Here is a 144179-nt window from a genome sequence, read left to right on the forward strand (position 1 = left end):
TAGAGACGGGATTTCACCGTGTTAGCCGGGATAGTCTTGATCTCCTGACCTCGTGATCCACCTGCCTCAGCCTCCCAAAGTGCTGGGATTACAGGCATGAGCCACCACGCCTGGCCTAGACTTTATTTTTTTGAGCAGTTTTAGGTTCACAAGAAAATTGAGAGGAAAGTCCCAAGATACCCCACCTGCCCCCTATCTTTTCATTTTTATTCTTTATTATTACACATTTTTTGTTTCCTCCAAAGCACTTATCACAATTCATAATTTTACATTTTACATATCTTACATTTGTATGTTTACATTTGTATTGTCTGTTATCTCCACTATCCTAAAAGATTCCCATACGAGAAACATGCCTGTTACATTCACCAATAAACACACAATGTTAACCCTTAGTAGTCCTTCAATAAATAATGTGTCAAATGAACAAATGAATGAGTAAACGAACAAAATGAGCCTAAACCATGAGTGCTTAATAAATGTTTATTTAATGAACAAATTAGCTAATGAACAAATGAATAAATGACCTATTCCAATAAATATATGCTGCTAGACTGCTACTTATATTTTATTCCACTTAGGGTCTGCCACATTGGCTCTCCAACAGTCGGTACTATAATCCATGCTAAGTAATAATTACAAGTTAGGAGTAATATATTGGTAGTGTTGGCAGAAATCCCCAAGTGATTCAATCCCCAAGTGATTCATTCTACCAGATATGTTAAAATTAGAGAGTTTAGTCATTGAACACTGAAGGTGATAAGTACAGTCATTTCTCCAGGTTGTTCTGGGTCCATGGATGAAGACAGGCATGTACGCAAATGGCACTAAACCATGAGGCAGTGAGGTAGCACAGGGTCACGGTGGACACTGTGGAGGGACTTCTAAACTCAGTGTTTGTGATCACTGAGGCTGTGATCAGGGAAGGCTGATTCCTGAGCAGATTCTTAAGGGATGAGTTATTCTGTGAGGTAATCCGGCCAATGGCCTTAATGAATGAAGTGGAAACAAGAATATTCAGAAGAGACTGTCTGGTGGTGGTTGTATCAGGCAAGCAGAAGTAAAAGTGTAGACCCCTGGAGGAACAGAAATACAGAATCAACAGCTTCATGGATGAATATCCATTCAAAAGGAAACTCCAGCCTCTTGGTTTCTTCACCTTTTCTGTTTCTCCTTGCTTTAGTTTAAGAATACTTTCAAGCAAAATGGTAAGAAACATAAGAAATATCACTTTCAAATGAAAAGGCTTCTCAGTTCCATGTTAGGTGGGTTTTAGGCAATTCAAGAAAAGATTAGGAAAATGGCATGCTGGCCTGTTTCCCATGGCTGTATTCCACAGAATGAAAGCAAGCCCAGTATTTCTGAGTAATTAGGTCAGCCTCACTCCCAGAGGATTAATTCAACTCCCAACAGATTATGGCAGCCACCTTTCATTTCCACAGACAGACTCCATCAGCACAGTGATTTCAATTAGAGAAGTGAAGCTCAATTGACTTATCCTAGACACAAGGAGACACAGCAGACAGATAACAAGCTGGATTACATAAGCATTAATCTTACGGTCATGGCATCAGAAAGATTTTTAAATGGATTACCTCTCTCCCATAGGAATAACAGAGAAGATTTTTTTCTCTCCTATTGCAATAAATCTAATCTTCTCACAGGTGATGGGTTGATACATAAATTGAGAATGAAGTCAAGACCTACTCACTTTCTGAGAGGTATTAAGTTCCCGGCTGGACTTTGGAGCTGTACCTGCTAAAGACCACACCTCCAAGTGCTGGGCCTCACCAAATTGCTAGATAAAAAGAAAACCTCAGATAAATTGTCTGGATGTCCATCTAGAAAACACCAGGGAGACAGATAGGTTGAAAACTTGGTTATATAGACAAGGTGGAGACAGCCTCATGCTAACAGTTAATAGCCAAGGGCCTTAAGAATGAAGTGAAAACAAGGATATTCAGAAGAGACTGTCTGCTTTCAGACTAGGTACTTCCGTGTCTCATCTTCTCATTCCCCTTTTCCTTTCTTGTCTCTGTTTAGTGGTGTCATTTACCCTTCCTACCATGCTGTGCTTGGGTTGAATGACTTGCATTATCCATCTTTCCATGAATGATACAGAAATCCATAAGATCCTTCATTAAGCACATTCTTAAGATCCCACAATCCAAATCTCAGGTACAGGTTAGATCTCAATGTCTGCCCAGGCCTATAATACCACCATTCAAGTTTCAACCTCCTAGTTCCCAGGTGAAGAAGAAATAGGGAAAGAATGTCAGAGACCATGGAAAAACTAAACATCCAGTGAATTTTAAAAAGCTCTAATTCCATCGACGTGATATGCCAGTGGGGGCGGGGAGGGGGAAGTGCTGAGTAGAGAAAGGTGGTGTCCCTAGCAAGGGCTCCATCCTCGGGCCTGTGCCAATGGACCTAGGTGAAGACAGTCACTCCTGTTTTCATGCCCAAATGTTGCATGTTCCAAGACCACCCTGGCCCGCCACACACCCCCATTCTGTGACTATAAAAACCTCAAGACCATAGCAGGCACAGACACAAAAGTAGCTGGACATCGAAAGGAACACACCAGCAGGCAGGCCATTGACATTGAAACGATGCGGACACCAAGGGAAATTCAGCCTAGGGTGGTCAGAGGAGAGCCCAGCCACTGAGTGGTGTGACTCAAGGGGAAGACCATCTTTCCACTCCATTCCCCTCTTGGCTCCCCATCCATCTGCTGAGGGTTACTTCCACCATTCAGTAAAACCTTGCACTCATTCTCCAAGCCCACGTGTGATCCAATTTTTCTGGTACGCTAAGGCAAGAACCCCGGGATACAGAAAGCTCTCTGTCCTTTGAGCTGATTAACGTCTAATTGAACTGATTAACACAAGCTGCCTATGGATGGCTAAACTGAAAGAGCACACTGTTAACACATGCCCACTGGGGCTTTGGGAGCTGTAAACACTCAACCCTAGACACTGGCGTGGTGTTGGAGCAACGACCTGCCCGTCTGCATGCTCACTTAGGGGTATGAGCCACACCCTCATCACATGCCTTGCGAGGGGGATAAGGGAACTTCTCCCATTTCAAGAAGACTCAGACAACAGAGTGAAAAGGCAACCTACAGAATAGGAAAAAAACATTTGCAAATTCTGTATATGATAGGAAGTTACTGTCCAGAATATATAAAGACCTTCTAAAAACAACAACAAAAACAAACCCAGTTAAAAAATGAGCAAAGGATTTGAATAAATCTTTCTCCAAATAAGATATATAAATAGTCAACAAGCACATGAAAAGATGTTCAACATCACTAATTACTGGGGAAATGCAAATCAAAACAACAATAAGATACCACCTTACATGCATTAGAATGAACACTATTAAAAGAAAGAGAAAGTAAGAAAGAAAGGAGGAAGAAGGAGAAGAAGAAAGGGAAGGAGGGAGAGAGAAAGAAAGAAAGAAGAAAGCAAATGTCAGCAAGGATGGAGAGAAATTGCAACCCTTGCATACTGTTCGTGGACGTATAAAATAGTGCAATCACTTCGCTATGGAGAACAGCATGGAAGTTCCTCTAAATGTTGAAAACAGAATTACCACATAGTCCAGCAATTCCACTTCTGGGTATAAACCCTAAATAATTGAAAGCAGGGTCTTAAAGAAATATTTACCCACTTATGTTCACAACGGCATTATTTACAATATCCAGAAAAGGAAGTAAATCAAGTGTTCATTAACATACTAATGAATAAACAAATGTGGCTTTATACATATAATGGATTATTTAACCTTAAAAAAGAAAGGAAATCCTGACATAAGTTACAATATTATACTAAGTAATAAAATGTAGCCACAAAACATATATATAATATGATTTCACTTATCTGAGGTACCAAGAGTACATTCACAGAGACAGAAAATAGAAAGGTGGTTGCCAGGCACTGGGGCAGGAGGGAAGGGGGAGTTGTAGAATGGGTATAGAGCTTCGGTTTGCAAGAAGAAAAGACTTTTGGAGATTGGCTGTACAACAATGTGAACATGTTTAACAATACTGAGATGTACCTTTAAAATGTTAACTTGGTAAATTTTACCTTATATGTATCTTACCATAATTAATTTTTAAAAAGGTTTCAACCCATGCATTTCTAGAGGGGATCCTATCACCACTAAGTGGACAAAAACTGATCTTGAGGGAGAGATTTTTAAAAAATTGTATCTTCTGTAGGAAGCACAGATAAACATAAAGTTAGATAAATAAAAAGCATATCTGCAGTGTTCAAACTGCGGGGGTGCAGTGATTATGGGGTAAAAAGTGTCTAAAAAAGCTCTTTATGGGATCAGTCATGAAAAGTTGTTGAGAACCCCTGCTCTAAATTATATCTGGGATTTGGTTTTCAATTTTCAAACACCCGCAAGAGATCTTTTCTGCCCATCTCGGACAAAACTTGCACTTGACCAAAATCAGAATTCTCTTCTGCCACCACCGTTTGTTGAGCACCAAGCCTGTTTAAAATTGCATGCCAAGGCCAGGTGCTGTGGCTCACAACTATAAACCCAGCAATTTGGGAGGCCAAGGTGGGCGGATCATTTGAAGTCAGGAGTTCGAGACCAGCCTGGCCAACATGGTGAAACCCCGCCTCTGCTAAAAATGCAGAAATTAGCCTGGCGTGGTGGCACGCACCGGTGATCCCAGCTACTCGGGAGGCTGAGGCAGGAGAATCGCTTGAACCCAGGAGACGGAGGTTGCAGTGAGCCGAGATTACACCATTACCCTCCAGCCTGGGTGACAGAGTGAGACTTTGTCTCGAAAAAAAAAAAAAAAAATTGCATCCCAAACACTGGATTGTGCTGAGGGAAAACACACCTTAAATAATAAGAAAGTGGTCGTATCAATTCCCTACTAAATCAAACCTTCAATGGCTCCCTAACACAATATAAAACCATAAAATCGAACCACCATGACCCAGCAGGCAAGTCCATAAATCTTCTACTCTCATCTAATTAAACTGACTTCTCCTCAGTTGTAGTTAATCTCCCATCCACCCAGAAGCTACTGTGAACTTTGCGCCCTGTTACCTGTGATTACAAATCCCTACTTTCCCGTGTCTGACTCTTTAACAGGTGACTACCATTGAAAGCTCTTATAAGTCAACTCAATATTTCTAACTCCTCAGGAAAGCAAACTTGTCATTCCTTCCTCTGTTGTCCCAAGCCACTGTATAAATACATTTATTAGATGTGGTGCATCTTTTTTAAATCACTCTGTTAATTATGTGCTTTCCTTTAAAGAATTATTTCATTATCCTGTAACTTTCATTGTTTCAGCATAACATTTTTGAGATTCATCCATGTTTTTGTGTATATTAGTTGTTCAGTATTTTTTATTTTTGAGTAATATTTCATTTTTTTTTGTGGTTAAATAGCTTATTTACTTTTGTTACCCATTTATCCACTTCTAAACAATTGGGTTGTTTCCAGTTTTTGGCTATTCTTAATAAAGCTGCACAAATCTCGTAATGAAAAAAAATTATGTGCTTTCCTGTCCTATAAATCCAGGACTCCTTTAGGGCATAGGATATGTGCCTATCACAAGCACAGCATATGACACACAGATTGCTAAATGGATACATTAATAAATGAGTAAAATTAATCAAGTAGGGAGTTACTTTTTAATTAAGAGGAATTTGGGAGACTTTTTGGGGGAGGTAGTATTTGGATTTGGGTGTAAAATTGTCTCTATTTCCAAAATACCCTATTAAAATGACTTTCAAACCCCTTCTGGCTTATCAAATACTTTAATGCTTAGAGTAAGAATCGAAATTACAGACATCCTCAGCAAAACAGGGAAGAAAATCACCTCTTCTTTATACTCAGAAGCAACTGTCATTAATATGTTAGACATGTTTTCTTTCAGACTTGTGTTACGCATTTTTCTCTACATAATTGAGATAATATAATTTTATAACCTACCTTCCTCACTTAATGTTATAAGTATTTTTATTATCATTAATAAACATTTCAAATATAATTGTTAATAATTACATTCTATGTCTTCACATGAGCATATATCATAATTTACACATTCATTTTCATAGTACTGGATTTTTAGGTGGTTTCCAGTTTCCTGCTCTCATAAATAATGCACATATTTGTTCATAAATATTTATTCTCATTTGTGATTATTTCCTTTGGATGCATTCCTAGAAATAGAAATAGTGGGTCAAATGGTATTAGAATGTAAAGGCTTTTGAGAAATAATGCGCAAGTACTTTATAGAAAGCTTGTAGCAATTTATACTGTCACCAGCAATGTGAAAGGTTAGCTTTACCATATGAGCCAGCGATCACACTCCTAGGTATTTACCCAACTGGTTCAAAAACTGATGTCCACAGAAAAACATACATGTAAATGTTATGACAGTCTTATTTATAATATCCAAGAACTAAAAGCAGCAAAGAGGTCTTTCAATAGATGAATGGTTAAACAAACTGCGGTACATTTATATAATGAAACATTATTCAGGGGTAAAAGTAAATAAGCTATTTAACCACAAAAAAAGATGTGGACAAATCTTAAATACAAATTGCTAAGTTACAAACAAAAGGCAATCTAAAAAGGCTATATTCTGCATGGTTTGAATGTATGGATTTCTGGAAAAGGTAAAACTATAGAAACAATAAAAAGGCCAGTTGTTGCCAGAGGAGGCCTGAAAAGGTAAAGCATGGAGGATTTTGTAGGGTAGTAAAACTATTTTTTATGATACAGTAGTGGTGGATATATGACACCATGTATTTGGCAAAATCCATAGAACCTTATGGCACAAAGAATAAACGTTTATGTATGCAAATTTTAAAAATTATTTACAGGTTCAAGACACTCCAGTGGAACGCAGCTGTGACAAAAGATTCTGTTTCATACATTACAAATGTAACCATTTATCAGTAAAAGTGGACAGGTATCATAGCTGGCCAATCAACAGTACTTACCTTAAAATATAGTAGGTAAGAAAAAGGGAGCAGGCCAGGGTGGTTCCTGGATTTCTGGCTTTTCATACATTTCAAATGTATGAAACACATCAGTTTTAAGTATTGGGTGGAGGAAAATGCTGACCCAAATAACTTCAGAAATAAGTAGACGCTGTAGAAAGGCAAAATAAATTGTACTTAAGTACTGTGCTCTAGCTGATAAAGTTGTTTCCTACAGGGATGCAGGTTAACAATTCTGTTGTTATGAAACATGTGCAGATGCTCCTACACTTACAATGGAGTTACTCCTGGATAACCCCAGTGTAAGTTGAAAATACCATAAGTTGAAGATACATTTAATACACCTACTGTTAGCCCAAGAGAAGATCAAAATTCAAAATTTGAAGTACAGTTTCTACTGAATTCATATTGCTTTTTCACCATGATAAAGTTGAAAAATCATAAGTTGAAACATGGTAAGTCAGGGACTGTCTGTATACTGAAATTGAGCAATTAAGTAAATAGATCTCAAAGGGTAAGTCAGGTTTCTTGCTGTTGGACCAGGAGTTTACATATAGGCAAGGGGAGGAGGCTAGAATGAGCCACAATGATGAAAAATAAAGAATTTCATTAAGATTGAAACATAAAAGAAAAAAGAAGCTGTATTGATAAGATGATGTATACAGTTTAACACCATATTGATATATTTTAATACACAGAATATCAAATGCTATTTATAAATACATGCATGTGCAATAAATGTTTTTAAAAATATAAAATAGAAGAATGTACAACAACTGCATGGCTTCTTGTCTCTGGTGAAGGAAGGAAGAGGGTAAAGGAAACGGATAAATACTAAAAGGAATTTCAACTGTTTACATTTTATTTTATTTTTATCATTTTTCTTTGAGACGGAGTCTCGCTTTATCACCCAGGCTGGAGTGTGGTGGCGCAATCTCTGTCTCTGATGAAGAAAGGAAGAGGGTAAAGGAAACAGATAAATACTAACTGAAATTTCAACTATGTTTATGTTTTGTTTTATTTATTTATTTATTTATTTTGAAATAGAGTCTCACTCTGCTGCCCAGGCTGGAGTGTGGTGGCATCATCTCAGCTCACTGCAAGCTCTGCCTCCCAAGTTCAGGCCATTCTGCCGCCTCAGCCTCTTGAGTAGCTGGGACTACAGTAGGTGCATGCCACCATGCCCGGCTAATTTTTTGTATTTTTAGTAGAGATGGGGTTTCACCGTGTTAGCCAGAATGGTCTCGATCTCCTGACCTCCTGATCCACCCGCCTCGGCCTCCCAAAGTGCTGGGATTACAGGTGTGAGCTGCCGTACCCAGCCAACGTGTTATTTTTAGCGAAGTTTGAAACATGTATAAAAGATAATAAGTTTTGTTAATAATAGGGCAGGGAATATAGCGATGTTTTTATGTTACACTATAATTTTATGTATTTTTGAAATTTTTATAATTAAAAAAGTAATTTTAGTAATCAAAGTGATTAAGGTACCTACACGAGGGTAATTCAGCATTTATCAGTAAAGGACAGGTATCATAGCTGTCCGATCAACAGTACTTACTTTACTTAACACAGTAGGTAAGAAAGAGGGATCAGTGCAGTGTAGGTACTGAATTTCTGTCTTAGGCAGCTGTGTAGAAACAGGTACCATTCATTGAGATAGGACTGGATGAGGTAGAATGAGGTTGGGGCGAGAGAGGATCTCCTATAATACTGGGCATAATTCAAGGCTCACTACAAACACTCAGTAAATATTCTCTTTACTGATTTATAAAGAAATCCTTGGGGAGTAAGCACAAAGATATTATGTTCCCAAAACCTCATTCTCCTTCTTTTAGGTATTTGGGGTATAATGGGTCCTGTATACTCATCACAGGCCAAATGAACTAGGTAAGTGAAAATAGGAGAAGCATTTCCACATCATCTAATTACAGATATTATTAGAAAAAAGATTCCAAGTGAATCCTGTTCTGAACTTTAACAACACTCTGGAGGAAAGAGCTCTTATATTTCAAATGGCAGAATATGGCTCCCCTTTTTAAAAAAAAATCAATAGATTCTCTGGAGAAAACAGTCAATGACTTCCTTTTTAGAATTTCATCACTAGCTTTCCCTCTATACAGACAGTCTATAAAATCATAGCCAAAATGATCTTGTTGAAAAGAAAGCAACAACAACATAAACCAACAGCCTGTCTTGTACATGAAATGCCTGAGATATCTGCTGTTTATTGTTCCAAGTCCTTTCAAACCTAGCTCAGCTCCCACAGAGTCCTGGTGACCATTTGACCACTTTGTGGCCTCACCTTGTTTCTCCTTGACTAGATGCCAAACAGAAATAATCACAACATTTATCACAATAGCTTGTGGTTATTTGTTTTCATGCCTCTTTTCATAAATCATTAGGCTACCTGGGAACAAGAAATATTAAGAGGTTAGTCAGGCAGCCTCTTGGACAATGTAATCTATAAGGTATAGTAAAACAAACCTGGAGCAAACTGAAAATGTGGCACTCATTGGATTGTATTTATTCACACTAACCTTACACAGCTAGAAAATGGAAACTGGCCCTGCTGCTTTGGAAGGAGATGGCATACCCGAGTGAAAGGTGAAAACATTCCTCACCAGCCTTACTCTCTGTTAGACTTCTTTGCTGCAAGCCTGTATAAATTATAGCATGCAGCCTTGGCCTCACTGTTAATACGGGGTGACCAGCCAACTGAGCGCTATTTGGCATCAGCAAAATCAACTACATCCCCAGACCAAATAGTGCATGACTTAGTTCTATTGACTATAATGTGTGTCTTTATTAGCATATCTAACATTTAAACTCTTCTATATGACCACAATAAGGTAGGCTAATTCAGAAAATTACAATTTTAAAAAAATTTCAAATAAGTAAAATATTTTATAGAACATGTAATGAGTCCTGTATATTACACATAAAAGTTTTATCTATAGAAAGTTTCTACCCACCCTGCTAAATAAATATTTTTTAAAATAAAGAATATTTTTTGAAGGAAATTCAACTTCTCAAATCTGGCCATATCAGTCATCATGTGTGTAATCCCAACCCTTTTCCCTAATGCTGAGCACAGGGTCTGACTGTGGTATCCAATAGGTTTTTGATGCATGAATTAATTAATTAAACAATCCATATTCAGCATCTGTTTACTGTTCAGTGTTAGAAAATCCACTAGCTCCTGTGATAGCTCATTTTATTGTAGCATAACTGTGATAGGGAAAAATGTTTAATTAAATATCTAATGATCTTCTTGGATATCCCAATCATTGGACATATTCTTCAGTCACAGTGAGCTAACTTCAGGAATAGATATCTCTATAGATAAAGGACAGAACTCAATCATGAGTCCTAACTCACAGAGAAAAACAAAGACCCTTCCATTTGAATTGTAAGCACTGAATTGTGAAGACTTAGCTGACCTTTCTCATTGCCTTGACTTTCACATACACATTTTTGGTGTCAAGAGAAAGGAAAAGCAGCAGATGTTTTCCAGACCTTCTATTAGATAGAGATGAAGACTTTCTTAAAAAATTGTGGAAGCAGAATGCTAAATCCAAACTTCTCTCACTCCAAATAAAGTGAGGAAGACAAAGGACACTAACATTGATGGAAAACCTATTATCTGCCAACTGTTTTACCCACATCATCTCACTGGATCCTAATGCCTACTCTCTGAGCCATATGCTATTTACCGTTTTTTTTTAAGGTGAGGCATTAAGACTCAGAAAAATTAGCTTATTTGTTTAAAGCCACACAAAGAGAGAGTTAGGCACCCAGACTCTGTCTACACGTATACCCAGTACATTGTCTACCCTATGATAATTGTCTGAGTTCAAAGTAATTCACATCACTGCGTATCCTTCAACCTGACAGTCAACTTGCCCACTCATTCCTACACCCTGAGAAGAGGGACTTTTAACATTATTTCCATAATGATATTTTAAAGTGAGAAGAATTAAAGAAAAAAAACTATCAACAGATTTCATGGAGATTATCAAACTCTAAATCTGTGCCAGGTTATAAATGGCAGTAATGGTTTTCAATCTCGACATGTCTTTAGAATACACAGTTTCAACAATCTCTTATTTAAAGGGACTTACTGTAGTGGTGATTATCAGGAAAAGGGAGCACCAAGGGCTTGGAGTAGACTTAGTTTTTTTAAAAATCTTTGATAGTTTAGATATGCCTCCCTAAAGAGCATACCTTTTTAGAACCTTTGAGAATGATTGGAAGGAAGCTAAAAGTTGGTCTTTTATTTTGTTTTCTCTAGAAAGAAAGATCAACCAGGCAAAATCATGTCAGAGATGTCAAATGAATGATTTATTTTTAAACTTATTGTGTTTCCCATATCCACAAGGCTTACTGCAAGTCACTGGTGAGAAGCATCCACACCTCCTGGTAGCTTGTTAGAAATGCAGAGTCCCAGGCTCCACCCCAGTCCTATTGGTTCAGAATTTGCATTGTAGCAAGATCTGCAGGTGATTCTTATGCATCTCAGCTTTGAGGAGCACTGATTTACACCACTTCTAAACACTCTCCCATTTTCTCCCCATTAGTCTAAGTACCCCTCAGATGGGTTCCCTTAACACTCATAAGTCCTTTATCATAGCAGTTATGGCATTGTCTTGAAATTGATTGTCTGAAGTTCTATCTTTTATGCCTGACTGTAAGCTCTTCAAGACAAGGTCAGTGGCTTCCATGTTCCCCACTATATTGTTGGAACCTAACAGTTGCCTGAAACAGAGTTTTCAGCAAATATGTAGGAATCCCACAAGATTGTGATCTTTATAAGATCAAGAATTACAAGTTAATAATAACTTAATTGCATATTTTAAAATAACTAAAATAGTGCAATTAGATAAATGCTTGAGGGGATGGACACCCCATTCTCCATGATGTGCTTATTTTTTTAGTTTGTTTGTTTGTTTTTGTTTTTTTGAGATGGAGTCTCGCTCTGCCGCCCAGGCTGGAGTGCAGTGGTGCAATCTCAGCTCACTGCAAACTCTGCCTCCTGGGTTCATGCCATTCTCCTGCCTCAACCTCCCAAGTAGCTGGGACTACAGGCACCTGCCACCACGCCTGGCTAATTTTTTGTATTTTTAGTAGAGGTGGGGTTTCACTGTGTTAGCCAGGATGGTCTTGATTTCCTGACCTCGTGATGCACCCGCCTCAGCCTCCCAAAGTGCTGGGATTACAGGTGTGAGCCACTGCGCGCGGCCCATGATGTGCTTATTTCATATTGCATGCCTGTATCAAAATATCTCATGTATCCCATAAATAAAACCTACCATGTACTCACAAACATTAAAAATGAAAATAATTTTTAAAAGAATCACATATGAGTATTTGTGCCTTTAAAATGTAGAAAGGCCCTGGCATAAAATTAATGCTCAATTTGTGTTGAATTCCTCAATTTCTGCCTGATTCATACCAGAAAATGGAAAGGACCAAAAACATAGTTATTCTGCCAAATGCCATTTTTGTCAAGACTCCTTGATATCTGCCGGTCCTAATTCTTGCACTAATTCCCTTCTGTTTTCAAATCACATTGTTTATTAATAATAGGAAGTAAAAACTTGAATAGTTATTTTCAGTTTGTAAAATAACCTTATATTCACAATACCATCAATTCTTGGATCACTAAGAAATTATCTCCTTGATAGCTAAACTATCAAGTTCAACTAAGTCTTTTATAGCTAATGAGTCAGATTCAAAGAGGTAATGTGATTTTCCCAGTGTCACAGTGCTGATAGGTGGCAAGGTCAAGAAGTGATATCAGATCTTCTGACCCCATGTTCTTTCCCTCTATACCACCCTGAGCATTGTAATCAGAGGGCATCTGAGATTTCAGGAAAGTTACTCAGACATCTACTGGCACTCAGTTTTAGTATTTCATTCAACTAAGTATAGTAATTATTTTTCAGTCAAATTTGTCATTCTGGTTTTGTAGTGCCTTCTGTGTTGATGCATGCATTTATTTATTCATCAATTTATTCCACAACTTTTTCTTGATGTTTTTTTGCACAGTGTCAGCCCATTAGCGGTCATACACTATTTATCTAGTTGACCTGATTAGCTTTCTTTGATAAATATTGACAATTCAGGTAGGTCTCTGAGATCTACTGGTAAAATAACCATATTTCCAGATGAAAATTATAAAGTCATTGAGCATTAGAATTGCAGATGCCTTTAGAGATTGTCTCCTCCAACCTCCATTTCTGCCAGATAAAAAGGCTGAGAGCCAAAGAGGGAGAGTAACATGCCTGAGTTCACATTAGAAAATGTTTATGTAGCTTTTCCTGTGAGAACCTGAATTATCTGTTGTATATGTTTGCATTGATCACAAGGCAGGTAGTTGCCAGATCCCCATTTAGCTTGGGCATAGAACCAAATAATTTAAAAATACCCTCAAAGCCCTATGTAGTAGTTAGATGCCTTCTAAAGCCTGCAGCTGACAATGTACTCATATTGCTGATCCTAAGAGAAATTTGTAATGACTGGGAGGGATGGATTGCCACCTGTACATATTCCGAACACATACTCATCAAGGTCTGAACAAGAACATATGTGAATAATTAACAAGATAGTGATTTGTAGTATCGTGGTAATAGATAACCTGGTTCCTAAAGAGAGGTTAACCGAAGTTGCTTTTCCTTTTACAAGGCAACCACAAAGTAGATTCCAATGTTTGTTATCTCTTTTGTGGCATAGTTTTGGAAGCTGAATCCTCAAGAAAAAATTTTTCTTCCAAAGTAAACATTGATTTTTACTAGACACTGTATTTAACATGGTACATTCCAAGCTTTTAAAGAAAGAGACACAGGTATAATTATGTAGTTTATTCACTAATCTCTGTTACTAATCTTGTTCCTTTCCTTCTTTTCCCACAGTATATCTAAGAAAAGGTAACCCCAGATCTTTCTGTAGTTTGATTCAGTATTAAAACATCAGGGTTATTTACAGTTTAGCTCTGTGATTTCATTTGACATCTCTTATTTTATTCTTCCATCTGTAGGCTGTGATCTGTGTCTTTACCAAAAGGCAGCAAACAAGGAGAAGAATCAAAAGGAAGATAGGGACTCAGTGTCCTCCCTTGAGTTCTTTTCCCTAAAAACAAAAATTCTCTCAACCTCTTCTACCTGACACAGAAAACATCTGAGAAACATAATTGCATTGTTTCATGTGAAACTTATAAAGATATGGTCCAATTGCATCTCTTGCTCTCTTTTTCTCCCTCCCCAAAGAAAACAAAATCACTTTTTCTCCTTAAATGAAAGCTGTCACTTTGAAAAACCTTTTGAAAGTGTCTACTTCTAAAACTAAACACATGTTCTATGCTATGACCCTGCAATTCCATTCCTCAGTGTAGGTAAATGAGTGTATTTGCCTACCAACATTTGTAATGTTCTAAGTTCTTTAGAGAAACAAACCAATAGAATATTTTATCTGTAAGTGTATAAATGTATGTATATATGTATGTAATATGCATGTATGTATGTACATGATTTACTATAAGGCATTGGCTCACACAGTATGGAGGCTGAGAAGTGACAAAATCAGCAGTTGGCAAGCTGGAGACCCAGGAGAGTAGACGCTGTAGCTTCAGTCCAAGTCCAAAGCCCTAAGAATCAGGAAAGCCAGTGGTGTAAATTCCAGTTGCAGTCACAGACTTGGAAGTATGATGGTGACAAGGAGGTCAGGGGAAGATGTATGAGATGGACCTCTCTGAATTGCAAGAAAATGAAGATATTTGTATCCCATATGAATGCTCACCAAATAGTGACCTAGGCAGAGAAAGATGTTAATAATCAAAGGAACAGGATGACTTGTTCTGTGGATACTAGTAAGCTTCCTTCCCCAGCCACCTTGTCATTGCCTAATGAGCTCATGACAAACTGGCCTTGGTGGCAGGAGTGGAGGATAAGCATGGGCTCAGCAACATGGACTTCTACTCAGTAAGGTCAATCTCGCTATGGCCACTGCTGAGTGCTCAATCTTCCAGCAACAGAGACCAACACAGCATCCCTAACATGGCACATTTCCTTGCGGTAGATTAATTTCACCGGAGTGCTTCCATCATAAAAGGGGCAATATTTTATTCTTACTGGAATAGACATTTACTATGAATAGAGATTTGCTTTCCTTACACGTAATGCTTCCGCCAAAACTACCATCCATGGAATGCCTTACCCACCTTCATTATTGCACACAGCATTACTTCTGATCAAGGAACGCACTTCGTGGGCAAAGATGTTTGGCAATAGGACCATGCTAATAGGATTCACTAGTCTTACCTTGTTCCCCACCAAGGTTTTTTGGCAGCAGGCCAAAAAACATGTTTCTCAAAAGGACAGTAATCATCTGTGAAGAATGGCAGGGAGCTGTTCTGTAATCCCAAGGAGTTGTGCTGCAATGTAACTATAGCGGTATGTCAAAGACTGCAAACAGCATCCCTATATAGCACTGACACTTTAAGAATCATAATATCTTCTAGCTCATATGGCCCAGGTGTCAGAGCAGTTTGCACAGCAGCCTGGACCTGTTGCAGAACCTTCTTTCATTTTGAACCCCACTCAAAGTATAAGAATTTCAAAACATTTGACTTATAGTAACTAAAAACTAGAACAGTCCAAATGTCTATCTACAGTAGAATGGATAAATGAGTTGCAGCAAATTCATAAAATGGAATACCATGCAACAATAAAACAGAACATTTACGACAAAAAATATTACCATTGGGTATCACAGGCAAAGCAATGAATGAGTGAAAGAAGATACCTACAAGAGAGGACACACTATTTTTATATAATTCAATAACACAAAAGTCAAGAACTAAATTGTGGTGATAGTAGTCAGAATATTGCTTACCTGATTTTAGGGAGGTTGGAGCAGGTATGGACTTAGCAAGTGAAATGAGGGACCCCTCTTGGGTATTGAAAATATTCCAAAATCCCTTTATGATAAAAACCCTCGATGCCTAGTTCATTCAACATACCTCAAACTAATAAGAGCTATGTATGACAAACCCACAGCCAACATCATACTGAATGGGGAAAAGTTGACAACATTCTCCCTAATAGCTGGAACAAGGCAAGGATGCCCACTCTCACCACTCCTATTTGACATAGTACCAGAAGTTCTAGCCAGAGCAATCAGTCAAGAGAAGGAAACAGAAGTCGTCCAAATTGGAAAAGAAGTAAAATTGTCTTACTCACTGATGACATGATTATATACCTAGAAAACTCTAGAGATTCCTCCAAAGGATTCCTAGGCCTGAAAAATGACTTCAGAAGTTTCAGGATACAAAGTGAATGCACAAAAATCAGTAGCACTTCTATACACCAACAATGCTCAAGCTGAGAACCAAATCAGGAACTCAATCTCATTTACAATAGCCACAAAAACAGCCATCAAATACCTAGGAATACATTTAATCAAGGAGGTTAAAGATCTCTACAAGGAGAATTACAAAACATTGATAAAAGAAATCATAGATGAACCAAATGTAAAAAACATTCCATACTCATGGATAGAAATAATAAATATCATTAAAATAACTCTACTTCCCAAACTAATCAATAGATTCAACACAATTCCTATCAAATTACCAATGTCATTTTTCACAGAATTAGGAAAAAAAAGACACTAAAATTTATATGGGACTCAACCACAAAAAGCCTAAATAGCCAAAGCAGTCCTGAGAATAAAGAACGAAGTCGGAGGCATCACATTACCTGTCTTCAAACCATGCTACAAGGTTATAGTAACCAAAACAGCATGGTACTAGTATAAAAACAGACAGAAAGAGATCAAAGGTACAGAAAAGAGAAACCAGAAATAAAGCCACAAATGTGCAATTATTTGATCTTTAACAAAGAAAACAAAAATAAACAATAGAGAAAAAGAGAATTTAATCAATAAATGGTGCTGGAAAAACTAACAAACCATATGCAGAAGAATAAAACTGGACCCCTATCTCTCACATTATTAAATAAAATCCTCAAGATTGATTAATGACATAAATGTAAGGTGTAAACTTATAAAATTCCAAGAAGAAAAGCTAGGAAAAACATTTCTGGACATTGGCCTAGGCAAATAATTTACGACCAGGTCGTCAAAAGCAATCACAACAAAAACAAAAATAGATAAATGGGACTTAATTGAACTAAAAACCTTCCACACCACAAAAGGAATAATCAACAGGTTCAACAGACAGCCTACAGAACGGGAGGAAATACTTGCAAATTATGCATCTGACAGAGGACTAATATCCAGAATCTATTAGAAATAAATAAATCAACAAGCAATAAATCAAATAACCCTGTTAAAAAGTGAGCAAAGGATGTGAACAAACACTTCTAAAAAGAAAACATTCAAGTGCCAACAAATATGAAAAAATGTACAACATCACCAATCATCAGAGAAATCCAAATTAAAACCACAATGTGATACCATCTCACACACATCAGAATGGCTATTATTAAAAAGTCAAAAAATAACAGATGTTGGCAAGGATATGGAGAAAATGGAATTCTTATAGACTCTTTGTGGGAATGTATGTAGAAAACAGTATGGAGATTTCTCAAAGAACTAAAACTACAACTACAATAATTTGACCCAGCAATCCCAGTACTGGGTATATACCCAAAAGAAAATAAATTATTTTATCAGAAAGATATCTTCATGGTGAGTTTATTGCAGCACTATTCACAATAGCAAAATTATGGAATCAACCTAAATGTCCCTCAATGGTTGACTGGATTTTAAAAACTGTGGTATATATATACCATGGAATACTATGCGGCCATAAAATGAGTGAAATCATGTCCTTCATAGCAATGCAGATGGAGCTGGAGGCCATTAATTTGAGTGAAACAACTCAGAAACAGAAAATCGAATACCTCATGTTCTTACTAAGTAGAAGCCAAACGTAAGTACACATGGACATAATAATGGAAATAAGAGAGCCTGAGGACTCCAAAAGGGGAGAGAGTGGGAAGGAGATGAGGGTCGAAAAACTATGTATTGGGTACTATGTTTAGTATTTGCTTACAGGTTAACTGGAAACCCAATCCTCAATATGAAGGAATATACCCATGTAACAACATACACATATACCCCCTGAATCTAAAATTTAAAAAGAAAGAATATTCCATACATAAAATCTATTAATTTTTATGCTTAAGACTTGTGTATGTATCTACACCTCAATAAACATTTTGTTTAAATGATAATTGACTCCTTCTTCCCCACAGTGGGGAATTGCTGGAATTATGAATATTTCTAGTCTTGTGCTCTTTCTCTGAGCAGCCATACCCTACGGGTTATCCACATTTTTTTTTTCATAAGGGAATTCCTCTTAGGAAAGCATGTATTTCAGCCACAACAAAATATTTCAAAATAAAAATTTAAACACACACACACAAAAACATTTTAATAAAGAATCATTTTCATTACATATGCAAATTCAGGGCAGATGTGTTCAGGGAAATAACTTAAATCCACCCACCACTAGACAAAAAGTAAAACTGAATAAGCATTTCCAAAATATTGTAATGATTTCCCCCTGCCTCCTAGTCAAGACCGGCAACAAAATTGCAGAAACACTATGGGAAAGGTCTCTCTGAATACATGTGACTAGAATTCTCAGACGGTACTAGGTGATGGGAAATTTGATTCAACTTCAAATCCTCAGCTTTGAAGTCAAGGAGCGACCTTTAAGGGAAAAAGTGAAGCCCACTTTGGAATGACCCATTATATCCTTACTTATTTACATGTATTATCTCACTGAACACCTTTAAGATCAGTAACATTATAAAATTTTACTTAGAGACCTTAAGCAAGTTCTCCCCCAACACTATAGAACTGTTTGATTGAGAACCCTGATTGGAGCCCTCATTGTCTAACCTCTAGCTTCTGTGACACGGCACTTCCAATCGACTGTTGGCTTTCTTAGTGTTGCTTCTAGACTAAAATATTTGAGAAGGGGTCTATAGATTGCTTAGATGAGTCATGGTAGGTTTTCCTCTGTGAAGGACATGGTATCTTCTTGTTTTATTCTCTTGATGAAAAATTTATTATCTACTCTGTCACAAATCAAATAGAACTAACTAATGCTTTATATAATTCACATGACTGTTGTATAATTTATCATACAGTACCCATTTGTTCCTCTTTTTGAGAACTTTGGTGATGACAGAATGGGCATGATGCCCAACTTCAATGCCATGTACTACTCTTAGGTACCTATTCACAGTTCACTGTGGTAACTACTATGGTAGTTCAACTCTAATTTCAACAGACAGCTTGTTCCTAATTCTTCACTGGCTTTTCGCCTGACCTTGAAACCTAGTAGAACTAGGTTCTTGAAATCAGTTTGCAGCCACCAATACCCCTTTTCCCTCCCATGACTCCACTCATCAGCCATCATGGCCATGTTTTCTTATGCAGAGCCTCCCAAGGTGATCTACAGGTATTAGAATTTGGGGAAAATATGTTGTATTGAAAGCCTATGAGAGCAATGTCTGAATTAATTAAAAAATTGGCAACCTTGCCAGGCTTTTCTTGGTTCTCCATCAGTCTTTCTCAAGTAATTTGTGGAACACTAGTTGCCCTAACATACCTGAGGCTGTCTAATCAGGTTCTGTTGTTTCATAAGCTGTTTGCAATTTGGGATGCTTCTTCAGGGAACCAGTCAGTGCAGAGCATCACAGTTCCCAAGGTTACAAAAGGCTAGCCATGATGGGCACTCAAGAGGTGTTTGTTTCCTTTATCTTTCCAAATGAAGAATCATGAAACTCTTTAGAAATCTAATTACATTAACTACAGCCCTAATTTATATAGTAGAATAGCTATGGATAACCTGGACAAATTTTATATCAATAAAACTTATTTTCTAATAAATAATGTAAGTAGTAATTGAGGGCTCAGGTTATTCAAGAGGAAAGGGAAGGGATTTGCCTCATAATAGAAACTTCTGCTTTCTCAGAAATAATGAGGACAAGCTTTGACCTTTCCTCCTCCTCGGATATGGTTTGGCTGTGTCCCCACCCAAATACCATCTTGAATTGTAGTTCCCATAATCCCCACTTGTCATAGGAGGGACTTGGTGGGAGGTAATTGAATCATGGGCGTGGTTTCCTCCATGCCATTGTTGTAATAGTGAGGGAGTTCTCATGAGATCTGATGATTTTATAAGGGACTTTCACCCTTTGCTCGGCATTCTCTCTCCTGCCACCATGTGAAGAAGAGCATGTTTGTTTCCCTTTCTGCCATGACTGTAAGTGTCCTGAGGCTTCTAGCCCTGCAGACCTGCAAGTCAATTAAACTTCTTTCCTTTATAAATTACTCAGCCTTGGGTATTTATTCATAGCAGCATGAGAACAGACTAATACAACCTCTCACTCATGCCTCTGTTGAGGAAAGATTTGTCTGATTAATGGATGAGGGGAACAAGTTAGTCAACCTCTGTGACTCATTACCTGGACCATGGATCATGCTTTTTTCTGTGTTCCTGCTGCACTGTGACAAGGTCAGCGGTGTAGAGATTTTCTGCCCTGTGGTGGGGGACAAAGTTTGTTTAGAAGAAAGCACTGAGAGCCCATTTGGTCTTGAGCCTAAGTCATATGTCCCAATGTACGTTTGTCAGCAATAAGGCTTATTTTTTAAAAAATACTTTTTGTGTACATGTATATGGCACATATATTTCAGGCATCCAACACGTTCAGATAATTCTAAAGAATACCATAAAGAAAAATACCCCTGCCACTAGGCTTAAGAGCTAACACTAGCAATACAATTGATACTCTTTGTATATACTTTTTTGTTCCCATACTTCTCTCACACATTTCCTATCCCAGAGAGAACCACCACTAAACTTTGTGTTTATCATTTTACTGAAAGTTTTCATATTAATATGAAAGTGTTCCTTAACAATATCAAGGTTTTTCATATTTATAAACTTTAAATGTGAAGAGTATCATATTAACATTCTTATAAAAAGTTTATTGTACTCAATATTATGTTGTCAAGATTTATTCATATTGATAGATGTATTGCTAGTTCATTCACCTTACTGTAGTACTCCCACAGACTAATATGCTGCATATATATGATGATAAATATTTAAATGGTTTCTCATTTTTCACCATTACAGATAATACTGCCATGAATATTTTGTGACGTATTTCCATGTCCACATATATAACAGCTTCTCTAAGGTGTGTATCTCAGAAGAGAAATACTGTATCATAGGTAAGAGTATTTTTATTGTTAGTATATATTGCTGAAGCTGATATTTGGATCCCTACTTCTTCATAGTTTTCTCAGTTGTTGCCAATCCCACAGAAAGGAAGAGATAGCTTTCTTTCTTCCTTTTCTATCTCATAAATGCTTAATCATCCTCTAAGACTCATCCAACCTCCTCTCTTCTGTGAAAACTCCTCTTAACCCTACAGAGGTAAAGTGACCACTCCCTCCTGTGAGCTTTCACAGATGGCTCTTCTGCTTAGGACTTGTAAATCATTGAATCCTACAGAAATTACTTTGCCTATGTATCTATGTACAAATTTCACAGAGCCATATGTTCAGAAGAGAAAACAAAGAGAAGACTCCAAAAGACCACACTATAGTGACATTATGTCCTTTAATCAGTTCTTAATCACCCACCTATTAGAAAGGTTACCCAATAGTAGCATCCTTGGCATTGCCTTTGATCTGTGTTAGCCTCTCTCATCTAGGACACTTGAGCTCTTTATAGAAGATGAGGTGAAAAACTTTACTGACTACATCTACACCTACAAACACACAGGTCATTCATAGTCCCTACCCACGTTCCCGTTGCTGTCTACTTGACCATAAGAGGCACACATGTGAAACTATGATAATGGGAAAAATCCATGTGTAGAATTACAAATTTCTGGGACTTTTACAGCTATTAATAACAGGGGCTCATGGGTCATAGCAACAAAATTTCAATTTGATAAATAAGAAACTATCTTTTGAAGTAATGCTTCACCTCATGTTACAAAGCCAAATAGCAAAGTCAGAGTTCATGATAACTCATTTTCTTTAATTCAGCATATATTTATAGAACACTCAACTATACCACAGTTCTATGAATGTGTTAAGAGAAACCCGAGGAGTTCAACTTAATTAAAACTATTTTCTTATAGATCTCTGTGAGTATTGCCATATTAGGTACATCATAGAGTGTGCCAAAGACGTTGCAACTGCTAGAGTTTTCAAAAAAAACTTACGCTTCATTTGGTAACATTAAAATGGAAAAATTGTGACATTTGAGTGTATAACAGGATGTAAACTTGTAAGGTTTTATTAAGAAGCAAGATGAAATAGATAAAAAGTTCTAAGGTGGGGTGCTATGTCACCTGCAGAAGTTTCAAAGTAAGTATGAGAGTCATATGAATCTAAAACCCACAAAGATGTTAAAAGGTTGATGAAAGAATGGATGTTAGAAAGAATGTTTTTCTGGAAAATATTTATTTTTAAAAAACTGTGCTCTGATGCCATTTCTCTCTCCACTACTCTCCCCTTATTTTACTGTAAGCTTAAAGAGAGTTTCTCTGGCTGAAGAGAGCGTTCTGTGCATTCTGGAGAGAATTTGGGGAAATGCTGTGGCCTGATGAGTAACATATGCCTGGAGAATATTCACGTATGGCACAAGGTGAAATGGTCTGCCATCACAGGGTGGGAATAGGGGTCTGGAAAATCACTGCACCTCCCTCAGTGTGCATTGCAGTCTTCTCATATTGAATCTCATTGGAAAGATCAGTCATTTACATACAGATCTGACAAATGGGGCTTCTGCCATAGGGCAAAGACACCCGTTGAGCATATATTGAGTAGACTGCCAGAAATATGAGTTTACTGTGGATCAGGATTACACTGACCAAAAATCAAGACACTTCCCATGCCCGTGACATCCTGCTAAAAGAAATTCAGTTGGGGAGGCTCTAAAGATCCCACAGAAATATTCATCAGAGAAAGAGTTAGCTGAACTCATTGGCCAGGCTCAAATAAGAAGCATTTCACAACTGGCCAAATCAGAATTCTCACATCTATCCAAATTCTCTTCCCGCATTCAGCCCAGGACAGGCTGTCAATTCAAGCTTAAGAAAATAGGTGAACATGCAGTAAAGAAGGGAAGGAAGGTGAGCGGAAAAAGGGGGCTAATCATACCCCATCCTCCCAAACATAGACTGACCTACTCAGGTTGCCCAATTGAATAAATGGATTAGGGGAAGATGTCTAATCTTTGAATGAAGACTAAAATATTAATTTCTAGATTATCATGTTGAATTTGACATTCACTGGACATTTCTGACTCATCTGATTTTGATATACAGAGTGACTGGATAATTTTCTATCATCTATTATTTATTATCTAAGAATGTCCAAAAATTGACGAAATCTGCCAACATTTTCAACCAGTGGCTTGGATAACTGAGTAACTAAATAACAAAGTTAAAGTTGAATATCAAAATGAAGCTGTGTTTTGATGCCACTTTATTATTCATGGTTGTTCAACACACCAGTTACAAATTTTACCAGTGACAGGTACTTTAGATAAGCTCATTTAATGTTTAAGATGGTACTGAAAGTTGGATATTAATATAATCCCCTTTAAGAAATGATTCAGAGAAGTTGAGTAATTAATTTAATTAAATGCACTACTCCATGAGTAACTAGAACTCTTCTTCTCACAAAAAAATTAGAGCATCTGTATAGCTCTAAAAGCCATTTGCCTTCTGCTGGGTCCTGGTGTCAAATAATGATACAGCAGAATGAAATAAATTAAGTATTGCAACATTTTATAGGTGCAACCTGAACAGTATGTCTCATCGGAATATCAAATCCAAAAGACAAAACATGTCCTCTCCAAACAAAATTCTTGGAAAGATATGTACATCTTAACTAAAATCACCTGAAAAGGCACCAGAAAGAAATTGCATTTGTAATGGCAAAATGTCTTAAAATATTCTTCTCCAGTTTTTTTCTAACTTATTAGACAATCAGCTACCTTCAATCTCTCAACTTTGCTCTCAATATATCCAAAACTCTCTTCCCAAACTCAGGGAGTCTATTGACTTTTCTCTCTAAATTCCTTCACTAGCCTATCAGGTCTGTGATTTCCACCAAGGATAAGTTCTTCACTCTGCATAATGACAATAAAGGAAACATGCTGCCCTTACCCACATTATCACAATCAAAATGCTGAGAAGGGTAAAAGGTGACAGGAAAGAGAGAAAGGCCATTAATATTATATGTAAGTACATTCTATCATTGCCACATAAGAGTTCATAGAATGGGAACTTCTATTTGCACTTCAGTAATTGAACGACTTCAAGCAAGAATGGCAATTATATATCAAGCCTTAAAGTAGAGGATGAGCTTGGACGTGTATTATATTAGCATATCAACATTTTGCCTACTCTCCTATTCCAAATGCTAAAAAGTTGAAAAGATGGTGAAGCCAAATCTAAGTATCCTCAATTGGAAGACATTTTCTCCTACTTTTCAAAGGTAGTTCCCGAGGAGAGCAGCCATCCCCAAGTGTAAGCTCTATGAGACCTATAATCAGCTTCTCTCTAATTGAGCATTTTCTTTCCCTAGATTTTGGAAGAAGCATGAAAATGATTTACTGATTTAGGAACTGGGTGGAGTAGACCACAAAAAGACAAATCAAAAACATCTGGAATGAACTAGTTGAGAGAGAAAAAGAGAGAGCAAGAAAAAAAGTAAGGCTTTCAAATGAAACAAAGTACAGATGATTTGGCCAAATTTAAGCCAAGCCAAACACTCACATTGAACATTGCACTTGGGTCTGTTTCAAGAGCGGGAGCCGGCAAGAGGGAGCCTCAGCCAACACTACATCAGAGGCACATTGTGGATGGAGGAAATGAGTTTAGTCAAGCCAGCTGTGACTTCAAAGAGGCTGCTCTCCCAGAGAACAGTGAGAAAGGGTTCCCCCTTCAGTGAAGACTGCAAAGTTCAGCCAGCACCAACCCAAAGGGAATGGACTCCAGGAAGGGGCAAATTACATTCAATGTACAAGAAAGAATATTTTCCTTCATGAAATGGCTGTGACAGTCTGAAGACGAAGGAAAATGACAAAAAAGAGAGGTGAGAAGCAAATATTCTGCTGCCCCTTTGAGGACTGTAGTCCTGTGTGCATAATTATAAAATGGGGTATTTGTATACATATTTGTACTTGCATAAGGTTGCTTTTAATCTAAGACACCTCCTTGCGTGAATCATGTTTCCAAACATGTGGGAGGAGAGAACATAGGATTCCTTCCCTGCTGACTGCCATAGTTTCTTTCCCTCTTTGTGCTTCTAGAAAACTACACATTTCTTTCAAATTACTTACATCACACAAATTTACTGAGGAACAATAGGGTAGACCCTGCATATTCAAAGACAAACAAGATCGTTTCTGTTCCAGTTCAAAAGAAGAAGCTAGACACATAAACAGGAGATTATGGTATTGAGTGATAAGTCTTGGATCAGGAATCCCAAAGTGTGATCACATGACCAGCAGCAGCAGCATCACCTGGGAACTTGTTAGAAATGCATATTTGCAGACCTGAACCCAAATCTACTGAATAAGAAAGTTGAGGTTGATTTAACAAACCCTCCAAGTGATTCAATGCTTGCTAAAGCTGGAGAACCACCTCGATAGTGGAGGGACTTTGTTGCAGAGAGCTAACACATCTGAGCTAACCTTGAGATCCTCTGCCATCTATAAATCACTTCTCAATCTCTTCCAGATTAGATTCTAAATAGGTGGCTCTCTGGCATTTCAAAGGATGATACACACGTGTATGTCTTCTCTCTTTAAGTATGTTTTAAGATCTTTAATGACAGAGGCACATTCTTCTTTTATGTTTTCTTTCCTTTCTCCTCTTACTTTTAGGGCCAGTACATGGAAAATACAGAAATTGGAACTTACTTTAAGTAACTAATTCAGAAATCAGGCTGGCAGAAGTGTTATACATTCACTGGAAGAAATTGGTGAATATATGGAGAACATAAATGTTATGTATCCTGGAACTTAAAATAAAAATAAAAATTAATAATAAAAAATATTATCTCTCCCAAGCACTCATTTGATGCTTGAATCCTCTCTATGACATCCTTACCAAGGATTTGTTCTTCTTATGCTTGGGTACTTTGACTGATGAGAATCTCACTATCTCAGGATGCAGTTTGCTTCCTTTTAGATAGCTCTGTTAGAGCTGCCTTCTTCCAGGGCTGAACACTTCCATAATTTAAATTCCATTTATTAGTTTTAGTCCTGCCCCTTGGGAACTCATAGCAAAGATACTTACATATTAATGTGACATTTTTCAGGTACTTGAGGTTAGTAATTATGTAGCATGTGACATAGATTAAACTCATAGACTCAGGAAACAAACTACTTGCTTTCAAATTCTTATTCTGCCACTTACTTATATGTGACCTCCAGAGAGTTATTTACTATCTCTGTAACTTTATTTCTTTATCTATATAAAAAGATATAATAATAGCAGTACATCAAAGGGCTTTTATAAGGAGCCCATGAATTAATATATGTAAATGCGCCTGGAACATGGTAAGTGCTCTAAAAGTTTTAGCTATTATTAATCATCATCATTATTATACAGATCTTGTCAGATATCGGACCTAGGCCATCTTTCTAATTCTTTACTCATTCACTAGGTGAGCTTATTCACTCCCATGGCTTCAATCACCATCTATATGATTATGAAAAATCTATTTTCCTCCTGAGCCAAGAGCTAAATGTAAGTGACCAGTTACGGCTACATGAAGTGTTCTGGCCACTATAATTTGGGCATAAATGGTGCATGCCACTTCTAGTTCTGGCCCCCTAAAATACCATGAGAAATCTTGCACTCCTTTCTCCTAGTTCAACTGAAGGCAGAGAAACCAGTGCAGGACTCCAAGGAAATTCCAAAGAGTGACTGAGCCATGGGTTGGAAGAAGTCTAGATCTATGCGTCAACATATGGAGAGGAGCTGCCAAGGAGAGCCACCAGAGAGGGACAGGTGAGCAAGAAATAAACATTTCTTTTGTTAAACCGTTGAGATTTTATAGCCCATCATGACTAATCCAATGAGACCCTAATGTATACCTTTTGCTTAGTCTTCGCTTCTGAAATCTAGAACTTTATATTTCATTTGCTAATCAGCATTTCTACATGAACCTCAGATAAGTAATAAGTAAATAAGTAATAAGTAAACTCAGGGCTTCTAAGATTAGACTGTGTTGAAATCCTGGTCCTTCCAGGTACAGCTATATGACTGTGGAAGGGGTGGGGGTTAAATAAACTATTCATAACTGTATCTACTTAAAAGTCACAAGAAGATGAAATGAGCATACACATATATATGTATAAAACAGTTACTGGCACATAATAAATGCTCAGTAAATGTCAGGTAATACAGTTATTATGATCATCCCACTCTAAATTTGCTCTTTCTCTGGGTTTTTCATGTTGATAAATGGTACCACCATCCAAGAGTTGTTAAAATTAGAAATTTGCAAATTTATCTTGGATCACATTTTTAATCCTCCCACACGGATAAAATCAATCAATAACTGATCGATTACACTCCCTCAGTATTTTTCAAATTCATTTGCTTAACTTTCTCCTCTTCTGTTCTACAGTTTTCATCCTAGTTAAAGCCACCAGCCTATGTAACTTTATTGTATTTGCATCCTTACTAGTCTTTTCAAATCCATCCTTGCACCCTTCAATTTCATACTTTATATGGAAATATAAGCATTCTTTTTAAAATTCAAATCAGTTCTGGCTGCTCAAAATTTTAAATGCATCAACACCTTCTATTGCTCTTTGGTACCACCACATTCCTGACCCATTACTTCAACATACCCTCAAACCCACCACATGACTTTATTTCTACAGTTCAGCCACACTGGACTTTTGTTGATGTCATAAAAGTGCCACAGATTGTCCCATCTTTGATGTTTTCATGTGTTGGTTACTTTTGCTTAGAATAAACTTTCTCCCCACCCCAGTTTACCTAATTAATTCCTGACCACCCTTTACACTTCTGCTTAAATGCTATACTCTCCGGAAAGCCCTCTTAGCAATCTCTGTCCACACTTCTTGAAGATATGCCTACATAGGACCCACCTTATTTCTTCATTAAACTCTGCACTTGCCATTATTTGTATAATTGTGTCTTCCTAGCTAACCAGTAGGCTTTGCGAGGGCAGAGACCTCATATGTATGGCTTGCTGCCTGGTATATTGACGGTGTATTGGCTTATATGAAGGAGGAGTTTATTAAATACAGTAAATTTTTTTAAAGTGTGAATATGAGTCTGTTAAATGACTGTGTGTGTTTGTACCCCATGTAAATTTTTATTTGGTTGGGTCTAGAAAAATGTCCTATAGCCAATTCATGTACCTAATTAAATTCACTTACAAATTTAGGAAACTCAGTACCTGCCCTATTTGAGTTTAAAACTAGTTGATTTGATAGATATATAAAATAAAAACTCTCTTACAGCATCATCCATGCTGTCATAATAGAATTATCTCAAAACCTCTATTGATGCACTATTTGGGGTGGTCCAGAAAGTAGTATGTTTCTGGAAACAGAATTATGAATGCTCTGATATCCTAAACATCAAAAATCCCTCCTTTCCATAATTTATAGCATATTGTGATGCCAGTTTAGATCAAGAAATGCAGGAGAGGTGATTAAAAGCAAACTGGAGGCCAGGCACAGTGACTCAGGCCTGTAATCCCAGCACTTTGGGAGGCTGAGGCGGGCAGATCACGAGGTCAGGAGATCCAGACCGTCCTGGCTAACATGGTGAAACCCGGTCTCTACTAAAAATACAAAAAAAAAAAAAAAAAAATTAGCCGGGCGTGATGGCGAACGCCTGTAGTCCCAGTTACTTGAGAGGCTGAGGCAGGAGAATGGCGTGAACCCGGGAGGCGGAGTTTGCAGTGAACCAAGATTATGCCACTGCACTCCAGCTGGGGCGACAGAGTGAGACTCCATCAAAAAAAAAAAAAAAAAAGCAAATTGGAGTTCAGAATTAAACTAAGGTTTGTGTTTATATGTTGGTCCAAAATTCGGCAAAGTGCATGATTGGGGAAGGAAGAGCAGGTGAATGTTCTATGGAAAGTGCAATCTAGCAAATGTATTTTCTATGGAAGGAAACACTGCAGAGCAAACCGAGTACATGGTAAGTGAGCCTCGGTGAGCGTCTAGCTCCACACCTGCTCACTCTGCTCTTTGTTCAAAGCGTAAAATTTCTCTCAGTAACATTTATTTTCTCATCTGTGAAATTAAAATGATGAGCCCTAAGCAATTAGATTGCTTTTGACAATAATTGCTGTCCCAAAACCCACTGGGAAGTTGAGGACTTTTCCTGGGGTAGCATACCAATAATTGATAAAAGCTAGGCTTATGACTCAGTCTGAATTGTATTCCATTAATTATTAAGGGATTGTCTTCTCCCCTAAAAAAGACAATAAAAATAAGTGGATATTGCCAAGGAAACAAGTTAAGCTAAGGCTGAGTTCTACTTAGTTCCCATAGCATCTTTGAGTTTGAGATGATGTGTGTCAAATTTAAACTAACAGAAGATGTTCTCTGCTTAAAGAGTTTGTGATCACATTTTCCAGAAAAGCTGAAAAAATAAAGCCAAAATAGTGGCCCAAATTTGACAACACTGGTACTTTCTTCCGCCTTCAGTCAAAGAGAAAGAAACTAAAAAAGAAAAACAAAAAACAAAAAACCCTGATGCAAGCCTCTGGCTAGAGAAATAGCTTTGCATCAGTACCTGAAGCGTGTGGGTTTTCTCTGACTTCTTTGGAGTCATGACCAATAGTTCTGTCGCTTTTGCTGGTTCTAATAAAACTCGGTGATGGGTTTTGGATTACGCTCATTCCAGAAGAACTCCTCGTCAGTCGTCGAGGGGCCTTTGTTGTCCACAGCCGCTTGCAATGAATTTGGGGGCAAAGGTCTCTGGTTACACCCACAGTGAAATCAGATTCAGCTACACGAGGAACACATTATAGGGTGGAATCCAGCATTTGTCCCCATAGGACGAAGGCAATCGCCTTGCAGTTATTCCCGGCGTCTCCTTTTGATGATTCTATAACCCACTGCCTCTTACATTGGAGAGAGCAAGGATTTCCTAGCAACTCTGACCTGAGTAGAAAATAAAATCGCTGCAGCAAAGGAGTCTTGGGAATGTTTTCTCCAAAAGAAGAGGTCGAACGCATTTAAATGTAAAGACTTATAAAACCCTCCAAGTATTTTTTTCACTTTAATAGTCCCAGCCAGCGCCTTGTTATTATTCACCCCATGTTTGAATAATGGAGAGCTTAGATCACTGTACTCGTCAAGGGAAGGAAATGCTGTATATTTTAAAAAGCACTTTGAATAGAGCTCTCTCTCTCTTCGAGACCATACCTCACTGAGTTCTCTTAATTGCTAAATGCACAGCTCTGGCTTGAAATTCAAGAATTTGAAGAATTGAACACACACTGCACCCGTGAAATCAGACCATGTCACATTCCCGGGTCTCCATTACCCAAGCAAACCATTCTAGTCCTAGACTATTGCCAATAGTGTCAAAATTTTATATCTATATACATGCATTCCAGATTATTGCAAGTAGTGTCAATTATATACATACATACATAGATGCATGCATACATACATATGAATTAGGAGAGAGAAGGTTCTGGTCCTCAGGCTCTGCTACCCACCAATAGAGTGAATTTGGAAAAGCTCTGAGCCTCAGTTTTCTTATCTGCTAAATGGGGAGAATGAATTTCTCCTACTCACTGGTCAGGCTTATTTTAAAGCCCTGATGAAATACTGTGGGTCCTGGGGATTAATAATACTAGAAAGGATAGGTTCAGTAACTTTTGGGAAAGGGAATTTCCTAAGTTGTGTGTATTATCTATCCTGAAATCAAAATCATTCAGGGTATTGGTTCACTGTTAAATCTGTGCCATCTCTGATACCCTCTGTGGAAACTTGTCAGATTGCCCAGTGGAGGGCTGAGAGCCCACTCCTCCCACTTCCTGTGTAGAATCATTCTGAAGTTTAGTCAAGTGGGACAATCAGCCTGTTGTTTTAAAGAAGCCCACATTTCTTGAAAATCTAATGTTTTAGGTTGATTCCCCCCAGTGAGTGGTAACATTCATTCACTCCAATGCTTTATGAAAAACAAATTAGAGTTCAACATTACTTGTTCCACTTGGCTTATATAGTTGTATACGCAATAATTCTGAGCATAAAATGTAAATTATTTGAAACAATCCAAATATCTAATCACTGGAGAAGCACATTCATTGAGTGGATCATCATACAGCCATTAAATAGTTATGAAACTTCTTGCACATGAGGAAGTACTCACGTTATAATCTTAAATAATAAAGCAAAATCGAAAATTGTATAACCTCTATTATATCAACTCTATGTGAGCATGTTTTACTGGTCACAATGAACTCCAGAGTGTATAAACAGAAGGAAATTTCTTTTTTCAGCTGTTCCTTTAAACCTGTGCAATGGAACTCTTGAGGCAGGCCTTTAACTTTTCCAGGTCGTCTCAGATTTTATATATGTATATGTATCTTATATACATATACACACAATATAGTGTATTTTATATTATCTCTAGTCATCTTCAGGCATAAAAAGCCTCATTTTAATAATTAAAATATACCATTCAATAATTTGATAATGATTTACAAATAATTAAAGTAGTATATACACCGTCCACTGATGCAATTTAAAATTTTCTTTCTGTACCAACTCAGGGTCCTGCTTCATGCTTAGTGCATTATTCAGGGTTTTCTACAGGGACAGAACTAATAGGATAGATGAATACATAAAGGAGAGTTTTTTAAGTAGATTGACTCAGAGGATCACAATTTGGGGGTCCACAATAGGCTGTCTGCAAGCTGAGGAGCAAGGAGGTCAGTCCAAGTCCCAAAGCTGAAGAACTTGAAGTTCGATGTTTGAGGGCAGGAAGCATCCAGCATGGCAGAAAGATGTAGGCTGGGAGGCTAAGCCAGTCTAGTGTTTTCATGTTCTTCTGTCTGCTTTTATTCAGCTGAGCTGGCAGCTGATTAGATTGTCCCCACCCAGAATGAGGGTGGATCAATCTTTCCCAGTCCACTGACTCAAATGTTAATCTCCTTTCGCAACACCCTCACAGACACACCCAGGAACAATACTTTGCATCCTTCAATCCAAATAAGTTGACACTCAATATCAACCATCACACTTAGGAAGCTGCAATGAGGGAGAGATACATAGTCAGCTGCTTCTCTCTCCCCTGGCCTTTCTATTCTACTCTTTCTCTCCATGAAGCTGCCCTTGGGCTCCCCCAGAGTTGAGGCAACTGAAGGCAGAGAGGTAAGAGGGACGCTGGCAGGCTCAGACATAATCTGGTCTTTGTGGCCTCTGGGGAAGCAGATTCCCAGTAAGGATGATCTCTCCTTGAGGAGCTTCCTATGAGTCCGCAAGAAGTTTCACATGAGCCTCCATCCACAGCTCTAATTACCCTGCCCTGTCTCTCACCCTACCTTTCCCCTTCAAGTCTCAGCCCCTGAGCTTCCAATGACCACCTCTCCACTGAGTCACTTAGCTCCTTCAAGCAGTCCTCATGGGTGATTGATATAATTTGGATGAGTGTCCCCTCCAAATCTCATGTTGAAATGTGATCCCCAATAGTACAGGTGGGGCCTGGTGGGAGGTGTTTGGGTCAGGGGAGCAGATCCCTCCTGAAAGGCTTGGCGCCATCTCCTTCATGATGAGTGATTCCTCACTCTACTAGTTCACACGATAGCTTGCTTTTTAAAGAGCCTGGCACCTCCTCCCTTCTCTCTCTTGTTCACTCTGTCACTATGTGACTCCCCTGCTCCCCTCCCCCATGAATAAAAGGTTCCTGATGTCCTGACCAGAAGCCGATGTTCATGCCATGCTTCTTTTGCAGCCTGTGGAAACATGAGCCAAATAAACCTCTTTTCTTTATAAATTACACAGCCTCACATACTTCGTTATGGCAATGCAAAGTGGACTAACACAGGTGAAGACACTTTAAAAACAGCCAGACTTACTCCTCATACCCAGAACTCCCCTGCACCTCCAAGAACAGCTCCACTCTCTGCCTCTGAGACGCTGAAAGCTTCAGCCCCATTAGGGTCCTCAGGTGGGCATGTACCAGACCCCTGTTCCCTGTGTCTGCATTCTTAATGCTTCTCTGGAAGCTTCTCTCAAGCAACTTGGAATGAAGGACAAACACATGCCTCCCTATCCCAGCATGGGGATGAAGGGTGATGGCACACCACCCCTACCACTCTGTGCAATTGAACTCTCATTCTGCCTTCTTTAACTCAATACTTTTGTATCCTCAAGTAAGATGCCTTCCCTCTACTCTCTTTTTTGGTCTTTTTGTGCATTTATCTGGATTCAGATATACCAACAAGAACATTGTGAAAAAAATACATAGCTAGTGTTAAAAATAACCTATGAGGTTAGGGTTGTGAGTCATTATTACTTAATTTTCTATAGCTTTTTCTTTCTTCCCCAAATATTATACAATGAGCACTTGTTACTTTCATAAAATATTTTTTACTTGTTTAAATAGATTTAAATTATTATTTTCAAATGTGTCCTAAAATTCAGCTTCATGATTCAACTAAATGCCTGAATTGTAATTCAACTTTTTGTTGTGGCTGTTTAGAAAAATAAGTGATCAGTCTTCCCCATCATTTCTTAGTTTTCTTGACAGTGTCTCAGGAGTGAAATGCTATGGCTTCTATATAACATCACATTCAAATCAGATCTGAAGTATTTTAAAGAGCTACTAAATGAATCACCAAATGTATCACTTTGAGCATCCTAAGGAAAAGTAGAACGTGTCTATCTGAAGTGATGTTACCAAACAATGCCCACTTGTTTCTGCCTCTCTTCTTATCCCCAGGTGAGACAGTGTACCGTGGGAGATTCACCAAAGACTGCTAGCCAGGTGAACCAAATGGGAATTTTTGCAGAGCAGAACTGCCTGAACACTGTTCTTTCCCTTTGCAGCCTAAGCAGGAAAGAAAACACATTGCAAAGGAACAATAGGCACTTGTGTGCTCACACACTCTGTGAAGGTGTTGTCTAAACTGAGGAGAGCAGCCTTGGCTCCCACATCCAGTGAGCCCAAGGCCCGTGAAGTCCAAGTCCAAAAAAATAGGTTTCTTCCCATGCAAACTCATTAGGGCTGATGCCATCACTGCTGCATTAGAAAGGAAACCTTATGTTCAACTCAGGGCTGCCAACTTTCCAGCTGCCATCCTATCAGCAATGGCAAGGAGTGCTCTGAATTTGGACCAGAGAAAACACAGTGAGAGCCAGGCTAGTCAATGAATCTGATCATGATAATGCTAATAATAGCAAACCTTCATTGAGCACTTATCACGAGCCAGTGCTGCTGAGTACAGTCTGTGTGTGTTACCCCATTTAATCCTCACTACTATAATGAAGCCAGAGCTGTTGTGATGACCATTTTGCATGTAAGAATTGAGGCTCGGAAAGGTTAATTTGCCTACAATCACTCAGCTTGAAAGTGGTAGGTAACTAACTACCAGTCCACAGAATGAAAACACAGGGGAACAATGCAGCTGAGGTGCCAGGAGTGTCTCTGTCTGAATGGCTGAAGCACCTTTAAAGGCTGACCTGGAATTCAATGGAAGAGGAGCTTGCCTCTGAGCTCCATCTCTCTGTACTGCTAAATATGGTGCACATTTGAGTGGCTTGACCTGTGGGCAGGGGATCTCTTCAGAAGAGATTTTGGGTTTACTCAAAATGACATTATTCTCAGATGCTTGATGCATTGTTGGAAATGTGATTATTAATTATGCAAGTAAACTATTTGAATATCACAAAACAAAAAAAGAGAGAAAAGATGCTAGAGCTGGGATTGCATTCAGGTCTGCCTAATGCTTCAGCCCAAGACCCCACCTCCCACCTTCTCTATCCCCCAAAGCCCAATTTCTCAGCAGGGATTCTGGTCCTCTAGAACGTAGCTCAGAAGCCCCTGCCTGGGTGACCTCCCCCCATCACCCCCATGCCTTTTTTATCTGGCCTTACCAGTTCAGGCCCCAACCCTGATAATATCTTATATTTCTATGATTCTTTGCCTTTGTTCATCACTTGTGCCTTAAAGGCACTTTCCCTTCTTCTCCACCAAACAAGCTCCATATTCCATCAATTCTCCATGCAAATGTCACCTCTTCTATGATTTCTCTCTCAGCTTCCTCCTCCCAACTGTTGGCCTCCTTAACTCTGCTTTCTTAGTGCTAAGTTCATATTTTAGTGCAGAGATTGGCAAACTATAGCTTGTGGGCCAAATCTAGCCTGCTGTCTGGTTTTGCATGGCCCAAAAACTAAACATTGCTTTCACATTTTTTAATGTTTGGAGAAAAAAATCAAAAGAGGAAGAATGTTTTGTACTATGTGAAAATTACATAAAGTTCAAATTTCAGTGGACATGAATACAATTTCATTGGTATATAGTCACACTCATTTGTCAATGTATTGCCTAAGGTCACTTTTGCACAATGGCAGAGTTGAGTAGTTGCAACAAAGACATAGGGCTCAAAGCCTAAAATATTTACTATTTAGCTCTTTATAAAAAACAATGCTAACCCCTGCATTGAAGTACCATCACAGGGTGTTTCAGAGGAGTGGGCACTCATGTTTTGGTGATTTTTATATCTCCTGCACGCAGCAAAGGGCCTTATTCTTCATAAATAATATAATGAGCATATGAATAAAATAAAGTGCTATGAGGGAAAGATGGTGCACCAAGAACAAAGAGTCTTGGACACCAGTGCCATGTCTATCACTTATTGGATCTATCAGAAATACTCAAAGTAGGATAATTTGATATATGCTTTTCAAAAAAGAATGGTTCAGTAGCTCAGAGCTGTTAACTGCGAACTTGCTACCATCTGTAGACTGAAAGGAATCATTCAGGATTCCTAAAAAAGAAAATAATGTATTGTCAGCTGGTTTGAGGGTACCTGTGGGCTTCTGCAGAGATACACAGCCAACTGTTAGGAACCCTCAGGGAAGGAGACAAGAAAATAAATACCCTGACCTTATCTTCTTCCTTCTTTCTTATCTTCTGCTGAGTCACCCTATTGGTGAAACCTGGTAAGCACTGGAGCCCTGTCAATGGCATGCATAGAGAGGTTGGCTCCTGGAAAAGAGGGCCAATGGAGCAAATAAGCAATCTGGAGGGGAAAGGGAAGAAATCCTACACAAAAACTTAGTGACAAGTCACATGTATTCTTCAGCCTTCAATTTCTTCACCTATAAAGTAGGCAAGTTGGGTTAGAAGATCTTTACAATAACAATAACTAAAATAACAGTAATAATAGTAGGAGTTATTTGTTGAGACCTTGTTACATCCCCATCCACTCGTTTTGTCAAATAGCCTTCAGAATAAACATTATTCACATGAGAAAACTGAGGCACAGATAGATATTGCAGGATACTCATTCACATAACCAATAAATTGTCCAATTTGAAACCATACTTTCCTCCCACGTTTTTGCTTACCATTCCTCAAATCTGGTTGCAATGGCTGGCATAATACCTGCTCAATGTTGCTGCCGTCTTGCAAACTAAACTCAGTCCCAACTACTCATGTTTAGCTTACCTGGTCAGCCCTCTTAGATTTGCTAAATGTACATAGCCCTCCCTAATCTCACACCTAGTTTCCTATGGTCATCAATTTCAGTCAGTGTCTACCCAGTAGATGAATTGAGACATCTTGGAAGATCAGAATGCCAAGGAATATATGGTCCTTCATACCAAATCTCTTTCTTGTTACTATTGTGATATAAGACATGGGCAGGAGTCCCTGTAACAGAGACCTCTGATGACAGATGTACCTGTGTTTTCCAGGAAACATGTTGGAGACTGGGCCCTGAAACATGTTATAGGTCTGAACCCTGACATGTTTATTTATTTATTCTGAGCAATTTCCCCAACCCTAGAAGCCTTGTACATCATAACATGGATGTGCTTTCTTAATTATTCATGCCATTAATAATTGACACCATTAATAACACTGCAACACCATTAATAATTGAGCGCATAAAATGGAATTCTCTGGAATTAATTTATTATCATTAATTTTCTCTGCCAGCTTGCTCATTAGAATTGTAGTCAGGGTCTGTGCATCAAATTATTTAACTTCTTCAGGCTTAAAAGACCAAGGAATCATGGAATTCACTTCAACCACTTCCTTTTCTTGCTATTAACAGACCCCCTTTCAACCTTTTCACTTTCTAGGAAAGGGGGAAAAGGTTTTTGTGAACAACTCCACAGCATTCAGCATATGCTCACTGCTAGCTTATAAAATGCGGTTTCAAGAATACAAGCAAGGAGGCAAGCCGCCCATGGAGACACACAGCCTTGCAACCAAGGTGCTCTCAGGGTTAACAGTACTCCCAAGCCAGGTCCAGAATTCACCTTCTTTCTTGCCATAGACCCAATGAGTTGTGATGCTCACCATTCCTATTTAAAACGTTGCCATCTATCTGCTCCTCCAGCATCCCTTTTCCTTAAACTGGACAAGGTAGAATATTCCTTCCTCCCTCAATCTCTCCTTGATGCTATCTTTGAAGACAGGCCCACTGACCCTTTTAAGAATTTCAGAGCCAATTACAATAGAGAAACTGAAAGGAGTGAACAACAATTACCTATGTAGATAATACACACAGGCTCAATATGATGTTAGAGATCCCTAATCCTCATGCAAGGCACTGAAATTTATTGAGACTAATCTCTTTTTCTAGAAATGGGTATAATAACTACGGCAAAGGTAAAAGTGGTAGTCCTGGAAATGCACTGCCCCAGCACCACATTCTAGGGAGGGACCTGATTCCCAGGTAAAAGACAGCTTCCAGCTGTCAGCTTCTTCAAGATCTGAGCAGGTGCACAGAATAACTTGTGTTAGGTTACACACTTCCCAGGTAGGATGACCAACTCATTTGGTTTGCCTGGGACTTCCCTGGCATCAAGTCCTGCATCCCAGGATGGGTCTCTGTGCTGGAGCTTGACCCTATGGGTACATCTGTAAAAGCAAAGACATTTGTCCTCAACATCTGACAAGGACAATCTTTGTGAAGTTCTGGGTTTATTGTCTGGAACAACAGACAGCAGTGAGTCTGTTCTCCCCACCCCCACTCGCTGCCCACACCAGCTGAGCTGAGTACAGCTGCCCACAAAACCCACTGGGATACTCTGACAAGAAAATTAATGTGTTATATTCCTCCTATGAACTCCCAAAACACACCATAACTTCCTAATGGTGCTCTCTACATTTTGTCTTTTATTATAGCTATTGCTGAACTTGTCTTCCTCTCTCTCGGGGACTGTGAGCCTCAGACCTCATGCCAGTTACTGACACATTTGTGTTTGAAGAAATGAGCAAATGATTGGCACACTGCAACCTACACTTCTCTCTCATATGCCCATTAAAGTTTAAGAGAATTCCCAACATCGAGACATTAAACATATGTGAAAACCTGTGACATTCAAACCTAGGTTCTCTGACCTCCACCTGAAATCCTAAAACCTATTTTGCTTAACTCTTAGGTTTGTGCATAAATGAATCTGATAAATAATAGATGCAAAATCACTTTAGAAATTATTTATGTAAAAGGTTAAACCTAGAAATACTTCTATATCTGTGTTTAAACATAGTCCAATCCAGTCTTTAAAATAAGTCAACCTTTGTCAATTTGGAATTGCTTTTCCAAATTGTAATTAGGCTTTCTGATAAAAAGAAATAAAGAAACTGATATTATCTAGTACCAGATACTTATTGCTAATCTTCTCTTAATGTATTGCATGGTTCAGTTTGCATTTGAGGAGCTTTGAAAATCTTATCTGTGCATACTGTATTTTCCCTTATGCTTCTGCAGGTATCTATAAATAGATATGATCATGCGCACTAGAATGCAAATTGTGGCTATTTTTCCATCTCTCTGACCTCATTTAACCTTCCTCCTGGATTTAGTCCTCCTGACTAACCTGAGGAACAAAATTCACAGTATCACCTGGATGCTTTGATGAAGGATACTTAACCCCAGTGATAGAAATCATCTTATCTCCATTGAAACTTATCAACAATTAGTTCACTCACTAACCAGGGCTCCATCTGTACCAGATGATATTAAATGCTATAAGAAAAGTAAACCTCTGGGATACAGAGGCCCTAGAATTTGAAATTGTTTATTTTCCTGTCATTAAGGTTTGAAATTGTTTACTATCCCAAATTAAGTATAAAACAAAGCTTCAACAAAAAATGTTACAGTAAATATCATCATCTGACATACTAAATATTGATTCATTTATGTGTTTATTATATATTATCTCCAACATAAATAATTTCAATGAGGTTAAGTATTTATGTAAAGAGTAACTATCACAGTAATTTTTTACTTGCTGAATGAGTAAATGATGAGTTGTGAATTTTCAAACTCAAAACATCTCAAATGGAAAAAACCTCCAAAGCAATCTAGTTCAACTTGCACTCTGCATCTCTATGAGCAGTCATCATCCTGAATGTGAAGCTTTCCAGGAAAAGGGGCTCATTATCTCCCAGAAAAGCAACTCAGTCATTTTGCTTCAATTGTGCCTCAAATAAGTTTACTCACAGGTCACTGTTTTCCTAACATCATACTGACTTTTGCATTCATTGCAATGCTATGAGCCTTACAGCTACCTTTGAGGTATAAGTCAAACAAAGTTTTTCACAGACAACATTTATTGAATTTCTATTGTGTTCTAGGTGCTTTGCTCACAATAAGGAAGTAATGTTTTGTGTACCCATTTTCTAGATGAGCCAAATGAACTTTAGAGAGGCTCTTACTAAGGCACTCAGCTAAAAAGTGGCAAAGAATTTAGTTCTGAGGTCAGGACTTCCTAACATTTTTATGTTCATTGTTCAAAATAATAATAATTGCAGAACATGTAGATAGCTTACAAAAGACTCACAGATCTCTCTCACTCGAAATTTATCGGCACTTAATGAGTAAGGAAGGCATAATTCATACTGAAGCTAGAGCTTGAGAGACATGTTTAAGACAATAAATAGTGGAGCTGAGTTAAAACAAGTTAACTGGAAATAAATTTCATGTTGTTTACACTAATACCACACCACTAAAAAAAAAAAAAAGTTTCACTTTCTGTAAGTTAACTCCTTCCAAAAATATTGACATTTATTATAATCACCGAATTAATAAATACATCCTTATTGTATTTCTATCAATCATAAGCCATATTGGAACTGAAAAGGTAAAGATGAAGAAGGTATCGGCTCTACATGCTATGAGTTCACAATCTTGTTGGAGACAAAAAGACATTCACAAAAAGGTTCAGGAATATTACAGAAGAGGGTAAGTGTTAGGAGTCATGCTAGTTCTAAGACATCAGCACAGCGAAGATATTTCATCCAGCTAGTCTCTGTAGTTACTTGTGAACACATTTTTCTTCTGTATTCGATTGTAAATATCTTAAGGGCAAGAATGATGTCTTGGACATTTTGATATCCTTTGCACAAAGTAGGTGACAATGATGGTGATGTTGTATAGCACAAGCTATGATTTTACACAATGGCATAGCCATTCATCTGTTCAAATAAATCAATATCCTACATGGATTTATTCTTTTGTCAGAGAAGATGATATACACCTGGCAACGAGAGTAAGTACAGTTGTCGAAGGCAAGAGAAGATTTTAACAATATAGAAATACCAACACCTCATTTGTATCAAAACAAGAACTGGTAGAACCAGGATTCAGTGTTGCTAAAATTGAATGAAAATGTTTCATGTCCTAGGGATAATTTTTTTAAACTAAAAAAAAAAAAGCTTTTTAGTGGAGGTGGCTTTTGATATGGGCCTTGCATGATAAATAGGTGATCAGCAGCCACAGAGTAGAACACAAGAAGAGGACTTGATATTGTTTTGTATGGCTTTTCTAGTTTCTGACACAAGATATTTGAAGGCAGAATCAACAGGACAATTATGTAAACAGAGAATTCATTTACCCTTGTGCAAAAAAATCTAGTGTGATCGCTTAATAATATATATTTACTCTGCATGAGTCTCTGGCCCACATTAAAAGAAAATTGCACTTAAAGCTATCTATCCCTGCTATAGCTATCTCCTTGGCTATAGAAATGTATGCAGAAAAAAATGACTGTAACTGCATATATAATGTTAAAAGAGTCAGAATTTGAAGCAGATAATCTAGTAGTACTTACTAAGGCTTAGTATTTTAAATTTAAAGAATAGAATCACATTCTTACCATCCATGTGTAACTCAGCTATCTCTGCATTCTTGTTTGTAAAGAGAATATGTCTTACACCCACCAATACCAAAAAGTTCTATATGCTTGCTTTGAGGCAAACTGTACTACTAGAACTGTAACTGATTAAATCAATTTCAGAACATGAAATTTTCATTTACTAAAGCCTATGAAACAACAATTCTAAAACAGTCTTTCACCTAAAATCAAATCATCCACTTAGGTGCAGACACCAGCTGTAATACCACCTGCTATAAAATACCAAGAGAGCTGAACTCTTCGAACTTTGTGGGTATTCAACGCCAATCTTTATGTATGTTCCTTAGGGTTTTCCTGGTTCATGTATCTTGTGTTGGCTGTTTAGGGGTGATAAGTAGTCATAGCTCTTTCTCCTCTGAGTTGAGTTCAAATTGAGACAAGAATATTAGATTGAACCTGGGAGGCAGAGGTTCAATCTCAACAACTCAACAAGCAAGAAACAACCCCATTAAAAAGTAGGCAAAGGACATAAATAGACATTTCCAAAAGAAATATACAAGCAGCCAACAAACATAGGAAAAAATGATCAACATCACTAATTATTAGTCAAATGAAATTAAAACCAGAATGAGGTATTACTTGCAATGAGCAGAATGACTATTATTAAAAAGTCAAAAACAACAACAACAACAGATGTTAGCATGGATGAAAAGAAAATGCTTATATACTGTTGGTGGGAATATAAATTAGTACAACCTCTATGTAAAACAGTATGAAAATTTTTCAAAGAACTAAAAATAGAACTACCATCTGACCCAGGAATTCCACTACTGGTTATATATCCAAAGGAAAAGAAATTACTTTAGCAAAAGACACCTGCATTTGTGTATTTATTATAGTACTATTCACAATAGCAAAGTCATGGAATCAACCTAAATGTCCATCAAGGGTCTATTGGTAACAAATTCTGTCAGTGTTTGTCTGTATAAGAAAATCTTTGTTTCTCTTTCATTTTTAAAAAATAATTTCACAGGCTACAAAATACCAGGTTGGTGAGTTTTTTTCTCTGAACCCTTTAAATATTTTCTTTCACTCTTTTCTTACTTGCAGGATTTCTGAGGACAAGTCAAATATAATTCTTATCTTTGTTCCTCTATAGGTAAAGTACTTTCTCCACTGGATTCCTTCAGAATTTTTTCTTTATCTTTAATTTTCTGTAGTTTGAGTGTGATATGGCTAGGTATAGTTTTCTGCATTTATCCTGCTTGGTATTCCCTGAAATTCATGAATCTGTGGTTTGGTGTTTCTTGTGCCAGGCTCTAATTAGCCTAGTTGTGCTAACTCATGACTCAGTGGCCAGTAAAATGCTTATGAATTCACAGTTTATTTCAAGCCTTTCACACATTATGCAAATTATGCAAATATATTCAATATACACAATGGGAGGAGGGTACTAGGGAAGGAACCACAAAGAGTAGCTCAGCTAGGGAGACCAACATGCTGACAGGACAGCACCAATACACTGGGGGTTGGGAGCAATCCACGGACATGGGGTGTTGCTGCTCTTTTCTCAGAGGAGAGCTCTGGCAACAACAGCAGAAGGAAAGGAGGCCTCAGTGTTCCCATGGGCAGAGATTCTGTAAGCATCTTGCCATGGTCAGTCTCTTTGCAGTTTTTATGCCCCTCCACAGGGGTGTCCATGGCCATTACTTTAGCTGTATTTTGGCTTCACTTTCTTGTCAGGTCTCAAAGGTGTCTGGCCACAGCAGGTGACATCTGATTACCTCAATCCACCATACATACATTCATCATTCTGAGGGTTCAGCAATGTCACTATAAGCTGAATCACTTGTCATAAGTACTCCATTTTGAGATGTTTAGCATCCGGTGTCTGACATTAATTAAGAAATTCTCAGTCATTTTTGTTTCAAATACTTATTATCTTCCTTTCTGTCTTTGTTCTCTTTCTGTTACTGCCATTTCATGTATTTATACTTTTTTAAGTTATCCCACAGTTCTTGAATATTCTGTTCCCTTTTTTAGTATGTTTAGTTTCTTTGTTTTCCAGTTTGGGAGGTTTCTGTTGATATATCCTCAAGCACAGTGATTATTTCTTTAGCCATGTCTAGCCTACTAGTGAGGGCGTCAAAGCCATTCTTTATTTCTGTTACACTGTTTTTTATCTCTAGCATTTCTTTCTTAGTTCTTTCTTAGGATTTTTGTCTCTCTGCTTACATTGCCCATCTGTTCTTGCAATGCTGTCTACTTTATCCATTAAAGCCCTTAGCACATTAAGCATAGTTGTTTTAAATCCCTGGTCTGATAATTCCAACATCCCTATCAAGCCTGGTTCTGATATTTCTTCTGTCTTTTCAAATTGTGTTTTTGCTTTTTAGTGTGTCTTGTAATTTTTTTATTAATAACCAGACATGAGATACTGGTAAAAGGAATTGTTATAACAAGGCCTTTAGTGGTGGTAAAATGTAGGGGGATGGGCAGTGTTTATAGTCTTAGAACCAAGTCTCAGTCTTTTAGTGAACCCACACCTCTGGCCCACGAACTTCATAAATGCCTCTCAGGGTTTTTTTTTTCTTTATTTTCTTTCTTTTTTTTACTTCAGGTGTTTCCGTTCCTACGTGGAAAGCTAGGGCTTGCTGAAGTTGGGTATTTCCCTTCCTGCTGGTCAGTGTGGCTGAGATAAAACTCTGGCAGGCTCTAGTTAGCTAATTTCTCTTAGCACAGACTTTGTTAAGAACAGAGCGCACTGATATATTTCAAAATAGTTCCTTTTCCCCTCCCCCTGCCAGAATAAGAGGGGACTTTTCTCTCATATTTGCTATGAGAGCCTGGTTGAGTTCCTGGAGATAAAACTCACAAACGTATGGGGCCCCCTGTGACTAGGTCCCTCTGGAAGTTTTAAGTCTCACACTTGTCTTCTTTGAACCACCAGCAATTTGTCAGTTACGGTTCTGGGTTCCCAACTCCAGCACTGGTTCCCATGGAGATTTCTGCTCCTGAGTTTCTGCTCCAGTAAGTTGTGATTCTCTGTATTCATCTGTCTTTCTCTCCAGATTTAGAGGCAGTAGTTTGCCCTGTGACCTACTTCTCTTATAGATCCAAGAAGAATTGATCCATGTTGATTTTTCAGTTGCTCAGCTTTTCCCTTATTGTTAGGATGGAATGGTGACTTTCGAGCTCCTTACATGCAGAACCAGAAACCAAAGTTCCACGGTAATTTTTAAAGCAAAAAAATTTACTAATTATTAAACATACGGTTTTTTATTATAAAATCATCAACCTTTAAGGAAAATGTACCAGTGAAAAATTTGTATCCACCTAATAACATAGCTTCAAAATACTTTATAAAGCAAGTACTAACAGAACTAAGAGAAGAAATAGACAAATTCACAGTCACTTGGCAGAAGTTAATGCAAATGTCTGTCAAGTTCCGATTAAAGTAAGCAGATACAAATTCAGTAAGGATTTGGGATATTTAAATAGTATGAATAATAAACATGAATTACTCCACACAGAGAACTATTGATATGGTTTGACTCTGTGTCCCCATCTAAGTCTCATCTTGTAACTCCCATAATTCCCACATGTTATGGGAGGGACCTGGTGGGAGATGTTTGAATCATGGGGGCAGGTCTTTCCCATGCTGTTCTCATGATAGTGAATAAATATCATGAGATTTGATGGTTTTAAAAACAGGAGTTTCCCTGCACAAGCTCTCTCTCTTTGATTGCCACTATCCATGTGAGATGTGACTTGCTCCTCCTTGCCTTTCACCTTCTGCCATGATTGTGAGGCCTCTCCAGCCACGTGGAACTGTAAGTCCAATAAACCTCTTTCTTTTGTAAATTGCCCAGTCTCAGGCATGAAAACAGACTAATACAACTATGAATCTAATAACTGCAGAAAAAAAATAATTCACAAGGGAATTTGAGGAATGTATAGAAAACATACTTTTATTACTGTTGATGGTGAATTAGAGAAAGTGCTTTACTCTTTGTCAAAATAAGCCTTTCAACTACTTCTACCACCACCACCTCCATCACATTAAACTTATCTTCCTGTATTAAGTAGCTGGACAACTGTAGACCTGCCAATGAGGAGGAAGAAGAGAAAAGAAAACCAAAGCTGTGTACTTGTAGATATGATTTTCCAAATTCCACATTCAGATCAGGTGCTTCTTTTGTGAGGAGGGTGGCACAAAAAGTCAGAACTGTTTCTGTCCTAATTAATTTCTCTCCTAGTAGTGGAAGTTTCCTCCTGGAAACATGTTAATTAGAAATTGGGTTTCCTTCGGATTTATTCATGTTATCATAAATGACAGGATTCCTCTCATTTTAAAGGCTGAAGAGTATTTCATTGTTTGTATCCACTCATCGTTGATGGACACCTAGGTGGTTTTCATAGTTGGCTATTGGGAATAGCGCTGCAATGAACATGGAGGTACAAATATCCCTTCAACATACTAATTTCAGTTCTTTTGGCTATACTCAGAAGTGAGATTGCTGGTCCTATGGTAGTTCCATTCCACTTTCTTGAGGAACCTCCATGTTGCTTTCCATAATGGTTATACTAATTTACATTTCCACCAACAATGTATGAGTTATGAGTTTTGTTTTCCCCACATTCTCTCCAACACTTGTTATCTTTTATCTTTTTGATAAAAGGCATTCCTAAAGGTGGGAGGTGACATCTCACTGTGGTTTTAATTTGCATTTTTCTCATGATTTGTGATGCTAAGCATTTTTTCATGTACCTATTGTCCATTTTTATGTTTTCTTTTGAGAAATCTCATTATACTGAGTGAGGTAAGTCCAGCACAGAAAGAAAGACAAATACCACATGAACTCACTTAACATGTGAATTCTAGTACAGTTGAACTCATAGAAGTAGAATGATTGTTATCAGAGGGTATGCAAGGGAGTTGTTGATCAAAGGATATGAAGTTTCAGATAGACAGAAGGAGTAGGTTTTGAGATATATGGCACACCAGGGTAACAGTCAATAATAACCTATTACATATTTCAAAATAACTATGAGAGTATATTTCTAATGTTTCATGCTAATAAATGATAGGCAAGCGAGGTGATAGATATATTAGTTAGCTCGATTTAATCATGCCACATTATATAGATATATCAAAACATCACATTGTACCCCATAAATGTATACAATGTGATTAAAAAAAGGAAATTGGGTTTCCCCCTAACAGTATCTGGAGGAGATACTGTGATTCAGAAAATGACACAAAAATGTTATTTATAATACTGTTTTAGCACTGACCATGCTTTTGTTTGTACAAAATGTCTGTATGCCTGGCACCTCATCTCCAGAAACCAGATCTTATTAACATGTGTATTCCCAACAGCTCACATAGTGCTTGGCATATCATAGATGTTCCATAAGAATTTGTTGAATAAATTATGAGTCCCTCAAAATTTGGAACAAGGTGAGGAAAGGCACTTGGCAGAGACTAAAATCAATCTATGAATAATAAACAGACCTTTACAGAAGTAGTCCTTCCTAGATCATGACACGTAAATGTCTTCCTAAGGAAACTTGGTAATCATCCAAACTCAATCAGAGTAGCTGTGTACATCCTCACATCTAAAATGTAACAGAACAGTCATGGTTTCATCTATTGAATTTAAACTGGACAGTCTGAGGGACGATATAGTAATAGATCCTTGTGGTATATATGGGAATAGGGATTGAGTCAGGGTCATTAATATAGCACAGGAAGAAACAGCAGCTCTCATTGGCCAATCTGAGGCTTTTGATGAACTAAAGATGGGGACTCAGCATTTAGAGTACCAGGAAATCCTATTCAATCCCCCATTACAACCCTTAAAGCAGGAATCATTAGCCCTTCGTAACGGAATGAAACACTAAGGTCCAAAGAGAATGAATAATTTACTCATTATTGCTGTTTGAGAATCAAATCTTAATCTTTCTAATCCCCAAACCCTGGACTCTTTCAACTTTCCTAGACAAGTTCCCCAAAATTGCCTTTAAAAGAGGTTTTGTGTCTACTCCCTTTGCTTGTTAAGCAAGGTACCGATATGGATTTTACTGTCTTTGGAAATTTCCCACACGGGGGGGAAATGTGATGACACACAAGAACAATTTCATTCCTATTATATTTATATTCTCTTTCATTTATAAAATGGAACCTGGCTTAATAATCAATATCTGATAATATTGCTTACTCATTGACTGTATTCACTTCTTTTTTTAATAATTCCAGTTTTTATTTTAGATTCAGGGGGAACATGCTCTTTTAGTTCCTCCTTTTTCACTCTCATCTATCTGTTGTCCCTCCTCTGTTGTTGACCCTTATCTTTTTGCCACTGCAGAGTTTTTAATTTTAGTAAACCTTACATATCTTTCCACTCAGTCTTTAACCCACATTATTATGGCTTCTATTTCTGCTTCTTTCAAAGTTCACACGTTGACTCCTGCTTTATTGGACACTGTAATTTAAACTCTGTCCTTTCTCAGTTTCTCTGGCTGTAATCTCTTCTTATCCTTCTAACTATCCATTCTCAGTCTTCTTTATGGCTTCTCTTTCTATTTCCTCTGTTTGAACAAGTATTTTCCAGTGATCAGTCGTCTGCATTCTTGCTACTTTTATCTTTGTTCCATTTCTGAGTAGTTTCTAGGAGTCCAAGGATTCACCAAGGAGACGTGATGGTATGAAAGAAAATAATGAGGACAAAGGGGGAATATGGCACATCTTCTTTGAACATTTATTTTTATTAAGGTTTGGAGATAAATTGCTTGTTTTATAACAAGACATAAATGGATATATTATAAAATAAAAAGACACAATTTACATAAAATTTTAAAATGAGACATGAGGCATGAAGAAAAGTCAAAGTCATTGCATATCATTTTAAGTCATGTCTCCAAAATCCCGGGGCATATTTTTTTCAATATTGTCCATTATCACAAGTACATTTACAGAAAAACAAGTGTGCATAGAACTCATGTAAGATCTTGTTTTATGACTGATAAATTATGTCAATAAATCTAATGAATTTTGAGTCCTGACTTCAAATCCCCAAATGTTTCCTAAATTTTAATGATTACTATTATTTTTCTAATCATTCCTAAGCTGTTAATGCTAATTTGATAGGCACTATTGCACAGAATAGTATAGAATTGTCCTCTGGTAAGAGCAGGGCATTAAAATAGGGGTGACTATCTATCTCCTTGTCCAAAAACTTGCTCTAGAGAGCTAGGAAAACCAGACCCCTGGATCAGGAATGCCTAGTATGTATTTATGAACCAACAGTTGTAAAATAGTGCCACAAATTGTGCCATGGGACTGAGAGGTATCACCCAGGAGAGTGCACTGTTGCTCAACACAACCAGAACACCTCCAGCCCTCCTTTGCTATAAAGTGGGTCTGCTGGGTTGATACAATGTTAGGAATCCCACACTAGTAAGTCATGATGTAAGCTCTCAAATAGTGGTGATTGCTAAATTCCAAAGGTAATAAACTCAAATACTAACCCAAAATATTATGTCTGTTCCTGTGAGAACGAACCACTGGTTTATCTAGAATGGAATGGGCCTGATGTGGCCAACTCATTTTCTCAAGGATTGGTGCTATGTCAAGAATTCATTGTTTTATTTCTTTTGCTGGAACATCCAATATCCATTGCCATGCCATTTCAGCAGCTCGTCAGCCTTGGTCAGTGGGAGTCCATGCTGTAGGACTTGTGTGTAATCTCTATCTTTGACACCTTGGCCACATCACTCATGTGCCTATCACACCAACGCTGGGGTTGGTGTGATGAAAGAAGCTGGTTGATATCAACTAACTAATCATTTTGTCTCCTTGGCTGCTTAGTGCCTTTCTGATAGTAGGTACTCTCAGGTGGTTGTTCACCTGTGATACAATCGTACATTGTGCCTACTTCCAAATGCACATTCACATGCCTATAGCCCAAACTCCTGCCTCTGGTCTTCCAATACCTTTCTTTCCACATCACTGACCAGCCTGCCAGGCCATTTACACCTGTCCGTGTGTCCATATATATTCTAACGTTGGCTAATTATCTTTTCCCACCAAATGGATAACCAGGGGCAATGCTCAAAGCTCTGGTCAGGAGTTTTCTTCCTTGCTATTGCCTTTCTTTTCTTTTTCTTTTTTTTTTTTTTTTTTTTTTTGAGACGGAGTCTTGCTCTGTCTCCCAGGCTGGAGTGCAGTGGCCGAATCTCAGCTCACTTCAAGCTCCACCTCCCAGGTTTACGCCATTTTCCTGCCTCAGCCTCCCAAGTTGCTGGGACTACAGGTGCCCGCCACCTCGCCCGGCTAGTTTTTTGTATTTTTTTTTTAGTAGAGATGGGGTTTCATCGTGTTAGCCAGGATGGTCTCGATCTCCTGACCTCGTGATCCGCCCATCTTGGCCTCCCAAAGTGCTGGGATTACAGGCTTGAGCTACCGCACCCAGCCTAATTGCCTTTCAAGATCACTAATGCAATGCCCACCCAACCAAGCCTCAGTCAGCTTGCTGGGGAGTTCTGGAGTTAGTATTACCTGTCAGAGTATCCCTCAGTGACCCCACCTGACTGGTTTTTATGCCTTTACCTCACTTTGTTATAAGATGTAGTCTGCTCAAGGAAGAATGAGACCTCAGATCAGGTGGTTCCTTGATACTGAGGTAGATCCTAAAGAAGCTGATGGCTGGAGGATGTCTGCTGATTCCTGTCCCCTGTAGTTGGTAGCAAGTCCTTCTAGAAGGGTAATCTGGACAGTGCATCTCTCTGTCTACCAGTCCTTTTAACACAGTGCCTGGAATATAGTATATCTTGAATGTATATTTCTTTTCTAAGAAACAAAAAAACATGACCACAGTGACTTCTTCTATTTTCTTAGTATGAAAAGATATCTAAAGTTAGGTGGTTACTTGTGTTGGTTCAATATATCATTAATGTCTACAACTTTCTTGCCATTATCCTCATGGTTGCAAAATGGCAACTATCACATTCCAGGCAAGAAGGAGAAAGTGATTACTTATGTTGACATCAATAGTGTCTTTAACTTTCTTGCTGTTATCCTCATGGTCACAAGTTGGCAACTATCACACTCCAGTCAAGAATGAGAAAGGGCATTGCAGTAGGTTGTCCTTCTTTATCAGAAAATCAAAACCTTTTTAAGAATTCTGCAGGAAAACTTCCTTTACTTAGGCCTCTTTGGGCAGAACTAAGATACACTAGCTTTTTCAAGAATGCTGAGAACAGGATTATCAAGATTAACTTTACACCAATAAAAATTTATTGCTTGGATGTGGACATAATGCTTCCTCTCAAAATGAAAAACATCACATGATAGGGCTGCTAACCTGAAAAAAGGAAAGGAAGTTGAACATTAGGTAGAATACTAACATTATCTGTCCACTTAATGATTATTTATTGAATAGGGAATGATTTTTTGTTGTTGTTATACAAGTAATTCCTCCAACAGGAACGAGTTTGACTAAATCATTTCTGAAGTCATTTCAACCTCATTCTTGAACTAAAGGAAACATTAAAGGGCATCCATAATTAATAAAAATAAATATCTTAATTATGGCAAACCATCAAGACAGCCAGAAAAAAATAGAGAAAAATTCTTTAGCATCATAGCCAGACTCATTTGGTATCCCCAAAGGGAACTTCAGGCAGCCATTGACTTTCAGAGCAGAGCTGCTGAGGCAAGGGTAAGCCAAAGAGGAATAATAATCACTCTGTCTTTCCAGTGGATCAGGGAAATAATGATCAGCTGTAGGGTCTATGAAAAGCCTCAATCTTACCACCTTTAACGACCCACCTCCGCCTTCCTCCCCACCCCTGATGGATTCCCCCGCTCAAAATCTGACGTAAATTGTTTCCTTACCATGGCAAGCTGCCCAAGATTTCTGGGAAGTATGTTTAAACAGGAGTCCTGCCAGGGCTGAAATCAGCGGTGCTTCTGTGTAGCCTGCAATGTAAGCTGTAATTAGGGATATTGAGATCCCTGAACTTGTAGGCCAAGTAAGTGTGTATGTATAGGGAGGGTGTATATACTTGTGTATATAAAATTGTGTGTGTGTGTGTGTATATATATATATAATTACATAATTATATAAATATATAATTATATATATAATTTTCTGTTTATTAACTTAGAATATGAAAAAAAAGAAAATGAAAGAATTTGTTAGTTTGATGGAGTGTGGCAATCCTCCCAAGTCTGTTTTCTTTCTCCTGTATTTTCAATCGTTCATTAACTCATTTATGCATTCTTTCCATTAAAGAACTATCCTTGGGTCAAGAGAAGCTAGCAAGATAAATACAGACTGCATCCTCACAGAGCTTATGGTGAAAGGCTAACTTTAACCCAATATTTAAAATCATTTTTCAATGACATCTACTCTTTTACCTCCTTCTGCTTTTCCTATTCTTCACTATTTCAGGGTTGAAGTAAAATATTGCCTGCTGGGATGATATAGTTGAAGAAGTAGGGGCTAGGGAATAAAAAGATTTTGATTGGAATTCCAGCTGAACCACTTGCAAACTGTTGGACCTTCAGCAATTTACTGAACCCACATCAGTTCCTTTTTATTTTTCATCTGAGCAGGTGCCCAGGGGTCTATTCACATACTGATATACCTCTTTTTCATTCTTCTTCATTTTCTTAGCTATACTTTCTTAAGTCACCCCAAAACTTGTTGGTAATTTCTCATGAAGTCATCTCTCTTCTTGGCATACAGAGATATTCGTTGTGTCCTAATGACTCCAGTTCTTTATTTGTTAAACTTAGTAAAATTGTATTGAGGAATAAGATACATACAGAAAAGTATACAAATCACATATGTGCAGTTTTATGGATTTTCATAAACTTGAACAAACCTGTATAACCAGCATCCATATCATGAAATTTAATATTATCAGCTTCCCAGAATCCTTTGTAACCTCATCTGGTCTCAGCACCCAAAAAGTAACTTTTATTCTAATTTCTAACAACAAGAAAACTTCTAATTCTTGCTAAACTCTGTATTAATGGGATTACACTGTAGGCACTCTTTTGCTTAGGGCTTTTTTCACTAACTCAATGTTTATAAGATAAATTAATGTTGCTGACTACAATTGCACATTTCATTCTCATTGCTATATAATATTTTATTATATAAACATATCACAATTTATCTGTCTTCCTGTGGATAAATATTTAGATTATTCTACTTTGAGACCATTATAGTGTTGCTGTAAATATTCTCAAAGATGATTTTCTTTTGTTGATATATGTCAACAAGTTTTCATTCAGGTACCTAGGACTGAATAACTGGGTCATAGGATATGAAAATGTCCAACTTTAGTCAACACTGCCAAACAGTTTCCCAAAGTGTTTGCAACAACATATGCTCCCGCAGGCAGTGTGTAAGAGTTTCTGTTGCTCAACATGGTCACTAACTTTAGATATGTTTGCCTTTTTCATTTGAACCATTCTGATTAATGCATAGTGACATTGTATTGTGATTTTAACTTCACTTCCCTGACAACTAATGGAGTTGAACAACTTTTCTCTTGCTTCTCTAGTTCTTTTAATTGTGATGTTAGGATGTCAATTTTGGATCTTTCCAGCTTTCTCTTGTGGGCATTTAGTGCTATAAATTTGCCTCTACACACTGCTTTCAATGTGTCCCAGAGATTCCGGTATGTTGTATCTTTATTCTCATTGGTTTCAAAGAACATCTTTATTTCTGCCTTCATTTCATTATGTACCCAGTAGTCATTCAGGAGCAGGTTGTTCAGTTTCCATGTAGTTGAGCAGTTTTGATTGAGTTTCTTAGTCCTGAGTTCTAGTTTGATTGCACTGTGGTCTGAGAGACAGTTTGTTATAATTTCTGTTCTTTCAGATTTGCTGAGGAGTGCTTTACTTCCGACTATGTGGTCAGTTTTAGAATAAGTGCGATGTGGTGCTGAGAAGAATGTGTATTCTGTTGATTTGGGGTGGAGAGTTCTATAGATGTCTATTAAGTCCGCTTGGTGCAGAGTTGAGTTCAATTCCTGGATATCCTTGTTAACTTTCTGTCTCGTTGATCTGTCTAATGTTGATAGTGGGGTGTTGAAGTCTCCCATCATTATTGTATGGGAGACTAAGTCTCTTTGTAAGTCTCTAAAGACTTGCTTTATGAATCTGGGTGCTCCTGTATTGGGTGCATATATATTTAGGATAGTTAGCTCTTCCTGTTTAATTAATCCCTTTACCATTATGTAATGGCTTTCTTTGTCTCTTTTGATCTTTGATGGTTTAAAGTCTGTTTTATCAGAGACTAGCATTGCAACCCCTGCTTTTTTTGTGTTCTCCATTTGCTTGGTAGATCTTTCTCCATCTCTTTATTTTGAGCCTATGTGTGTCTCTGCATGTGAGAAGGGTCTCCTGAATACAGCAAAATGATGGGTCTTGACTCTTTATCCAATTTGCCAGTCTGTGTCTTTTAATTGGACCATTTAGTCCTTTAAATTTAAGGGTAATATTGTTATGTGTGAACTTGATCCTGTCATTGTGATATTAGTTTGTTATTTTGCTCGTTAGTTGATGCAGTTTCTTCCTAGCCTCGATGGTCTTTACATTTTGGCATGTTTTTGCAATGGCTAGTACCGGTTGTTCCTTTCCATGTTTAGTGCTCCCTTCAGGGTCTCTTGTAGGGGAGGCCTGGTGGTGACAAAATCTCTAAGCATTTGCTTGTCTGTAAAGAATTTTATTTCTCCATCACTTATGAAACTTAATTTGGCTGGATATGAAATTCTGGGTTGAAAATTCTTTTCTTTAAGAATGTTGAATATTGGCCCTTCTGGCTTGTAGAGTTTCTGCTGAGAGATCTGCTGTTAGTCTGATGGGCTTCCCTTTGTGGGTAACCCGACCTTTCTCTCTGGCTGCCCTTAACATTTTTTCCATCATTTCGACTTTGGTGAATCTGACAATTATGTGTCTTGGAGTTGCTCTTCTTGAGGAGTATCTTTGTGGCGTTCTCCATATTTCCTGGATTTGAATGTTGGCCTGCCTTACTAGGTTAGGGAAGTTCTCCTGGATGATATCCTGAAGAGTGTTTTCCAACTTGGTTCCATTTTCCCCCTCACTTTCAGGCACCCCAATCAGACGTAGATTTGGTCTTTTCACATAATCCCATACTTCTTGGAGGCTTTATTCATTTCTTTTTCCTCTTTTTTCTCTAGACTTCTCTTCTCACTTCATTTCATTCATTTGATCTTCAATTACTGATACTCTTTCTTCCAGTTGATTGAGTCGGTTCCTGAAGCTTGTACATTTGTCACATATTTCTCGTGTCATGGTTTTTATCTCTGTCAGTTCATTTATGGCCTTCTCTGCATTGATTATTCTAGTTATCCATTCTTTCATTTTTTTTCAAGATTTTTAGTTTCTTTGTGCTAGGTACGTAGTTCCTCCTTTAGCTCTGAGAAGTTTGATGAACTGAAGCCTTCTTCTCTCAACTCGTCAAAGTCATTCTCTGTCCAGCTTTGATCCGTTGCTGTTGATGAGCTGCATTCCTTTGGAGGAGGAGATGCGCTCTTATTTTTTGAATTTCCAGCTTTTCTGCCCTGCTTTTTCCCCATCTTTGTGGTTTTATCTGCCTTTGGTCTTTGATGATGGTGACGTACTGATGGGGTTTTGGTGTGGGTGTCCTTACTGTTTGTTAGTTTTCCTTCTAACAGTCAGGACCCTCAGCTGTAGGTGTGTTGGAGATTGCTTGAGGTCCACCTCAGACCGTTTGCCTGGGTATCAGTTGCGGAGGCTGCAGAAGATTGAATATTGCTGAACAGTGAGTGTTCCTGTCTGGTTCTTGCTTTGTCTCAGGGGTGTACCCTGCCATGTGAGGTGGGGGATGTCAGTCTGCACCTAGTGGGGAATGTCTCCCAGTTAGGCTACTCAGGGGTCAGGGACCCACTTGAGCAGGCAGTCTGTCCGTTTTCAGATCTCAACCCCCACGTTGGGAGATCCACTGCTGTCTTCAAAGCTGTCAGACAGTGTCTTTTACATCTGCAGAGGTTTCTGCTGCTTTTTGTTTAGCTTTGCCCTGTCCCCAGAGGTGGAGTCTACAGAGACAGGTAGGCCTCCTTGAGCTGCTGTGGGATCCACCCAGTTCGAGCTTCCTGGAGGCTTTGTTTACTTAAGTTGTACCTCAGTTGAAAATGCAGAAATCACCCATCTTCTGTGTCGCTTGTGCTGAGAGCTGGAGGCTGGAGCTGTTTCTATTCGGCCATCTTGCTACAACTTTTCTTAAGTTTATCGGTGATTTAAATATACTCTTATGAAGTTTCTATTCAGGCTTTTTGCCCAAGTTTTGCTATTGAGTTGTCTGTTTTGTACTTATTGACTAGTAGCAGTTCTTTATATATTTTGAATATTAATCCTTTGTTAGCATGTGTTTTGCAATTATCCACCCTTACCCTGTGGCTTACCTTTGGTTTTGACTCATTTTATTCATTACTGAATATTTCGCAATATCCTGATGTTCTGAAAACATCAGTAAAATCATGCCTCTGCAACTTCTTTACTGGGGAAATTCAAATGTGTTCATTATCTTCTCTAAATCTCAGCTTCCTTTCTACAAAATGAAAATAATAACCTCTGCATAACCTACATCATACCGTTTTTGGGAGGAACAAGTAGATACTATGTGTGCAATAGTTTGAGAATTTATACAGTATTTAGGTTACAAAACTATGCTTTAATCACCTTTATGGATTACTTTTCTTACTATTAGTAGTCATTAAGTTGTCTCTAGAGAAAGAAATAATCAAGTTTTGTGCTGCATAGAAAAATAGAATAGGTAGAAATCCCCTGTGAGAGTGATATCCTTGCTCGTAGCTGTGGGATAAGAACTTTTAGTTATGCCACCTATACAGGAATAGAATCTCATAAGACTGATATAAATTCTCCCAGATATGAGCCTCAGCACTTACATAATAAATATTTTTAGAACCTGACATTCTTTATGTCTCATTTCTTCTAAGTTCTCTTACTTTCAAATTAATATATCCAATCACGCAAGAATATCTTCCCCAAGAAAGTGGTGCCATTCTCCAGGAATCTGGAACGAACCTGCATCAGAATGAGGTTTTTAATCTATTTTATTCCCACAAAGCAAGTAGCAATTGACTTTTCTTGAGAACTTAGTGATTTAGGACTGTGGGAGATAAAAGAAATATTTAATTAATAAGAGGTCAGATGCTGACACTTTGGGATCATCTCATCCTACCTCCTACTTTCATATCTGGGAAAACGGAGGCTATGAGAGAGAATTACATACTTAAAGAGGTACCTGAAGTAAGGGAAGGACTAAAGACTAGAACTGTGCTTTAGAGATTCTGGAGGCAGTCTGTGCATCTGGAGGCGGTGTTTGTATCTGTTTTATTCATAGCTATAGGATGTGATGCACCAACACAATACCTGTCCATCAGCCTGCCTGCTACCTTTTAAACACAAAACTCATTCCCATCTTCAAGGAGAACTAACTTAATAAACACTTGGCTATTAAAAATATATAACATAACAAAACATCTAATTGTACAGGGAACATTTGTACAAATGATTACTTATGAGATCCCACTCATGTTCCTCAGAGAATCCTTCCAAAGCCACCCACACCTTAAGACAAGAGTTAATCTGTATTCTCATAGCAATGTTCTTAATTCAATCACGGTAGTGTGTGTTGTACTACCTCATATTATACATAGCTATTCATGTTTTTAAATCCACTGGACTGTGACTAATACAGACCTTGGTAAAATAATGTACATTTTAGTAAATAGCATTTCCACTTCTTATTCTGAGTCTTTAGGAAAAAAAAATGTCAGACTTTGGTATGGCGTGGCTGTGGCCAAGTGAACTAGGTACCTGGTAGGTGATCCATAAAGAGCTGTTACAGGAGTGATTTAATCAACCAACAAATATTTAATGGTTGATTTGTATACTATTCTAGTATCTCAACCTATATTACCAGTGCTACTCAACCAAGGAAAAGTTTACCCCTTCCCCCAGGAGAGATTTAGGTATTTTTGGTTTCCACAGTTGTGGGGGAGTGGATGGGGGTACTGAGTTTACACAGGCATCTAGTGGGTAGAGATCAGCGATGCTGCTGAGCACCCTACAAAGCACAGGATAGTCCCTACAGCAAGGACTTATTGGGCCCAAAATGTCAATAGTGCCAAGGCTGAAAAACCCTGCTATGTATCCATTGTGACTAAAGTGTTATCTAATGGCCTGCATAGTCCAGAAGAAAGACTATAATTGGTTTAATTAGGACATACATCTCCTTTATGGGGAAGAAGTTTGCAATTATGCAGCTCTCTTTCTTTAAACCTGGAAGTAAATGAGCCAGCCTTGTTCATCTGTGGAGATTGAGTGTTCAGCAATGAGTGTTCTGATCCAATTGAGAGGTTACCTTTGAATCATTGAAGTCATTGAACAATTACTTACTGTATGGCTAACAGTTGCCTAGCACTGTACTAAACTAAACGACAAGGCAAAATAGAAACAATTCCCATGGAATTACTGCTTTCCACTTTTCAAAACGTTTTTACTTTTTGACCTCACAACTCCACTTTAAGGAGGACATGTATTATTGGCCCAATCTGACAGGTGAAGAATCTAAGACACACAGCTATATATAAATGGAGCCCCTATCTGCCAACGATTAGAATTGTCTCACTAATGTAAATGTGAAACCATTGCTTGTATAAAATTGGCAACAAGCAACACAATGAAACCTATTACAATGGCATGGACACTTTGTAGTTGTCCATTTGGAGTCAAAAAAGTGGTAAAGGAAAGCAACACTAACTCTTCCTCGGGCACCTTTTTGGTAAAACCACCCATTGCAATCAGGATTAAGAAGCTCAGCTGAACTAACTAGTCCTAGAAGGTTCTCCCTATCTGGGTGGATCCGATGGTCCCATTAAGATCAGCACACCTCAGCATCATTGAACTAGTTTCTGTGAGCTATCTTATAAGACTTTATCATTTAAAATAAGTATAAACGTACATAAAAATAATAAATGCACATTTTGGCAAATAACAGGCCTTATTTTTCTGAATTTCTTGATGAAGATACTAACCCTCTTAGTAGTTAGATGACTTGCCCAGGGCCACATGTTTGCATGGTGGTGATTACATGACATGGCCTTTTGAAACTGACACTTTTGTCCCTGAACTCTCTCCTCTTTTTAAATCATCATTACCACTTCTCTACCCACCACCCTTAATTTTCTTTAGCCAAAAAAAAAAAAAGTGCTGGTAGAGGGAAGCACAAACTCAGAAAAGTATGATACCTCTAGGGATTTTTTTATGACTCACTAAAATAACTGAATGCATCCTCTGGGAAACAGAGTCAGAGTAAAGAATGTGGGAAGATATTCTCCTTCCTCTGAACCAACTGGATGTGACATTCTCTGATTGACATTTTTAGATTCCCAAGGGGAGAACAGAACTCTGTGTTCCCTAAGTATGAAGCCCTGAGATGACAGGCATCTTTATCTTTTCCAAGAAAAAATGGGATCACCGTGACCAAAAAAATAACCTTTCCTCTACCAAGAGGCACAATTGAGACAAGGAAATGTTCCCTGCAAAGGAAGCCAACACCCACAGATTCCAAGCCTGGCTACGGTCAAGTGGACCAGGCACACTGAATTCTGGTCATTGCATCTGCTAGGGTAGATGGTCCTTGATTTAATTTCAAACCATGTTTATCAGTCTCAACAATAATTTGATATATGAGACACATATAATTACACAGTAAATTTTATGTTTTTAATTGAGTTACTCATAATATGTATTCCCTAATGGTGTTTTGAGCATACAGAATATTAACAAGTAGAATCATGGCTATTCTTCTCAGGATCATCTCTGATAAAGGAGCATTATTACACTCCTATAGCTTGGGGGATAGTGTGTGATCAGTAACAGTGTTATGTTTATGGAGCAAGGGAATTTTTCATTTTCTATAATAATATCAACAACAATTGAGAGCCTTTCATGAAACTACACTAGTACTAGAGAGAGGAGAAAAATCAGACACAATTTCACTCTCATAAGATAACTATTTGATTCTATTAAAGTAATCATTGTAATTACTTATCAGGTATGGGGTTCTGTGCTACACACAAGAGGTATAAAGAGGAATTTGAGAAGCAATCTCTATGCTCAAAGAGAGACAAACCTACTCCTAGATAACTTCATACCATGGTGATAACACCACAGTAATTGTTTGCATAAAGTGCTATGTTAGTGCAAATGTAGGAGTGACCAATTCTACAAAAGTTATTAAACAAAGGTTGTGAAAAAAATGTAACAAATGTTTGAGGCTGTTGGGACTGCCAGTAAGACCACTCAGTCTTAGTCCTATAAGATGGTCATCCAAACCCTAACTCAATGACCAGTGGTTGATTCAGTGACCACACAGACACACAGACTTATTTAACTACCACCCCATCAAGGCACAAGATTTGTTTCATTGGGAAAGTTTCTTTGTAGGGCTATTGTATTCAGTTCTCTGCTTTCATTTCATAAACTGAGGTCAGGAAACCAGTCCAGAATATGAGCAACTCTTAAGTCTTACAAAATTTCACAAGAAGGAAAGATAATTGCATGTGTGTGCAGGGCCAGATTTCAGGGAGGCGATAGTCTTACTAGTCTCAATGGAGACAATGACCGAAACTATTACTACTCAGTCTCTGCTTCTTCCAGAACAGCTGAGCAAAAGCGTTCTGACATTTAGTCTTTTAAGCCTAGATCGGCATTATTTCATCTAACTCATCAAGAAGTGTATAAAATGATGTGGCCTTATGTAGTAAACCTTTAGTCTCTGGCCTCTTAAGACCAGTTAAACCTTACCAATATCCCATGCTCCATCAATAAACTGCCCGGCCTTAACTTACATTAAGCCTGGGGAATCAATAACAAATGAGCCATAATCCCTGTCTTCCAGCATTGCACACTTTACGGAAGAGAAAAGTACCTAAACTGGCAATTAAAAGTCTGATTCCAGGGTGCTTCATGAACTGAGGAAGGGTTCAGAGTGCAGGCCCTGGAGAGCTGAGAGGTGGAAGGAAGACTTCCTAGATAAAGTAGTATCTAAGCTAAGTCCTGAAATACACGAAGGAGAATCTAAGTGAAAAAGGATTAGGGAAGGGCACATTTCAGGCAAAGGAAGCAATAAAAACTAAAGCCTAAGAAGGAGAAAAAGGCAGGGTACTGTCAGGACCCTAAGGAAGTTCTGAATAGATGGAACATAACAGGGAAGACATGAACGATTGGGAGTGGAGAGAGATACTGCTAGAATTGTATGCTAGTCAGTTTCTGTAAGTTCAGATTTATTTCAAAGGCAGCAAAATTTTGAAGGTTTTTAATAGGGTAGTATATGAATGTGGTGTGTGTGTGGGGGGTGTGTGTGTGTGTGTGTGTCTGTGTGTGTGTAAAGAGTACTCCAAAGGCTGGGGAAAAGTGGATTAGTGGGGATCAAGATTAAAATTAGTAGACAAACTAGGAGGCTGTTTTGTGTCCCAGAAAGGAAACGATGGAACATTGAATGGCAGTGTATTAGAGACACATCAGTGTAATAAAGAATGTTCAAGGACTTGAAAAGGAGAATTGGCAGTTGATTGGATGTTGAAACTGAAGGAAAGGGAAGGCTCAGGGATATTTAAGTTTAGATTTAGAAATTGGATATATAATGGTTCTATTTACTGAGAGCAGTAATACTTTTAAATTTTTTTTGCTTTTTTCCACCCAGAAGCAGATTGTTACTGGAGTAATTTAGCAAATAAATTAAATGATTGTTCTACAAAAGTGATTTATTAAATACTGGTTTTCTCTCTATTACTAATTAGATTTGTTTTATATGAGGCTGCTCAGGAGAGTTTAGTTTGATCTAAAATTGTAAATTGTACACTTATGCTGTTTAGCAAAGATAAAAACATGCAGGAGAATCTATGAGTACTGAATAAACAACTGTTAATTGACATATGCAAGACTATTGGCAAGTCCTTCCACACATACATACTTAACCCAGAGTAATGCAAGGTGCTGTGAAAAAATGGATTAAGTAGAAGAGCTTTGGCTGCCTGTGCTTTTTGGGCCCTAAGAAATTATTGCCGAGACCAATGTCATAGAAATTTTCCCCTTTTTTCCCCCTTTCTAGTAGTTTTACAATTTTAGGTTTTAAATTTAAGTCTTTAATTCATTTTGAGTTGATTTCTGTATATGGTGTTGAGATAAATATAAAAATCTCTTTCTTCTTCAGATATCCAATTTTCCCATAGCAATTTATCGAGGACACTTTTCTTTCCCCATTGTGTGTTTTTGGTGCCTTTGTTAACAATCAAGTGATCATAAATATGTGAATTTTCTTCTGGGCTTTCTATTGGTCTATGTGTCTGTTTTTAATGCCAGTATCATGCTGTTTTCATTACTATAGCTTTGTAGTATATTTATAATGTTTGTTTCCATATTTTCAGTACCTATCTCAAATAAGTGCCCATCTGGGGTTCCTAGAACAACAGTTCTGGAACCAAGTTATCTTTTCACCTGATGTTATGTTACCTAATTCTGGTTTCTTTATTGTATACAGGAAAGAAGCTGGACACAGTCACACAGTATATCATTTCATTTATATGAAATATCTAAAATAGGTAAATCCATACAAACAGAAAGCAGATTAGTGATTGTCACAGGGTATGGGAAAGGGGGAAAGGGAGTAACTGCTTAACCGTTTTGAAGTTTTCTTTTGGAGTAACAAAAATATTTTCGAGCTAGAGAGACATGGTGTTTGTACAACGTTATGAATGTACTAAATGTCATTGAATTGTTCACTTTATAATGGTTAATTTTATGTTACGTGAATGCCACCTCAGTATGCCTTTTTAAAAATATGCACAGGGTAGAAATAATCATGCCAAGGACAAAAGCTCCCACTTCCCTTGGCTACAGTTCTCATCTAAACCTGAGGGATATTTGATTTCTGGTCTTCCTCCACCCTTTCAGGAGATCATCATTTCCTTACACAAACATAATGTTAAGCCTGACAAATCGATGTGACAATTAGAGAAATATTTGAAAGTTTGAACTATGTATAAAGTTATGTAAATAACTTTTAAATTATAAAGTAAATAGCAGGCTCCTTTTTAACCTTTAGTCTTCATGCTGTAAAATCTCTTTGACAAGTTAGTGATTTAATGTGGGGAAGGCATCTATAAATATGTCGATGTTCCTGACTGTCTGGAAGTTTCGTTTTCTTTCTCTTAAAGTCATGTTTTCCATTGTCTTGCGGATCTTTTAGCCAAAGCTAGGGCATTTGTTGTGGGGATCACCTTATGGCCTCCCCTCCCATAGTAAGCTATCCCAGTGGCTCTCCAAGGATATGCTGCATTTACAGCGTATCCATTTCAAAGATTGACTAATTGCTCCACAGGCTGCAAAAAGTGCACTCTGAAATCATAAAAGGGAAACATTCTGGCTTTTCCCAGGCCACAAAGCATGACCAAGTTGATTAGGACTCATAATTCACACTGCCGATACCTGAGCTTGATCCTCCAAGAAACAGCTGCCTTATAAAAGCAGAGATAGAGAATGTATATCACACTGTTCAGGCAGCCATAGTCACAGCTTTGCATTCACAATAAATGGCTTCTGCCCTGTCTGGCCAGGGCTGCACTGGAAATGAAACAATAAGAGTGGGAAATAGTCTTTATTTATTGAGTTCACTACCCTAAACATCAAATCAAAGCCCAGGCTACACAGTTCACAGAATCCAAAGAACTAAAGATGAAAAACACTTTGGTGAACAAGTGATCTATTCCCAGAAGCTGGCACTGAACATTCTCCCCACAGGATATTTGTCAGTGTCCAGATCTCCAGTATTTGAGCGAGGAAGCAATCAGTACTCTGCTGTGACACACACCATTTAGGGATGATGGGCCTCACCAATGCCTGTTTGAATTCTCATGGCTCAAAAAGGAGCTACTGCTTGCAATTAGAAGGTAATAAAAAGAGGCATCATGATAAACATTACAAAAAGGAACCTTTTGTGGTCATATGTGTCAAGCTGGGAGATACAGAGTGAAAGAAACCATTTCATAGCTTAGGGGATAGTCATATTCTGTGGGAAAATCCGGTGAGTGAATGCTCTTCTGGAGAAGATACAGCCCATCTTGGAATTCATGTGTTGTGATAAGTCTATCTCTTGCTGACAAGGAGCTCTAAAGTGACACTGTGTATCAGTAGGTCAGACAAACAAGCTTTGGAATTGCCCAGATGTTGCTTTGAATCATAGCGCTATACTTCATTCATTCATTCAATCATCCAACATGTATTTCCAAGTGGCTACTGTGTGCTTAAGGATCAAGCAGTGGATGAGCTAGGACCCTCCACTCAAGCTTGTCACCCAGGGTATATTGAACAAGAAAGCTGGCATCATAATACAGCTGAGAAGTGCTTTGATGAGACATGACACAAGGTGGGACTATAAAGGAGAAGGAATTGACACAAGAGGGAAGGCCAGGATTCCTAGAGAAACTGACATCTAAGCAGAGGCCTGAAGGCCAAATGGAAATTAGCAAATGGAAATTAGCATACATGGAGATGTAAGATGGGAAACAAAGTGTGTATGAAAAGACCCAGAATATAACAAGTATCAGGGGTTCAGAGAAAAACAAAATGGGCCTGGACTCAGTAGCATCATGAGAAAGAGTTCTTATAGGCAGAAGGTAAAGAAAAGAGACAAGAATTATATGCAGAGACGTGACATAGGAACATAAACTGTAGGAAAATGTTACTAATTGGATAACTTTTAATAAACCACTTAATCCCACTAAGCCTCAGTTTTCAATATGGATAAAACTACCCACTTTGCTTTGCAAATTAAATGACATAATGTATATAAATTCCTCAGTGCCTGAATCCTAGAAACTAATTACTCAGCAATAACCATAACAAAATATATGAACTGAAATTTGAAATAACTTTTAACCTTTATTTTCGTACAACTTCTACTGTTTTATAAAATTTTTTTTGTAAATTCAGGTACTAAGTGATTAATTTAATATTTCAGCTTTTGGAGAGTTGGAGAGATTCATTTCTTCAATCAATTATTCAATATATTTAGTAAGCATGTTTTCTGTGCTGCTCACTGAACTTGTCATTGGAGTTGTAATGATGAAAATGTTGATTGAATGATGTTTCTGTTAGAAGAAGAAGCAGTTGCTTAAATTAAGTATCAAGCAAATTAGTGGGGCAGTGTGGTTTGGGGTTTATTGCAGAGGCTACTGGTTCCTGCCAAGTATCTATTCTCTTTTCTTTATGAAAATAATTCTCATTTTTGGTGTTGATACTGTTCTGTTTCATGACCTGGGTGTTGTTTACACAGATGGACTTCCTTTGAGAAAATTTGTAAATATATACACTTATCTGGGCATATTTATCTGGCTAAAAAGATTACATTTGTCTCACTGGTCTCACTGTCGCCCAGTTCATTGGTGGCAATCTCAGTTCACTGCAACCTCCGCCTCCCAGGTTCAAGCAATTCTCATGCCTCAGCCACCTGAGTAGCCAGGATCACAGGTGCATGCCACCATGCCTGGCTAATGTTTTGTGTTTTTAGTAGAGATGGGGTTTTGGCATGTTGGCCAAGCTAGTCTCGAAACTCTAACTTAAAGTGATCCATCCGCCTCGGTCTCCCAAAGTGCTGAGATTACAGGCATGAGCCATGGCACTGGGCATGTCTGGCTTTTTTATTGTTTAATTGCAACTCCATATTCTCAGACATAATATGGTGATGAAAAATCTATGTTTTCTCCATTATGAGCTCTCTTTCCTGGCAGTAGCCCAGTCTGAATCTAGTTAACTTAAGAAAAAAAAAAAAAAAAGGGAATGTATTGGAGTGCTGACAAAGATCTCACAAAATAAATTGATAGGCTAGTATCCAAGCTTAGAAACAAAGCAAAAATCAGAGTCAAAAATCAAAATAGGATCCCCACAACAAGAGCCAGTCTATCATCTCATTAGAGTGCCATACCTAAAATGAAGGACTCCATTTTTCTCTGTTGTGAGTCACTTGATTCCACACGCAAAGTTCTGGGAGAAGAGTGTAATTGACTCAGCATAGATCAAAAACCCCTGGACTTCTTTGAAGCAGTGAGAGAAAGAGTCTGGAGGGAGGAGAGTGTACTAGCATTCAGGGACCTCTAGTTCTCTATCGGAAGGGCAGTGGGCATTGATTTATAGTCCCACCGAGAATGTACAAAACAGGGGCTAGTTAGGTCCCTCAAATTAATGGATGCTAGATAGCCATAAATTAACAAATATCCACTCTTTCTACCTCACAAGGCTGTTGAGAATGGAATAAATTAGACAAAAACTCTGAAAACTGAAACCCACTATGCAAATATTCATTGCTGTCATTATTATTATTGTTGTTATTAATATCAAGATTTATGAAAAAGAAAATATTTTTTAAATTATGGTCATTTTAAATTTTAAGGAATTCCCCCCTTTATTAAAGAAATCATTTTATTAAGTATTAAGCACTAAAGTAGTGACCTGTCTCTCAAATTAATAGCAGACAATGGGTGTAAATAATGTTGACAACCAGTAAGTAAAAAACAATTCTCATTTTTGCACAAGTTTGGAAGGTCATATTTCATATTATTTGGGCTTTAAAGAGGATCATGGAGAATGAGCCAATGTAAATTTCTAGACAGAAATCATCACTTAGAAAGGAATTCTTAGCAGAGAGCTTTGAGTGAATGAGTAGCTTCAGAGAGAATTACAAAATCCTGAAATTTCACATAAATATTTGGTTTGTTGCATGTAAAAGTATATATATATAGACACACACACAGAGAGAGAGAGAGAGAGAGAAAGAGAGAGAGTCAATACCTTTCTCAGATTCAGTTGTTGAAAGATGTATGACCTTAAAAACACCAAGAATTATTAATTTTTAATGCAAAGGGAATTCCTGCAATATGAAATCAGAAATATCTGGGTTCAAATTCTGGATATCTACCGTAAGTTCAAAACTGTGCTAATCAATGTAAACCATTGTATACCAATGTAAACTCATGAACTATTCCTTATTCTTCAGGGACTTAGACTCTCACATGAAAGATAAGAATAGGTATATCAATTAAAATACCTTGGGCTACAAATAGCCCAAATAACCAAACTGAAGTTAGCTTAAATAATACAGAAATGGAGTGAAGCTCCCGGGAAGACATTGAGAAGTAAGCCGCATTTCAGAGATGGCTGAATGCAATGGCCTTCCTTGCATTACTCCGTGGTGCTCTTGGCTCGGCCTTCCTCTCTGTTTTGGCTTCTTATTTAGGCTAACATCTCTTGTGGTTACAAAATAGCCACAAATGTCCCAAACTGAGTAGACAAAAATAATATCCAAGCAAGTGCATATCATTCATAGTTCAGCTTTTCCCCACGCAGAGAACCCTGCACAATTAAGTAATCAATACATATCTTTTAATAAAGAAGTGATTGGATAAATGCATGAAGAGTTAACTAATCATCCATGGCAGGCATGAGGAAATAAGCATTTTAAAAAAAATACGCAATAGATCAAAGAAAGAAATTATAAATTGAGGGAACACAGAAAACTTCTAAAGAATCTCATGCTTTGAATAGATAAAGGGTAGCAGACATAGCATTCCAGGCATATACAGTTGGTACTTTGTTTAAAGTAAATAAATTCATAAATGAAAAAAAAAGATATGCAATTTCAGGGAAACTTTCCATCCATTCCAAGTGATTTCATATTTTGAGTTGCAACATTAAGAAGTTACTAGGACATTGGAAGTTTCCATGGAAACTTGTGTCCTGCAGAATCTCAAATTACCTCGTGCAATAATGATTGTGACCAACTAAGGTAGTAAGATTAATACATATGAGGAAATTGAGGCTTAAAATTTTTCACACAATGAAACCTCATTATATTTTTTATTCTCCACTGTTTTAATAGTTCTTTTAAATATTCATTGAGTGCTTTCCATATGTTGAGCTCTGTGTTAGGTACTTTCAAATGATGTTTTTTTCCAAAAAAAAAAAACTCAGAATGAGGTTATTGTCATTATTTTTACTTTTTACCATTTAACTAACAAATAACGAACTAATAAGTATCAGAGCTGGAATTATAATATACGAATGAATATATGTGAGTTAATTTTAACTATTTATATTCTATGTAAAAGACTAAACTACTTTTAACTATACTAAAAGTAACATTTTAAACAGGAGCAAATGTTATAATGATTAAAAATAACTTTAGGCTAGTTATGCGGGAAAATCTACTAGCTATTCCCAGTACCTTTCTTCTAGGCAATTTTTGGATAACAGAAAAATACTTAAAGAATATATGGGCATACTTTGTTTTATTGTGCTTTGCTTTATTGTGCTTTGCAGGTATCAGATGTTTTACAAATTGAAAGATTGTGGCAACCCTGTGCCAAGCGAGTCTATGGGCACCATTCTGCAACAACACGTGTTTGCATTATGTCTCTGTGTCACATTGTGGTAGTTCTCACAATATTTCAAACTTGTATTACTATTATATCTGTTATGGTGTATTAGTTTATTATCACATTGCTATGAAGGAATACCTGAGACTGAGTGATTTATAAAGAAAAGGGGTTTAGTTTGCTCACAGTTTTGCAGGCTTTACAGAAAGCATGATGCTGGCGTCTGCTGGGCTTCTGGGGAGAGCTCATGAAACTTACAATCATGGCAGAAGGCAAAGGGGAAGCAGGTATGTCTTACATGGCCAGAGCAGGGGGAAGGGGGCGGTGCCAAACACTTTTAAACAACCAGATCTCTCAATAACTCCCTCACTCACTATTGTCATGACAACACCAAGGGGAATAGTGTTAAACCATGAGAAACTGCCCCACAATTGGATCATTTCCCACCAGGCCCCATCTCCAACACCGGGGATTACAATTCGACATGAGATTTAGGAGGGACACAGATCCAAACCATATCATATGGTGATCTATGATCAGTTATCTTTGATATTACTCTTACAATTGTTTGGAGCACCACAAATCACTTCCATATAAGAGAGTGAACTTATTGATAAGTACTGTTTGTGTTCTGACTGTTCCACCATCTCTCTCCCTCTCCTTGGGCCTCCCTATTCCCTGAGACACAACAATATTGAAATTAGACCAATTAATAACCCTACAATGAACTCTAAGTGTTCAGGTAAAAGGAAGAGTCATGCATCTCTCACTGTAAATAAAAAACTAGAAATGATTAAGGTTAGTGAGGAAAGCTGAGATAAGTCAAAAGCTAGGGCTTTTGTGTCAAACAGCCAAATGGTGAATGCATAGAAAAAGTTTTTGAAGAAAATCAAAAGTGCTGCTCCAGTGATCACATGATTCACAAGAAAGCAAAACAGCCTTATTGCTAATATGGAGAAAGTTTTAGTAGTCTGGATGGAAGATCAAACCAGCCACAACATACCCTTAAGCCAAAGCCTTATCCAGAGCAAAGGCCAAATGCTCTTCAGTTCTACAAAGAATAAGAAAGGTGACAAAGCTGCAGGAGAAAAGTTTGAAGCTAGCAGAGGTTGGCTGATGAGGTTTAAGGAAAGACGCTGTCTCCATAGCATAAAAATGCAAATTGAAGCCACAAGGGCTGATGAAGAAGGTGCAGCAAGTGATCCAGAAGATCCAGCTGAGCTAATTGATAAAAGTGGCTACATTAACAGATTTACAATGTAGACATAACAGCCTTCTATCAAAAGAAGATGCCGTCTAGGACGTTCATAGGTAGAGAAAAAATAGTGCCTGGCTTCAAAACTTCCAAGGACGGGCTGACTCTCTCATTAGCAAATAATGCAGCTGGTGACTTTGACTTGAAGCCACTGCTCATTCACCAATCTGAAAATCCTAGAGCCCTTAAGAATTATGCTAAATTTGCTCCACCTAACTGTATAGATGGACCAATGAAGCCTGGATGACTCCACATCTGTTTCAGCATGGTTTACTGGATATTTTAAGCCCACTGTTCAGACCTACCGTTAATTTTAAAAGATTCCTCCCAAAATATTACTTTGTAATGACAATGCATCTCATCCTCCAAGAACACTGATGGAGATGTACAAGGAGATTAATGTTGTTTTCATGCCTACTAACATAATGTCCATTCTTCAGCCCATGGATCAAGGAATAATTTTGACTTTCAAATCTTATTATTGAAGAAATTCACTTCAAAAGGCTATAGCTGCCATAAATAGTGATTCCTCTCATGGATCTGGGCAAAGTAAATTGAAAATCTTCTGGAAAGGATTTAGTATTCAATATGTCATCAAGTACATTGGTGATTCATGGGAAAAGGTCAAAATATCAATATCAATAGGAGTTTCGAAGAAGTAGATTCCAACCCTCATGGATGAATTTAAGGGGTTCAAGACTTCAGTGGAGAAAGTCACTGCAGATTTGATGAAAATAGCAAGAGAACTAGAATTAGAATTGGAGTCTGAAGATGTGACTGAATTGCCGCAACCTCATGATAAAAATTTAATGAATGAGAAGTTACTTCTTATGAATAAGCAAAGAAAGTGATTTTTTTGAGAGGGAATCTACTCTTGATGAAAATGCTATGAGCGTGTCAAAATGACAACAGAGTTTAGAATATTACCTCAATTTAGTTGATAAAGCAGCATCAGGGTTTCAGAGGATTGACCAGTTTTGAGAGAAGTTCTACTATGGGTAAAATGCTATCAAAAAGCATCACATGCTTCAGATAAGTCTTTTGTGAAAAGAATAAATTAATGCAGCAGACATCATTGTTTTGATATTTTAAGAAATTGCCACAGCCACTTCAAACTTTAGCAAGCACCATTCTGATCAGTCATCAGCTATCAACAGTGAGGCAAGACCCTCCACCAGCAAACAGATTATGACTTGCTGAAGGCTCCGATGATTGTTAGCATTTTTAGGAACAAAATATTTTAAAATAAAGGTACCTCCATTATTTTTAGACATAATGTTATTGCACACTTAGTAGACTACAGTGTAGTGTAAACATAACTTTTGTATGCACTGGAAAATCAAAAAATTTGTGTGACTCACTTTATTACAATGTTCACTTTATTGCGGTAGTTTGGGTATACCTGTAATTATTTTCTTGGAGACTATTGACAGTTCACATTTTCCTCTCTTAATAAAAAACAAATGCATACCAGGAGGGATTATATACCAGGAGGGATTTTGGTTATGGTGCAAAGAGAAACACAAGTCCAATCTTAAATTTTGTAAAAATTACATAATTTATTTGAGCCACAGTTTTCATATTTGTAAAATAGAAGTTTTAATTGCCACTATAGAGGATTGCTGTGGCAATAAAAGGAGATGGGATTAAAGTGACTTTTATGCCCTCATAGGTGCCTAAGAATTATTACCTCTCCTGTTTTTCTTCAACTTGGCTTGTTTGCCGAGTATTTCAAATTATAGAGAAGGCAAAGAAAATAAAACAATTAAGAGATGACTTTGTGTCAGGCTCATGATTATTATTTCATCTTAATGAATATCCAGCTTATGAATTTAGAATATTTCAATGTGGCATTCTGGAAATGATGAAATTAACAGTATTGTAGGGGTAGCTCATTTTATAAAACCACTGAATTGAGACATTTGTTGGCCTGTGTGTTGGGCTTCTAACTTTTCTGTTATGTTTGTCATAACTCTTTTTGTTTGAAAAGAGAAAAAAAACCTCAAACTGAGTTAAAACATACAGGAAATTTTATTTGCTTCACTTAATTAAAAGTCCAGAAATAAGATTTAGGGCTATTTTTTAATACTTGGATTCTTTTTTCATTTTTAAATATTTAATTGACAAGTGAAAATTTTATATATTTGAGGTATACAATGTGATGATTGATACATGTGTACATCATGTCCTGATAATGACAATCCAATTAATCAACACGTCTATCATCATTCATAGTCACCATTTTGTATATGTGCTGATGAGGACACTTAAAATACCCTCTCATCAAATTTCAACTAAACAGCACAGTATTATTAACTATAGTCACCATGATGTACATTAAATGCTCAGAACTTAACTGAAACTTTGCACCCTTGGACAGCACCCCTTTTCCCCATTTCCACCCCTGGTCACCACCCTTCTACTCTCTGCTTCTGTGAATTTCACCTTTTTAGACTCAACATATGTAAATGAGATCATACAATGTATATCTTTCTGGGTCTATCTTATTTTAGTTAGCAAAATTTCCTCCAGTTCCATCCATGTTGTCACAAATGAAAGGATTTCCTTCTTTTCATGACTGAATAATATTTTATTGTACACATACACACACACACACACATACACCACATTTTCTTTATCCATTCTTAGATGATCAGTGGATACTTAGGCTATTTTTATATCTTGGCTGTTGTGAATAATGCTGCAAAATATATGGGGGTGCAGACCTCTCTTTGACCTACTGATTCCATTTCCTTTGGATATAAACCTATAAGTGGGATTGTTCAATTGTATGGTAATTTTATTTTTAATTTTTAAAGGAATCTTTATACTGTTTTTTGTAATGGCTTCACTGATTTACAGTTCTCATTTCTCCACACTCGCAATTGATTCAGGGTTGGTTTGACTGAGAGATTTAACAATATCACCAAGGACATGCATTTATGTGCATGTGTGCATGTGTGTGTGTCTGTTACTCTACTCTCACCTTTGCTGTGGGTTCAGTTTCATCCAAAGGCAGATAAACCCCCATGAATTGCCTATAGCAATTCCAGGGTGTTCACATTCAAACACCATGTCTTCTCTTTTCTTAACTGTCTGAGAATAATAAGCAAGATTCTTACCTCAGTGCCCTTGATAAATCCTCAGTTTTCAACTAACTGGCTTAAATTGAGTCATGTATGCCCAATTGGGACCCAAATCCTGTGTATCATAATTCCAAGAGCTAGCTGCCTTTGGTCTACATTACCTGAACCAATAACTCCACAAGACTGAATGGATTACCCTGACTGACTTTGACCATCAAAACTTCCCCATGGAGCTTGGATGGGTTTAACTTCCCCAGTGATAAATGGACTAATTAAGAAATACGTGGATCTCTTAAATTAAAAGATATATGGATCTATAATAAAATGTCAAAACACGATACATGTTGGAATGGTTTGGTAAAAACAGGAATGCTTACACACTGCTGGTGGGAATGTAAATTAGTACAATCCCTACTCTACCTCTAGGGCAACAGTATGGAGAGTTCTTAAAGAACTAAAAGTAGATCTACCATTAGATCCAGCAATCCCACTATTGGGTGTCTACTCAAAGGAAAAGAAGTCTTTATATCAAAAACACAGCTGTACATGTGTGTTTATCACTTCACAATTCACAACTGCAAAGCTATGGAACTGAGGCAGAAGAATAAGATCTGGCACAGGGAATCTAAGGACTTCCTAGAACTAAATCAAACAGAAAAACCCCAATTTTCCATGACTGAGTAAATAAGTCTGTAACTCTGCTTCACCTATGACAGGAAAATGTCCTCTTCATTTGCATAGTATATACCAAGTAAATAACTTCATAACTTCACTTCAACCTCTTCATTCACATAAGGCATATACCAAGTAAACAATGGGAAGCCTCTATAGGGTATTTAAACCCCAGAAAATTCTGTAACTGAGTTCTTGAGCCACTTGCTCAGGCCCACTCCAACCTTGTGGAATGTGCTTTTGTTTTCAGTAACACTCTGCATTTGTTGTTTCATTATTTCTTTGCTTTATTTATGCATTTTGTCCAATTCTTTGTTCAAAACGCCAAGAACCTGGACACCCTCCATCGGTAACAGAACCAACTTAAGTGCCCATTAACAGATGAGTAGATAAAGAAAATTTGGCATATATATACACCATGGAATACTACTCAGCCATAAAAAAAAAACTGAAATAATGCCTTTTGCAGCAACTTGGATGGAGCTGGAGGTCATTATTCTAAATGAAGTAACTCAGGTATAGAAAATCAAATACTGTATGTTCTCACTTGTAAGTGGAAGCTAAGCTGTGGGTACATGAAAGCATGCAGACTGATATAATGAACTGTAGAGACTCAGAAGAGGGAGGGTGGGAGGGACATGAGGGATAAAATATTACGTATTGAGTTGTGCACCCACTACTCAGGTGACAGGTGCACTAAAATCTCAGACTTCACTATACAATTCATCCATGTAACCAAAACCCACTTGTACCCCAAAAGCTATTGAAATTAATAAAAAATATATATTTTAAAAAGGTGAAACTTAAAAAAAGAGACAGATGGATCCAAATACTATAAAAAGGGGGGAAAGGAAAATGATTCCAGATAGATAAGAAAAAATGTTCACCTCCATAGTCAGAGAGTTGATGAACTAGATAAGACAGAGATATGGGCATGGACATAAATGTGCATTAGTCATGTACATAGATATAGACACATGAAAAACAGTGTATCCAATTACAAAAATGTATGTAAGTTTAAGTATGGTAACTACAGAAAAGCATCAATAAAAATGACCCAGAATATTGCCATTCAGACATAATTACTCTTAATATTTTGGTGTATACACTATACTAGTATTTTTCACATACACAAGTTATGTATAACACATGTAATTATTTTTTAAAATTGAAATCACACTACACATTTTATCTCCATTCTGCTTTTTTCACTTATCAACACATTATGAACATTTTCATATGCCTGGCATTATAAATACATGGTATTTATATTCTTATTTTTATTACTCTAAAATATAAGTTTTGATAGCTACATAGTAATACATACTATGGATGTATTATACTTTGTTTAAGCATTTATTTATCATCATACAGCCATTCTTTGGTGTCCACGAGGTATTCCAGTACCCCTTGTGGATAACAAACTCTGCAGATGCTCAAGTTCCTTATATAAAATGGCATAGTATTTGCATATAACCTGTGCATATTCTCCTGCATATTTTAAATCATCCCTAGATTACTTTTAATGCATCTAATACAATGTAAATCCTATGTAAATAGTTGTACACTGTTTTTTATTTTTATTATTTTTTATTGCTGTATTGTTATTTTTATTGTTTTTAATAATATTTTTTAACCTTGGTTGATTGAATCTATGGATGCAAAACCCCTGAATACAAAGGGCCAACAGCGCTTTCTAAAATCACTTCCTAATTTTCTGTCTCTTAAAGTATTCATCAATAAACACTAAGTTAATTAACTGAATTCTTATCCAAAGTTTGAGACCCTAAAGTCAGACAAACCTAGACTAACATTATGACTTTACCACTTATTAGCCATGTGATCAGAGGAGGTAAGTTGTTTACCTTCTCTGACCTCAGTTTCCTAAGAATAATAATAGTACTGTCCACATAGACCTGTGGTGGTAACTAAATGAAGAAATGCATCTAAAGTATCTGACACATAGAAGGAACTCAGGGGTTACATCCTCAATCAGAATAGAAAGTTCCTATATAACAAGAAAAAAATAGTTCCTCCCCTAAGCTAATCTCATCTATAGGAGATTGCTAGTGGAACTGACTTTATATACTAAGTATGTCTTTGTTGTCTGAATCTATCTTCATGCCAATGAGCAATAGGTAACCTAATAAGTGACGTATTTGCAAAGTCAAAAACTTTTGACAATATTACTTCTTAAAGATTATTGGCCATTTAAAATATTACAAATCTAATGTGGAAAGACAATGCTGATATTGCTGAATTTTTAAATACAGTTATTGAAAGTGACATTATTTCTAAAACTAGAAATTCACTGACTTCAAGAACTAAAAGGAAGCTCAAGATTGACTAATCTTTTGCCCATTTTTATATATGGAGGCAACAGAACACATGCCCATGGTGGGAGATAACAGGTGGCTCTGAGTCCTAAAGGTTATTTCTTAGTGGTCTCTACAAAGGATATGAAGGTAAAACACTAAAATGATTCAATAGCTAAAAGATCTCAACTTAGTAGAGAAGCATTTGAAATTCTTTTTTATAGCCATTGTGAAGGGTACAATTACATACCTAGGCCAGGTTTTCTTAGTTTTACCACTATTGACTTTTTGGGCTAGATGATCCTTTGTTGTGCTGTACATTGCAGAGTATTTAGCAGCATCCCTGTCCTATACCACTAGATGCATCCCTCCCTCATTTGTGACAGCCAAATTAGCTCTAGACATACCCATATGTCCTTCGGGGAATAAAATCAACCCCAATGAAAAAACCACTGAATTATGCTGCAAAGAATACACAGTGGTGATTCTCTTCCTCATTTATCTTATATACACAGATAATATAAAGTAGTGAGAATGTGGCAAGAAATGTTCTCCACTTTTCTCCCCTGTCCAAACTAGAATTATAGAAGGGGGCCATGTAAATCAAGACAGAGAAAGAAAGGAGACATGTGTATTATATTAATTCGCTAGAAATTTTCTGACAGAAAATCAATACGGTCAGTAACATGTCCTCTTGTCGACCTCAAATAATACTTCATTCTTTTTATCTCTCCCTTTGTAGGACTCATTATCTATTTCCTTATCCTATTTAGTATAAGCTCCAGTGAATTAATAATCTAACTCTAGGATGTGAGAGTTATCAGGCTCTGACATCTGTCACTCCACTGATTGCCAGGGTTGATTTGGCTGATCTGGCTGGCCAGGATGTGTCTGCTTTCTCCCTCACTGCTCCATGTGTATCTTTCCAGAAGCTGCAAGCTCAGTCAAAGAGGACAACTTTCTCCAAGAGAGGAGGACTGTGCCTCTGTCAAGGTATATGAGTAGCTGTGCTCCCCTGCTAGCACCTCCAAACAAGCTCTCTACGTCTAAGGACAGGGAGGGCAAGGGGAACTAGGAGAGAGATCAAATGGGTACAATGGATTCCACACCCATGACAGTATAAGGTGATGATAGAGAGTCCAAAGAGACGTGGTTTCTCTTTGATAGAGACAGGCAGTATTATGGGTTAAATTGTGGCACCCCAAAAATGTATATGTTAAGGTCCTAACCCTAGTACCTCAGAATATGGTTTTATTTGATTAGGGGGTCATTAGTTGAGATAGGAAAAGGTGGGCCCCTAATCCAATATGACTAGTGTCCTTATAAGAAAGAGACGTTTGGATACAAATGCACTCCCAGGGAATAGAACACCATGTAAAGATAGGAGTGTCCTGCCACAAGCCAGGGAACCACCAGAAGCTCAGAGAGATGCCTCCAGGAGATCCTTTGCTAGCACCTTAAGAGAGAGCATGGTCCTGCCAACACCCATCACAGACTTCCAGTCCCCAAAACCATGAGACAATAAAGTTCTGTTGCCTATACCATTCAGTCTGTGGTGCTCTGTTAGGGGAGATCTCACAAAGACAGGTGGTCATGACTAAAGAAATGTAGTCACACCAGGTGAGGATTTGGTGAGGGAAGCCAAATGAAATAAAGGGGTCCATCACAGGTTCCCACTTTCTCTGACGTGATATGGGTATATATTTGGGTTGAAATATATAATGAATATTTATTTTTACATTCTTCTGGAATCAATGTCTGGCAGAACATAAAATGTATTTGTTAATGGATGTTTGCTATCTTCCTTTCTACTGATTGTTGATTTTTAGTAGTCACTATAATTTTAGGGATATAGTACCATATCTGAATATTCTGGGTTTCTGAATTCTGTGCCTCCTTCTTCAAAGATCAAGAAACTCAAGTTTAAGTTCCAAATCAGTCACCTCCAAGAGAGAAGCCCATCAGCTTTAGGAATATAATGAACCAAGAGTTGAAAAGAAGATATAATTTCCTTTTATTTTTCTAATTGTGGCCCACCCCTCCAATAGTACTTTCACCTCACAAACTGCAAAGTGCTTTCACATACAAAGATTCACCTGTTTCTGTCAACAACTCAAACAAGTAAAAGAGAAGGCTGTTACCATTGCACAGATGCAGAAATGGAGGCCTAGAGAAATTATGACTTTCTCAAGGGGACTGACACAGCTACTTGAAATGGTCTGGTATCCTTTTCTTTATACCAGAAGGTTTTGTTTTTTTTGTTTTTTGTTTTTTGTTTTTTTTTTTGTCATGAGAGAAATATTCCAGCACACATAGATAAAAGATTCACTCTGCCCATTCTCTTTAAGAAAAGAACACTTGATTTACTGTTATATGCTCTTAAGGATGGGGGCCAGCTTTGGGATTTGGTCCAGACTTAAGATCTTGATTCCCAACCATGGCCTTTTGGCTTCTTGACCCTCCTATTAACTTACCAGACTTGAGTCATAATTCTGGACGATCTTGCAGAAGATCTTTGACTCAAGAGAGTCTCATAAAAGCTCTTCTGGGAAACTACACACTAATGCCAGAGTTTCACACAATTGAGGTATCTTTATGGAGTCCCAGATAAATGTTACAAAATGTTACTTCTCCACCACCTCCTGCCTGAAGGCCCTAACATAAAAAGATGCATTTCTCATTGAGATGCAGTAGTTTTCATATCTCCATTTGTCTTTGCCAAACCAGGTCAGGAAACCAGCCCAGAATGTAAGGTTGTGGTTTGCTTTTTTAGACTCATAAAATGTTAATGCTGCAAGTAAGTGATCTAAGAGATAGTCTGTTTTAACATCGTCTTGCTAAGAACACTGAGACCCTTAGATCACAGCAAATTTGGCCAGTGACATTTAAGAAGTTAATAACGAGGCTGTTATTCTAATCTAGGGTTCTTAATTCCTAATTCAGTATTCTTTGCAATATGTTATCCTGTATCTATTGACATAAATATTTCCAAAACATCATTATTGACCTTCTACTCCCATTTCATGGATAAAAGGAGTCACCAACGTTTGGTATGATTTGTCAAGCATGGTAGAAAACTTCAAACTAATCCCAGGTCCAACTCTGTTGTCTGAAGTGGTGCCTGCTTCTTCAACATGAATTACTAAATAATCTATTTCCATATTCAACAAACATTTATTTAGAAATGACTGGGTCTTACTTATCTTGGTCACCTCTGATAATATGAAGGTCACAGTACAGTAGGAAATGCATATATCTATAGAATTAAGAAAATACAATTTGGTAGAAATAATCACATAGGAAGTGAGATTTGGAGCATAAAGGAAGGAGTGACTCAATGTTCTAGGAGTAAATTATGGGGATAGGGAGAAGCTTTGCAACATAGGTGATATTGGAGTTGAGCCTGAAAAGCTAAGAAGGAGTTTGTTAGATGGAGAAGGTAAAAGAATATGCCAGATAGAGGAAACAGAGTAATCAAATTCTAACTGTCTGAGATCGCCTAAACAGAGTCATAGAGTCCATAGAAGGCAGAGAAAAGGGACATGACTAAAAACTTGGGGTAGGGCAACCGGGCATGGTGGCTCATGCCTGTAATCCCAGCACTTTGGGAGGTTGAGGCGGGTGGATCACCAGGTCAGGAGATCGAGACCATCCTGGCTAACATGGTGAAACCCCCGTCAAAAAATTAGCCAGCCGTGGTGGCAGGCACCTGTAGTCCCAGCTACTTGGGAGGCTGAGGCAGGAGAATGGCATGAACCTGGGAGGTGGAGCTTGCAGTGAGCCGAGATGGTGCCACTGCACTCCAACCTGGGCAACAGAGCGAGACTCCTTCTCAAAAAAAAATATTGGGGTAGGGCTAGGCAGTTCAGAGGTTTTGAAGTCCATGAAATAAAGCATAATGAGGTTGAGCTTTGCAGTGAAGATACTAGGGAGCCAATTTAAGCAGAGTAATAACAGGTTAGACATGTGCTTTTAAAAGTCACTGAGATTCTACTGAAGGCTCAGATGTAGCAAGAATAGGGTCAGGAAGACCATTTCAAACATTTTAATCCTCTTGGCAATAGATGATGAAAGTCTAAATAGAAGTGAGCTTAGAAGGCAATTAAAGTTTAGAAGATATCAGAAGATAGATTCAGTGATACATGGGACATTGATGATGAGAGAGGGAAGAGACCTAGATGTAACTGGTGATTCTAACTTAGGTGGCTGCTACATGGTCGTGAAACTACTTTCCTAGAGTACATTTTTGACTCTTCAGAGTCACTGGGTTTTTCTAAAATCTGATAGAAACTCTGGGGACTCTACCCAGAAAAAGGCACACATGCACATATACAAACAATTTTTCATGCAATTTCAGATGTTTCATGAGCTCCCTGAAACCCATGAATGAATGAGACTGCAGATTACAAAGCTTTGTTTTACTGGAGGAATTGAAATACGAAAACACTGGGAAACCTAGATTGTCAGTTGCTAATGTCATAGAATGAATCCATTTCCTTCTGACATTGTTAGTTGGATATTTGTATGCTAATGTGGCAAGTGGGGATAAGATTGAAAGCACTTGCTAGGTGGTGACCAGGGGTGGGAGTTGGGGGAGGGAGCCCCAGACTAGAAACAAAGCACAGTGGGGGATGAGCGAGACAATCATCACCATCACCTCCCAGGTTTCCTGAGTCAGAGCAGAGTCATGGTGCTGAATGAATCAATTACATCCTTCCACGTCTGAGATTTTATTTAATATTCACAATAACCTTGTGACGTTAGCAAAGGAACACTAGTAGATCCATGTCACAGGATGAAGCAATTGAAGCTCAGAGAAATTGAGTCACTTTCTTTCCCAAGGTCACACACAGTTAATGGCAGAGATTGAACCAGGTCTGTTTCCTCCTTTTTCAAGGCTGGTTCTTTTACGGACAAGCAGGTCTGAGACATCAAGATGAAAGTCTCCCTTCTAGTCTGGGTGTTAATCCAGGCTTTCTAGCTTACACTGATAATGCTGTTAAGAGCGTAACATGAATATCCAGAGCACCGTTGAGCGCACAGCATCCAGGAGACAGTGGGGAGGACTTAGGTTGGAGTCACTAAAGACATTGTTTTCAATGTCACTGTTTTTAGACAGTTCAAATGTCAACCCTGCCACTTACATCTCCGTGATCCTGGCTAGACTACATAGTCTCATTGGCCTTGAGTTTCCTTGTCTTTAAAGCAGGGATAATAATATTAATCTTCATCCTTGCCAGGCTTCAATGAGACTGAGTTAAAATGCCCTCTATAAGTGCTAGCTCCTCTTGTGAGGGCTTCAGCAGGCACAGTCATTTCTCTGAGATTATGGATTCTGTCTCCAAGCTCCTGACACCAATCCATTTCTCTTATTTCACTCACTGGTGAAAACCAGCCTGCCAGAATGGTCTACTGACTGACCTGCCTGGAACACACAGTTCTTGTCTATTATCAATGGAATAATAGGTGCCAAGAACATCTGAGACCTTAATACTTAAAGGAACAGTCTTTACAGACTTAATGATGGTCTATTTTTAAGCACACAGGATCAGAAAGAGTGAACAATATGTTTGTGATATGGAACATTTCTGATGAAGAGTGTTTTTGCAAGGTCTGTGTCATGGAACGTTCCAGCTATGTTTTCCGTTCTTATAGAGCTTAAACCTATTCATGTTTATATGGTCACTTGTAAGATTTGAAGGCCAACCATCTATCAAGAAATAAAACTAATGCATGTATCATTCCAATAAACAACCTAGCTAATGCAAAATTGCCAACAATGATTTTTCTTCATTTACGTAGTTGATGATTCATCCAGCATGAGTACATCTTGCCACAATAAAGGAGAGTGCTTGTCCACACCATTTATTACAGAGAGGAAAAGAGAAAATGGGTAAGTCAAAACAAAACTAAACTAAAACGTAGTCTTTGATTTGTGATGCCCATCTACTTGCTAACTTCATGACTAGACAAATTGGTTAACTTCTTTGAGCTTCCAGTTCTTTCTTTCTCCACTGGGGATGTAATGCAGTGTATTAGTTTGTTTTCACACGGCTACAAAGAACTACCTGAGACTAGGTAATTTATCAAGAAAAGAGGCTTAATTGACTCACAGTTCACATGGCTGGGGAAGCCTCAGCAAACTTACAATCATGGCAGAAGGTGAAGGAGAGGAAGGCACCTTCACAAGGTGGCAGGAGAGAGGGAGAAAGGGGGAAGTGCCACACTTTAAAACCATCAGATCTCATGAGAACTCACTCACTATCACGAGAACAGCAAGGGAGAAGTCGGCCCCCATTATCCAATCACCTGCCACTCAGCCCCTCCATCGATACATGGGAATTAAAATTCAACATGAGATTTGGATGGGGACACAGAGCCAAACCATATCATGCAGGTTCAACACCCTTACAACCTCTTATGAAGAAGACTGTAAATCCCCATGTTTAACTGAGGGATTGTTATTCCCATTCTGAGCTTCTTTCTTCCATTCCATTGCTTACTATCAAAGTGCTCAAGATTCATTATATTCAAGGACACACACTATGCTTGCATTCCTGGGCAGCACTTGCTATTCTGGATTCTACTGTTATTCCTCGTTTCCATTAAATGTGAACAATGGGATCTGTGTATGACCCACTTCCACAGATGGGTCATATGGTGGCAAAACATGGGTTTTGTAATCAGCTAGGGTCTTGTAATCCTAGTTTGATCAACCCTGTGTTTTATGTGGACTTACTTTCTTCATCTGTTAAATAATATGGATAATAATTTTTTAGGGTTGCAGTTTAAGGGCTTTGTTGAGACATAATTTATACATCATACATTTGTCTCACTTAAAGTGTAAAACTAAAGTATTTTTCATATATCCACAGAACTGTGCCACCATCACTACAAACTAACTTTAAAATGTTTCATCACACTGATAAAGGAAACATCATTACTTACTTCTCCTGACAACTTTATGAAACAACTAATCTATTTTCTGTCTTTACAGACTTGTTTATTCTTGCTATTTTATACAAATGGATATGTGATCTTTTGTGACTAGCTTCTTTCACTTAGCATAACATTTTCAAGATTCACCAGTGCTTTAGTATAAAAATGTCATTCTTTTTCATTGCTAAATAATATTCTATTGCATAAATATATCACATTGTATTTACCCATTTATCAGATGATGAATATTTGAGTTGTTTCTGCTTTTTAACTATGATGAGAAATGCTTCTATAAATATGCATACAAGTTTTTGTGTGGACATGTTTTCATTTCGCTTGGGTTATATATCTAGAAGTGGAATTACAGGGTCATATGTTAACTCTATGTTTAACTTTTTGAGGAGCTGCCAAAATGTTTTCAAAGCAGCAATATATTCCACCAGCAATATATCACTGTTCCAGTTTCTCTACTTTCTTACCAATATTTGTTATTTTAGTAGAAATGAAGTGGTATCTTATTTAGATTTTCATTTGCATTTACCTGATGACTAAGCATTTTTCATATGCTTATTGTCCATTTATATCCTTCTCTTTAAGAAATGTCTATACAGGTCCTTTGCTCATTAAAAAGATAGGCTATCTTTTTATTATTGAATATTAGTTTTTTGTATATTCTGGATACAAGTCTCTTAGCAGATATATGATTTGCAAATATTTTCTCTTATATAGATTGTTCTTTTCACTTTTTTGATGGTAGATTTTACAACACAAAATATTACACTTTTATGGTTCAATTTATAGTTTTTTCTTCTTTGCTTGCTTTTTAAATTGTAACTTTAAAAAAATTGTATAATCTGAGTTCACAAAAAGTTATTTGTAGGTTTTCTTTTAGTAAGTGAATACCTTAAGCTGTCACATTTAGACCTGACATCCATTTAGTTTTCTTGTTTAGTTAGTTGGTTGGATTCTTATTATTTCTATTTGCTACAGAGCTAGAACGTTTATTTTTAACTTTTTAAAAATAATTTCAACTTTTATTTTAGATTCAGGGGGTATATGTACAGTTTTGTTATAGAGGAATATGGGCAATGCCAAGGTTTGGGGTATGATTGATCACATCAGCCATTTACTGAGCAAGATAGCCAATAGTTAGTTTTACAACCCTTAGCCCCTTCTTTAGGAGCCCCCATTGTCTATTATCGCCATCTGTATCTCCAAGAATATACACTTATAAGTGAGAGCAAACATGCAGTATTTGGTTTTCTGTTCCTTTTGTTAGTTTGCTTAAGATAAAGGCCTCCAGCTGCATCCATGTTATTACAAAGGACATAATTTCCTTCTTTCTTGTGGCTGCATAGTATTTCATGGTGTATATGTCCCACATTTTCTTTATTCATTCCACCATTGATGAGCACATAGGTTGATTCCATGTCTTTGCCATTGTGAATAGGGCTGGGATGGACATATCAGTGTGTGTGTGTGTTGTGGGAAGTCAGGGACCCCGAACGGAGGGACCAGCTGAAGCCATGGCAGAAGAACATAAATTGTGAAGATTTCATGGACATTTATCAGTTCCCCAAATTAATACTTCTGTAATTTCTTACACCTGTCTTTACTGCAGTCTCTGAACATAAATTGTGAAGATTTCATGGACATTTATCACTTCCCCAATCGATACTCTTGTGATTTCCTATGCCTGCCTTTACTTTAATCTCTTAATCCCATCATTTTCATAAACTGAGGATGTATGTTGCCACAGGACCCTGTGATGATTGCGTTAACTGCACAAATTGTTTGTAAAACATGTGTGTGTAAACAATATGAAATCTGGGCACCTTGAAGAAAGAACAGGATAACAGTGATGTTCAGGGGACAAGGGAGATAACCATTAGGTCTGGCTGCCTAAGAGCCGGGCAGAGCAGAGCCATATTTCTCTTCTTTCAAAATCAAATAGGAGAAATATCGCTGAATTCTTTTTCTCAGCAAGGAACAGCCCTGAGAAAGAGAATGTATTCCTAGGGGGAGGTCTCTGAAATGGCCACTCTGGGAATGTCTGTCTTATACAGTTGCAGATAAGTGATGAAATAAGCCCCAGTCTCCCATAGTGCTCCCAGGCCTATTAGGACAAGGAAATTCCTGCCTAATAAATTTTGGTCAGACCGGTTGTCTGCTCTCAAACCCTGTCTTCTCATAAGATGTCATCAATGACAATGCGTGCCCAGTAGGACATGAAACTTCATTAGCATTTTTTATTTTGCCCCAGTCCTGTGATCTCACCCTGCCTCCATTTGCCTTTTGATATTTTATTACCTTGTGAAGCATGTGATCTCTTGCCCCACAACCTGTTCATACACTCCCTTCCCTTTTGAACATCACTAATAAAACTTGCTGGCTTTGTGGTTTGGGGGGCATCACGGAACCTGCCGACATGTGATGTCTCCCCTGGACACCCAGCTTTAAATTTCTTTTTTGTACTCTTTCCCTTTATTTCTCAGACTGGCTGACACTTAGGGAAATAGAAAAGAACCTATGTTGAATTTTTGGGGGTAGGTTCCCCAATATGTGTGTGTGTGTTTTGAGAAGAACAATTTTTTTTCTTTTAGATATGTATCCAGTAATGGGATTGCTGGGTCAAATGGTAGTGCTGCTTTCAGATCTTCGAGATATCTCCAAACTGCTTTCCACAGTAACTGAACTAATTTACATTTCCACCAAAACTATATAAACATTCTTTTTTCTCCACAGCCTCACCAGCATCTATTGTTTTTTGACCTTTTAGTAATCTCCATTCTGACTGGTGTGATATGGTACATCATTGTGGCTTTGATTAGTGATGTTGAGTGTCTTAAAAATATGTTTGTTGGCCACTTATATGTCTTCTTTTGAGCAGTGTCTGTCCATGTCTTTTGCCCACTTTTTAATGGAGTTATTTGGTTTGGGCTCATTGAATTAAATTTCTTACAGATTTTGGATATTAGATCTTTCTACAATGCACAGTTTGTGAATATTTTCTCCCATGAGAAAATTTCCATGAAGAAGCTCTTTAGTTTAATTACATCTCACATGTCAATTTTTGGTATTATTGTCAATTGCTTTTGAGGACTTAGTCACAAATTATTTCCCAAGGCTGATGTCCAGAATGGTGTTTCCCAGGTTTTCCTCTACCATTCTTATAGTTTGAAGTCTTACATTTAGATCTTATAATCCATCTTGATATAATTTTTGTACGTGGTGAGAGAAAGGGGTCCAGTTTCATTCTTCTGCATATAGCTAGCCAGGTATCCCAGCATCATTTATTGAATGGGGAGTTCTTTCCTCATCACTTATTTTTGTCAACTTTGTCAAAGACCAGTTGCCTGTAGGCATGTGGCTTTATTTCTGGGTTCTCTATTCCATTCCATTGGTCTATGTATCTGTTTTTGCACTAGAACCGTGCTGTTTTGGTTACTGTAGCCTCATATTGTAGTTTGAAGTTGGGTAATGTGATGCCCCCAGCTTTGTTCTTTTTCCTTAGGATTGTTTTCACACTTCTAATTTATGTAATTATTTTTGTAGGAATTTTTCTTTTTCTTTTTTTCCCTATAATTTTAAAAAATATTTTAGTCACTTTAACTTTTATTTTTTAAAACTTGTTTTCCTTCAATAGGTGTTTGGGGAACAGATGGTGTTTGGTTACATGAATAAGTTCTTTAAAGGTGACTTCTGAGATTTTGGTGCACCCTTCACTACAGTAGTGTATACTGTATTCAGTGTGTAGTCTTTTATCCCTTGCCACCACCAATCCATTCCCCTGAGTCACCAAAGTCCCATATATTGTTCTTATGCCTTTGCATCCTCATAGCTTAGCTTCCACATGTGAGAATATACAATGTTTGATTTTCCATTCCTGAGTTACTTCACTTAGAATAATAGTCTCCAATTCCATCCAGGTTGCTGCAGATGTCGTTTTTTTATTCTTTTTTATGGCTGAGTAGCATTCCACGGTGTATATACCACATTTTCTTTATTCACGAGTTGATAGATGGGCATTTGGGCTGGTATCATATTTTTGCAATTGCAAATTGTGCTACTATAAACATGCATGTGCAAGTATCTTGTTTGTATAATGACTTCTTTTCCTCTGGATAGATACCCAGGAGTGGGATTGCTGGATCAAAAGGTAGGTAGACTTTTAGTTATTTAAGGAATCTCTGCACCATCTTCCATAGAGGTTTTACTAGCTTACATTCCCACGAACAGTGCAAAAGTGTTCCCTTTTCACCACACCCAGGCCAACATCTATTATTTTCTGATTTTTTAATTGTGGCCATTCTTGCAGGAGTGAAGTGATATCACATTGCAGTTTTGATTTGCATTTCCCTGATCATTAGTGATGTTGAGCATTTCTCCACATGCTCATTGGCCACTTGTATATCTTCTTTTGAGAACTGTCTTTTTATGTCCTTAGACCACTTTTTCATGAGATTGTTTGTTTTTTTCTTGATGATTTGTTTGAGTTCTTTGTAGATTCTGGATATTAGTCCTTGTTGAATGTATAGACTGTGAATATTTTTCTCCCACTCTGTGTATTGATTGTTAACTGTGGATTATTTCTTTTGCTGTGCAGAAGCTTTGTAGTTTAATTAAGTCCCATCTATTTATCTTGTTTTTCTGGCATTTGCTTTCGGGTTCTTGGTCATGAAGTCTTTTCCTAAGGCAATGTCTAGAATCTTTATGGTTTTAGGTCTTAGTCTTAAGTCTTTGATCCATCTTGAGTTGATTTTGGCATAAGGTGAGAGATAAGGCTCTAGTTTCATTCTTCTACATGTTACATGTAGCTTGCCAATTATCCCAGCACTATTTGTTGAATGGGATGTCCTTTCCCTCACTTTATGTTTTTGTTTACTTTGTCAAATATCAGTTGGCTGTAAGTATTTGGGTTTATTTCTGGATTCTCTATTCTGTTCCATTGGTCTATGTGCCTATTTTTATACCAGTCCCATGTTGTTTTGGTGACTATGGCCTCATAGTATAGTTTGAATTTGAGTAATGTGATGCCTCCAGATATGTTATTTTTGCTTAGTCTTGCTTTGGCTATGTAGGCTCTTCTTTGGTTCCATATGAATTTTAGGATTGTTTTTTTCCAGTTATGTGAAAAATATTGGTAGTATTTTGATGGGAATTGCATTGAAATTGTAGATTGCTTTTGGCAGTATGGTGATTTTCACAATATTGATTCTACCCATCCATGAGCATAAGATGTGTTTCCATTTTTTGTGGTATCTATGATTTCTTTCAGCAGTGCTTCGTAGTTTTCCTTGTAGATGGCTTTCACCTCCTTGGTTAGGTATATTCCTAAGTATTTTATTTTTTGGCAGATATTGTGAAAGGGATTGAGTTCCTGATTTGATTCTCAGCTTAGTCACTGTTGGAATATAGCAGAGCTACTGATTTGTGGACATTATTTTTGTATCCTGAAACTTTGCTGAATTCATTTACCAGTTCTAGGAGGTTTTTGAATGAGTCGTTAGTGTTTTCTAGGTATACGATCATATCATCAGCAAACAGCGACAGTTTGACTTCCTCTTTACCAATTTGGATGCCTTTTATTTCTTTCTCTTGTCTGACTGCTCTAGCTAGGACTTCCAGTACTATGTTAAATAGAAGTGGAGAGTGGGCATCCTTGTCTTGTTCCAGTTCTCAGGGGGAATGCTTTCAACTTTTCCCCATTCAGTATAACATTGGCTGTGGGTTTGTTGTAGATGACTTGTATTAATTAAAGTGTGTCCCTTCTATGCCAATTTTGCTGATGGTTGTAATCATTAAGGGATGTTGGATTATGTCAAATGCTTCTTCTGTGTCTATTGAGATGATCATGTGATTTTTGTTTTTAATTCTGTCTGTGGTCTATCACATTTATTGACTTATGTATGGTTAAATCATCCCTGCATTCCCGGTATAAAACCTACTTAATCATGATGGATTATCTTCTTGATATGCTGTTGGAGTTTTTTGCTAGCATTTAGCTGAGGATTTTTGCATCTATGTTCGTCAGGGATATTGGTCTGTACTTCCTTTTTTTGTTATATCCTTCTGGTTTTGGCATTAAGGTGATGCTGGCTTCATATAATGATTTAGGGAGAATTCCCTCTTCCTCTGCTTTTTAGATTAGCAATAATAGGGTTGATGCCAATTCTTTGTCTGATAAAATTCAGCTGTGGATCCAGCTGGTTCTGGACCTTTTTTGTTGTTGGCAATGTTTTTTAATTACCAGTTCAAGCTCACTGCTTGGTATTGGTCTGTTCAGATATTCTTTATCTTTCTGGCTTAATGTAGGAATGTTGTATATTTCCAGGAATTTATCTATCTCCTCTAGGTTTTCTAGTTTGTGCACATAAAAGTGCTCATAGTATCCTTAAATAATCCTTTGTATTTCTGTGGTATCAGTTGTAAATCTCCCATTTTATTTCTAATTGAGCTTATTTGGATCTTCTCTCTTCTTGGTTAGTCTCACTAATTGTCTACTAATTTTATCTTTTCAGATAACCAGCTTTTTGTTTCATTTATCTTTGTTTGTTTTTTTCTATTTTATTTAGTTCTGCTCTCATTGTTATATCTTTTCTTCTGCTGGGTTTGCTTTGTTCTAGTTTCTTTAGTTCTTTGAGGTGTGACCTTACATTGTCTATTTGTGCTCTTTCAGACTTTTTGATGTAGGCATTCAATGCTGTAAACTTTCCTTTTACCACCACTTTTGCTGTATCCCAGAGGTTTTGATAGGTTGTGCCACTATATTGTTCAGTTGAAGTTTTTTAATTTCCATCTTGATTTCATTGTTGACCCAGTGATCATTCAGGAGCAGGTTATTTAATTTTCGTGTACATGCATAGTTTTGAGGGTTCCTTTTGGATTTGATTTCTAATTTTATTCCACTGTGGTCTAAGGGAATACTTGATATAATTTCCATTTCCTTAAATTTACTGAGACTTGTTTTGTGGCCTATCACATGGTCTATCTTGGAGAATGTTCCATATGCTAATGGATAAATATATATTCTGTAGTTGTTGGATAGAATGTTCTGTAAATATCTGTTAAGTCCATTAGCTGTAAGGTATAGTTTAAGTCCATTGTTTCTTTGTTGACTTTCTGTCTTGATGACCTATCTAGTGCTGTTAGTGGAGTATTAAAGTCCCCGACTATTGTTGTGTTGCTGTTTTTCTCATTTCATTGATCTAGTTGTAATTGTTTTGTACATTTGGAAGCTTTAGTGTTAGGTGCATATATATTTAGAATTATGAGATTTTCCTGATGGACTAGTCCTTTTTTCATTATATAATGTTCCTCTTCGTCTTTTTTAACTGCTGTTGCTTTAAAGTTTGTTTTGTATGATATAAGAATAGCTACTCATGCTCACTTTTAGTGTCCATTTGCATAGAATATCTTTTTCCACTCTTCTACCTTAAGTTTATGTGAATCCTCATGTGTTAGATGAGTCTCCTGAAGACAGAAGAAACTTGGTTGGTGAATTCTTATGCATTCTGTCATTCTGTATCTTTTAAGTGGAGCATTTAGGCCATTTAGATTCAATATTTGTATACAGAGGTGAGGTACTATTCTATTCATCATGCTATTTGTTGTCTGAATACCTTGTGTTTTCTTCTTTGTGTTATTGTTATATAGGTCCTGTGAGATTTATTTTTTAAAGAGGTTCTATTTTGGTGTATTTCAAGAATTTGTTTCAAGATTTAGAGCTCCTTTTAGCAGTTCTTGCAGTGCTGGCTTGGTAGTGGCAAATTCTCTCAGTATTTGTCTGGAAAAGACTGCATCTTTCCTTCATTTATGAAGCGTAGTTTCACTGGGTACACAATTCTTGGTTGATGAATGTTTTGTTTGATGAGGCTAAAAACAGGATATCAATCCCTTCTAGCTTGTAGGGTTTCTGCTGAGAAATCTGCTTTTAATCTGTTAGATTTTCCATTACAGGTTACCTGATGCTTTTGCCTCACAGATCTTAAGATTCTTTCCTTCATCTTGACTTTAGAGAACCTGATTATTATGTGCCTACACAATGATCTTTTTTCAATAAATTTCCTAGGTGTTCTTTGAGCTTCTTGTGTTTGGATATCCAGATCTCTAGCAAGGCTGGGGAAGTTTCCCTGTATTATTTCCTCAAATATGTTTTCCAAACTTTTAGATGTCTCTTCTTCCTTGGGAACACCAATTGTTTTTATATTTAGACATTTAACATAGTTTCAAACTTCTTAGAGGCCTTTTTTTTTTTTTTTTTTTTTTTTTTTAGTTCTTTGTCCTTTGTCTTTGTTTGGTTAATTTGAAAGCCTTGTCTCCAATCTCTGAAGTTCTTTCTTCTGCTTGTTCAATTCTATTGCTGAGACTTTTCAGTACATTTTGCATTTCTCTAAGTGTGTTTTTGATTTCTAGAAGTTGTGATCTTTTTTATTTGTGCTATTTCACTGAAGAATTTTTCTTTCATATCTTGTATCATGTTTTTTATTTCTTTTAAATTGTACTTCACCTTTCTCTGGTGCCTCCTTCATCAGCTTTATACTTGACCTTTGGAATTCTTTTCTGGCAATTCAGATTTTGTCTTGGTTTGGATCCATTGCTGCTGGTGAGCTGGTATGATCTTTTGGGGATGCTAAAGAACCTTGTTTTGTCATATAACCAGAATTGTTTTTCTGGTTACTTCTCATTTGGGTAGACTATGTCAGAGGGAAGATCTGGAATTCAAGCATTGCTCTTCAGATTATTTTGTCCCATGGGGTGCTCCCTTGATATGGTGTTCTCCTGAATGGGGCTTCCTGAGAGCTTAATTGTAGTGGTTGTTTTTGCTCTTCTGGGTCTAGCCACCCAGCGGAGCTACTGGACTCTAGGCTGGTGCTGGGGGGATGTCTGCAAATTTTCCTGTGATGTGATATTTCTTCAGGTATTGTAGCCATGGAGACCTGCACCTGCTCTAGTGGAGGTAGCAGGGGAGTGAAGTGGATTCTTTGAAGGTCTTTGGTTGTGTTTGTGTTTAGTGTGCTGGTTTTGTATTGGTTGGCCTCTAGTCTGAAGGTGGCACTTTCAAGAGCACATAAACTGCAGCCCTATAGGAAAGATGCACACTTTCCCGAGGGACGCCTAGCTAGGTATTCAGGTTTCTCAGGTGGTGGGTAGGGCTATAGAACTCCCAGGAGATATGACCTTTGTTTTTGCTTACCAGGTGGGTAAAGAAAGACCACCAGGTGGGTGCAGGGATAGGCATTTCTGAGCTCAGCCTCTCCTTGGGCGGGGCTTGCTGCTGCTGCTGTGGAAGATGGGGGAGTGGTTCCCAGTCCAATGGACTTATATTCCCAGGGGGATTATGGCAGCCTCTGCTGAGTCATACAGGTCACCAGGGAAGTGGGGGAAAGCTGGCAGTCACAGGCCTCAACCTGCTTCCACACAGTCCATAGTCCTAAAGGCCAGTCTCACTTCCACCGTGTCCCCCTAATGGCACCAAGTCTGTTTCCAGGCAGCTGACCAGAATTGAGAACTTGCTCCAGACCATGAGCCTCCCCATTGAGAAACCAAGCAAACTCAGTTTTTCGGCATCTCAAGGAGCCTGCAGCAGTGATCCAGTTCCTTCAGAGGGTCTGTGGATTCTCTCAGCCTTGCAGGTATGTTCCTGCGGTAGTTCTTGGAGCAAAAGTTCATGATGTGAGTCTCCACATACTGGTCTGTCATCCCAAATGGGGGCTGCAAGCTAGTCCTGCCTCCTATCTGCCATCTTAATCCAATCTCTTCTCTCTACATTTTTTTCCTTTCCTTTTCCCTTTCCCTTTCCCTGTCCCTTGGGAATGTGACTGTTGGGTAGGGGATTTTGGCTGTGATTCTATAGCCCTGTGCACTTCTGTTAACAGTCTTTATATTGGGGTATGCGGTTCAAACTATGAGCCAGTAGATGGCGCTTATGGGTAAGAGCCAACTGTAGACAATGCGAATGGTTATATACTTGATCGTTGCTCCCTGGGAGAAGGTCTCTGTTGCCATAGGCAATGGTCTGATCTGTGGAGTACACAGTGGTCTGAGCCCTCTGCTTAGCCTCAGGGGATTGGGAGGGCAAGATGGGTGAGACTGGACCAGTCAGGCCTATCTACAGGTCCCTCTGTGGCAAGCACCAGCGCCAGCATTGAGGGAGAATCCAGTGGGCAGTCAACAAGCCCCCAGAGGTGTACCTAGGCACAGAGCTGAAAAACCTCCTTGGCTCCAAGTTCCATGCATGGGGAGAGAGAGTAGCCTAAACTCCTAATCCAGAACAGTGGGTGTCCCACATGTCTAGAGATTTGCCTGTGTGTGGAGTATAAAGGGCCCTGCTGTACCATGGTCTCTGCACAGGAGAGGTGGGCCAGCTCAGGCTGATGATTCAGGCAAGCAAGTTCTCTGACTACCTGGAGATTTACCTGGGTCTGAAGCAGAAAAGGCTCCACTTTACCACAATCTTTGCACAGGAAGGGTGAAATGGCTCAGACTGCTGACCTGGGCAAGTGGGTGCTCTAAATGCCTGGAGATCTGCCTGGGGATGGAGCAAAGAGGGCCCCACTTTACCATAATGTCTGCATAGGAACGGTGGGGTGGCTCAGGCTGCTGGTCCAGACAAACAAAGTGCTCTGAATGGCATGAAATGGGATACTACTTTGGAGGCTGGTAGCCAGTAAACTTGACAACTGATGTTCATATGCAAAAGGCCTCTATTTCACTGAACTTTAAGATCTCACACTCTTTAATCTTCTTTCTGCTATCCATTATGAGTTGATTTTCATGTATGGTGTGAGGAGATGATCCAACTTCATTATTTTGCATATTAATATTCAGGTGTCCCTGTTTTATTTTCTTGGTACAAATTAAGTGACCATAAATGTATAAATTTATTCCTGGAATCTCCATGCTCTTCCATTGATTCATGTGTCTTTGCTTATGTCAGAACCACACAATCTTGATCTTGTAATCAAGTTTTGTAGTAAGTTTTTAAATCAGAAAGTGTAAATTCTATTTTCTTTTTGAAGATTATTTTGGCTATTCTGGGTCCCTGGCATTGCCATTTGGATTTTGGAACCAGTGTGTCCATTTCTGCAAAAAAGAAAAAAAAACAAAAACAAAAACAAAAAAAAACAACCTAGCTGTATTTTGAAAGAGGTTGCACTGAATTTGTAGATCAACTTGGGGAGTATTGCCATCTTAAGCATATTTTGCTCTCTAATGTGTAACTGTAGTGATATCTATCCTTTTACTTAATTATTTAATTACTTTTACCAATGACTTTTAGTTTATAATGTACAAGTCTTGTACTATTTTGTCCCCAAGTATTTTATTCTTTTTGATATTATCATAAAATAAATTGTTTTGAATTTCATATTCAGAATGTTCATTGCCAGTGTATAGAAATATAATCAATCTTTGTATGGTATTCTTATGTACTGAAATATAGAAAACTTGTTTATTGGCTTTAACAGATTTTATTTGATTTTTAATGATTTTTCACATACAAGACTATACAATCTGCAAATAGAGATAGTTTTACTTCTTCATTTTTAAATTGGATGCCATTTATTTCATTTTTTTCTGACCTAATTCTCCTGACTAAAATCTCCAGTAAAATGTGAATAGAAGTAATAAGAAAGGACATCTTGACTTTTTCTGATCTTAGGGGAAAAGCATACACAAAATTTAATTCAGTCTTTCACCATTATGTATTATGTTAGCTATGGAGTTTTCACAGATGCACTTTATTAAATTGAGGAAGTTGCCTTCTTTTTCTAGTTTCTTGAGCGTTTTTATCATAAAGTGTGTTGTATCATGTCCATTTTTCTCTGTATATATTATGATGGTCATGCATTGTTTGTTCTTTATTTTATTGATACTATGCATTACATAATTTAGTACAGATATTAAGCCATCCTTGCATTCCTGGGATAATTCTACTTTGTCATGATATTCAATCATTTTTATATGATGCCAGATTCAGTTTGCTGGTATTTTATTGAGGATTTTTTTGGTATGTATTCATAAAATAGTTTTATGGTTAAGATTTATTTTTTCTAGTTTTGTCACCTAGGTAATAACTGACCTCAGAGAAGAGGAAGCAGTCCTTCCTCTTCTAATTTTTGAACTGATTCCTTTTTCTATTTTTTGGAGGAATTTGTAACCTTTGAAACCATCAACTTTAAAACTTTGTAAAAGTCTGACATCTGGGCCTCTTTACAGGCAGTTTCTTTTGTTCAATCTTTTTTTTTTTCTGTGCATAGATCACACATTCCTCTTTCTCTGAATGTGTCATAATTTTTTGCTGAAAAATAGATATATTTTAGATAATACACTATAACATGTTTCCATACACATAACATGTATGGAAACTGACTCCCTAACCAGAGCTTCATTTTTGTTATTTGCTTGTTTACTTAATTTTATTTTAGTGACTTGAAGGAACTAGTTTAGTAAAGTGTTTTCCCATAGTGTACAGCTCTGATGTCACTTCTAAAAGTGTGCAGCCTGTGGTATATGCAGTCTCCTTGATCAGCTGGCTGATCTGCTTGTATTGGCTTCACACTCAAATATTAGACTTTACTAATTGTTACTTAATTGCTCTGTTGTTTTTGGCAATGTCCTGGGGCATAAATTGCTCAAGAATTCTATCCTTTGTAGGGCATGAGACTGCCAGTTTTGGGGGATGGTTTGACTCTAATAGGATTCTTCTTAACTGTCTATTTTTCTAAAATTTTAGCTGATAACATATTCATTTTCACTTTGAGGATCATGAAAGTACCAGCCTTCTCTTGATTGATCATGCCAGGATCTCCACTGTGCCTTTAGGCATACTTCCCCAGACTCTTTTACAGGTGAGAGATTCTGTCCTTAAGATCTGCCTGTTCCTCTGGGTCAAAACCTTGTATTATTTATTACTATACCAGAGCTGAGGGCAGGAACAGTGACTCACTTTTTTTATAATGATATCCCTGGTCTATGAACAAGGCTCTGGGCAGGGACAGTAACCCCTGGTATTCTCAGTTTGCCTTTCCCACAGTGGAACTGCTTCCCTTATATACAAACTAGGGAAGTGACCTTCAGGGTCCAGTATTTTCAGACTGCTATACGTGGATCAGATCTTTTATCCCATGAGTAGGAGCTGATTAAGGGAAGGTAAACTCTGCCTCTGGACCGTGCTTACCCAGAATAGAGCTTATGCAACATGGAGCTACAGGCATAAGAGATAACAGTACCGCTCACTCTTGGAGTAAAACCATAGCCTTAGACTGGTAACTAGGTGGAGAGGGAGACTGAGTGCAAATGTCCAGAGGAGAGCTTCTGACACACTAAGCCGGGGGAAGGTATATTAGTGTGTCATGAACCAAATGTCACAGTTTCACTGCTCTTGTCAAGATTTAGTAAATTTTTTTGAATAGATGTTTCTCCATTTGCTGTATGCCCTTAATAAAATATCCAGACACTTTAAATGGCTGGTTTAAAAAAATATAATCATTTTGAGCAGTTAATGCTTAAGGGCAAGGATCTGGGGACTCCTCACACAGGCATCCCGTCATGGTTATTTTGAGAATTAACCTAATCTATTTAATTGTCTAACATAGTACCTAGTCTATAATAAGGACTCAATAAATACTAATTTCGATTACTTTTGTCACCATTTTCTGCAATGACAAACCTGATGGTGATCAATTACACAACCCTGCACAAGAATTTAATCTACATAGCATTATTTTAAATGAGGTATATTTTATATAAAGTTTATAAATCCAAAGTATATGATTGGATGGGTTTTGATAAATGTATATATTCATGTAACTACCACTCAAAGCAAGAAATTTAACTTAACGTTTTCATCACTCCTGAAAGTTCCCACATATTCATTTCTAGTAAATACCCAACTTTAATATAGGCAACCAGTGTTCTCATTTTATCATTACAGAACAATTTTTTTCATTGAACTTAATATAAATGAAATTATACAGTTTATATGTTTTTGCAACTTTGTTCACCATGCTTCTGAGATTCATTCATGTTGTTGCATACATCAGTAGATTGTTCCTTTTTATTGTTGACAAGTATTCCATTGTATGGCTAGAGCAAAGTTTATTTATTCATTCACCTCTTGGCTGACAAATAGTTTATTTCTAGTGTTTGGCTATTATTAATATATCTGCTATGAAAATTCTTATACAAATATTTTTTGTGGACATCTGTCTTCTTCTCTCTTATGTAAATCTAGGAATGAAATTCATCATTTTAATTCTAGCCATTTTAATGCATATGCAGTGGCATTTCATCATGTTTTAAATTTACATTTTCCTGAAAATTAATAATGTTGAACTCCTTTATAAATATTGATGTATATTTTGTCCATTCAAGTCTTTTGTTCATTTTAACTGGGTTACTTATCTATCACTATTAGGTGCACCAAATGTTTAGAATTATTATATTATCTTGAAGAATTTACTTATTTATCATTATGAAATAATCATCTTATTTCCGGTAATATTCTGTGTTGCAACATATTTTTTGTGTGTATCTAATATTAATACAGCCACCCCAGCATTATTCTGATTGGTGTTAGCATAGTATATCTTTGTCTCTTAACTTGTAACATACTTTTGTCTTCATTTTTAAACTGATTTTTTTCTTTAGTTAGGTTTTGCTCATTTATCCACAATCTTTCATTTTCAATTGCAACATTTAGACTATAAAATGTAATGTGAATTCTAAGAAGTTTAGGTTTATATCTATCATCTTCACTGTCTTATTAGCTGGGCCTCTTTTTTGTGCATGGTTGCTTTGAGGTTTAAAGGATACGTCTTTAACTTATCACAATTTAACTTGTAGTGACATTATATAACTTCACCTATAGTACAAAAAATTGACAATAATATAATACTTTATTCTTCCGGTTTTAATACTATTTTTCTTTCTCTACCTTTATGCTATTGTTGTCATACATTTTAACTTTAAATGGTATGTATCTTACACTGTATCATTATTTTTGTTTAAACAGCCAACTCCTTTTTAAAGAGACTTAAATAATACGAAAAAATGTTATGTATTCACTCAGGGGGTTAAGATTTCCAGTTCTCTTCATTCCTTTGTGAAGATTGTTACCATTAAGTATCATTTTTCTTCTACCTGAAGGACTTTCTTAAGTATTTCTTGTAGTTCAGTGTTGTAGGTGATAAATTATTTTAGCTGCTGCGTGTTTAAATGAATCTTTATTTTGCCTTCATTTTGGGAAGATTTTCACTGAGTTTAGTATTCTAACTTGACAGATTATTGGTTTTCTGATTATTATCTTACAGCACTTTAAAGATGTTGCTATATTGTCTACACATTTGCATTGGTTTTGAAAAATCTGCTGCTTTACATGTCCTTGTTCTATACGTAATGGGTCTTCCATCCGGCTGTAACATGATTTTCTTTACTTCCAGTTTTAAACAATTTAATTGTGATATTTTATGTTATAGTTTTGTTTATGTTTCTTATACTTGGGTATCATTGAGATTCCTGGATCTGTAGGTCTATACTTTTCATCAAATTTGGAATATTTTTAGCAATTATTTTTTCAACTATTTATCTGTCACCCCCTTTCTCCTCTACTTTGGCAGCTCCACTTATTTGTAGATTACGTTACTCAAAGTCATTCTGCAGCTATTGTTATTTTTATTTAAAAAATTATTCTCTTTTATTTATGTTCCATACCAAATAGTTTTCATTCTTTGCCTTAAAGTTTACTGATACTTCATTTTTCAATGTCTATATTGCGTTAATTCCATCCAGTATATCTTCTATTCCACACGCAGTAGTTTTTAATGTCAAGAAATTTGATTTAGGTCCTTTAGATTTTTTCCATATTTCCACTGAATGTTCTGAAGATCTGTAATTATGTTATAATAATTGTTTTAATGTCTTTGCCTGACAAATGTAACATCTGTGTTATTTCTGGTACAGCTTCAATTGGTTGGTTTTTCTCCATATTATGGATCATATTTTTGTCTGCTTTGCCTGCCTGCTATTTTTTTTTAATTATATGATGACAGACATTGTGAATTTTATGTTGTTGGATACTAGATACTTGTTTCCAATAATTATACTTTTGCTTTGCTCCGGAATGCAGGTAAGTTATTGGAAACATTTTATCCCTTGGAGTGTTGTTGTTAAGCTTTATTAGGTGAGACCAAAGCAGTTCTAAATCTAGAATAAGTTATTCCCCAATACTAAGGTAAAACCATTCTTTATATTTTATTCAGTACTCCATGAATCATTAGATTTTCTAGTCTGATAGGATAAGCACTAATTCTAGCCCAGCGTGAGGGCAACACATTCATCTCTTATCCTTTTGACTGGTTCTTTTCCAGGCTTCACACACATGAGCTCATCAGTAATCAGCTGATTACTCAAGGGGGAATCTCTGTAGATTTCTAGAGTTCTATCTTTATGCAGCTCTTTCCTTTACAGTTCTACAACCTGCAAATTGTAGAAACCTGTATCTCCCAAGACAGATACATCTCTTCAACTCAAGAAGTTTGCCAGACTCTGTCTTGGTTTTTCTTTCACATACTTCAGCACGTAAACGTTCTCAAGGAAGCAATATGAAGAAATTATAGATCCGATCTCATCTTATATTTTTCCCCTTTTAAGAACAATTTTCCATTATTAACTGATGTCTTGAATATCTTATTCTTAAATATGTTGGGGATGTTTTTGGCTTTTCTCAGTCAAGAGAGTAAATCTGATTCTTGATATCTCATCTCAGACAGTAATATAAGTCTATCTTTTATTATCGATTTGTGGGAGCTATTTATTCTGGATATAATTTCTTTGTCACATATATTTTGTGAATATATTCTCCCAATCATGACCTATCTTTTCATAGTTCTACTAGTATCTTTTGGTAGGCAGAAGTATTTACTTAAAGTCTAATGTATCACCTTATAATGGTTAGTGTCTTTGTGTCCTGTCTAATAAATCTTAATCTACTCTATGGCTATAATGATACTTCATCATTTTTTTCTTTAAAAACATTTTATAGATTTTACTTACACGTTTGGATCTATTATCCATCTCTAACTCATTTTTGTAGGCTGTCAGATAAAACTCAAGATTTATTTTGCTCCATATGAATATTCAATTGTTTCAGCACTATTGTAAAGACTTTCCTCTTCCCTATTAAATTGCATTGGCATCTTTATCTTAAGTTTATTGACTACTGACTTGTGTCACCAACCAAAGTCCCAGAATTACTGTAGCTTTATAGTGAACCTTGAAATCAGATGGTATAAGTCATCTAGCTTTATCCTTCTCCAAAGTTTTCTTGACTATTTTAAGGCCTCTGAATTTTATGTACATTTTTGAGCCATCCTGTCAATTTCTACAAAAATGTGTGATAAAGTTTTGACTTCAATGCATTGAATCTAGATCAATTTCGAGTTAACTGGTAGGTTGTATATGCTTCAGACCTTTGAACTCATCTGTCACTTACTGAGAGCCATTAGCTCACATGGAAAAACAAGTTTTGTATCACCCTTCTGTGCCATAAGTTTACTTGAGAGGTTCCCACAGGAAAGTTGTCTGCTTGTGTCTGAAGCAAGTTGAACTACAATTTTTTCTAATAATGCTAGCTTTCTTCAACTTTGGGTTTATATTATGTATGATAATAGAATTGAAATCGTGCTAAAAACTTGAATTTGAAATTTTGATCACTCTTATTCATAAAAACATTTCTTGGCCGGGCGCTGTGGCTCACGCCTGTAATCCCAGCACTTTGGGAGGCCAAGGCGGGTGCATCACCAGGTCGGGAGATCAAGACCATCCTGGCTAACACAGTGAAACCCCATCTCTACTAAAAATATAAAAAATTAGCTGGGAGTGGTGGCGGGCGCCTGTAGTCCCAGATACTCAGGAAGCTGAGGCAGGAGAATGGCCTGAACCCGGGAGGCAGAGCTTGCAGTTAGCCAAGATTGCACCACTGCACTCCAGCCTGGGCAACAGAGCAAGACTCCATCTCAAAACTATATATATTTCTTATAAAAGACGTCAAGAATGTTGAGGGACTAATATTTATTGAGTCATAAGTCACATTAATCCACATTGCAGATTGTTGAGGTATTATTCCCATTAAGCAGAGAGGAAAAATAACATTTGAGAGGATAAGTAGCAAGAATTCTGAATTAATAACAACACTCTGAAAAAGACATATCAGCTTCTTATGTAGTGTTTATAACCCTCAAATGGTTTCACAAACAAAATTTTATGTAATGCTCAGAAAAATGCCATAAAGAAGTCAGGAAATGGCTGGGCGTGGTGGCTCACGCCTGTAATCCCAGCACTTTGGGAGGCCGAGGTGGGTGAATCACGAGGTCCAGAGATAGGGACCATCCTGGCTAGTATGGTGAAACCCTGTCTCTACTAAAAATACAAAAAATTAGCTGGGCATGGTGGCGGGTGCCTGTAGTCCCAGCTACTCAGGAGGCTAAGGCAGGAGAATGGCATGAACCCGGAAGGCGGAGCTTGCAGTGAGCTGAGATTGCGCCACTGCACTCCAGCCTGGGCGACAGAGCAAGACTCTGTCTCAAAAAAATAAATAAATAAAAATGAAAATGAAAAATATATTTAAAAATAAAAAGAAGTCAGGAAATTATCTCCACTTTACAGATGGCAGAACTGAGGCTCAGGAGGCTTAAGTGACTTGTTCATAATCACCAACCCACCACCAAAAGACAGCAATGGGTCTTGTGACTCAGTGAGGCAATCTACTATGATAATATACTGCTGCTTCACAGCAGAAGGCTATTTCTAGGCACCGTCATTCCTTTTAACATAAGGTTCCTGAGCACTACCTTATTTTCAGAAAGCAACGGAAGCCTAGGGAGAATAGACATGAGTGTTTCTTTCATAGTTCAAAGGAAAGAATGACCACAGTGTTGATCTACTGCAATTAAAGTAATGGATGTTTTAGGATTGGATAGATGGAAACCTGTAACAAATCATCTGGTTGTTTTGGTGACTACAAGACATACTCTGAGTAAGCATTTCATTTCCATCACCATAAAGCAACTGGCTCTGTCTTAACTTTCTCTCAAATTCATTGTGTGGTATTTTTTCCCACCACTTATGCTATATGAATGGACTAAAATTAAATATGGTTCTAATTATAAATCAAAGATATCAACTTGTGATAAAATAATAAATAGATTGATCTAGTATGATTGGTTTTCTTGTCAAGTAATCCTTCCTTACATAGTCTGAACACATTAAATAGCCCCAGTCACTCACAAAATAATATCATTATTCTGGATAAAATGTAATGAGATTGTGAATGAAAACAGTGTTGGTAGTGGTAGAGAACGTGCCACAGTCCCCAGTACACACCAGATGTTCAATGAATGATTGTGGAATGAATAAATGTTCATATTTAATGAACATTCATGTAATTGAATGGTAGGACATTACAAGAAGTGGGATGAGAAAAAAGGATGAATCAAAGATGATTTTCATGTTTCTATCTTGGTAATCACTGAGATATTAAATTCAGGAATATGAAAAAGATTCTAGGAAAGAGATGATAAGTTTACTTTTAAAATTAATCTGTGTGAAAGGTACCTGCATACACAGATGTTGTAGATAAATGAAAGATGAATGGACCTGGAGCATAAGAAAGCTCTCTGGGCTGTATATTTATGCTCTAATATCATCTGTTTACATACAAATGGTAAAAGCCAAAGGTATTAATAAAAGTCATTTATTCATTCATAAAATATGTATTCAGACACTAGGCTACTTTCTGGAATAAGAGAACCAGATGTCAAAATTCTTGGGGAAAATTGGTGTTTAATAGATAAAAGTAGAGAGAATTAAGTTTTAAGCACTGATAAACTTAGTCGTTATAAGTCAGAACTTCTACCATTGAGAGATTTGGGCATAGAATATGGACTCAAGTTGTCTTTTTAATACCTTCATACCTCGGCCCTTATAACCTTACAAAGTGTTTTTCATATTTTTGTCCTATTATCCAGTTACCTGGAACTATATAAGTTAGGATTTAGATTTATTTTAAAAACACTGCCAGTTACCTGCCCTACATCTGTTCATACTCTCTCTTGGCAGAAGCCTGACTTTGTTGAGGCTGTCAACATTCCTCACTGACTCAGCCTTAGCCCCCAAGGGTGACTTCTGATGAATCTATGAATGTGGTAATGTCTGGAGACATTTTTTGATTGTTAAACTGAATACAGCAGGCGCAACTGGGATCTAGTGGGTAGAGGCCAGGGATGCTTCTAAATATCCTGTAAGGCACAAAATAGCCCACAGTAACAAAGAATTATCCAACCCAAAATGTCAATATGCAAATACTCCATATGTTCCTATAAAAAAGCATGAACAAACCTGTAATTGAAATCTGACTGGAAGGAAACTCTGTGATCTAAAACTTCACAGGTGGAATGCAGAGTAAGGGCAGGACACTAAGGCAACTCCAAGATGGTCGCCAATGATCCCCACTTCCTGGTATTCACGTCTTTGTCCAATTCCTTTTCTGTGAGTGTGGGCCTGATCTATTGACTCACTTCTAATGAATAGAACATGTTTAAAATGATATGATGTCACTTTTGAGATTAAGTTATAGAAGACTCCATGTTGGGAGTTGTGTCTCACCCTCTTAGATAACTTTTCTCTGGAGAAAGCCAGCTGTCATGATGTGAGGTAGCTGTGTGGAGAGAACCACATGGGAAGGGAGTGAGGCCTTCCAACAACCATGTAAGTAAACTTAGAAGCAGATATCTCTCTAGTCAGGTCTTCAGATGAGACCACAGCTTTGGTTGACAACTTGACTGCAACCTCTTGTGAGATGCTGAGCCAGAGGTGCCCAACTAAGCCATGCCCAGATTTCTGATCCATAGAACTGTAAGATGATACAGGGTTGTTCTTTTAAGTCTCTGTGTATTGGGGTAATTTGTTATGAAACAGCAGATAACTTATAACGGCAGGGACATCTATAAATCTTGGTACTTGCCAACTAAATCGACTGTTACAGGTCTGTCGCAGCTACCATTATTAATATTTCTGTGGCTGGCATTGTGCATTGATTAGAAAATCCCAAGGTTATGCTTCATTAGACCCATACATCATCCTGTACCGACTCCACGTGCTATAAATATTATCTTATATATTAATCAGATGCAAAGTGTGACAGAAAGAAAGTGGCCATTAGATTTAGACAGCTCTCAATTCAAATCCCAAACTCTCTGCTTACTACTGTGAGCATGGTCAAATTGAATAATCCCTTTGCACCTGTGTTTTATCATTAGCAAAGTGCTGATTAGTGCTGGAACAAGAAAAGTACAAGATGCAATTGGACCATGAACAAGAAGCTACTAACTTCTTTAGAGAAAGCATTCTCACAGGTAACTTCAGAGAAAGCATTCCCGCAGAAATGATGTTTAAGCAAATTCAAGAAGGATGAGTAGAGGTTAACAAGGAAAAATTGGAGGGAACAGTGTTCCCAGCACAGGCAATAGCTTATGTAAAGGTCCGGCACCTTTGACAGGCTGAAAAATTACATGGTTTAAGAAAAAAAGTAGCAAGGGATGAGTCTGCAGAGATTGACAGGGTTCAGATCATGTCATAGAAAAATATTAGACTTCTTTATGACAATGATTGAGTCACTGAGGACTTTAAGCAAGGATAGTGAAATAATTGGATTTTTACTTTGGAAATATCACTCTATCTTTAGTAAAAGACAGAGAACTAGACAGTAAGCGTTTTGCATCTCACGATATATACAGTCTCTGGCACAATTATTAAACTGCTTTTGCAGCAGTGCAAAAGCAAATATAAGCACTATGTAGTGGATGGGCATGGCTGAATTTAAATGTACAGAAACAGACAACAGGTAGTGTTTAGCCCACAGGCCTTAGTTTGCCAACCCCTGATATAAAATACACAAGGGAAAGTCAAACATAGAGAATAGAAACTATGTGGAAAGACATTTAATTAATTACATAATTTACTCATTTAGCAAATCTCTAGGTCGGGGATCCCAGACTCCTGAGCCATGGACCAGTACTGGTCTGTGGCCTGTTAGGAACCAGGCTGCCCACCAGGAGGTGAGCTCAGCAAGTGAGCATTACCGCCTGAGCCCCACCTCCCTGTCTGATCAGCAGTGACATTAGATTCTCATAGGAGCATGAACCCTATCATGAACTGCATATGCGAGGGATCTAGGCTGCACACTCCTTATGAGAATCTAACGAATGCCTAGTGATCTGAGTTGGAACAGTTTCATCTGGAAACTATTCCCTCTCACCCCAGACTCTTTTTAGATACTCATGACACAGACATGATAAGATAGACACAGTTCCTTTTCTGGTGGAGGTTATGATATAGTGAATCGGAACATTAAGTGAGGATAGCCTTAAGAATAAGTTCTATAAGCTGAAACTTGTAGTATATATATAAATTCTAATTGTAATAATTCAATTTAATATGATTATTTTATGATGAAGCATTTTTTAAAAACACAAGATCAAGCATATATTTACTGACAGATTGAATAGAATGACTTAAAGAAATTGTAGGAAGTTCCAGGCAAATAAATCTAGTATAGAATTTAAAAGACCTGCCAAGAACTATGTAAGGTATTGTCTATATTTGCTCTCCTTTGATATTGACGGTAGCTTTTCAGGGTTATTGGTCTCGTTATTGGTCTCATTTTACGGACATGAAGATCTGGCCTGAAAAAGTTTGATCACTTTCTAGACCCTAGAGAGCTGGGATTTTTGACTCTACAGTTGGTTCTCTTCCCTGTTCTTCATATTGCCTGTTTGGGAAAGAACAAAAGCAAAGCAGCAGGGAGTTAGAGGCTGAAATTTTATAGCAAAGAACTTAGCAAAGAGGTTGAGATGAGCCCTTCAGAGTCCCACAGAGAGCTCAGGAAAGGCCTGGGAACTGAAGTCAGGAATCCCAATTGCCACTTCCTGCTTCTAATCACTTTCCCAAGAGAGTTGTCCCAGCTGTTCCTGAGTGGAAGAAAGACTGAGAGAATCTTTTAAAACCCAAGCCCTTGTAATAAATTTAGACTTCAGGAGAGGAAAAGAAGAAGAAAAAAGAAATTGTTGGCTTAGGAAACTAATGTTTTCCTTTCATCAGATCAAGGGCAGTGGACAGGGGAAGAGAAAGTACATTCAGTCACTTTGACTGCAGGGCTTGAGGCGATGAAGTCTCAGCTTGCCCTGAAAACTCACCCACTCCACTTTGAGGGAATTCGGTCATGCCCAGAAATAACGTGGCTATACAAGGAATGTTTCTGTTTCTCCCTAATGGGTTGATTATATCCTGTCAGAAGTATTGTAAGGCCATCAAATGTCAAGTCAATTTTCTCAAACATATTATTTTCATAACAGCTGGGTCTGACTAACTCTTGAAACAGAGCAACCCATTGTTAGATTTTACTGAGAATGTCAGAGTGAAGCTCAATTAAAAAAGAAAGAAAGAAATGTTATAGGACACATGATCCTGATTCACGCAAGTTTACAATTTAGTATTTAGAGGCCAATTGTATTACGATGATTTGGTCACTTAGTTCACAATTAATTCATAATGTCAGAGGAAGTAAATGAAGACTGTGTTGTTTGCCCACAGGAGCCAATTTCTTAGAAGGCAGGCAGGGCATCTTTTCAGTTATTGACTCAACAGCTGAAGAGTTGGAAGGATAAGCCTGGAAGTGTCAGGTGCTGAGTTCTAATCCTTATCTTTCCAACACATGCTCCTGAATGAACCTGGTTTATCACATCCTTGAAAGACAACAGTATAACGTTGAGGAGAAACAAAGGGACTTTAGAAGCCAACAATCAGAGCCTCGACTACTGATTTGCTGCTGGTCTTGAGTGAATTAATGAAATGGGCACACTCACAACTAGTTAAGAGTTATTGAACAAATTAAATGAAATAAGATACCTAGCGTGTTGGTACAGAGTAAGTGTTCAGTAAATGGTGTGATTAAAAATGATTATGACAATGATAATAGAAATGAAAAGGGAGAAAGATGAGGAAGTCAGTAAAACATGTGCCTGAGGCCAAACAGAGGCTGTGAACGAGAAAGTCATGTAACCTGGAACAGAAGGTAAAAAGCAGCCCTGAATTTACATCTATTAATGTTTGTACAGGACAAGTTTCACAGCACATAATATCAAGTGTGACATTATCAGGAATCTGGGTTTCCCTTCAAAAATTAGAGCATGTGTCCTGCCACTCAAACCCAATTCTTATCACCAAATTTTGTTGTTGATATTCTATTTGGTTTTCATTTATTTTCATTTTATTGTATAATATGGTGGTGTGGTAGGTAGAATTTTCCAATGACTGACCCAGATTCCTGGCCCCTGGTATACACATACTTCCCATTTATTCAATCAAACACCAATATAGGTATTTGATTCAACTCTGAAGAGATTTCATGGACATCAGTAAGGTCCCACATCAATTGACTGTAAGATAAAGAGCATATGTGGGCCTGACATAAACACATGAGCCCTTTGCAAGCAGAAAGTCTTCTCCAGCAGCAGAAAGGAAAGTCAGAGATTGAAAACATGTGAATGGTTCAGCACACCACAGTTTGCTTGAAGATAGAAGGGGCGACAGCAAGGAATGCAAGAGGCCCCTAGAAACCGAGAGCTGTCAGCCAGCAAGGAGACAGGGACCTAAGTCCTACAACCATAGGAACTGAATTCTGCCAACAAGAATGAGTTTAAAAGAGGGTTTGTTTTTCCTAGATCTTGGAGAAGAGAATTCAGTCTAGATGATACCTTAATTTCAGCTTTGTGGTACTCTGGACAGAGAACCCAGCCATGTTGAACTGGACATCTGAACTTCAGAACTGTGAAATACTTAATGGGTATTATTTTAAGCCACAAATTTTGTAGTAATTTATCATATAGCAATAGAAAACAAATACAGGTGAGCTGAGTACCTCAAATCTAAAAATTGCTCTCAGTCTTCTGAATGAGCCTAGTTTATCTATCTAGCTTAGAAAAGGAAATACCGACAGTAATAACCCTAATAACTCAGATTAAGCATGTATATGCACACACACAAACACACACACACACACACACTCACAGGTTTTATCTCAAAATATCAGGATAATTGAGCCAAAGGTATACATTTTACTAGAAGTAATTCCACAAATGGCCCCAGTTTCCTTCCTATCAGCATGCCATTTCTTCAGTGTTTGCTGAACAACTATTATACACTAGACCACAGGGATATAACCTGATTAACAAATACACAGTTTTTCAAAGAGGTAGTAGAATAGGGTGACTATGCATTGTGGTAAGGGTTAGCCTATAGAAAGGCCACAACCTAGTCCTAAAAATCAAGGAAGGCGTCCCAGAGAAGTAATTTCTGAGCTGCAATGTGAAGAATTGCCCACTCAAAATGGATATAAAGGAAAACAAATGTTTCTAGGCAGCAAGAATATCATTACAGACTACTGGGAGTGATAGAGACCAGAAGCTTCTTGAAGAACCATGCAGCATTCATCCTCACTGAACCATGACTCGGGGATAAGCAGATAGGGGAAAAGTTGAACAGGTAAGCAGAGATTAAGCCTTCTCCAGATCATCTAAAAAATTTTTGAATTCTTCTTAAAGTGAAAGGAAATTCCAGAAGATTGATAAGGAGAAAAACAATGGTATCAGCCTTGTTTAAATAAAGATTATTGGCTGCTGGAGCTTGGAGAACAGCTTGAGGAGTGATGCTCATCACTGAAGACAATAGGTCATTCCAGTAATTGAAGTGAAGTTGATATAGGTTGGTGGTCTGAAGGTAGTGCCAGGTGGATGATGAGAACAAAGATTTGAGAATTGTTAATCTTACATTTTTTTCATACTTGGTTCAATGTAGAAGGTGAGGTAAAATAGAGCCAAAGTCAACTTTCAGATATCTGACTTGGGAAATGGGATGGATAGAAATGTCAATAAATGAGAAGAGTTCCCCAGCGAAACAGACCATTTGGTTGGGGGATGGAGGAAGAGGTGGGAGGTGATGGGTTTTATTTTGGATGTGTTGTATTTTAGGTGCTCATGGTAAAACCTAACAGATATTTGGAGTAGGGAGATGTCTACCCGGTGAGCTTGGTAGAGCCATATGTAACTTTATAATTTTATAAGTTATAAATGTATAGATTTATAATTTTATAGGTTGTAAATTTTACAATCTAATTTTATAGATTGTAAGCACCAAAAGTATGAATTGCCTAACAGCATCACAAATTTCTCAAAATTTTTTTTCCTCAATTCTTCCTTCAGTTAACAGAAATTGGTTAGACTTTAAGGAAGCACAGTTGATGAAAAACAGAATATCATTCATATTGCCATCCTAATTAGTCCTCTCCTTTCCCTTCAGATGAATTTACTGGCTATTTTAAGGGAGGTGAACATGAAAGCACTGAGAGATCAGTAAGTCCCAAAAGGAGTTAAACAATGTGTGGGACATGTTTCCCTGGTTTTAAACCTAATTTTTTTCATATTTTCAAACAGTTAATAAAAGCACCTGTTTACTTATATTGAGAAATTAAAATAGGAAGCTAAAATATAAGCAGGAGAACCAAGTCAGCCTTTGAAAATAGATGATCTCATTAGAGAAATGCTCATGTGTGTCTGCCCTCTTGAGTCTCGTGAAAACAAAAGCAACACGTGATGCTCCCAAGGCTTTAGTAAAATAGTGAGCTGGAAGGAGCATCTTCCATTAGAAACTCTCCACTTAGGTTTCATTTTGTGAATCCATTTATTGAGCAAACATTAGTATGTGAAGTAATTAGTAAACAATGACAAGAGGAGGCATAACATCATTGGAGATAAGAGCTTGGAGGCTAGAGTGGGCATAAACCTGGATTTGCTTCCAAGTTACAATATTTACTATATTTGTAACCTCGGAAAAATTATGTATACTTTCTACATATTGGTTTTCTCACCTCTAAAATGGAAGAATTATAGAACTTATCTCATATGGTTGAGGTCAGTATTCAATGAAATCAGCATGTAAAGAATTTTTCACAGTACTGGCACATTCCCTTGATAAATGTTAGTTATTTTATTGTTATTTTTATAATTACTACTTTTATTAGTTCCTTATATAAAGGGCTCTGACATTGCTTATTATCTTCTCAGGCTGATATTATATAATTTTACAACACCAATATTAATTACATGGAGATTAAACATTTGCAACCAGAAAAATAAGGCAGAAAAAAATAATGCGAGGCAGCATTTCTCAACTGGTTACTATGTGCCAGGTACATATTCCAACTATTTCTCCAACATTCATCAATGCAGCAAACCTAAGTATGAAGTCAAATTTTAAACAGAGCTGAACTTTCTGTCTCACTTCTCATTGAGCAACTCCAATATGATGAACATCCAAATGTACCAACTCATGTGTGTATGTATTTATTTACTTGTAATTTTTCCAAGCTATTAAACTCATCAACCACTTCATCTTTGAGTCTCCAACACCTGACTTAGAGTCTGCTTCTATCATGCTCAGCACGTGTGTTACATCAATATACTAAACCACTTATTTGAACCATAGCAATCCTAGACATTTAATAGAGCCCCAAATCAACACATCTAATCATAGACTTTTTAAAACATTTATATAAAACAGTGACATCAAAATAGTCTTCAAGCTTTAACCAATGACTGTTTCACTATAGCTAACATTTATGCTTTACTGTGGGTTAGGCACTTTGACAAGCATTTGACAAGGGTTTAATCCTCAAACCACTTTCTGATTTGAGGATTTTTATTATTGCTTTCATTTGCATTTTTATTATTGCTTTCATTTGCATTTTGCAATAAAACTGAGTTTTCAGGAAGCTAAATTTAAATCACGCTGGGGGTAAGAAACAATGATTGAGACAGGACTCAAAAATGATTCCACCTGACTCCAAAGCTCCTGCTTTTACTGTCACTTGGGGTTTTTTTGCATTCCTCTTCCACTCTCAAATTTGAATAATTTTTATAATAATTAGTTCTGTATTAATTCTTGACTTGGGTACTACTTTAAAATTCACTAAGAAATTATTTTGATGGGTCAAACAAGGACCAAAAGAAAAAGCAAAGATGGAGAAACGAATGGGATTATAGAAGAAGAGACTTGAGTATCCCCAAAGAATGTTTTTGCAGACATTGTCACACACCTACCCAGGGTCCAGAACACCTTTCTTTCTTGCCAACAGAACGTGGATTTTGTTCTGAATATTAGTATACCCACTCTTAGATAATTAACTGTTGTCTAAGCCAATCATTATCATCGAACGCTCTATTTTCCTTGCCACTAGGTTAGCCGTGGTTTAAGTTTTAGCCTGGGAAATATCTTAAGACATCTTCAGATATTTAGATATTTAGCATCATGCCTCTCCTTTTCCACTCTCTGAACCCAAATACAGCAATGATGGCTGGAGCTGTATTAACCACCTAGCCCATTAGAGAAAAAACAAGTAAATCATAGTTGCACCTAGACATAATTGAGTGACTAAACTAGTCCTACTGAACTAGTACCTTCTTGTTACATGAAAAAAAACCCTATTAGTCATATTTCCTGTTACTTGAGTCCGAATATATTTCCATCTGATAAAATTACATAGACCATGGATAAATACAAAGAAGTATTGGTAAGATGAAACTTCATAAATTAACAACAGCAAAAGACTTATGGTTATTTTAGTTTTTAATGCATTTTATTTTGGTTATTTTCCCTGTCATATTTAAATGGCTCTTTTAGCTGTGGTGATATGTTCCTTGAGAGGTAAAAGTTAGTTCTAGAAATGATCCAATGGTAGATGTATTCAGTGTCACATTTAGAAACAGAAACTATTCCATAATAAGCACATAGCTAAATACTTCATAGCACTGACTGATGGCAGAACCAACCAAGGGCTTTGTGGAAAACTGACTTTGGCTCTTCACATTGGTCCAAGTCCCTGCTGCCTGTTGCCTCAGCATGTAACTAGCACAATAAAATTTCAGTATAATAGACCTAGCTCATAAAGTTTCTATATCTACCAGGACTTTGCCTAATATAAAACTAGACACCCCAGCCACACATTTGCTATCTGAAAGTGTTAAAATTGTGGTTAAAGCTGAATATTAGCAGCCTTTCCCACTTGTGCTGTCATCTGGATTATATAACAATGTGTAGATTTTATAAACAGCTACTGCTCATTTTTGTGGTTGGCTTCTTATTGGATGTGCCCCAGAGCCATCTGACTAAATAAGTTGGAGACAACCAGATTGAGCACAGAGAGAAGTGACATTCCCTGGTACATGCAAAGCCAAGTCCTGCAGAAACTGCAGGAACTAAAAAGGCTACTAGAAAAGTCTACATACCTCCAAGTTATGGCCCAAGTATTACAAAAATATGTGTGAGTTTTCTTGTGGATTAGCTCTGCTTCCTGACAGCATTTCACAAATATTCTACCACACTGTTTTGCTCCCAGAATACTGTGGGACCATAACACTAAAAGCATTTGATAATGGTGTTGTCTAAACATAAATCATTTTTAGATGGTACATGTCGAGCAATACAAGCACCTGTCATGTTAAAAATCATTGTTTTATGTCTGATTCCCAAAAACAAAACATTTTACCTCTGGCTGATCCATGATCTATTATTTCATGGGATGATGGAATATTTTAGAGATGATCCTGCTGGGAATCAAAGTGACTATAATTGTCCAAAACTGTGTCCCAGAGAAAATTTATAAAACTTGAAATGTGAAAATAATTCACCAGGGAGATGGAAAATAATGAACAAAGTCACCAAATACTGTAGATGGATAAGGTCTTTTGGAAGAACTTATGGAGGTAGAGAGTTATAGATGTAAGAGTGCAAGATCCTTCCCTCCACTGAAGAGTTTGTTCCGATATAAATATACTCTGCATGCCTTCTTGCAAAGCAAAGAAAAAAGATTTTAAAATATATTGATGAGTCACTCAGCAACTATTCATTCAGAGAATGTGTGAAAAGAATGGTACAAAGCTGTTTTCACCACTGTTTCTAGCCTGTGGGTCTTCTAATTCAATTGGAAAGTCAAGGTGCGAACTCATTAAGAGCGACTAACAACATACAAATTAAATGGCAACAAAAGTCAATTAAAAGATATTCCACTGGAGCATGAGATGAAAAGCAAGTGCACTGATTTAATTAATGAATGTTAATCAATTTTTATTTGATTCATTTGAATAATATTTAGTTCCAGGATTACAATGAGGACTAAGACATGAGTGTCCTCAGGGGATTTATAGTATGCAAAGAGTTGTTTGAGTCAGAATATTTGGGTTGCAATCTTTTTATGTCTATTCCCTGTCTCAGAGCTACTTGCCCTTAGTGTCAAGGTCTTGGATTCCTCATAACATTTGCTTGTCTTGCTCTCTCATAATTCTGACTTTGTACCCATACTCTGTCCTCCCACCCCAATATATTCCAAACTTGATTCTATTTCATGACTTTTCTATACCTTTTTTTTTTTTTTTTTTTTTAACTCTAGTGGCTCCTGTTATCTTATTTCCTCCATGTTGCCTATTTAAAATTCCAAAGAGAAAACAAAACAATTGATTGGGCATGGTCATGTTTTCACGACAGGATACAGCATGGGTTGTTTATATTGTATAAGTTAGCACCCACTGCATAAGTGCCCTCTCTGGTCTCAGGGCTTTTGGTGAGTCAGACATCATGATTGGCATGGTTAATATAAATGTGGGATTTAAGAGACTGCCAGGAGATCCAAGGGCTATTGACTAGTTCAGGCATTGGCAAACTTTCTGTAAAAATCAGATAGTGTCTGGGCGCGGTGGCTTACGCCCATAATCCCAGTACTTTGGGAGGCTGAAGTAGGTGGATCACCTGAGGTCAGGAGTTCGAGACCAGCCTGGCCAATATGGTGAAACCCCATCTCTACTAAAAATACAAAAAATTAGCCAGGACTGGTGGTGGGCGCCTGTAGTCCCAGCTACTCAGGAAGCTGAGGCAGGAGAATTGCTTGAACCTGGGAGGCAGAGGTTGCAGTGAGCCAAGATCATGCCATTGTGTTCCAGCCTGGGCGACAAGAGCGAAACTCCACCTCAAAAGAGAAACTCCACCTCAAAAAAAGAAACTCCGCCTCAAAAAAGAAACTCTGCCTCAAAACAACAACAACAACAAAATAGATAAAAACTTTAGGCTTTATGGACTAAGACACAACATTTAGGCTACTTACATAACAACTCATATAACAATTTAAATGACTTAAATACCTTATATAGCAATTTACGTATCTTAAAGTACTTATAAAATAGCCATTTTAAAATGTAAAAATCATTCTTAGCTTGCAGGATGCAGAACATAAAAACAAACAGATAGAAAGCCAGATTTGGCCCATGAGCTCTCATCTAACAAACTCTTGTCTATCTTAATATGTGATATTATAAAAGACATATTTTGGTTCTCAATATATACATTTATAAATTGGGAGTCATATTTATGAAGGTGATAGGCAGTCATAATGAGCTCTGCTACTCACAGGCTCCAAACACATGTTCTGTACCTGAGTAACACCTCACACCAAGTGGAATTATCTCTGATTGTGTTCTCCCAGAAGCTGGCCCCGAGGCAAAGATTTGAGTGGAAGTATTTTGTTGGAGAGATGATACCATCAAACACTTGTAGGAAAGTGGGAACATAATTAAAGAAGGAAGGCAGCTTTTACAGAGTATGTTATTATGCTTATTATGACTGTGGGAACGTATAATTTAATCCCTGATACTGTATAGAACTCTGATAGTCACACCTCAGAGTCCTCTCACTCTGGAGGATGGAGCTGAAGTATTTACCCACCAACTCCCATCAGTCATAGGTTGGGAAGCTCCCAATATCATTTCTCTAACACTCCCAGCTTGCCTGATATGTAATTAAGCAAAAGAAGCTTCAACTGACAAAAAACAAAAAAAATCCAGGCAGTTAGAGATTAAGACATTCAGAAATCAAGAGCTTCAGCTGAATGGATTAATGATATCTACATAGGAACAACATAAAAAGGATGGGATGAAATGATTCATGTGAACTAGCTTGATCTTCAATAAAACATCTCATTTGCTGCCTATTCACCCTATTCTCTGGTTTGATGCCAAAAAGCATTTTCCTGGGACTTGCACAGAATATCACTATTATAAACTGCCTTCTCAGCAGGATGATGGGTTCTGTCATTGGCTTGCTGGGTCATCTTGTTTTTTGTTCCAAGTTTGTATTAGTCTGGTTCCTCTAGAGAAACAGAACCAATAGGAGATACATAGATAGATAGATAGATAATAGATAGATAGACAGACAGACAGACAGACAGATAATAGATAGATGATAGATATAGATATAGACGGATGATAGGTAGGTAGGTAGATGACAGATAGATAGGTAGATAGATAGATAGATAGATAGATAGATAGATAGATAGATAGATAGATAGATAGGATTATTGTGGGAATTGGATCACATATGGGATCACATACAAGAAAAAGGCCTGAGAACAAGCAGAGCCAATGGTGTAAGTCTCAGTTCAAGGCCAAAGGCCAAGAACATTCAGGGGGGGAGTGTAGGGCAGGTGTAAGTTTCCACATCTGCAGGTCCAAAAACCTGGAGTCCCTGATGTCCAAGGTAGAAAACTGAAAGTCTCAGCTCCAGAGAAAAGAGTGACTTCATCTTTCCACTGCTTTTTAATTCTATCCAGGCCTTCAATGAATTGGATGATGTCCACCCACACTGGTGAGGGCAGATCTTTCTTACTCCACCCACTGATGCAGATGTCAATCTCTTCTGGAAACACCTTCACGGGCATTCCCAGAGCTAAAGCTTCACCAGCATTAGTTGGTAAATGTGAGTACCCCTTAACTCAGTCAAGCTGACATGTAAAATTAACCATTACAAAGTTTTTGTTTTTCTTCTTACATTTTTCAGCTTGGATAATGGCATCTGAGAAGTCACATGGCTTCTTCAAAATGCAATGTGATATCAAAAATGTGTGTATACTGGGGCCAGTCGGTGGGTGGAGGGTTAGGGGAGGAATAGCATTAGGAGAAATACCTAATGTAGATGACGGGTTGATGGGTGCAGCAACTCACCATGGCACGTGTATACCTACGTAACAAAAGTGCACGTTCTGCACATGTACCCCAGAACTTAAAGTGTAATAATAACATTAAAAAGTGTGTATAGATCTGGCACATTGTAGTCACTCAGAAAACACTATTCTGCTTTTTTCTTCCTCACCCACTTATCCTAGTGCACTTCTGTTATTTTCTTTTCCAGATGTGATTAGGAACTCTTTTGTGAACCAGAAAAGAGAAATCTTGCACTGATTGGAATATGGCAGCCACTCACCATCTCCCCTGTCTGCTCTCACTTAGTTTATCTGACCCAATGGGAATGGAGAATCTCAGGCATAAAACCAACCGCTTCGTGGGTCACTCTGGAAAATTCTAAACTGAAGCTTTTTTGAGAAAGGAGACATTACCTCAGAACTTCCACATGTAGCTACTATGGAGTTTCTGTTTATGTGAATGAATATTTTCACCAGATATTGGAAACATGCTAAAGCTGGATTCCAGTGCAATAAAGGCAACTCATGTAGCCATTGGCTTGTGATATTATGAGAAATACAGTTAAATTAGACCAATACTCCACCAGGAATTGAGACCAAAATAAATGATCATTTTTTAAAAAAGAAAAAGATAAAGACACAACAGATTCTGTCATTTTTTTCTTCTTCTCAATGTCTTTGAAAAACAGACTTGAAGTCTCAAATGAACACCTTAAATTCCAAACAACAGTTGAGGCATTGGGGAAGCCTCGTTTCCTTGTTGATTCTATCGATGGATAGATGGATGATGAGTACTACAAATATTTTTATCTCCTATGTATAAATTAAAGGAATAGTAACTGAGAAGGGCTTTAGAAAGCTTATTGGAGGATAGGCATTCAGAGAAAAAAATGAAGGATGAGTAATTACAGGTGAAGTTGGAGGAGAGGCTATTTTTTGATTGAAAGAAAAGTAAAGAGAAAAGCATTGGACTAAAAGAAATGCAATTTTACCTCTCATACGAAGAGCAATAATTGTCCCCTCACTTTCATATTTCAATAGAAAGAAGAAAAAAATTTTTCCAAATAAAAATCAGAAAACTAAAAAAAGTTCTCGAAATATTTCTAATAAATAACATTTTCCTATTTATTAATTTATTGCTATATTTTCTTATAAAATATATTTAAATTAGATACACATAATATATACTTTATCTTTAAATTAGCAACATTTTATACAATACAAATCACAATTTTTATTTTATATATTCTTACTATTCTTGCTCATTTCTTGTCCATATAAATTCACATTAATATTATTATAGTGCAGATACTACTTAATATTCCTTTTAACATTATTTGGTAAAAAACGTTTTAGTATTATATTTTTAATTATTATATATAATTATTCATAGCAATTCCATTGAATAAACTATTATTTAACCATTCTAATGTTTCAATATTTTTGCTATTATACATAACACTGCAAAGAATATCTTTACTAGTGTGGCCATTTTACTGCAACTTTTTTACCTTAGATTTTATTTCTGTGAATAACATTACTAAATGAAAGGAGTTTATCTTTCTTATGGTTTTTAATATGTATTGCCAATTGCAATCACAAAACAATCACTAGTTGCACACCAATCAGTGGCATATTAGTGTATTAATTTCACCAAGTCCTGCCTTCATTGGGTGCTACCATGTTTTGGACTTTTTTAACTGTTGAATAATTTATCAGGTATATAAACAATCTAAAGAATTTAAACTTTAATGAACTATTCCACTATTGCAATCTAGCCCACATAGGGATTGTGAAGATAGCTCATTTAACAAATATTTCTTGACCACTGGCTTTGTTCTCATTCCATGAAGCAAAAGTAGCAGAGAAAAAGAAGCACAAGAGGAGAGAGGTGATGAGGATTCTGAACACAGAAGGCCCTCTGGGCCCTGTGTATTATTAGGATTTTGCCTTTAATTATGAGTGCCATGGGGAGCCACTGTAAGGGAAACAATTTCATGTGATCCTTGTCCTTTGGGAGCTTTTAAAATCTTTATGACAAGATTAGAATCAGATGTTGTTCCCCCAAATCCCACCTCAACTCCATCCTCACCATTGTGCAGAGATCAGAATACCATGACCAGTCCTTGGAAATACTGTTCTTCATCTCTCAGTAAAAAAGGAAGAAGGGAAGGCATGAAGGGCCTCCTATATCTGGAGCAGTGTTAGGTGCTACATATCCAATGTCATTTTATCCAACAACCGTCCTGTAAGGCAGGTCCCATTTCTACAGAGAAGGAAACTGAGGCTCAAGGTGCTCACTTTGGGAAGACCTTGCTTGTCTTCCTTACAAAGAGAGAGAACATTAGATGCCCGAGTGCCCTCGAGGAGCTTTGACAGAATCTGAATCATTTTTACTGTCTTTCATGTTTAAATTTCCAACATACCTTTCTCGTTTTCATCCACTGGAAACTGAGGCATCCCATGCTTCACAAAACTGGCCCATTGTTTAAACTGTCACCCCTTCTTTCCTTAATTCCACTCATGAGCATTTGGACCCAACCAAAGGAGGTTGGTTGGATCCCACAACAGCAAGTCCACTGAACTGGGAATGTGCAATGGGAGTTGAAATCTATAATGTGTTCTATGATTTTGAACATGTCTACTCTCTCCCTACGACTCAATCCCTCAAATGTGCAGTGGGGGGATGGGGAAATAAGACAGAGGATCTCTGGGGATCATTCTTGCTTTAATGATCTATGACAAAATTTTCCCAGTGGACTGCACAGCCAGAAAGAGCCAAGGCTGAGAGCTATTTCTCCCCAGAAATGTGATTCCACAGTCTTGGTTTCCTGGAACAACTGAAGAGTGTGGTAATATAATCCATGGAGAGAGGCTTTATGTGGCTAATATTCCAAAGCTTTCTAAGTGCAGTAATAAACAGAGCACATCTTGGTGACAGAAATTATGAGGCAGAGACCATAATAATAACTCATGTCTGCTTCTATTCACTATTGACAAGATATGCTTCCACTCCCAAGACACCAGAGCAGCAGAAAAATAAGTAATTCCCTGAGTTGCCACCACACCATTTTGCTTTATGCTAGTTTTTCTTCCTTCCTTTCTTTTTTGTCACTCACAAAAGTGAAACCCAATCATCTACAGAAGCTGCCTTGTGTCTGGGAGTTAAGTGGTGGTTATTATCTGCATCATATGAAACTAGGCATCATGGTTTCCATGCTGGAAAGCAAAGCTCCCCTATGTTAGGTATCTTTGGTTTACAATAACATACACTCAATAACTGAGAAGAAATTTTGAATAGATCACACTTGCAAAATATTTCCCTAACGAAAAATTTCACAGAGACTGGTGATCGTGTAGGCCAAGCGTACTTTATCTCCCCCGTCTCTCCATTCCCCAGTCCCTGAAATAATTCCTGGGAGATTTATCTAACTCCAGCTGAGTCCACCAACAGATATGAAACTTACTACCTTACTGTTTTGTGACTCATCCTATTCTATTTTCTTGCAACAGCCCAATTATTAGAGTGAAATATGACGTCTTAGTCCTTTTGGAGCAAGGCAGGAAGCATTTATTCTTTGACTGTGCAACTGTTCTTCAAGAATGTGTAATGAGCCTCACACCTCTTCCAAGTCTTCTTTTTTCCATGTTAAACATTCACAATTTCTTCCCCATTCCTGGTTGGTATTGGTCTCAGATCTTGCTCTCATATTGTTTAGGCTTCTCAAACTGGTGCCACTTGACCAACACAAACTTGGAAATAAGACATCCCACACTTAAAACAACACATCCAGTGTGGTCTATCTTAGAGAAAATGATTGAAATTATCACCTGCCTTAATCTGTACACTCCAACTCTATTATAATAATTTTGCCTAAGAATGTTTTAATTTTTCCAGCAACTGTGGCACACATTTGGTTTATGTTTAGTCCTGTGATCAACATACGAGCTTTGTTCTGCCTCCAAGGCACAAGCAAGAATGTATTGAGTGTCAAAATGCTCTTGGTCACTCAAATGTATTGACCAAACAGGACCTCTTTATGAAATTATAAAGTCATCCCAGATTGTATTTTGGACATTTCTTTTATTTCTCTTGTTCTCCCACTTTCTGTAGTCTCCTCTGCCCCCAACATACATGCCTGACTTCTACTCAAAAGTAGTTCTATTCTGCTGTAGTAGTTCAGAGCCTGGCTTGTAAAGACAGCCTGCTTAGGGTCGTATCCCAGTTCTGACATTTGCCTGCCCTGTAGGTTTCAGAAACTCAATGTTTTTTGCTTAAGATTTTTTATGTTATGTATAAAGTAATAATACTATCTCCCTCGTTATGTTTGTTATGAGAATTTAATGATTTCATATATCTTAGGCACTTAGGACAGAGCCTGGCACATACTGAGTGCTAGCTGATACAATAAGCCTAGCATGGTATTTGGGACAACAAGGTCTGGGGGTCGGAGTACCAGGGATGTAGTCATTACCCAGGTCCAGTAATATATGTCACTTCTTTTTTTTCAGACCTTCAATTTCTTTAGCTATAAAATAGGGAAATCAAACAATAAGATGCCTACAATTCTTTCCAGCTCTCTCATTTTTAAAACTATAATTTTCTGCAAGTCTTTGATCTTCCAACTCCTGACATGGGTGGAGCAAGCATCCCCAGCTTGGATGGTAGGGGGAACAAGCTGATGATATGACTCCTTTTGTAGACATTGCTACTATCATTCAAACAAATAAAGATGTAAAGGAAAAATGTTTCACAATTATGGCAGGCAAATTTGGAAAGACTTCTGAGGATAGAAACCTTATCGGAGCCCCTTATATCACACTACCTAGAGAAACTGCCCACTCCCCAAATTGCTATAATTGGTAATGTGGTAGAAGTATTATTAAGAAAAGCCTGGGCAGTCAGAGATGAAAGATCGTGCCATTTTGAGGGCTGATATAAAGAAAGGAATCCATTTTTCATGGAAATGCTTGGCTTTGCATGAGCCTTTGAAAACCCACACAGTAAATGCAGTGGAAAAGGCAATGCACCACAGCATAAGGCCAGAGGTCTGGGGATACCTCAACTACAAAACCAACACAGCACTTAATTGTGGCCATGTGTCTGAATCAGCCAGAAATGCAACTTCTTCCTCAGTCCAATGGGATACTAATGCTCTCGCTTGACTTTCTCACAGAACTGCAAGAGATCATGAATGTAAAGGCATTTTGAAAGCTCATTTCAATTGCAATGTGGTAGTGACACCAAGGTTCCTGACCCTCCAAGGCCAGAATCTGTGTCCTGTAACCTCCACCATAATTTAGTTCCTGAAACTACACACAAAAATGCAGCCACTCTAGAAGATGCAAGTGCAAAATTACTTTCTTTCCCTACTCAATGCCATTAAATGGTTTCCTTGACATCTATAGCTCTTTGCAGTAATGTTCACTATGACTAAAAGTGTGGCTAATAATACCTTTTATGATCTGACCATTTTATCTCCTTAGCCTCATTTTTCTCATGCTTTGCTTTTAAGATTTCATGTCTTTGCTATTATGAATAGTGCCGCAATAAACCTGCATATGCACCCTTGAACTTAAAAGTTAAAAAAAAAAAAAAAAAAAGTTCCTGAAGGAAAAAAAAAAAAAAGTCTAAGATTTTGTAGACTGGATCTTCCAGTTTCTTGAACATACACATCTCCTCTCACTTTATGCTGCCGCTTCTGCCTGGCTGGCTCCCACTCATCTTCAGGTCTCAGCCTTTTATCTTTTATTTTGTATGTTATTTTATTTTTTTGAGACTGAGTCTTGCTCTTGTCGCCCAGGCTGGAGTGAAGTGGCGCAATCTCAGCTCACTGCAACCTCCATCTCCAGGGTTCAAGCAATTCTCCTGCCTTAGCCTCCCAAATAGCTGGAATTACAAGTGCCTGCCACCACACTTGGCTAATTTTTTTTTTGTATTTTTAGTAGAGACAGGGTTTCACCATGTTGGCCAGGCTGGTCTCAAACTCCTGACCTTGGGTGATCCACCTACCTCAGCCTCCCAAAGTGCTGGGATTACGGGCATGAGCCACTGTGCCCGGCCCCTTTTAACTTTTAAGTGTCCCCTCCTCTTCATTCAGTTAGGTAGATTCTCTGGGCTATGCATTCCCAGAGCACCTTGTACTTCCCTACCATGGTTTTCAGCCCGGTCTAATGGAATTACTTGCTTAATTTGTTGCTCTCCACCCAGAAATATGAGAAGCTTTGTGAGAGCAGAAACCAGCTGTATCTCTTTAAGTTTTAGGATCCTCAGTGCTTAGCAGAATGGCTTACCAATATTGGCCCTCGATAAATATGAATAACTCACCTATTAGAGATAGATGGCACATTTTACTGACATTCTAGAAAGCTCTTCTCCTTTTACCACAAATCTCTTTATCCTTTTTGCTTCTTTACACATTCTCCTAGTTCTCCCTATTTCCAGTGTCCATCAAAGGCTTGAAGAATCTTTGAATTTTATATCCCTTTGTTATAGTGAACTCAAATATCACTTCCTCTAGAAAGATTGTCTGACCTGGTTCTCAGGCAGTAAGGCATCTCCTTCACTTTGCAATGTGTTTACGTGTCTACCATAGAAGTTACTGTGTCAGTTTCTTTACTTGCTTACATGGCTGTCTCTATAACTAAACTCTAAGACCTATGAGCAGGAATCTGTTCTGTTCATCTTTGTTTTCCTTTACCCAGAAATGTCTGAAAATGGTAGCAATATTAATAGATAATAAATAAATGTTAATCAACCATTTCTTTTTCCAGATGAAAGCACCAAGTATCTTCACAAGTGGAGAGACCTTACTGAACCAGGAAAAGAACTAAGAGTACCTTACTATCATTGCTTCAGTCAGTCAACAAACATTTGTTGAGTTTGTTCATTCTGGGTGATAGAGTCTAAATGGAAAACAAAAGTCATTCTGTAATAATTTTTAAATAGGTAGCCTATATTTGCCTCTAATGATATTTTCATTTATTTGTCTTCCTAAACTTAACTATCACTGTTGTTCTAAAAGACCTCATAAGAATAAGCCTTATTTAGTCTTGCCAGAGTAATTTAAATCCTACAAAGCAGAGGTGTTACATAGTAAAAACTTTTTATCTGAAATTATTAAAAACTTTTTACCTGAAATTAGTAGAAACCATTATATTGAAGGTAATGGACACTACCTTTTAGTGTCATTTTTGTGACTGCACAATGCCATCTGGAAAAATACTACATTTATTGGAATAAACTCGACAGTCATCAAGAAAGAGTCAATTGGAAATTACTTAAAGGACTGAGGGGAAAATGTGGAGACCCCCCCAAGCCATGAGACTCTCTGTTTCTTCTCTCATTCTAGCTCTGTTAGATGATGGCATTGCTCCCATTCTCCTGAGCTGCTTATGAAAGCTCATCACACCTTTCTACTCTCACATTCAGTAATTAATTACTCCTAAGACCATAAGTGAATTAGAAAATAATGTAACAATGAATTGAAAAATCCATTACTCTCTTTACAGCGAACAAAGTAGCAATATGAGAGATCAGTTTACACAGAAATGGATTTTTGATTAGTGGCAAATCTTGTGTGAATTAGCCAAACTCAGATTACCGGCTAAATTTCCAAAAAGGAAGAGAATAAGATTTTTGGATACGTTCCTATAATTCTCATAACTGATATAGCTTATAAAGTCAGCTCATCAAAAATTAGAGTATGCCTAGGTCACGTTTTTTAGACATAGGAAGAAGAGGTGTGGACAGCATCATCTAGTCACTGAAATTAAACAGCATCACACCAGTGTTTAAAAGTCTATCTCAGCCATTTACTAACTGTGCAACTTTTGGCAATTCGATTTCTCTAGCCCTTGGATTCCACGTTTATAAAAGATAAAATGTAATAACAGCCACCTAACAGAGCTTCCGTGAAGACTAAATTATGTAATGGATGTATGGCTAACAAACAGTGTCAACTAACATAGATCTCTGGTCTTCTCTAAAATCATTCTCTTCCCAATTATAGAAGGTCAATATGAGATAATCCAATCTGAAAAATAGGGCCGGGCGAGATGGCTCAAGCCTGTAATCCCAGCACTTTGGGAAGCCGAGACGGGTGGATCACAAGGTCAGGAGATCGAGACCATCCTGGCTAACACGGTGAAAACCCGTCTCTACCAAAATACAAAAAACTAGCCGGACGAGGTGGCGGGCGCCTGTAGTCCCAGCTACTTGGGAGGCTGAGGCAGGAGAATGGCATAAACCCAAGAGGTGGAGCTTGCAGTGAGCTGAGATCCGGCCACTGTACTCCAGCCTGGGCGACAGAGCGAGACTCTGTCTCAACAAAAAAAAAGAAAAAAAAAAAAAAAGAAAGAAAAATAGGCCTGCATATTTTGAAAATTTTTGTTATATTATGTATGTTAAATGAATACTGGTTTCATCCATTCCTCACCCCAACCCTCCTGTAACTCATTGATTACTTTTCTCAACCTCAATTTCCTTACCTGTAAAATGAAGTTAATAATAACAGATACTTCAAGGAATTCTGGTTAAGATTCCATGAAGTAGCCCATGTAAAGGACATAATATTGACTGACATGGCAAATACTAAATAATATTAACTGGCATAATAATTTTAGAAGGCAGGCAAAATTGATAAAAATCAATCATTATTATGAATGTTTCTGATTTTTATCAATTTTGCCTGCCTTCTAAAATATGAACATGAGTGTCATTGGGGATGTGAAGAAGTGGTTATTGATAATCTTTAAGATATTCGCAGTGCCAAAATTCAAAGAGCACATGAATACGTTGTCACTTAAATGGTCATTTATGGCTATAGCCTGGGCTAGTGCTTGAGAGCCTGGCTCCCATAATTCACCTTATTAAACATTTTTATGTTCCAGCCCTCTATTTGACACTGGGAGTAAAGAAAAGAGGACATAAGGTTCCTGCTCTCAAGAAAATCACATTGCAGGAAAATAAACATATTAAAACATAATCAAAATCTTCTCTTCCATTCATATCACTTGGGGAAAAATTGATCCCCACTGAGAATGGTAAAAGTGCCCACAATCCTAGGAAAAGACTGATTTTTCACAGTCACAGTAACAGGTGACTACCAGAAGTGCTTTTAAACTTCTTCAGTTGATCAACAATTCCCCTTAGTGAACCTGCTTTTTATAAGCCGACCAGTCAGTGACCATCTCTTATTTTGGAAAAACAGTTTATCAGGAATTGACTCACTCTAAGAAACACACCTCTGAATGTCAGTCTTTCAACAGCAGTTCCACACAACATCTTTTCTGCAGTTCCAGAATACTTACATGCCTAGAAATCCTCCAGCCACTGACCTACACACTTCCCCACCACCCTCTGTAAGATCTGCTGCCCTCCTGCTGGGGACACTGATTTAGCAGCATAGTTCTCCCTGATGGTGAGCAATAAATTCAGCTTTGTCTTTCAATCTAAGATAGTTCATGATGTTCTTATGATCCTTTGACACTAGTACACATTTTGTATCAAATTAATTTCAGATAAATTAAGATTAAAATCTGTGTGTATCTATATGTATAATCATAAGATAGAACAAAATACATTTATTAAAGACATAGCTTTGCTATAGTAATGGTCTTTTTTTTGCACATGACACCAAAGGCAGAAACTATAACAGGAAATACTGGTAGAATTTAAACTTCTGTAAGGTTAAATGACACAGCATCGCCATCGCTACTAAAAGCAACAGCCCTGGTACCACTACAACCAAAACCAACAATGCCACAAGCAGTAACACCAACACCACCACCACCAACAGCAAAACTAATTAAACTTAGTAGCATAACAACCATTACCATTACCATTGTCATGAACGACATCAAAAAGCAAGTGATGGAAAGATGGGAAATATTTGCATTGTATAACACAACTATTAATGTTCTGAATGTATAGAAAGCTCTTAAAAATCAGTAAGAAAAGATATAGAGATGGATTCAAACAAGGTTAATGGATGCAAAAGTAATTACAAAAGGAAGAAATGCAAATAACAAAAAGGAAGAGAAAAAAGAATAGCAGATAAAAAAGTTCTTTTTTATCAGCAGTCATGGAAATACATGATTTAAAATGTTGGCAATGCGTGCTTTTTATCAAAGTTGTTGAGGAAACATGTTTTCATATGTGGCCGGTGGAAAAGTAAATTGGCCCAATCTATTTGGGGGACCTATTTGGCAACATGAATTAAAATCTATAAGAATATGTAATTTATATTCTGTAATTACACTTCTAGGAATTTATACCAAGAAAATAATCAGAAAGCAGCAAAAGTATTTTCAGAAATATTCATTGCAATATTATTTGTAAAAATTAAAAAATGGTGAGAACTTAACTATGTATAAATGAAGGATTGTTTTAATAAAGTATGATATGTCCATTAAGGCAAAAAGTCAGCTACTCTATAGTGCCTAAAAAATTATGCAAATACTTATTTATTGATATGGTTAAAACTACATGATACATTAAGTGCAAAATATTAGGTTACAACTTTCTAGATATGATATCTCATTTTTGTAAAACAGAATTTAAGCATACATATAGTCATTTATTTAACAAAAACAGTGTACTTATAATCTACTTTGTGCAAGGCACTATTGTAACCATTGAAGAGAAAGCAATGAACAATACCAATCTGGTCCCTAATCTCATGGTGCCTATGGCTTGGTGAAATCATCTGAAGAGACAAAGAAGACTAGGGAACTAATACCTCAGGGCAGCAGAGCTCTGCAGGTTTAATAGTTTGTTTGTTTGTTTTTTGTTTTTTTTTTTTGAGACAGAGTCTCACTCTGTCACCTAGGCTGGAGTGCACTGTTGTGATCAGGGCTTACTGCAGCCTTGAACTCCCAGGCTCAATTGATCCACCTGCCTCAGCCTCCTAAGTAGCTGGGACCACAGGCCTGTGCCACCATGCCTGGCTAACTTTTTAAATTTATTTTTTGTAGAAACAGGGTCTCCCTATTTTGCCCAGGCTGGTCTCTAACTCCTGGGCTCAATTAATTCACCGGCCTCAGTCTCCAGACTAGCGAGGACTAGAGGTGTGTGGCAGCACACCCAGTTAATTTTTGTCTTTTTTGTAGAGACAAGTCTCTCCATGTTGCTCAGGCTGGTCTCGAACTCCTAGGTTCAAGCGATCCTCTCGCCTCAGCCACCCAAAGTGCGGGATTATAGGTGTGAGACACTACACCCAGCCTATTTTCTCACTTTTTAAATCAACATAACTTGTAACATTTTAACAATTGTTTTTCTTTTTTTTTTTTTTAAGTTGTCTATAGTCAAAATAAAAAGTAAAGCCATTTACATTTTAGAGAAAAAGTAAGAATACCAAGTCCTTTAGGCCTGTAATGCTTTCACATTTCTACTGAAACTCCCTAAGGCAACTTAACTAATGGGAGTACTTACACATTGGATTTGTTTCCTCCTCCTCTTCTCTCTCGAAGTCCTGAGAGAGCAGGATAAAACCTGTCCAGTTCCAGCCAAGCTTTGAGAGTGTGCTCTCCGGGAAGCAGGGGTGACCATGTTCTCAGGGTTCTGTGGCCTCAGATCCAAGTTCTTGAGGAGCCATTGCTTCTGTCTGCTCGACCCAGGTGAACTACTAAGCCTCTTTTCTGTGGCTTTTCACAGTACCAAGTTTTCCTATGTAATTCCGAATGATACGGAGAGACAGTAGGAAGGAGCTTTCTATCGATAAAGCACCACTTTTCTACTGAGGCTCCAAATGCCATCGATGGAAGCGGGTTCACATCACGTGATTCTGAGTTTCTCAAAATTTGGGGTGTTGATTTTAGGAGGCACAAAAACGCCAGGACCGGAGGAAGTTATCATCAATAACCCAGTGAGAATATTACTCCTCTTTCGATGCTCCTTATTCTCAAGAAGGAATAATCAGAGAGGTGCTAATGCTCTTACCCTTCTATTATCCGCATTTTTTTTTTTTTTTGAGACAAAGTCTCACCCTATCACCCAGGCTGGAGTGCAGTGATATGAGCTCAGCTGACTGCAACTTCTGCCTCCCAGGTTCAACCGATTCTCCTGACTCAGCCTCCCGAGTAGCTGGGATTACAGACACCTGCCACCAAACCCAGCTAATTTTTGTACTTTTAGTAGAGCTGCGGTTTCACCATGTTGGCCAGGCTGGTCTCAAACTCCTGACCTCAAGTGATCCACCCACTTTGGCGTCCCAAACTGCTGGTATTACAGGCGTAAGACACCACGCCCAGCCTATTATCTGCATTTGTTAACAAACACAAAATGTGCTCAAAGTTCAAAGCCTTCCAGTAGGAATCATTTTTTATTTAGAATATAATGACTTTTTCCATATTTTGAATTCGTTTATTTATTATGATATGCAGTGAATAATTCTGGTCTCCCTTTCACAGTGCTTTAGAAAAATATAAGGTTTTTATAAATAATTAGTAATCATTAGGTAGAAAGGCTAACATGGCAAAACTCTTGAAAGTATTAAATATTACTTTAAAAATAGCTGAAATGTGGCAAAAATAAATAAAAATAAAATACTATACTACCCCTGACCCTTTGCCTCTGCCAATTTGTCACACCTGTCACAAGGGAACAGTCTTCCACAGTGAAAACCTGTCCTAGTCTTTCTAGCTCAACCTGGCCACTTAAGTTCTTATAACCATTTTTCCAACTTGTCTTGGTAACTGCAGTCATTCTTGGAATCTCTTTTGGTTCTAGGCCTTTTTTTCTTTCTATCTAAGGCAGAGACCAACTAAATCTATTTTCTGTGGCTTTTCACAGTACCAACTTTTCCTATTTAATTCCAAGTGACGATATGGAAAGAAAGTAGGAAAGTGGTTGCCATCTAATATCAAGAGAGTTCAGAATGACCCTCAGGATGAGAGAAGGTGGTAAGATACCTACCTTCACTTAAACAGATTGCTTCCCAGAGACTTAAATGCTTCTTTTATATGGTACTCATTTAACCCTCACAACAACACTTTTTTTTGTTGTTTTGAGAAAAAGCCTCACTTTGTCACCTAGGCTGGAGTGCAGTGGCACGATCTTGGCTCACTGCAACCCCCACCTCCCAGGTTCAAGCAATTTTCATGCCTCAACCTCCCTAGTAGCTAGGATTACAGGCACCTGCCACCAGACTCAGCTAATTTTTGTATTTTTAGTATAGACAAGGCTTCACCATGTTGATCAGGCTGGTCTCAAACTTCTGACCTCAGGTGATCCGCCCGCCTCGGCCTCCCAAAGTGCTGGGATTACAGGTGTGAACCACCACACCCAGCCACAGCTACACTTTTAAGTAAAATTATTTCTATTTTACAGAGGAAATTGAGGCTTGCAGAGTATGGCAGAACTATGGTACTCACCCACCTGTTCCTTCACAGTTACCAACTGGTGATGGCCAATGGGCCGTGAGTGCAAGATTTATCATTCATCTTCAGGCCAAGGTATAAAAAAGCTGGTACCTGATCCTCCAGCTGTGGCAGGGACATACGACTGGAGTCTGCTTGTTCCATATACCACTGGACGAGACAGAGCCTTGATTAGCCTAAATTACCAAGTGGCCATGTGGAGAAAATCCCCCTGCTGAACCATGTAGATAGATTTGTTTAGTTAAACAACTACGATTTGGGAGTTATTTGTTACTTCAGCTGTTGCAGATATGCTTCCCTAGAAACAATGTCTGAGACTGTCCTGATGGGCATACAGACGTTCATCGAGGAATGCTCTCAAAATAAACACACGTAGGGCAAGAGAAAGAGGCGGAACTGAGCAGTGAGAGTAGATGGGCTGTAGTGCGCCCACCACAAGGACTCAGCTGACTCTGTGGGAAGCTCTGAAGCTGCAACGGCCCCTTAGAGTTGTTTCAAATTGAGAACAGGGAGCTGGGCCTTTATACCCACTAATCAGTGAGTCATTGGATGAAGGCTGCCCCCAGGAAGTAGTTGTGATCTTAGTTGAAGTGGCTGTCTTCAGCCAGGTAGAATTCCTGGAAAGTACTGACAGCTGAGACACTCCTAGATGCTGAAAAAAAGTAAGTTCTTCAATCCTGAAGATGTATCAGTTTCCACTACTGTAATGCAACATAAACCAGTCAATTCTGACTCATTCAGAGAGGTTTAAAAAGCCCCATCTCCAAATGCAATCACACTGGAGGGTAGGGGTTCAACACATGAATTTGGAGGGGATGGGTAGTACCTCCCACTCTTGACCTCCTCTCCAGACTCTTTACAGACCAAACTCAATCAGATACCAGAGTGAAGAATACTGTTAGTATAACCCATACACGGCAGCATCCTGGGCACACAGCCGGTGAGAAGGGTAAAGAATGAATCTGAAGAAGCCAGACGGTGTCTACCACAGTAGGTTGAAAGAATAATAAGTAAAGGAATAAACGAATAAATATAATAACTGAAGTTGTGAAATGTGATAGAGAGTTGAGAGGATCAGTGTTTCAGCAAAAGCTAAAGCCATCAGGGGCTAGATGTTGGAGGATTTTGTATGCCACGGTAAGGGCTTTGGACTTTATCTGAAAAGCATATAGAAGACACAGGAAGAGAAAACAGAATTCAGGGGGAAATGAACAGTTTTATTTTGGACATAACTAAAATTGAGGTACCTGTGCATATTCGAGCGGAAATTTCTAGTCTGGAACTCAAGAGTCCAGACATAAGAGATGGAGACAAGGATTTTGAATTCATCGGTGTATATAGTAGGGGCTCGGATAAGATTTCCCAAGTATAGTACATGGAATGAATTTTGATCAAATACCTAAAACTCAAATTGTAATTGTTGAATTTGAAGGTAAACAGAGTTAGGAAATATATGCAGATTTATATGTAGAAAGCTACACATATCTGTACTTTATGTACTTAAGAAAAAAGGTAAAGATGAAGGGCAATGACTCGAGATAACTTGAATTCCTTGGTATCTATATCCTCCTAATACATCACACCAAAATGTTCTTAAGGGTATTTGTGTTTATTCTACTAATAGGTATTGGAAGGCATACCATGAGTCAAGTACTATACTAAATACTATGAATACAAATAATATTATAGTTGTAACTTTTTCCATGAGATCATAGTTTAGTAGAGGAAATAGCAAAATAGGCAGAAAATTCTAACACTGAGAGAATTTAACAGGCTGTTTGGAACAGAGACGTCTGTGTACTTAAACTTAGCTGCTATAGATGAAGTGCATTAAGTCTGAATGCAAAGGACAAAATAACTTGAATCTGAACAATTGTGGAAGATAACTGATAGCAATTCAATTGGCAACTGCCCATGGACTTGACCTGAATACAATAAGTAAAGAAGGGCATCATTCTGAAATGGTGAGGTATGAAACTGCAACTTGTGACAGAGAGAGAATAGAAAGCTCTTGACCATTAGCTTGTGCTCTCATTTCAGCATCTAATTGAATCATTTGATTTGATTATGTCAGTAACTCTTTTAAAAGGGAGTACATCAACTTTCCCTTGCAGTCATGATGGATGACTGAAACCAGACCTACTACCCTCCTGACTTAAATTAGTAGAAAACAAGGAAAAACATGAAAAAAAATTTTTCTGCATTTTGCAGTAAGAAACACAGGACTGTGATCCTTATGAGGAAAGAAACAAAGATATGAGTGCTACAGTTGTCCCAAATTTCTACCTGGATGTATTTTCCAGACCATAAAGTAAAGGTACCCAAAAAGACAATGGCATTCTCACTAGGCTAAAGAGACTAATATTGGAGTTCAAAGAGGTTTAGGTGGCTGTAATTAAGAATGTAGACAACTGGAAAGGCAGGCAAAATTTACAAAGTACTACACATGACCATAAATGTTCCCTTGAGTTAACTACTAGATACAATGGCATATGTATGTTCACTAAGACTACAAGAAACCAGGCAAAGAACGACAAGGAAGCTATAAGCTGAATAATATTACATAGGGCTAGGATATGTCCAACTTCTAACCAGTGGAGAGTCCTCAAGAAAAACCATGGGCATTTGAAATTATCACAGAAGGATATAACTTAGTAATAGCACCAAAATAACCAAAATAAAAGCTATCCTGTGATAGTTTTAAATTAAATCACTAAAGGATAGAGTTGATCTTTCAGTAACTTAACCACTAGCAGAACAAAGCCAAACACCCTTTGAAAGAAGACAGCAAAAAATTCAGCACTCAATACCGCAAAATATACAATGTTTAATATCCTCTCAAAAATTGCCAGGCATACAAAGAAGCATGAAAATGGACCATAATCAAGAGAAAAATTAATCAGTAGAAGCCGACCCAGAAAATGCAGAGATGACAGAAACAGCACAGAGACTAAAGTTGCTATTAAAAATACATTCAATATGCTCAAGGATTTAAAAGAAACTAAGAATACAATAGAGAAATAAATGGAAGATATTAAAAGATGCTAAGTGGAACTTTGAAAAATGAAAACTACAAGCTTTGAAATGAAAATTTTACTCACTGAGATTAACAGCAGATTAGGTGCTGAAGAATAAATTGTCAGCTAATGTGAAGGTATAGCTACAAATACTATTCACAATAAAGTACAGATAGAAGATTGAAGAAAATGAACAGGGCTTTAGTAATCTGTGGGGCAAAATAAGGCAACATGACCTAATATGTATGTTGTGCACCCTAAAAAGTGAGAGAAGGGGCAGATAAAGTCTTTGAGAAAAATAATGGCTGAAAAATATTCAAATTTCTTGAAAAGTATAAAACCACAGGTTAAGAATTTCAAAAGACAAAGAAAATGAAAACCCACACTATGACAAACTAAAATCAAATGGCTAAATGTTATGCTCAAAACTCAAAAATCTTCTGCAGAAGAAAACACATGTTACGTACAGAGAAAGAAAGATAAAAATGAGTGAAGACTTCCCATCTGAATATATGTAAGCTAGAGAAAATGGCTTAAAGCCTTATAGTGCCAAAAGGAAAACACAGGAAACCAACAATTCTGTATCAGAAAAAAAGTATTTTTGAAAACTTAGGACAAAAAAAGATATTTTCAGACAAACACAGGTTGAGAGAATTTATTGCCAGCAGATGTGGCATATAAAAAACACTTATGAAAGTTCTTTAGAAAAAATGTGCATGAAACGTAGAAGGTTAGATCAGCAGAAAAGAATAGGGTGCTAGAAATGGTAAATATATGGATAAATATAAATGATATTTTTAATTTACTGGAAATATAATTAGTTAAAGAAAAATATTAGGACACTATACTTTGGGGTTTATATAGAATTAAAACATGATTTAAAAAAAGAGCACAAATGACTAAAGGGGGAAAGGAAGTATTCAATTAGAAGGTTCTTATATTAAACATAGTAGTGTAAGTATTACTTAAAGAAATACTGTGATAAATGTAAAGATACACACTGTAAACCATACATCAGCTATTAAAACAAAGTTAGGCCAGGCGCAGTGGCTCAAGCCTGTAATCCCAGCACTTTGGGAGGCCGAGACGGGCGGATCACGAGGTCAGGAGATCGAGACCATCCTGGCTAACCCGGTGAAACCCCGTCTCTACTAAAAAAAAAATACAGAAAACTAGCCGGGCGAGGTGGCGGGCGCCTGTAGTCCCAGCTATTCTGGAGGCTGAGGCAGGAGAATGGCGTGAACCCGGGAGGCAGAGCTTGCAGTGAGCTGAGATCCGGCCACCGCACTCCAGCCTGGGCGACAGAGCAAGACTCCGTCTCAAAAAATAAAAATAAAAAATAAAAATAAAAATAAAACAAAGTTAATATGCCAATATGTGAAATAATGCAAAATATTGAAAATAATTAATTAAAAGAAGTTGCAAAAGGAAAAGGGTGAAGAAAACATGAGATAATTTTTAAAATAGCAATGGGTAGATGAAAACCCAAACATATTGATAATCACACCAAATGTAAATGATCAAAACTGATAAAAGACAAAAATTATCAGACTGAACAAATATGCAGTCTACATGACCCAACCCATTTTAAATACAAAGACCCAGCTATTTTAAAAAGATTGAAAAGGGGAAATTATTCAAACCGCAATTGTAAGAAAGCAGAATGGTTACATAAAATAAGACAAAGTAGAATTCAGAATGAGTATTACTAGGGATAAAGAGAAGCATTTTATAGTCATAAAGCAGACTGTCTTAGTTTGTTTACTATTACTATAACAGAATATCTGAGGCTGGGTAATTTATTAGAAAAAAAAAAGTTTATTGAGCTCACAGCTCTGCAATCTAGGCAGTATAAGAAACATGGCCGTGGCATCTACTTCTGGTGGGGCTTTTCATGCTGCAGTATTACATGGCAGAGAAGGCCAAAGGGGAAGCACACACATGTGAGGAGAGATCAAACAGGACGGGAAACTTCATTTTGTAAAAACCGTCTCTCAGAGGAACTAATCCATTCCCAAGAGAACTAATCCAGGGAAGAATAAGAACTCACAGCCGGGAGCAGTAGCTCACGCCTGTAATCCCAGCACTTTGGGAGGCTGAGGTGAGTGGATCACCTGATGTCAAGAGTTCCAGACCAGCCTGACCAATATGGTAAAACCCTGTCTCTACTAAAATTGCAAAAATTAGCCAGGCGTGGTGGTGCACGCCTGTAGTCCCAGCTACTTGGGAGGCTGAGGCAGGAGAGTCGCTTGAACCCTGGAGACGGAGGTTGTAGTAAGCTGAGATCACTCCACTGCACTCCAGCCTGGGTGACAGAACAAGACTCCATCTCAAAAATAAATAAATAAATAAAAACACACACACACACAACAGAGACCTGGGGAAAGATGGAAACATTTGATGGAAATGCTCTTTTGAGGGTCTTATGTAACATTTCAATGATCTATGCTATCCCTGTTCCCCATGCTGAACATGCAAGGACAGGTATACCACAGTGACATGAAATTGCTGCCATTTATCAAACACCTGCCGTGTGCCAGACATGGGATCAAGTCCTTTATATTCCCAAACTCATTAAAACTTCAGAAAAAGCCAAAAAAAAAAAAAAAAAAAAAAGACTCACGACCATGAGGACCATGAGGACCATGAGGACCATGAGAATGGCACCAGGACACTCATGAGGGATCTGCTCCCATGACCCAACATCTCCCTTGAGGCCTCACCTCCCAGAACAACCACATTGGTAATTAAAATTTCAACACGAGTTTTGGTGGGAACAAACCATTCCCAAACTATCTCAGGTTTAATTCATTAAGAAGACATAAAAACGTATATGCACCTAGTTACAAATCTTTAAATACAGCAAAAGCTGACCAATCTGAATGGAGGAGAGACAAATCCACAATTTTAGTTGGAGATTTCAACATTCATCTCTCAGTAATTGATAGAACAAGTACAACACAGAAGATTTGAACAATACTGTCATAGAACTAAACAGGATTGACATTTACAGAACATGCCACCAAACAGCAAAATATATATATTTTTTTACCATGATATCCTCAGCCATAAAGAAGCCTCAATAAGTTTTAAACAACTGAAATCAGAGTATGCTCTCTGACCACAATGAAATTAAAATAGAAATTATTTTCAGAAAGATATGTTGAAAATTCCCATGTGTAGAAACAACACAATGCTGAATAAGCCATCTACTATAGAAGGCATAAGGGACATAGGAAGCTATTTCTAGCTGAAGGAAAAAAATATGTCAAATGTTTTGAGATGCAGCTAAAGCAATGCTTCAAGGGAAAACATTAGCTTTAAGTGGTAGTATTAAAAGAAGAAAGGACTAAAATTAATTCTCTAAGTTCACACACTAAGCAGCTGGATAAAGAAGAGCATATTGCCCGGCACAGTGGCTCACGCCTGTAATCCTAGCACTTTGGGAGGCTGAGGCCGGTGGATCATGAGGTCAAGAGATTGAGACCATCCTGGCCAACATGGTGAAACCCCATCTCTACTAAAAATACAAAAATTAGCTGAGTGTGGTGGCGCACGCCTGTAGTCCCAGCTACTCCAGAGGCTGAGGCAGGAGAATCACTTGAACCAGGGAGGTGGAGGTTGCAGTGAGCCAAGATAGCGCCACTACACTCCAGCCTGGTGACAGAGTGAGACACCATCTCAAATAAAAATAAAAACAACAAAAAAAAGAAGAGCAGGTTAAATTCAAAGTAAATGAAGAAGGTGATAGCAAACATTAGAGTAGAAATCAGTGAAACAAAAAACAAACTCATGAAAACAAAAACTGGCTTCTTTGAAAGGATTGAGAAAAATGACTAATCGCTAGCTAGATTCGTCAAGTAAAAGAAAGGGTAAACAAATTGCCTGCATCAGAATAAAAGAGGGACTATCAATAAAGATTGTGGAGATGTAAAGAGAATAATGATGGATTATTATGAACTACTCTATACCAACGAATTTTACAATTTTAACAAAACAAAAAAAATACTTCAATATATAAATTACCTAAATAAACACAAAAAGAAAGTATAAAAGCTGAATAGTTCATATTAATTAAGGAAATTTAATTATTAATTTAAAATATTCATGCAGTCCGGGTGCAAGTGGCTCACACCTGTAATCCCAGCACTTTGGGAGGCCAAGGCAGATGGATCACTTGAGGTCAGGAGTTCGAGACCAGCCTGGCCAACATGGTGAAACCCTGTCTCTACAAAAAAAATACAAAAATTAGCCAGCACACACCTGTATTTCCAGTTACTTGGGAGGCTGAAAGCCTGAGATGGGAGAATTACTTGAACCCAGGAGGTGGAGGTTGCAGTGAGCCAAGATAGTGCCACTGTACTCTAGCCTAGGCAACAGAGTGAGAGTCCGTCAAAAAAAAAAAAAAAAAATCATGCAAATGAAACTCCAAAGAAGCACATTCTATAAACCATTTAAGGAAGCAATAATAATAGTCTTATAAAAAACTTATTCATGAAATAGAGGGTAAGTACTATCATACTAACACTTTAATGCTCTTTTACAAAATGGCATTCAAAACAAAATCAAAACAAATACATGAAAAAATCTATAGTCAAATATTTCTCATGCACCTAAAGACAGACATTTTTAATAATACTGGCATATAGAATTCAGTAATATATAAAAGCACAATACATCACAGCCAAATTGAGATTATTCTAGGGATTCTAGGTAGACATCAGATTGAAATGTCAATCACCGTATTAACAGAATAAAAAAGAGATACTGTATAATTATTCCAATAGATGAACACATTTGACAAAACTTCACTAAATGTTTAAAATAAAAAGACTAACTTAAAAGGGAACGTCCTCAATCTAATAAACTCTATAATTAACACACATTTATGGTGAAGTACTGGATATTTTCTCTATGGGACCAGGAACAAGGCAAGATGTCCACTCTTGCCACATGTATTCAACACTGTACTGGACTCCTAGCCAATTCAATAAGCCTAGAAAAAGTAGTAATTGACATAAAAATTAGAAACAAAAAAGTAAAACTATATTTACAGAAAAGATGAAGCTTACATAACATATTCCACATAATATTATATAGAATATTCTAAGAAACCTAGAGTAAAATATTAGAATAAACAAGTGAATTTAACAAATTTGAGAAATCAACATTTACTGAAGTCCTGGGTTAAGGGCTGAATATGGAAATATAAATTAATATGATGAGACTAATAATGGTGGCTACTATATTCCAGTTAAAAACCTACTATGTTCCAAACACCAACCTAGGCCGATTTGCATATAATTTCCTACATATTCATTACAAAGTGGTTGTGTGGTAGGTATAACTATTCCTATTTTCCAGGCAAAGAAACTAAGGCTTAGGAAGTTTAATTAATTGACCCAAGCAGAGATTGATATCGTGGTCCATGTGAGTTGACTTCCTAGGAGCACAGTGTGTGGAGAACACACGGATTCCTCATTGCTGGCCATCATTCGTGGCTGAACATAGAAATATCTTATCCCTAAATTGTGTGTTTCCATCTAATTATTTCAGCTCTCTTCTCTCCACTTGTTTTAACATATTGTCTATCATTTCCAGTGAACCTACATTTTGGTTCTCTTTCTGTGTAGTATTTTCCATGTTTAGTTTTTCATGCAATGCCGCCTCCTCCTTCATTTTCACCGCTAACCTTTGATACTTATTTATTGGAACATTTTGTGTTCTCTGCCTGGCATGAACACAAAACATGAGCCTGCGGGAGAGCAGTCTGAAAAATGGAGCCTCCTTTTCTTCTCTGTCTCTGCTCGATCTTTCCCAGTGTGGCAGGTAGACCGCTGTGGGCAACAAGCCAGGCTGCAGGCACAATCTGTTTAGGGGGTGGAAACAGAAGCAGTGTTCAGAGACATACTCTGAACTTTTATGCATTTTACAACATCTGTGCAGGGAAAATGTCCCGCTGGCTGCATCATTCCAGAGTCTGGGTGTCTGGGGCAAAGGGAGACAATGCTGCCACGAGGGCATATGCATCCATGTGTGTCAGACTGGTAGCAGCTGCAGTAATGCTTCCCCATCTGCAATAAAGGTCCTCCTTAAGTTGACTAATGAGTCATAAGAGACGTGATTCTGCTTGCTGTTTTTTATCTTCCTCTTCCTTCAGGAAAAAAAAATGGATTTCACACCTGCAAGACCGTCTTTCCCAAATGCAGTGTTTTCAAACCTGCACACCCACATTAAAATTCAAGGCTGTTATACGGGTATTGAGACCTGGCTCTGTCACTCAGAGGTTGAAAGATTGTGGGTATTCACTTATCTTCTCTTAGCTGCAGTTTCTCCAATGGCAAATGGAGAAAAGAACACCAGCATCACAAGCTGGGGATGGAAATTCAACTAGATAATACATTCAAAAACCTTTTGCCTCAACTGTAAAGGACTGGAACATAAGAGGTAATTATTGCTCCTGCTAAACATGGCATTGTTCATACCTTTCCCCTTAGTAAATATCCCTGCTTTTTATTGGAGAGAAAAATCTCTGGAAGACCAATTTGCAATGTTTAGATGGGAAACCAAAACCCAAAGAAGAGATCTGTTTTGCTCATAATTCTGAACTTGGTTACTCTTACCTGCTCTGGATTTGACATTTGTTTGGATTCTAAAGCCTTATGTGATTAATTAATAATATTATCATCAAGACACGTCTATATTTCTTGCCAATTCTGTGTTTTCCTATGCCATTGTTTAGAATTTCCCACAAGACACACTTCTTCCTAGACAAAACATCTTTTACGTGCAGAGCAAAATATCAATATTTTCCAGGTTTCAGATCATTCAAATCCCAGCATTAGAAACTGAATTCTGTCATGTCAGGATTTGAAGTGCCTTAAAGATAACTAGGTCTTTATACCTGAACTATGTTTCTTTGTTTGCTGGGTACCTAGAATGCTGGAATTCCTGGTTCATACTTCCCGAGACCCACACCACAGGGTGTCCAAAGTCCAACTGTTTGAGGGGGTGAACTGGGGTACTCTCTTTCATGCAAATACTCATGGCGTGGGACAGCTGGGTGGAAATAGAAGAGTGGCTCTCGGGGGCCAATTAACTCCATGTCACCACCTTCCAGGACACAAAGCCAAGAGTTTGAGAATTCTAAATCTAAACTTGACCTTTCAGATTGTTACAACATTATATTTGTCAAAGTAAGAGGATAGATTTAATTTAGGTTTATTTGCCTACTTTGTAATGTTTAACTATTTGGACATACAGTATGGGGGCCCCTATTTGTACTCTTATCCTTGGCCCTATAAATATCAGGGGCAGGCATGTCAAAAGCTGCACCTGAAAGTTGTCGGCTTGAAATGAATAGCAATGCTTTCCAAACCATAACCCACAGAAAACTAGTCTGAGAGATGTTAATAGGTGCTCCACGAAAAAAGACTTGTGTTAAGTGAATGAATATGGATCACACTGCTGCCTTTTATATAGTTGGCTCTCTCGTGTTGGCAGTAATGATCACTGTTACTAGTATTGTAGCTGTAGTAGTAGCAGTAGTAGCAGTAGTAGTAGTAGTAGTGTCAGCATTATTTTCCAGCCTTCATTGAATGTATTATTATTTTAAATTATTATGTATGTTTACGATCTGTCCCTTCACTAAGATATAAGTTCTAGTAGAGGGTGGGCCTTCTCCATCTCAATCACTTGCTGCAGTGCGTAGAACAGCAAATAATAAGCAATCAATAAACACTTGTGGAAAAGATTCATTAGATACACGGTTTTAGCATATACAGTAACAGGTTTCAAAGATTTATGAACACCACATTGTTTTTACCTATGACTGCAATGGGGTCATTTCCCATCCTGGTGTCTTTCAAGCTATGTGCAGAGTGTTAATAGGTGTTCTCATCAAAATGGATTGGGAAGTTCTGCGTTATCTCATTGAACCCTCGGTGGGAAGTCCGTTATTCTCATTTGATAGAGCTATAAACAGAGATTAAGAGAGGTTAATTAATACTCAAAGTCACACAGTCAGTGAGAGATGGGATGGATTTTAAATTCAAAGAGTTCAACTCCTGAGCCTGAAATTTTAACCTCTAGACTTCCTATGTACAATATGAATTTGATAGTGTCCCATTCATTAATTGAACAGGTCAATATTTTACGGTGTTTCCCAGAGAACAGTAAGACTTCATGACTTCCAGTTTGATAATGTTTGAGAACACCTAGCTTAGTAACTTCCTGGAAAGCCTAATGTTAATTGACATTTCCCCCCATCTCCATCACCAAACTCACTTCCAGCTTTCCCTAAGCCAATATTTTCATTGGATATTTTGAAGTAATCATTACCCTCTGTCATCTTTTAGGAAACATCTATGTCAAGATTAATCTCTGCGTCCCTAACAGTGGGGCTGGCACATGGAAAGAAATCACATTGAATGAAGGGGAAAAATTGATGAATGAATTAATGAATGAATGAAGAGAAGTGCCAAAGCTGGGTTTGAACCATAGCTCTACAACTTATTGCTAGAATAGTATGATCTTAGATAAACTTCTTAATCACTTTGGGCTTACATTTTCCACTTTACCAATGCAGAGAATATCTACTCTATCTTCTTGGCAGAACTTTTGTATAGAACAAATGAAATAATAGTAGCACACATTAACGTAGCATTTACTATGTAACAGGTACGCTCCAGGCACTTTATATATTTTATTTAATCTGAACAAAAACCTTAACAGTAAGGATTTATCATCCCCAGGAAAATGAGATGCCAACAGGTTAAGTGACTTGCCCAAGTTTACTCAGCTTATAATTGAGAAAAGCTGGATTTGAACCCAGTAGTTTGGCGAGAAGATCTCTGCTGTTTATGTCTTCCCACATATGTGGTAACATTTTGTTAACTATAAGGCACTTCTCAAATAAAAGAACTTATTATTATTATTATTAAAAAGAAGAACATGTCTTCTCTTTAAGAACAGACATGTTTCCCCTGCTTTGAACATCCAATACTTACTTTGATTGCTCTGCAAATCTCTGGATTCTGTTCTCTACAGTCACTAACCAGAATTTTGGTTATGAGAAAAGTAATAGACTTTTCCTCCATTACTAAGCTCCCTGTTGATGCTGTTAGCTGGGTTAGGCTGTGTTTTAATTTTTCCCTCTGTCCACCCCAGCCTCGGTTGCATAGATCCAGGTTTTCATGAACAAAGGAATTCAGAGGCTGCCTGTTTGCTTTTGAAGGGCTCTGCATCCTGAATTCAGCGATCCCTGCAACTTCCACTGTAGCCCCAGGAGCCGTGTGTTTAGAGCCTCATTGATTGAAACCAGCCAGATGTTTGCAAATTGAGATGCCTGCCCGCGCTGCCGCAAAAGAGCCCCCACAACGTGAATTCCTGATGGCAACAGGGAGGGGAAGGAGGGAGGATAGGGCCCCATAAAATGAACAAACAATAAAGCAATGATTATAGGTGTCTCACTTCAGCACCCGGGTTGGTAACTGAGCATACCTGAATTGAGTTTTAAGCATTAGTAATGAATTGAATTCCACCATTTGAGAAAGGTGGTATCAGCTTTCAATATAACACAGACAGTATTACTTTCAAAGGAAAATTTGGGAATTGGAGAAACAGAGGTGCTTGACCATAAGAATGGGGCCATTTGTGAGAATGACAGCTTTCCTTTTTTTTTTTTTTTCATTGAGACGGAGTCTCACTCTGTGGCCAGGCTGGAGTGCAGTGGCTCAATCTCGGCTCACTGCAACCTCTGCCTACCAGGCTCAAGAGATTCTCCTGCCTCAGCCTCCCGAGTAGCTGGGACTACAGGCGAGTGCTGCCATGCCCAGCTAATGTTTGTATTTTTAGTAGAGACAGGGTTTCCCCATGTTGGCCAGGGTGGTCACGATCTCGAACTCATGATCCGCCCGCCTCGGCTTCCCAATGTGCTGGGATAAGGAAGCAGTACACTGCAGTGGAGAGTGTTGGAGTCAGCATACAGATGCTAGTTCAGCCGCTGGCCAAGTGTTAACCCTAAGAAGTTCCTATTCTAGGTCTCAGTTTTCTCCTAGGCAACATAGGAATTAGGTATCTATCTTAAATGGTTGGTGTGAGTATAGCAGAACTCTCCTTCCTTATTTCTATGGGTATATTCTAAAGCCAATATGAAGGATATGAAGGGGTGATGGTTCAGAGAAAAATATACATGAGGGAAGTTATTCAAGCTAACAGTTACTAAAAATCAGTCATTTTACAAATACCTGCTTGTGAATGTGCCACCCTGATACTATTTCTGTATATATTTTCTCATAGTTTCTGTATGTTCTTTCATAACATCCAGGTTCCCCAATTTTGTTGCTTCCTTAGCGTTTCCAAACTAAAAGACTCATGTTGACCCAGATTCAAATCCCAAATGCATTATTTATGAATTTTGTAACTGTAGGCAGTTTTCTTAACCATTCGAAGGCTCAATGATCTCATCTATAAAGTAAAAATAATTTTAAAATAATATTAATATTTATCTCATAAAGTTGATTAAGTGGGACCAAATATGTAAAGTATTAATTTCTGTGGCACATGGTAAATGCTTAAAAGATTATTGCTATTATAAATATCATGATTACTACCATTTCAAATATCTATACCTATTATATCATTTGAAATATCTAAATGGTGAGATGCAGGTTTGTTTTTAATATTATATTTGGTGTCATGAGCAACATTTAATTAAGGATATATGTACTTCCATGGCACCTAAAATCAGCAGATCCTCTTATCATTGAGTTCAACCCCACAAAGCAGCAGAGCATGTTAGTGTCGGGCAGACTGAGTCTCGGAGTGCTTTAGTGACCCATGGAACCTGGAACATCGGGGCAGCTCGAGAAGTTGAAATGCCAGGAGGCATTTTCAAGTTATGGGTGTGATTTGAAAGATTTGACAACCAAAGACATAGACCTGATTCTGCCTCATTTTTTCTGTCTTTTTTTCCTCCATGTTTGCACACATATCCTGAGCGCCAGCATTTGAAATACTTAGAGATCCCTCCACACACTATGCTACTCCATCCCTCCAAACCTTTGCATGGCTTTACCCTGCCTGGGATGCCTTTTCAAAAGCATTTGGCCCCATCTAGCCAGCTTTGTACCTGTGACTCCACTGGGTGGTTAGACATCCCTTTTCATCTATAGCTTTCATATTACATGAATAATGATAATAATAAAGGATCACATTTCTTAACGTTTTCCTATAAGCCACATGCATTATATTACTTAAGCTCTAACAAGGCAAGCATTATTATCATTCTCATTCTGTTTATGGGGAAATAGAGGCTTATAGAGTTGTAAAATCTACTCAAGATCAAAGGTTGTTCTTAGCTCATTGATTTGTATAAACTGACCTCCAGAAGAGGAAGGACCCTGTGAGAGTCCTCTCTGAGGCCTTTGATGGTGACCACAACGGAGGGTTTTCACTCAGTAAAGGCTGTATGCAAAGACTTAGGCTCCTGATGATGTCTTTCCATCTGCCTGCGTCTAGACTCTGCCTGAGTTTCCCTCTCCCCATGCTGCCGTGTACCCAGTATTCCCTACTCTCCATATACAATGAGCAAAGCCTTTTCTAAAGAGAAGCTATATCTTCCCTTCACCAATGCAACCAGCTAAAAAGAGAAAACTTCCTCAACACAATCCAGACAATGCTCAGCTGGTATTTAGTCATGGGTTTGAGAAATAAATCAGGGTTATAGTACCAGCTCTGACCTTGACCACCATATTATGAGTGCTTATACTTAACATATACCACTTCTGATCCTCATACTAATAGTCTGAGATAGGCTTTATTCTTTAGGATCAGAGAGGTTAATGACTTGCTAAAGATCAGCTGGTAGGGAGGCGTAGCTAAAATTCAAATGCAAGTCTGTGTGACTCTAAAGACCTCTCTCGACCACCATTGCCTCTGGGACAACACTACAGCTCCAAGCACCAATAAACTCTATTAAAGAGTTTTGCAAAAGAGTGAGTTCTAGGAAATCATCCATAATCTTTACTGACTATTAGATCAATTTGGCAGAAACAGTAGAGGTCAAAACATTTATCAGCTTCAATTAGCACATGTTAAAATTGAAGTTCAGAAAGTAGACATGATTTACCCAAGGTCAAACAGTTTATTAGCTTCAGATATATCAGAAGACCCAAATGCACTGAGCCTCTTTAAACTTGTTTACTTTTATGTCTTCCACTATTAAATAAATATTGTACAATTGCTGGACAGGCCAGCCAAAGGTGATAAACGGAATGGCAGAACTACTTTGTGGAGGAAGGCTGCGTGGTTTACACAGATTTAGCCAATGATATAAATTTGCTAAATTTCTTTGGTAGTTCCTAGTGTTAAACACTTTGGGAAATAAATAAATGCAAATCATAGCTCTTACCATCAAAACCCTTATGTTTTGTTGGGAGAAGAAAATGATTCAAATATGAAATATCA

At 37.6% G+C, this 144179-nt stretch overlaps 1 long non-coding RNA gene across 2 annotated transcripts; it reads left to right on the forward strand.

The window, feature by feature from the left end:
* The first annotated feature begins 25002 nt into the window (after positions 1-25002).
* LOC135964817 (uncharacterized) lies at positions 25003-116511 on the forward strand. 2 transcript variants are annotated; one of them, XR_010577487.1, is made up of 5 exons: positions 25003-25151; positions 26938-27076; positions 81045-81135; positions 114946-115091; positions 115524-116511. It is a non-coding gene; the product is annotated as an uncharacterized lncRNA (long non-coding RNA). The 2 variants fall into 2 exon arrangements; XR_012416951.1 differs by lacking the exon at positions 81045-81135.
* The last annotated feature ends 27668 nt before the right edge of the window (positions 116512-144179 follow it).

Source organism: Macaca fascicularis, chromosome 8, assembly GCF_037993035.2.
Source record: "Macaca fascicularis isolate 582-1 chromosome 8, T2T-MFA8v1.1".
Classification (NCBI taxonomy): Eukaryota; Metazoa; Chordata; class Mammalia; order Primates; family Cercopithecidae; genus Macaca; species Macaca fascicularis.